General features: G+C 43.3%; 1 protein-coding gene across 5 annotated transcripts; it reads left to right on the top strand.

Moving 5' to 3' along the window:
* The first annotated feature begins 73377 nt into the window (after positions 1–73377).
* On the top strand, positions 73378–143398 carry LOC112245413 (tripartite motif-containing protein 44). Of its 5 annotated transcripts, none has more exons than XM_024413504.2 (6): positions 73378–73824; positions 73946–74454; positions 82948–83606; positions 86397–86474; positions 108785–109069; positions 142741–143398. In XM_024413504.2, the coding sequence occupies exons 3-6, from the start codon at positions 82995–82997 to the stop codon at positions 142921–142923; spliced, it is 1158 nt and encodes a 385-aa protein (XP_024269272.1). In that variant the 5' UTR covers positions 73378–73824; positions 73946–74454; positions 82948–82994; the 3' UTR covers positions 142924–143398. The 5 variants fall into 5 exon arrangements, with proteins under 5 accessions (XP_024269272.1, XP_024269271.1, XP_024269274.1 ...); XM_024413506.2 differs by lacking the exon at positions 73946–74454 and adding an exon at positions 116077–116099 and having other exon boundaries at positions 73387–73824; XM_024413505.2 differs by lacking the exon at positions 73946–74454 and adding an exon at positions 116074–116099 and having other exon boundaries at positions 73401–73824.
* The last annotated feature ends 781 nt before the right edge of the window (positions 143399–144179 follow it).

Below are 144179 nucleotides of genomic sequence, written 5' to 3'. Positions count from 1 at the left end.
ACGAAGGGCTATATAAATACATTTGATTTGATTTGAGTCAGGTGAGGAAGTGGGCCAGGTCATTATTCGGGCATATTTGAGGCCCTTGCTGGCTAGCCAAGCAGTGGAGTACTTGGATGCATGTGATGGAGCATTGTCCTGCATAAAGATCATGGCCTTCTTGAATGCTGAGGACTTCTTCCTGTACCACTGCTTGAAGAAAGATTCTTCCAGAAACTGGCAGTAGGTTTGGGAGTTGAATTTCAGTCCATCTTCAACCTGAAAAGGTCCAACTACCTCATTCTTAAAACATCTTAAGGCTAGGGGGCAGTATTCAGAAGTTCGGATGACTGACGTGCCTAAAGTAGTTTCCTCAGGCACTGAAGGCACAGAAGCTAGGATATGCATATAATTGGTAGTATTGGATAAAAAAAACTGCAGTTTCTAAAACCGTTAAAATAATGTCTGTGAGTATGACAGAACTGATATGGCAGGTAAAAACCCGAGGAGAATCCATCCAGAATTTTTTATTGAGGTCACCATCCATTGAAAATGCCTGTGGAAAATTCTAAGTGAATCCTCCGATTGCAGTTCCAATGGCTTCCACTAGATGTCAACAGTCTTTAGAAAGGGTTTCAGGCTTGTTTTTTGAGAAATTAGCAAGAATTTGTAGTTTTTCAAGGTGACTAATTTTTACTGTAATCTTGTGGTGCGCATGGATGAGGGTGTGCACCTTGTTATTTATCTCCGGTATTGAACATGCTACATTCCGTCTTAAATTTTAACATTTATTTACATATTAGGGTACCTGAGGATTGATTAGAAACGTTGTTTGACTTGTTTGGGCGAAGTTTATTGGTAACTTTTGGGATTCTTTGTATGCATGTTGAGCTAGTGGAATGGGTGGATTACTAAATCAAACGTGCCAACTAAACTGACTTTTTTGGGATATAAAGAAGGACTTTATCTAACAAAATGACAATTTGTTGTGTAGCTGGGATGCTTGGGATTACAAACAGATGAAGATCTTCAAAGGTACAGTGGGGCATAAAAGTATTTAGTCAGCCACCAATTGTGCAAATTCTCCCACTTAAAAAGATGAGAGAGGCCTGTAATTTTCATCATAGGTACACTTCAACTATGACAGACAAAATGAGAAAAGAAATCCAGAAAATCACATTGTAGGATTTTGAATGAATTTATTTGCAAATTATGGTGGAACATCAGTAAAGCCTTTTTGAAATCTGACAAAGCTGTTGGATTAACAAGAAGTTAAGCTTTTAAACGATGTGAGGCACTTTTAATATTACGATTTTTGTATGTTGAATTTTGCGCTCTGAAATTTCACCGGATGTTGTCGAGGTGGGTCACTAGCGGCACGCCTAGCCTTGATAGCAGCCCATCAGCACCCCTCCTCCACCTTGCTGGCGCCTGACTCGAAGTGGTGCCCTTTGTCCATTACTGATCCAGCCACTGGTCCATCCATCTGGTCCATCAAGAGTCAATCATTTCATCTGTCCACAAAATCTGTCTTCAGGTATTTCTTTGCCCAATCTTGACTCTTGACGCTCTTATTCAATGGTGGTCGTGTTTCAGCCTTCTTGACCTTGGCCATGTCTCTGATTACTTGACACCTAGTACTTCTGAACACTCCAGGTAGGTTGCAGTTCTGGAACATGGTGGCACTGGGAGATAATGGGTTCCTGGTAGCTTGACGTTTAATTATTCTCAAGTCTTTTCCAGTTAATTTGCACCTTTTCTTCTCTGTGCGATTTTTGCGCCCCAGTTGACTATTCGCAACAAAACGTTTGACTGTCCGGTTGTCACTGCACAATAGTTTAGCTATTCCAAGAGTGTTGCATTCATCTGAAAGGCATTTTAAAATTTGGGACTTTTCAGAGTCAGTTAAATCTCTTTTTTGGACAATTTTACCTGAGGTAATGAAGCTGCCTAATAATTATGCACAGCTTGATATAAGGTGTTATTCACTTTCACCACACCCTACCTCATTACACAAATAAATATCACCTGAAAATGATTAAATCCAATTTGCATTGAAGTTTATATGGTTTGGAGTTGGAAAATGTACATAGAAATAATGATAAGATCAGAATACTCACTTGCCTAATAATTGTGCACGCAATGTATTTTAAATGCCCGAATGTCATATTCATTTTGGCTTTGACAATGTGCTTCTAGATCTGCATTGCTTGCTCTTTGGGGTTTTAGGCTGAGTTTCTGTATAAGCACTTTGTGACAGCTGCTGGTGTAAAAAGGGCTATATATTGATTGATTGTTTGATTGCTTAGTTATATATGGGAATGCGTTACTGAAATCAACCTATAGCAGGAAACAACATAATCGCTCATGACGCATTCTCAGAATGCGAAAATGTAATGTTTTATAGTATATGAATTTTCAAAAATCATGTATAGTTGAAATACCAGGATGTTATACTCTTTTCAGCTCTTCATGTAGTAGAATTTGATACAAACTTTTCCACAATGCATTGGAAAAGATGGGCTGCTCTCTAGTTCTCTTCAAGTAGCCAAACAACTAAACTAGGCTACTTAATTGGGAAGATGCAGAATAGTGACGCTTCTGCAGTGGTGTTCAAATGTAGGCTAAGTAGATTTGTTATCTTTAAAATGATCACGAGTATTGGATCATCTTTGAAAACGTGATTTTTTCTTTCTTTTTTTACCCAGAGTGGATTTCTGTTTTCTCATTGAAAAGTTTTTCTTGTTCTCTTTGCCTTTGCACCCCCGCAGCAACTTGCCCAAGCCCCCCTCCCGCTTCTCCTTCACCCAAATCCAGATAGCTGATGTTCTGAAAGAGCTGCAAAATCTGGACCCGTACAAATCAGCTGGGCTAGACAATCTGGACCCTCTCTTCTAAAATGATCAGCCACAATTGTTGCAACCCCTATTACTAGCCTGTTCAACCTCTCTTTCGTATCATCTGAGATCTCCAAAGATTGGAAAGCTGCCGCGGTCATCCCCCTCTTCAAAGGGGGAGACACTAGACCCAAACGGTTATAGACCTATGTCCATCTTCGAAAGCCAAGTTAATAAACAGATCACTGACCATTTCGAATCCCACCGTACTTCCGCTATGCAATCTGGTTTGTGAGATGGTCGTGGGTGCACCTCAGCCAGGCTCAAGGTCCTAAACGATATCATAACCACCATCGATAAAAGACAGTACTGTGCAGCCGTCTTCATCGACCTGGCCAAGGATTTCGACTCTGTCAATCACCACATTCTTATCGGCAGACTCAACAGCCTTGGTTTCTCAAATGATTGCCTCGCCTGGTTCACCAACTACTTGTCTGATAGAGTTCAGTGTGTCAAATCAGAGGGCCTGTTGTCCGGACCTCTGGCAGTCTCTATGGGGGTGCCACAGGGTTCAATTCTTGGGCCGACTCTTTTATATATATCAATGATGTCGCTCTTGCTGCTGGTGATTCTCTGATCCACCTCTACGCAGACGAGACCATTCTGTATACCTCTGTCCCTTCTTTGGACACTGTGTTAACAAACTTCCAGCCGAGTTTCAATGCCATACAACACTCCTTCCATGGCCTCCAACTGCTCTTAAATGCTAGTAAAACTAAATGCATGCTTTTCAGCCGATCACTGCCCGCACCCGCCCGCCCGACTACCATCACTACACTGGACGGTTCTGACTTAGAAAATATGGACAACTACAAATACCTAGGTGTCTGGTTAGACTGTAAACTCTCCTTCCAGGCTCACATTAAGCATCTCCAATCCAAAATTAAATCTAGATTTGGCTCCTATTTCGCAACAAAGCCTCCTTCACTCATGCTCCTTCAATCATGCTACCCTCATAAAACTGACTATCCTACCGATCCTTGACTTCGGCGATGTCATTTACAAAATAGCCCCCAAGACTCTACTCAGCAAACTAGATGTAGTCTATCACAGTGCCATCTGTTTTGTCACCAAAGCCTCATATATTACCCATCACTGCGACCTGTATGCTCTCGTTAGCTGGACCTCACTACATATCTGTCGCCAAACCCACTGGCTCCAGGTCATCTATAAGTCTTTGCTAGGTAAAGCACTGCCTTATCTCAGCTCACTGGTCACCATAGCAACACCCACCAGCAGCACACACTCCAGCAGGTATATTGCACTGGTCATCCCAAAAGCCAACACTTCCTTTGGCCGCCTTACCTTCCAGCTCTCTGCTGCCAATGACTGGAACGAATTGCAAAAATCTCTGAAGCTGGGGTCTTATATCTCCCTCTCTAACTTTAAGCATCAGCTGTCAGAGCAGCTTACCAATCGCTGTACCTGTACACAGCCAATCTGTAAATAGCAGACCCAGCCATCTCATCCCCATATTATTACTTACCCTCTTGCTCTTTTGCACCCCAGTATCTCTACTTGCACATCATCGTCTGCACATCTATCACTCCAGTATTAATGCTAAATTGTAATTATTTTCTTCTATGGCCTATTTATTGCCTACCTCCCTATTCTTCTACATTTGCACACACTGTACATCATTTTTCCTATTTTTCTATTATTTTGTGTTATTGACTGTACGTTTGTTTATGTGTAACTCTGTGTTGTTGCTTTTGTCGCACTGCTTTGCTTTATCTTGGCCAGGTCACAGTTGTAAATGAGAACCTGTTCTCAACTGGCCTACCTGGCTAAATAAAGGTGAAATAAAATTAATTATTAAGAAGACAGGGCCAGATTGTCTAGCCCAGCTGATCAGAACATCAGCTGTCTGGATTTGGGTGAAGGAGAAGCGGGGGTGCTAAGATGTTGGCTAAGATGTAGGGGTAGCCAAGTATAAAGCATGGCCAGCTGTAGAATGATGCTTATTGACATTTTCGATTATCGTAGATGTATCGGTGGTGACAGTGTTTCCTGTCCTCAGTGTAGTGGGCAGCTGGGAGGAGGTGCTCTTATTCTCCATGGACTTTACAGTGTCCCAATTTTGGGGGGAATTAGTGATACAGGAAGCACATTTCTGATTGAAAAAGCTTGCCTTAGGTTTCCTAACTGACTGAGTATATTGGTTCCTGACCTCCCTGACTTCGCTGGGGCTATTCGATGCTAATGCAGAACGCCACAATATGTTTTCCTGCTGGTCTAGGGCGGTCAAGTCTGGGGTAAACCAAGGGCTATATCTGTTCTTAGTTCTACATTTTTTGAATGTGCATGCTTATTTAAGATGGAGAGGAAAGCACTTTGAAGTGCTACCAGGCATCCTTTACTGAAGGGATGAGGTCAATATCCTTCCAGGATACCCAGGCCAGGTCGATTAGAAAGGTGTGCTCACAGAAGTGTTACAGGGAGGATTTGACAGTGATGAGGGGTGGTCGGTTGACCACGGACCCATTACGCACGCAAGCAATGAGGCAGTGATCGCTGAGATCCTGTTTGAAGACAGCAGAGGTGTATTTAGAGGGCAAGTTGGTCAGGATGATATCTAAGAGGGTGCCCATGGTTATGGATTTAGGGTTGTACCTGGTAGGATCCTTGATAATTTGTGTGAGATTGAGGGCTTCTAGCTTAGATTGTAGGATGACCGGGGTGTTAAGCATGTCCCAGTTTAGGTCACCTAACAGTACGAACTCTGAAGATAGATGAGGGGCAATCAATTCACATATGGTTTCCAGGGCACAGCCGGGGGCTGAAGGGTGTCTATAACAAGCGGCAACGGTGAGAGACTGGCTTCTGGAAAGGTGGATTTTTAAAAGTAGAAGCTCAAATTGTTTGGGCACAGACCTGGATAGTATGATAGAACTCTGCAGGCTATATCTGTAGTAGATTGCAACTCCGCCCCCTATGGCAGTTTTTTCTTGTTGGAAAATGTTATAGTTAGGGATGGAAATTTCAGGATTTTTGGTGGCCTTCCTAAGCCAGGATTCAGACACCGCTAGGAAATCCAGGTTGGCGGAGTGTGCTAAAGCAGTGAATAAAACACACTTAGGGAGGAGGCTTCTAAAGTTAACATGCATGAAACCAATGCTTTTACGGTTACAGAAGTCAACAAATGAGAGTGCCTGGGGAATGGGAGTGATGCTGGCAGCTGCAGGGCCTGGGTTAACCTCTACATCAACAGAGGAACAGAGGAGGAGTAGGATAAGAGTACGGCTAAAGTCTATCAGAACTGGTTGTCTATAGCGTTCGGAACAGATATTAAAAGGAGCAGGTTTCTGGGCGGAAAAATAGAATCAATGCATAATGTACAGACAAGGGTATGGTAGGATATGAGTACATTGGAGGTATGCCTAGGCATTGAGTGACGATGAGAGAGGTTTTGTCTTCAGAAGCACCATTTAAGCCAGGTGAGTTCACCGCATGTGTGCGGGGTGGAACAAAAGGGTTAGCTAAGGCATATTGAGCAGGGCTGGAGGCTCAACAGGGAAATATGACAAACATTACTAACCAGGACTGTAATGGACAAGGCATATTGACATTAGGGAGAGGCATGTGTAGCCGAGTGATCATAGGGTCCAATGAGTATCTAGGTGAGCTGGAGGAATGGCGATTCAGACAGCTAGTAGGCCGGGGCTAGCAGGCTAGCAGATGGGCCTCTGGGGGACTTTGCAACAGGAGTGCCTGTTGAATCCGGACGGTTACGTGGGTAGACCAGTCATGATGGATCGGCGGGGCTCCGTGTCAGCAGGAAAGGGTCCAGGCCAATTGGCCAAAGAGGTAATTTAAGCCCAGGAATTGCTTGATGGATCTCTTCGGCTAGCCGGAAGATGGGCCTAGCTCGAGGCTAGCTCCAGGCTAACTTTTTTTATTTATCTGTTATTTTACCAGGTAAGTTGACTGAGAACACGTTCTCATTTGCAGCAACGTCCTGGGGAATAGTTACAGGGGAGAGGAGGGGGATGAATGAGCCAATTGTAAACTGGTGCTTGCTTCGGGACAGAGACGTTAGCTTTTCAGCTTTTCATCGGTTCTGAATTTGTAAAGCCGGCCCTGCCCCACCTACTCGACCAGTCAGGATCTGCTTATACGTTGCGGCCGTGGCATCCTGCATACTTTTTACTAAATGGTACGTGCAACATAGTATGCGATGATGAGTACATAGTATGCAATTTAAGTATTGGGTACACTTGTATGGGAATTCGGCCACTGTCTGAAACAATTACAGGGCTCAGCTCGATGTCCTATCTACTGAGAACACTCTCACATTAACCAAACACAAGAGAGTGGGAAGTATCGGCCATTTCCTGTAGAAAGATGCATTTGTAGCTTGAGTGTACATTCCACATAACTCCCACACTTCAACAAAAACTGTTAAAGAAAGGGAAATGTGTAGGCTCTGTCACTCCTGCTCATTTTCTCCATCTCTCTCTCTCTCCCTCCCTCTTTGTCCTCTCATTCACTCTTTCGCTTTCTCTCTCTCCCCCCTTTGTCACTCACTCACTGACTCTACCCCATCCTCCCCCACCTCTCTCTCTCCTTCATCTTCCCCATCTCCTCATTCTAATTTCCCATGCTAGTTTGGCCTGTGTAAATATTGCCAGTGATAGATCCTCTGTGGAGCCATTGATTGGGGGGACTAATCATGCAGGCTAGCATGAAAATGAATCTAAATCTGTCTCACCACTCACTCTCTCTCTACGTGTGCGATGGTACTTGCATTCTCTGCTAGAGGGATCAATTCCCTCCATTTTACCTAATTTGGTTTAATTTTATTTTTTCACTTTTTTCTGCTTCGATTTTCAAATTTTCTCCTCTGTCTATCGGAAAGAAAAAATTGATTTAACGGTGCACTGGCGGTGAGAATATATGACCTGGAGATTGGCTATAGGAGACAATTATTTTAATGACAGTATTTATGTTCTTTCATCAGGTGCCATCCACGTGGCGTGACGCATGTCTGCGTGCCTGGCAGATATCTCAGCGTGGATGTGCGCCCAACACATGAAGATCAACCTTTACAAGATGGTGCTGCTCTTCCTTCCGGGGAAGGCCTGCCCCTCCAAGACCTCTCCATCATAGTTAACAACTCGACTGAGTCCCCCTCCCAGAGTCCAAAAAAAGGGGTGACAGGTAGCCTAGTGGTTAGAGCTTTGGGCCAGTAACTGAAAGGTTGCTGGATCGAATCCCTGAGCTGACAAGGTAAAAAGCTGTTGTTATGCCCCTAAACAAGGCAGATAACCCACTGTTCCCTGGTAGACTGTCATTGGAAATAAGAATTTGTTCTTAACTGACTTGCCTAGTAAAATGAAGAATACATTTAAAAAATAACCTTGGTGTGACCCTGGACAACACCCTGTCCCTGTCTGCAAACATCAAAACAGGGACTTGTTACTGCAGGTTCATGCTCTATAACATCTATAACATTTGTAGAGTGTGACCCTCCCTTACACAGGAAGCGGCGCAGGTCCTAATCCAGTCACTTGTCATCTCCAGTCTTGACTATTGCAACTCTCTGTACCATCAACTTATCCAGAACACTGCAGCACACCTGGTGTTCAACCTTCCCAAGTTCTCCCACCCCAGTCTGAATGCACACTCCACTGGCTTCCAGTCAAAGTTCGCATCCACTACAAGACCATGGTACTTGCTTACGGAGCAGCAAGAGGAACTGCCCTTCCCTACCTTCAGGCTATGCTCAAACCCTACACCCCAACCCGAGTGCCCCATTCTGCCACATTTGGACTCTTGGCCCTCCCACCCTAAAGCTTCTGCTCAGCCCAGTCCAAGCTCTTCCTGTCTTGGCACCCCAATGGTGGAACCAGGTTCCCCCTGAAGCTAGGACAGCAGAGACCTTGCCCATCTTCTGAAAACATCTGAAACCATACGTCTTAAGATGAATGCACTAACTGTAAGTCGCTCTGGATAAGAGTATTTGCTAAATAACAAAAATGTAAATGTAAAATAAAAGGTTATGGTATATGGTTAGGCAGTGGAATACAGGGAGAAGGAAATCAGATAACCCCTGCAAGGACAAATACAGCCGTAAATGTGATTTATCCATTCACCCATTGATTTATGTCCACTCCACTCTCCTGTCTTAGCAGCTCTGCAGAGCAACAGTGCTCAGTGGCCCTGACATCCTCATGGCTTCACTCCAGACTCTACAGTACAAATAGACCCATAATCAAATAAATGTTATTAGTCACGTGCCGAATACAACAGGTGCAGCCTTTACAGTGAAATGCTTAATTACGAGTCCATTCCCAACAAGGCAGAGTTTTAAAAAATACAACAAATATTTGCTGAATAAAAATGTAATAGTAACACAATAAAAGCAATAACTAGCCTATATACAAGGAAAACCAGTACCAGCTAGTTCAGGTAATTAAGGTAATAAAGTATGTGCATGTGGGTAGGGGTAAAAGTGACTCAGGAATCAGGATATGGTGCATTTAGAAAGTATTCAGACCCCTTGACTTTTTCCACATTTTGTTACGTTACAGTCTTATTCTAAAAGGGATTTAATAAAACATTTCCCTCATCAATCTACACACAATACCCCATAATGACAAAGTGAAAACAGTTGTTTTTTTTGTTTTTTTTATCTCACAGAAATTCCTTACCTGCATAAGCATTCAGACCCTTTGCAATGAGACTTCGAAATTGAGCTCAGGTGCCTCCTGTTTCCATTGATTATGCTTGATGTTTCTTAAACTTGATTGGAGTCCACCTGTGGTAAATTCAATTGATTGGACATGATTTGGAAAGGCACACACCTGTCTATATAAGGTCCCACTGTTGAAAGTGCAAAAACCAAGCCAATGAGGTCGAAGGAATTGTCTGTAGAGCTCCGAGACAGCATTGTGTCGAGGCACAGATCTGGGGAAGGGTACCAAAAAATGTCTTCAGCATTTAAGGTCCCCAACATCACAGTGGCCTAAATCATTATTAAATGGAAGAAGTTTGGAACCACCAAGACTCTTCCTAGAGCTGGCCGCCCGGCCAAACTGAGCAATCGGGGGAGAAGAACCTTGGTGTCACGTGCGAGAGAACCTGGCGTGACAGCAGGGGTGACCGGTCCGCTCCTGATCCCCGGGTTTGTCCCCTTTGACGGCGTCCAGTGGCCTGGGCCGCACGTCGGGGAGGGTGTACTGTCACGTATACTCTCTCTCCGGCCTCTAGGTCATCAGGCTGCTGATTATCCCGCACACCTGTCACCATCGTCTCGCGCACCTGCGCCTCATGACACTCACCTGAACTCCATCACCACCTTGATTATCTTCCCTTTATCTGTCACTCACCTTGGTTCTTTCCTCACGTGTTATTGACTCTGTTTTCATGTCAGTGGGTTTATGTTTTGTGTTCACTGTTTATATTATTTATTAAAACACTCTCTCCCTAAACTTGCTTCCAGACTCTCAGCGCACACGTTACACTTGGTCAGGAAGTGACCAGGAACATGATGGTCACTCTGACAGAGCTCCAGAGTTCCTCTGTGTAGATGGGTGAACCTTCCAGAAGGACAACCATCTCTGCAGCACTCCACAAATAAGGCCTATATGGTAGAGTGCCCAGACGGAAGCCCCCGCTCAGTAAAAGGCACATGACACCGCGCTTAAAGTTTGCCAAAAGGCACCTAATGACTCTCAGACTATGAGAAACAAGTTTCTCTGGTCTGATGAAACAAAGATTGAACTCTTTGGCCTGAATGCCGTCTCGTCTGGAGAAAACCTGGCACCATCCCTAAGGCGGTGGCAGCTTCATGCTGTGGGGAAGTTTTTCAGCGGCAGGGAATGGGGGACTAGTCAGGATCGAGAGAAAGATTACATCATCTCTACATGATTGGTGTCCCCCCAAGGGACGGTTAGGCTAACGTAGGCTTATGTGATTAGCATGAGGTTGTAAGTAACAAAAAAAGTCCCAAGACATAGACATATCTGATATGGGCAGAAAGCTTAAATTCTTGGTAATCTAACTGCACTGTCCAATTTACATTAGCTATTACATGAAGTAATACCATGATATTGTTTCAGGAGAGAGCACAATTATGAATTTGAAAATGTATTAATAAACCAGTTAGGCACATTTGGGCAGTCTTGATACAACATTTTGAACAGATTTGCAATTGTTAATTGGATCATTCTGAAACTTTTCACATACACTGCTGCCATCTAGTGGCCAAAATCAAAATTACACCTGGGCTGGAATAATACATTATGGCCTTTCTCTTGCATTTCAAAGATGAAGGTACAAAAAAATACAAAAAATACAAAAAAAGGGCTGTATCAGAGAGTACAGAGAGTACTGTACAGAGAGATCCTTGATGAAATTCTGCTCCAGGGCACTTAGACTTCAGACTGGGGTGATGGTTCCAACAGGAAAATGATCCTAAGCACAAGGCCAAGACAATGCAGTAATTGCTTCGGGACAAGACTCTGAATGTCCTTTAATGGCTCAGCCAGAGCCCGATCTTGAACCTGATCGAACATCTCTGGAGATACCTGGAAAGAGCTGTGCAACGACACTCCCCATCCAACCTGATAGAGCTTCAAAGGATCAGCAGAGAAGAATGGGAGAATCTCCCCAAATACAGGTGTGCCAAGCTTGAGGTACCATACACAAGAACACTCGAGGCTGTAATCGCTGCCAAAGGTGCTTCAACAAAGTACTGAGTAAAGGGTCTGAATACTTATGTAAATGTGATATTTCAGTTTTTTATGATTTATAAATTAGCAAAAATAGTGAAAACCTATTTTTGCTTTGTCATTATGGGGTAATGTGTGTAGATTAATGAGAAAAAACAACAATTTAATCAATTTTACAATAACGCTGTAACGTAACAAAATGTGGAAAAAGTAAAGGGGTCTGAATCCAAATGCACTGTATAATAAACAGAGTAGCCGGAGCACCAGATCTGGGACATAAATTCACCTGAACAGCTTGTGTGTGTGTGTTGGCATGTCAGTGTAGTATGTCTGAGTTTGTGGGTAGAGTCTAGTGAGTGTGCATAGAGCCAGGGCAAGGGAGTCAGTGCAAAACAATTCAAATAAAAAACTATTTAATAAAGCAGTAAATAGTCGAGGTAACTATTTGATTAACTGTTCAGCAGTTGTATGGCTTGGGGGTAGAAGCTGTTCATGTGAATTTAGTTCCCAGACCTGGCGCTCCGGTACCGCTTGGCGTGCAGTAGCAGAGAGAACAGTCTATGCCATCGGTGGCTGGAGTTTTTAACAATTTGTAGGGCCTTCCTTTGACACCGCTTGGTATAGAATTCCTGGATGGCAGGGAGTCGGCCCCAGTCATGTACTGGACCGTACACACTACGCTCTGTAGCACCTTGTGGTCAAATGATGAGCAATTGCCATACCAAGCAGTGATGCAGCCAATCAAGATACTCTCAGTGGTGCAGCTGCAGAACTTTTTGAGAATCTGAGGGCCTTTGACAAATCTCTTCAGCCTCCAGACGGGGAAGTGGTGTTGTCGTAACCTCTTCACGACTGTGAACACCAAGATTTGGACACAGAGTAACCCACTCCACAACAGCCCAGTCGATGTGAATGGGGGCGTGTTCAGCCCTCCATTTCCTGTAGTCCACAATAAGCTCATTTGTCTTGCCCACATTGAGGGAGAGGTTGTGTTCCTGGCACCACACTGCCAGGTTCCTGATCTCCTCCCTATAGGCTGTCTCATTGTCATCGGTGATCAAGCCTACCACCGTTGTGTCGTCGGAAAACTTAATGATGGTTTTGGAGTCATGTGAACAGGGAGTACAGTAGGGGACTGAGCATATATCCCTGAGAGGCCCCTGTGTTGAGGGTCAGCATGGTGAATGTGTTGTTTCCTACCCTCATCAACTGGGGGCGGTGCATCAGGAAAACCAGGATCCAGTTGCAGAGGAAGGTGATCAGTCCCAGGTTTCTTAGCTTAATGATGAGCTTGGAGGGTACTATGGTGTTGAAAGCTGATGTGTACTGAATGATCAGCATTCTCACAATCTGTAGGTATTGCGTTTAACCAGGTTGGAAAGGGAAGTGTAGAGTGCATATAGAGATTGCTTCTTCTGTAGATCTTTTGCGGCAGTATGTGAATTGGAGTGGGTCCAGGGTTTCTGGGATGATGGTGTTGAAGTGAGCCATGACCAGCCTTTCAAAGTATTTCATGGCTACAGATGTGAGTGCTACGGGGCAATAGTTATTTAGGCAGGTTATCTTGGCGTTCTTGGGTACAGGGACTATGTTGGACTGCTTGAAATATCTAAGTATTACAGACTGGTTCAGGGAGAGGTTGAAAATGTCAGTGAAGACCCTTGCTAGCTGGTCAGCACATTCTCTGAGTACGCGTCCTGCTAATCAGTCTGGGCCTGCGGCCTTGTTAATGTTATCTTGTTTAAAGGTCTACGAAGAGTGTGACAATACCGTCATCTGGAACAGCTTTTGCTCTCATGCATGGTTCAGTGTTGCTTGCTTCAAAGTGAGCATAGAAGGCATTTAGCTCGTCTGGTAGGCTTGTGTCACTGGGCAGTTCTTGGATGGGTTTCCCTTTGTAATTCGTCTTAGTGCCAGCATTGGTTGTGGTGGTAAATAGACAGCTAAGAAAAATGCTATACAGCTTTCATGAGGTATTTTAACTCAAAGCAAGCAGAACCTCGAGACTTCCTTAATATTGGAGTGCACCAGCTGTTGTTAATAAAAGAGACACAACACCCCCTTCCCCACAATCTTACCGGACTCTGCTGTTCTGTTCGACCAATGCATAGAAAAACCAGCTAGGTGTACAGTATATTATCCATGTAATTGTTCAGCTATGACTCCGAGAAGCACACTATATCACAGTTCTTAATGTCCATAGATAGGATTTTCTCGAATGGAGTTCGTCCAGTTTATTAATCAATATGTCCTTCGCCTCTGACTCATTGAAGTAGAAATCCTAGTCCAAAACAAGGTTAGTGATACCTGTTCTGATATCCAGAAAGAAGATATTTTTGGTCATATGAAACTATAGCGGAAACATGTACAATGAAAGTTAAGATCGGTGTAAAATATACAAAATAGCACAATTGGTCAGCAGCCCGTAAAACGAGCGCCATTCCCTCCGGCACCATTCAGTGTGATACGGTATAGCACACATACACACTATACAAAAGTCTGTGGACACCTCTTCAAATGAGTGGATTCTGCTATTTCAGATACACCCGTTGCTGACAGGTGCGTAAAATTGAGCCCACATCCATGCAGTCTCAATAGACAAATACTGGCAGTAGAATAGCCTTACTGAAGAGCTCAGTGACTTTCAACATGGAGAAGCACGTAGCATGTAAAAACCGTCAGTCCTCAGTTACAACACTCACTACCGAGTTCCAAACTGCCTCTGGAAGCAACGTCAGCACACAAACTGGTCGTCGGGAGCGTCATGAAATAGGTTTCCATTGCAGAGCAGCCGCACACAAGCCTAAGATCACCATTCGCAAATCCAAGCATCAGCTGGAGTGGTGTAAAGCTCGCAGCCAATGGACTCTGGAGCAGTGGAAACGTGTTCTCTGGAGTAATGACTCACACTTCACCATTTGGCAGTCTGACGGATGATTCTAGGTTTAACTGATGCCAGGAGAACGCTACCTGCCTGAATGCATAGTTCCAACTGTAAAGTTTGGTGGAGGAGGAATAATAGTCTGGGACTGTTTTACATGGTTCTGGCTAGGCCCCTTAGTTCCAGTGAAGGGAAATCTTAATGCTACAGCATACAATGACATTCTTGACGATTCTGTTGTTCTGTAACGGCAGATTTCCTCTTCTTCTGAAGAGGAGGTGTAGCAAGGATTGGACCAAAACGCAGCCTGCGAAGTGTCCATATCGTTTATTATAAAACATAAACTGAACACTAAGAAATACAAAACAATAAATGTGAACATGAATGACAACCAAACCGAAACAGTCCCGTGTGGTGACAAACACAGACACGGAAACAAACACACACCAACCAACAGTGAAACCCAGGCTACCTAAATATGGTTCTCAATCAGTGACAACGATAAACAGCTGCCTCTGATTGAGAACCATATCAGGCCAAACATAGAAATAGAAAAACATAGAAAAACACACATAGACTGCCCACCCCAACTCACGCCCTGACCATACTAAATAAAGACAAAACATAGGAAATAAAGGTCAGAACGTGACAGTACACTCCCCCCCCCAAACTGCGGACTCTGGCCGCAAAACCGGAACCTAGAGGGTAGGGTCTGGATGGGTGTCTGTCCGCGGTGGCGGTTCTGGCGAGGGACGTGGACCCCACTTCACCATAGTCCTAATGCGCCTCTTCGCCCGCCTCCGTGGCCTCTTTAAAGCAGCGACCCTCGCCACCGACCTTGGACTGGGGACCCTAGACATGGGTCCCGAATGGACGGGAAATTCCGGCAGCGCCGGACAGCCGGGAGACTCCAGCAGCACTGGAGTGAAGGATGACTCCGGGAGCGCCGGACAGGCGGGAGACTCCGGCAGCTGCCGGAGTGAAAGGAGATTCTGGCATCGTCTGGCTGACTGATGTCTCTGGCAGATCCTGGCTGGCTGGCGGCTCTGGCAGCTCCTGGCTGGCGGATCTGGCAGCTCCTGGCTGGCTGGCGGCTCCGGCAGCTCCTGGCTGGCGGCTCCTGGCTGGTTGGCGGCTCCTGGCGGTTCCTGGCTGGCTGGCGGCTCCTGGCGGCTCCTGGCTGGCTGGCGGCTCTCGCGGCTCCGGACAGACAGGAGACTGTGGCAGCTCCTGGCGGCTCCTGGCTGGCTGGCGGCTCCGGACAGACGGGAGACTCTGGCGGCTCCGGACAGACGGGAGACTCTGGCGGCTCCGGACAGACGGGAGACTCTGGCAGCGAACCGGGGACACCATGCGTAAGGCTGGTGCCATGTACTCCGGCCCAAGGAGACGCACTGGAGACCAGATGCATAGAGCCGGCTTCATGGCACCTGGCTCGATGCCCACTCTAGCCCGGCCGATACGAGGAGCTGGAATGTACCTCACCGGGCTATGCACACGCACCGGGGACACAGTGCACTCCACAGCATAACACGGTGCCTGCCCGCTCTCTCTCGCTCTCCGGTAAGCACAGGAAGTTGGCGCAGGTCTCCTACTTGGCTTTGCCACACTCCCTGTGTGCCCCTGCCAATATATTTTTGGGGCTGCCTCTCGGGCTTCCTACCGCGCCGCCGTGCTCACTCCATTCGCCGGTATCCCTCCTCACACTGCTCCAGAGAATCTCAGGCGGGCTCCGGCACTCTCCCTGGGTCGACCGCCCACCTGTCTATCTCCTCCCAAGTAGTGACACAGTCCAGATCTCGCTCCCATGTCCAGAAATCCTGACACCGCTGCTGCTGTCCGTTACCACACCGCTTGGTCCTTTTGTGGTGGGTGTTTCTGTAACGGCAGATTTGGTGTAGCAGGGATCGGACCAAAACGCAACGTGGTAAGTGTCCATATCGTTTATTATAAAACATAAACTGAACACTAAGAAATACAAAACAATAAATGTGAACATGAACGAAAACCAAACCGAAACAGTCCCGTGTGGTGACAAACACAGACACGAAACAAACACACACCAACCAACAGTGAAACCCAGGCTACCTAAATATGGTTCTCAATCAGGGACAACGATAAACAGCTGCCTCTGATTGAGAACCATATCAGGCCAAACATAGAAATAGAAAAACATAGAAAAACACACATAGACTGCCCACCCCAACTCACGCCCTGACCATACTAAATAAAGACAAAACAAAGGGAATAAAGGTCCGAACGTGACAGGTTCCAACTTCATTGCAACAGTTTTGGGAAGGCCCTTTACTGTTTCAGCATGACAAATCCCCCATGCACAAAGCAAGGTCCGTACAGAAATGGTTTGTCGAGATCGGTGTGGAAGAACTTAACTGGCATGCACAAAGCCTTGACCCCAACCCCATCGAACACCTTTGGGATGAATTGGAACGCAGACTGCGAGTCAGGCCTAAAAGCCCAACATCAGTGCACAAGCTCACTAATGCTCCTGTGGCTGAATGGAAGCAAGTCCCTGCAACAATGGTCCAACATCTAGTGGAAAGCCTTCCCAGAAGAGTGAAGGCTGTTATGGCAGCGAAGGAGGGATCAACTCCATATTAATGCCCATGATTTTGAAATGAGTTGTTCAACGAGCAGGTGTCCACATACTTTAGGTTGTGTAGTGTACACAGGCACTATCCTACAATGCACAGCTAAGCACAGACGCAAGCATTTGCTATAGCACACACCTATCTCTTTTCCTCTGTCAGTAATTGTCATTCTCTCTCTTTCACTCTCTCTTGCTCTCACACACGAACACAAAAACATCTGCCTGGTGTGTACTGAGCCTGGCAAGCTGCTGTGGGCTGGATGACTTTAGAGCGTGCAGACTTGAGGAATGCAGACTTGCTGTGCAGGAACGACAGAGCCAGGACAGGGCACGACCTCACCCATGTTCTGTTTTTATAACCTCCACTCCCCTAAAATACGCCCTTCCCGTCAATCAACCTCTCCTCCCTCTGTCTCTGATGTTACCGCCGGACAGGGCCCTATTTCCATGCTCATTCTAGAGTTCAAATGCTCATCTCCCAAACTAGATACAGATGACTAGCACAATCAATCCATCAGGCTCCTTCCCTGTCAACAAACTGCCATATTTAGGTGTTAGGATGAGGGGGTAGATCTTAACCCTCCCTCATCCTCCCTCTCTCCCTCTTCTCAATTTCTCTCCCCCCTTCCAGGTGTTCCCATAACTCACAGAGTCTCAGATCCAGGAAAGACATTCCTGAACTTCAGAGGCAGAGGCATCTTGACAAATGAGGAGATGGATTTATGATTCACTGTGGGGTGAGGGGTGTAGAGAGAAGAGGGGGGGGGTGAAGGAGGAAAGGTGATAGGGGTCTCCAAAACTAGACCTTTAAGCCGGATCATTTAAAAATTGTGGGAGGCAATGCAGATGTCTAGAGACTAGGGAGAAGGGGGAGGGGGAGGAGGGGAGGATGGGTAAAGAAGTCAGGGAAGGTGATAGGGGTCAAGTTTTTTTTCTCTCTTTCGCTCTCTCTGTTTCTCTCTGTTCATCTCTTTTTCTCTCTCTTTCTCTCTTTCTGTGCGTCTGACAGCTGGAGTGTTCACAAACATCTTATTCTTCTCTCAACACGTTTCACCATGGTATGGTCAAGCACGGACAAGGTGCTGCACTATGTCGCGGGGAAAACATTTCAGACTGAAATTGGTTTGTACTCAAAAGAATGATGGTGGCAGGGTTTAGCAGTTCTCTCAAATGTGAACTTAGCGATTTAAATTGACAGAAGAGGTGACATTTCACCAATTGCATTTCCAGTTTCTTATATTCCACCTGCATAAGGTATTCAACCTGCTCTTAGACAATCGCCTTCTCCAATGGTATTTTAATTTGTTTTGAATGACTTTTCCTGCCACGCTATAGGACACCCACGCCCATGTGCCCTTGCTGGTGAGTAGGGAGTGTTATATTGCAGTGCCCTGTGGTGCCCTTGCTGGTGAGTAGGGAGTGTTATATTGCAGTGCCCTGTGGTGTGTGAAGTTGATGGATGTGCAGACTGGTGTCATTCCTCTGAGCCTCTGGTGTAATGAACCCTGTTCTGCTCTTGTAACATTTGTGCTGATTGATTACAAACAGAAAGTGTTTAACATGCAGCGGTTGCCCGACTTTTAAGACTGTGACACAGCTTCAGAGATGAATGACAGAAAGAGGAGAGAGGAGAGAGAGCTAGAAAGAGAGAGAGAGAGAGAGAGAGAGATGGAAAAGGGAGAAAATTCCCACAATACTTTTTTTCCACACTGCACAGCTTGTTAAATCAAAGAGCTTTTGTAATAAGGCTTTTGTTCCACCCACATAAGAAGAAGAGTAGTCGAAGTCAAGGCGCCATGCTTTCTTGCTGCTTTCTATTACATACTTATCCCTATAGTATCTGGTAGTATCTGGTGGTGGGAGTCTTAAAATATTATCTCCTACATTGTCTTTCTCCATGTGAGAGGAGAACTGAAGGATTTGTTGCTGTGCCATCACTTTCTCACTTCACTTTCTCACTCTCATTTACCTCTTTCTTTCTCTCTCTGAATTTTTTTCTCTCTCTCTCTCTCTCTCTCTCTCTCTCTCTCTCTCTCTCTCTCTCCCCTATCTGCTTTTCTCTCCCCAACTCATTATCAACACCCATTTAGACTTTCATTTCCTTCTTTTATTCCCAGCTCTTGTAGTTGTTAAAGTGGAAGGAAAAAAGCTAATGGAAGATGGCTATTATTCTTACTATATGGGGCTCCAAAAGGCACAGCTCACCCCTCCCTTTATGTTCCAACTCTGCTTGTTCACTCCCCACTCTCACAGTCAGTCACTCCTCTCTTGTCTCACAGTCAATCTTCTATCTCTCAAAGGGCGCTGTCTGGCCTGCCAGCCCTGAGACAAGGCAGGTATTTGCTGTGTTTGAGATGGACTGAGAACCCTTTCCCAGCTTGGGACCGCTCCAAACTTCACTGGTTTTGTTTGTCACCCCCCCACCACCCTATTTGTGATCTTAGCTTTAGTTAACCTTGTGTTTCTGAACCAAACTGTTATGATTTAGTTTGTGAGCCAACCCCACAATCTCACATCTTCCTGAATTTGAATATCAACACTCTCTGCTTACTGTTGAACCTAACCTGTCCTTCCCCCATCTCCTCCTCTCCTTCCTCTCTCTCTCTCTCTCTCTCTCTCTCTCTCTCTCTCTCTCTCTCTCTCTCTCTCTCTCTCTCTCTCTCTCTCTCTCTCTCTCTCTCTCTCTCTCTCTCTCTCTCTCTCTCTCTCTCTCTCTCTCTCTCTCTCTCTCTCTCTCTCACTCACTCTCACTCTCTCTCTCTCTCCATCTCTCTTGCTCTCGTTCTTTCCAGCTCTCTCTCTCTCCTGTAGCGAACGCCAGCAACTTACCTACTGGCTGTGGTGTGACAGAGATGGAGATATAAATAGAGCAGCCCCACAGATCATTGTGCCAGACAGAATGTTGCATCTGCTGTGCAAAGTGTTGGGTGCCTCTAAACTCCTCATCTTTCATCTCTCTCTCCCTCTGCTTCTTTCTCTCTCCGCACTATGCACTCTCTGCAATCTGCTCACTCTCTCTCCCTCTCTCTCACACGCACACACACGCATGCACATGCACAGTACACACACCCACTCAAACACCCCCATACACCTGCTGCCATATGTTGGGTGTTGAGTGCTCCTAACTATTTCCACGTATAGTATACACAAATACAAATGCACACACACATACATACATGCACACACCAAGTCTGCTGTGCTCGGTTTGCAATGCATGTGTTACTTCCATCCATTTGAAACAGTGTAATGAATCTTCTAATATGATCCTCTGGGTTCACCACCCAGGACAATGGATCGGATCCCAGCAGGCGACCCAAAACAACGGCGCCACAGAATGGGCAGACGGAGCGGTCTTCTGATCAGGCTCCGTAGACGGTCACAACGCCCACCGCTCCCGAGTATACTACTCGCCAATGTCCAGTCTCTTGACAACAAGGTAGACGAAATCCGAGCAAGGGTTGCCTTCCAGAGAAACATCAGAGATTGTAACATTCTCTGTTTCACGGAAACATGGCTCTCTCGGGATACGTTATCAGAGTTGGTACAGCCACCTGGTTTCTTCATACATCGCGCCGACAGAAACGAACTTCTCTCTGGTAAGAAAGAGGGCGGGGATATATGCCTTATGATTAACGAGTCATGGTGTAATCACAACAATATACGGTCACTCAAGTCCTTTTGTTCACCTGACCTAGAATTCCTTACAATCAAATGCCGACCGCATTATCTACCAAGAGAATTATCTTCGATTATTATCACAGTCGTGAATATCCTCAACCAAGCAGACACCTCGACGGCCCTGAAAGAACTTCATTGGACTCTATGTAAACTGGAAACCACATATCCTGAGGCTGCATTTATTGTAGCTGGGGATTTTAACAAGGCTAATCTGAAAACAAGGCTCCCTAAATTATATCAGCATATCAAATGCGCGACCCGGGCTGTTAAAATTCTGGATCATTGTTACTCTAACTTCCGTGACGCATACAAAGCCCTCCCTCGCCCTCGCCCTCCTTTCGGCAAATCTGACCACGACTCCATTTTGTTGATCACAGCCTATAGACAGAAACTAAAACAGGAAACGCCCGTGCTCAGGTCTGTTCAACGCTGGTCCAACCAATCTGATTCCACACTTCAATATTGCTTAGATCACATGGACTGTGATATGTTCCGGATAGCGTCGAACAACAACATTGATGTATACGCTGATTCGGTGAGCGACTTTATTAGCAACTGCATCGGTGATGTTGTACCCACGGCGACTATTAAAACCTTCCCCTACCAGAAACCGTGATTAATGGCAGCATTTGAGCAAAACTGAAAGTGCGAACCATTGCTTTTAATCAGAGCAAGGCGACCGGAAACATGACCGAATACAAACAGTGTAGCTATTCCCTCCGCAAGGCAATCAAACAAGCTAACCATCAGTATAGAGACAAAGTAGAGTCACAATTCAATGGCTCAGACACAAGTGGTATGTGGCAGGGTCTACAATCAATCACGTACTGCAAAAAGAAAACCAGCCCCGTTGCGGACCCCGATATCTTGCTCCCAGACAAACTAAACAACATATTTGCTTGCTTTGAGGACTATACAGTGCCACCAACACGGCCCTCTACCAAAACATGCGGGCTCTCCCTCACCGCAGCCAATGTGAGTGAAACATTTAAACGTGTTAACATTCGCAAGGCTGCCGGCCCAGATAGCATCCCTAGCCGCGTACTCAGAGCATGCGCAGACCAGCTGGCTGGTGTGTTTACGGACATATTCAATGAGTCTGCTGTTCCCACATGCTTCAAGAGGGCCACCAAGAAAGCTAAGGTAACTGAGCTAAACGACTATTGCCCCGTAGCACTCACTTCCTTCATCATGAAGTGCTTTGAGAGACGAGTCAAGGATCATATCACCTCCACCCTATCTGACACCCTAGACCCACTTCAATTTGCTTACCGCCCCAATAGGTCCACAGACGACGCAATCACAATTGCAATCACACTGCACACTGCCCTAACCCATCTGGACAAGAGGAATACCTACGTAAGAATGCTCTTCATCGACTACAGCTCAGTATTCACCATAGTACCCTCCAAACTCATCATTAAGCTCGGGACCTTGGGTCTATTTTGTTGCAATCTCCAGTTGGCTCCTCTTTCTTATTGATATCATGGTTACTTAATTGAGATTGTAAAGCAGTTGAAATTTGGCCATAGAATCAATGGCCAAAAAATATGTGTTTTCAATGTCTGTAAATTACATATTTCCGATAAAATGGATTTTCAACGTACAAGAAAAAATATCTTTTCAATGTCCAGGAATACTTATTTTTCTCTCAGCACCTAAAACGCAACTGATTTCAACGTCCAGAAAATATGTATTTTTGACTTCCGTATATAAGACGTCTTTCAAAACGTCATTATAAGATGGATTTTTGATGTCCGGAAAGGATGTCTTCTAACCTTTCATTCAGCACCAGAAATGCACGTGATGTCAATGTCTGGAAAAGACGTCTAAAATATCTATTTTCAGCGTAATTTTGCTTACTGGGATACTTTTATGATTATGTTGATGTTATAAGCAGTTCAGTGTTGCTCTAACATTGTTTGGAGGTCTTAGTAAAATAATAGCGTGGGAGAGTTTACTGTATTATCCCAGATTGGTTTGGCCACTGCCTGGCCATCTAGTCTTAGGCAGGGCCGTCCTGTCAATGCTCAGCTACAGTAGATTAAAAGAAAAGGGAAAAGTAATCGGAGGCAGAGATGCTCTGCAGGTAATTCCCCACCTAGAGGCCATTGCTAAGCTAACAGGCCGTGCACTGATTAAGAGATTCATTTCCCACCTCTCAGAGATGCCATTACAAAGTCATCATCTCACTCACTCACACAGGCACACACACTGAAGGGATACAAATCCACACACATTTCTTTTAGCAAGCTGAAGAGGAATGATTTCCAACCCATTTTGCTAGTACATTAATTTACATGCAGTATTATTATTTACTTATATTTCCTGGTTGCATCACTTAATCTCATAATCTTCTTTTGCCCTGAATAGTTTTGTTTTCATCCAAAGATGCCTGACATGCAGCTTAATTAAACACAAACACATACACACACTCATATGTGCACTGTTAGCCTAATCAATGAGGCTTAACTTTCATTAAATCTCAATTTTGATGATGATTATTTCGTTCTCCCTCCTCCTATCCTCTTCCCCTCTTTTCTCTCTTCCCTCTCGCTCTCTGTGACACAAAGCTAACAACAAACGTTCCGACAACTTTAGAGAATGTTCCCTTAAGTGTCTCATTAGGTCATAAATTAACGTTGTAGGAACGTTTCCAAGAGACCATTCGCTTAATGTCAAATTGAACTTACCCAGAACGTGGTTATCATGTTCTCAGAACTTAAGGTAATAATGCTCTAGAAATGTTCAATAGGAACGTTGCAAAAGCATTCGTGCTCAGTTTTCTGTGGGTTAGGAGAATAGTTCTTCAAAGTCACACCACATTCACAGAACATGGTTGACATGTTCTCAGAACATAATATATTGATGTTCTAGAAACATTTCAAAAGAACGTTGCAAGACAATGAATGTATACAATTACAGATCAAAATACAATGACTACAGCTGATGTGATTCCTAATCAGAGACAGGAGACAAAGGGCTGTGAGACAGGGGTTTAATTCTAGATACATGGAAAGTGGGATGTATACAGAGGGTGCATGGCAACAGAAGGAGAACAGCAAAGGGGCTAAGGACCTTAGAGATGGGGAAATGGCCGATAAAACAGGGGGAAAGTTTGCGGGACTCCACACGGAGGGTCAGATCCGAAGTGGAAAGCCATCTGCCCAAGACGGTAGCGTGGAGCAGGGGTCTGGTGGCGGTCCGCCTGTTGTGGATACCTTTTCGGTGGTCTTGAGAAGACCAGGGTCTCTTCCAGGTACGGCCGACTTCAGATAATGTGCATGGCAAAACAGACTCCAACCCAGTCGATTAGGGTACACGACGAGACTCCAGGAGCAGAAACTTCATAGCCTCACTGTGGTTGCCTGACACTTGCAGGTTGATAGGAACCGTATAGTGTGTGACCCTGCCAATAGAGAGCCCATCCAGCGCTCTGGCGTCCATCGAGATGGAAAGGGGTTGAGTGGAGATACCCAGCTCTGACACCAGGGTAGTGTCCATAAAGCTCTCGTCAGCCCCATAGTCAATGGACTGGTCTCCCCACAACAGGGTAGCATAGAGGGGGTTACGAGTAGTGAGAAATTGGAAACTCCCCGTACGGCTCACCAGTGTACTCATTCCTACTGATGAGCCTGGTCTTTTAATGGGCAGCTAGATAAGAATTGTCCCGTAGCTCCACAATACAAACAGCTGTTGGTGTTCAGTCTGCGTAAGCACTCAGCAGGAGACAATCTAGCCCTGCCCAGTTGCACGGGCTCCAGAGGAGGCGAGTCGACAGCCCTCTGTGATCTCAAAGGGAACTCGGGTGACACCGAATTCTTCAACGTAGTTGGAGCAGCTTATGAGCAGCCTCTCTCCCTGACAACGGAGAATAAAACACTTTTCATACCTCCGCCACAAACTCCTCCAGAGTGAGGCAAATGGTGGACTGTTGCTCCCACACCGCCATAGCCCAGGGCCCTCCTGGACATCAGCGTTATCAAGTATGCTATCTTTGAGCGGTTCGAGGGGAACGAAGAAAGCTGCAGCTCGAAGATGAGGGAGCACTGGGAGATAAATGCCTGGCAGGTTACAGAATCTCCAGTGTAGCACTCCGGAGGAGAGAAGAGGGGTTCTTGGTACACCAGGGTAGGCTGGGAAGAAGCGACGGTGGTGGCGGGTTTGCTGAGTCTGGGGATTACAGTTGTGGCTTGCTGCCTAGTTGGTAATCCGTGGAATTGCTCCAGCAATGTATTCAACCCATGGTCATGGCATTCTGCCAGGGTATGGAGTCGCTCCATAAGGCTTTGCAGTAACTCCTCATGTCTTCCAATGGTGACTCATTGGGAGTAGACAGCGTTGCGGAGCTGGTCCAAGCTTGCTGGGTCAGTCATGGCTAGTTCGTACTATCACGGCTCAGGCTAAGACCGAGGTAAGTCAAGGCAGGCAAAGAGTAGTAATCCAAATCAGAGTCAGGCAGGTACAGGACGGCAGGCAGGATCAGGGTCAGGACAGGCGGAAAGGTCAGAACTGGGATGACTAGAAAAAGCAAAAACTAGAGCACAGGAAACATGGGAACACTTGACGGGACAAGACGAACTGGCAACAGACAAACAGAAAACGCAGATATAAATACACATAAGGTAATGGGAGACAACTGGTGGGGTTTGGAGACAATCACAAGACAATTTAAACAGATCAGGTTGTGACAGTTGCCAAATAACAACATTAACATATATTACTAAGAATGTGGTAGTAGAGCCCCCCCCCCCACCGTAGCAGGTCTTGAACCCAGGCTACTAGCACCAATAACAAACAACCTAAGCAGTATCCCAATAAGGGATATCTATGGGGCATGTGTTTATTGGGCCAGTAAAGTTAGGCCCTGTCCAGAAAAAACCCTAACCCCTCCTCCCAAGGCACTTGTGTACATCTGAAACAACTTTATCAGTGTAAGCAATGGGGTGAATGCACTTTGAAGTAAATCTCAGCTCTGTTGAAAGTACACTCAACAAAAACTTTTATTGATCATAGTGAATCAGGAATATAATTAAAACAGGTCAATATACCCCACCAACGTTAGACAACAATGCAGAAAGCCCTTCAAATGTTGCAATAAGTCAATGAAATAAATAATGAGAGAATAGTCAAATCAACTGATAGCTGACACAGGCATTTTGGCATAGCAGGAAGATCTGAATGCTATGAACCAAGAGGTTTTGAGATCAAATCAGTGTTGAGGACATTTTGAATAATAATTATTGCATAAATGAACATGCATATTGTAATCATGCATGTCAAATGTGTAAGCTGAAAGGACTATCAAGCAATCAGGCCCTTGGTGGGCTTGGCATCAGTAACAAGGTGTGATGTATTTTTGGGAGAACATTTAGTTGGGGACCATCAGACGATGTCCTAACAACTGATGCTCAGAAATGTTCTTGGAACGTTCCCATGAAATGTGTCTTGAACATGAATATCTTGTATTCTGAGAACATGGCAACCGTGTTCTCTGTTTGTTTGGCCGGATGTTGATGGAACATTCTCCTAACCCCCTGAAAACTGGACACATTAATGTTCTTGCAACGTCCCGTAGAACATTGTAAGCACGTTCTGGATAAGTTCTGTTTGACATTAAGGGAATGTTCTCCTAACTTTAACACCAAAACAAGCTAAAAAAGGTTCTCGTAAGGTTTTTGTTATCATAGATAGAATGTTCCCCTAACTAATGGAACACTGGACACGAATGGGAACATTACGGGTAATATTACAAAACTGTTCTCTGTCCCTAGAATTGTTAGCTGGACAGATACTCTTCCCTGGTCTGTTGGCTGTCGCTGGCTCTACACTCCCTTTGGCACTTCAATAATTGTTTTAGAAGTTGATATTGGACACTGACACAGAGAGATGGAGAGAGAGTGGAAAAGAGAGGGAGAGCACACTCCATCCGTCAGCCAGGCTGAGACAGAGACCAGCGGCAGGTCATAGTTTTATCCTTTTGTTTTGGTGAAGGCATTGTTCCCGTCTCTGTGAAGATGAAATTCAATCTTCTTCCTTTCACTCACACTTTCTTTTTCTACTCTACCTCTTATTATTTTTCTCTCTACCTCCTATTCACTCTCTTGCTCCCTTTCCTTTCTCCTTCACTCAACCTCCCCTTCCCATTACTTCTCTATCTCTCCATCAGCCACATCAGCCTATCCACCCTACACACAAAGCCCTCTCTTCTGTTGTTCGCCTCAGGCTTCATTGGATTGCGTTGTTTGAGGGAACATTATGTAATTCACATTCACCTTCAAATCTGTAATTACCTGAACAATTGTGCCAAATGCTAGCAGCCCCCCCACCTCCCCATGTTACTCTTATAGAGAACAGAACAGGTTTTGATGCTGCTGACTTCTGATTGACAGTTTAGATAAGCTACTCTGAGCTTCATACCAAGCTGAAGAGAGTGCAGAAATGGGGCCCGGTTAGAAGGTTAGATACAGTATGAAAAGAGAAGGACGAGAAAGGAGAGAAAAGAAAAGGAGCCGCACTCCAGAAATAAGAGGCTTGTCACTTGATATAATATGATTTTCAGATATTTGTTTTATATCTCTTTTTCGTGGTTATAGTAAGTGAAAGTAACTCTTTAACACAGTCCACCACAAAACTGGTATGGGTCAGTAGGGTTGCCAGTCATTTTCAGGTCAGAGACTGAAGGCAATGATGACATACAGGTATTTTGGCTGTAATCAGTCTACTTCCCTCCTTAACAACCCATGGAGTTGGGTTGTGTCCAGGCTGGGAGCCAGAAAGTCTGGGGCTCTGAGTGGCAGGCAGGGGGCAGGCCTGGGGGAGATAGCCCAGTGGTGGCTTTGGCAGGGTCTGGCTCTAGGGCCTTTTGGCTGGACAGTCAATTATGGTAGGGGGGCCACAACAGTGCCAGGATGGCAGTCGCTATACCCAAGCTCAAGACCAACAACTTAGAGTAGGCAACAAAAAACAAAAGGGTACTCTAAAATCATTCCAATCCAGATTAAACTGCAATGTCTGTTTAGTGTATACAATGTCTGGCTTTAGGACTATGTGGAGCATCGCTCAGAGAGCAGCTGCCAGTCTGTGCACCTTTTCTGTCACTTTTAGAAAGAAGAGGGCAGAGACAGTGTCATTTGCTTTGCCAGTCCGTCATTTAGGCAGTGCACCGATTGCTTTGAATTTGATGTTGACATTTGAACTCGGCCTTGTAAGCCTTGTAATCTGATAGCCATGCATGAATTGAACCAGGCATTGGGAGCCCTCTTTTTTGGTGACTATTAAAATGTAGGTTGTGATAGCTGCAGGCCTAATTGTTATTTTCATTAATTTGACAGTACGATAGTGCAACTTTGGTTTCATGTAGGCTTATTGGTTTGAAAATAAACGCAACTGGGCCTAGTTTCCCAAAAGCATTGTAAGGCTAAATTCATGTTAGAACCATAGGATCTTATAGTTCTAATGATTAAGTTAGCCTTATTAAGATGCTTTTGGGAAACCGGGCCCTGAACAACTTGCTTTTTAGAGCATTTCCCAAAAATACATGTCTTGTTTTTTCCTTCAAATACAATAACATTTGTGAGCCATAATAACAAATGTGCATTGTCATGCAGTGACAGAATGATAATTGAGATAATGCAAATCATTAATGATTACTTAGTTGGGCTAGACCTTCAGTTCCTTGGAAATTTCTCACATGGCATTGCCTTCCTTTCTCAGAACAAGAATGGACTGATGAGTTTCAGAAGAAAGTTATTTGTTTATGGCAATTTTGAGCCTGTAATCGAACCCACAAATGCTGATGCTCCAGATACTCAACTAGTCTAAAGAAGGCCAGTTTTATTGCTTCTTTAATCAGGACAACAGTTTTCAGCTGTGCTAACATAATTGCAAAACGGTTTTCGAATGATCAATTAGCCTTTTAAAATTATAAACTTGGATTAACTAACACAACGTGCCATTGGAACACAGGAGTGATAAATGCTGATAATGGGCCTCTGTACGCCTACGTAAATATTCCATATAAAATCTGTCACTTCCAGCTACAAAGGTCATTTACAACATTAACAATGTCTACACTGTATTTCTGATCAATTTGATGTTATTTTAATGGACAAAAAAATTGCTTTTCTTTCAAAAACAAGGACATTTATAACAAATTTTGTTGTACTACTGAATGAAACTGAGAAGATGCACTCAGGCCAGCCTTTGAACTTACGTTAACTACATTACATTAGTTGGCTGCTTTGAGCAAATATTGCATGTAATATAACCTATTCTGGGAGTCGTGTGTGTGTGTGTGTGTGTGTGTGTGTGTGTGTGTGTGTGTGTGTGTGTGTGTGTGTGTGTGTGTGTGTGTGTGTGTGTGTGTGTGTGTGTGTGTGCGTGCGTGCGTGCGTGCGTGCGTGCGTGCGTGCGTGCGTGCGTGCGTGCATGTGTGTGTGTGTGTGTGAACCATATGGAATATATTTGGACAATTGGCTTCCAGAAGGAGAAATTTGACAGAAGGAGAAATTTGAGTCTGTCAGAGGTCATCGCGCTGATGGGGATGGTGATGGAGGTGTTTGTTGTGTTGGTGGTCCACACAAGGAAGAAGCAGGTGACCCATCCAGTGATATAGAGCTGACCTTGGACCTGGTGCCGGAAAGGATGGTGATCACAGAGGCTGTAAAACCCTCCGTCCTTGATATAGAAATGCTTTGACGTCACTGCCTCTTCAATGGTAAGGTCCCTTGCAGCATAGGGGCACTTGACCTCCATCACTGCTGTGGTGCCAAACAGACCATCCAGCGACCCAGCGACCCAAAGCCCTGACTCCTGCACATCCATTCCTGTAGCCATTTGCCTTGATGCCTCAACAGATGGTCTGGTGCCCTCCTCTTCGTTATCTGTGCCCCACTTTACAGACAACTCCCCATCCAACGACTGTGATCTGAGGAACCTTTTTAGCAGCAACGGAGTAATGCGCTTGGCGGATCTCAACCTCCCTCTCCTCATGGTGTGCCAGTTGGGGTTGATGCACTGTCCAACTATTGCCTGCCGTACAGCATCCTGCTGCTCCACCGACAGCCAGGATGCTTGCATGCCCCAGGTGTCCTTGTTTTTTAACAATGTCCAGTACAGACAAGGATGACAGGGTGGGTAGCCATTGTTCTGGCTCAGGTTCAAGGAGACATGCCATTCCACTAAACCTGTGCCAGAAACATGTTTTTTAGCCACTGAAGATCCTCCTATTTGGGCTCTCGGACAGAGGGTTGTCATCATCAAACGGGTACAGGTCCTCTACTGACTGCACCTGGTTGGGTATGGCTAGCTTACTTCACTCGCATTCCACATCCAAACTGACGATATTGTGAACCACCAAAAAAGGCTGTGCGGCTACATTTATGAGCTCCACCGAGGCATTTACAGGCGGTGGAGAAAATCCCCTGGTCACCTATAGAGACCTGCCAAGAGGAAGGATGAAGTGCCACATGCCTTTCATTGCATGACTTTGAACACCTTGAAATGCATTTGTTGTAAGAAATGTGCTATATAAACAAAGTTTGATGACTTTACAGCTGTAGAACATTTTCGCATTAGGACAAGTGCAGTTTTTTCATAAACCTTTAATTTATCACTTGGGATTTGATCACTTGATATTAAACATATAGTGAGAAGGATCCCATAAATCAAGAATGTCTGAATGCATGTACGGTACCACTTGATGGTCTTCTCACCTTTTCATTGTACATCACTGGGGCAAATCTTCCTGCCATCCAGGACCTCTATACCAGGCAGTGTCAGAGGAAAGCCCTAAAAATTGTCAAAGACTCCAGCCACCCTAGTCATAAACGGGTCCCTCTGCTACTGCTCGGCAAGCGGTCCCGGAGCTCCAAGTCTAGGTCCAAGAGGCCTCCAAACACCTTCTACCCCCAAGCCATAAGACTCCTGAACAGCTAATCAAGTGGCTACCCAGACTATTTGCATTGCCCCCCCCCCTTCTATGCTGCTGCTCTACTCTGTTGTTATCTATGCATAGTCACATTAATAACTCTACATACATGAACATATTACCTCAATTACTCAACACCGGTGCCCCCGCACATTGACTCTGTACCGGTACCCCCTGTATATAGCCCCGCTATTGTTATTTACTGCTGCTCTTTAATTATTTGTTATTCTTATCGCTGACTTTTTTCTTGAAACTCATTGTTGGTTAACGGCTTGAAAGTAAGCATTTCACTGTAAGGTCTACTACACCTGTTGTATTCGGCGCACATGACAGATAACATTTGATTTGATTTGATATTAATGCTCTTATGCTCATCCTTGAAAAATCCCATAAGATCTGAAATAGACACCAACGTTGACATACTGTACAAACAATTATCTAGGCTAAGTAGAACAAAATAATTGTTTGATATACTGCTCTGCTTACTAGCTAGCTAAAGTGTAGTCAGTGGCTAGCTAAAACAGAGAAAGGGGACACAAGAAGTTAATGGATTGGACACATAAGGTCTCTGCTCAAGCTGGTGAATGGCAGCTGACAGTGTCAGTTGAGATGACATGCTGGAGCTTACTGCAGGAATTTGTAGTCTTGCTGAGGTTTTCTCTGTTGCTAATTAGCATTCAGAAATGTTGAAAATTTAGGTAAATATAATGATAAAACTTACCTTGTCCAAGAGATAATTACACAGTTATCAAAACAAAACGACAGGGTAAGAGACAATTTATGCTTGATCTGTAAATGTGGTCTGAGACGTCGTATGGATAGTGTGACAACTGCGGCACCTCCGGAAGCAGGCAGAGGCCAAATTGAGCTCTGTTCCGCATTGCTTTACAACTCTCAAATTTTGTAACAATGCGGAGGGCTCCGTAAAGCTCCACATTGACATGATTGGTTGACGGTGGGTGAGGGCGGGAGGTCCTGTATAAAATCAAACTCACTTCCTTGACAACTTCCTTCATAACAGCTCTGCGCTGCTCCACGAAGTGCAATAAGTGTGAATGCCCTGACTTCTGCAAAGGCCATATCACCGCAAATGCTACACGGCCAATGCAGAAGTCGGATTAACCATGCAGCGCCTTTAAGTCTACACAAAACACAGACTTTATATGACAAATTTCTAAAATCCCAGACGTAAAATTGGATAGGTTTTCTGGGTATTATGACGCCTCCACTGTAGCAGACTATTCACTCCCATTGTAAAAGAGCCAAATTCGTTGTCGATTTTTTGTTATACAGAAATAACCAAAATAATGCAGAAAAGCTGGTTGTGTTGTTCAATGTACATGTAACCAGGTCAAAAATCCCTCTCCAATGTAGGGAAAGGCCTATCCCTTACAAAAATGTACCATGGTACTTTCATTCATACCATGGTACCACTATGGTACTTACACTTATATAGTTTCAATTTCACATGCAGAAGTACAGTCAAACTCAAAACCCAACAATGCAATAATCAATAACAATAATAAATAACAATGTAATACTAGAAAAAAACACATGAGAAATAAGAAGAAATGTGAAGAACACAATAAGTAAGTAAGCATATTATTTACAGGGCCAGTTCCAATACCATATTTACAATGTGTAGGAATACTGGAATGATGGAGTTAGATATTTATAGGGGTAAGGTGACTAGGCATCAGGATATAAGATGAACAGAGTAACAGCAGCTTGAATGTGAGTGGGTGTTCGTGTTTAAATGTATGTGCATGGTATGTGTGAGTGAGTAGATGATGGAGTAAGTGAGTGTGTAGGGCCCTTTGTGCGTTCATAGAGACAAAAATACAACTTAAAAGGTCTATGAGGATACAAGGTTAACTCAGATAGTCTCTGTAGCTATTTTGTTATCTATTTATCAGTCTTATTGCTTGGTGATAGAAGCTGTTCAAAAGCCTGTTGGTGCCAGACTTAATGCACCGGTACTGCTTTAAGCAGAGAGATCAGTCTATGGCTTGGGTGATTGGAGTCTTGAACGATTTTCCGGACCTTCCTACCACACCGCCTGATATACTGGATGACCTGGATGGCAGGGAGCTCAGCCCCAGTGATGTACTGGGGTGTCCACACCACTCTCTGTAGCGTAATGCGATTGGGGGCGGTGCTTTTGTCATACCAGGCAAAATGCTCTCAATGGTACAGCTAGGGCTGTTGCAGTGATCATATTACTGCCACACCGGAGGTCATGAGTCATGAAGGCAGTCAAATTCCACGTGACCGTTTAGTCACGGTAATTAGGCTTCTCCAAGCTCTGATGCTGCTCATGGTCATTAGTAGTAGTAGTACTTTATTGTCCCTCTAATAACTCTGACATCAATGCAAATATATTCGAAAATCGAATCACTCACTTCATGAGAGGCCATGAGTTCATGTTGCGCAATATTTCAATAGGCTATGCAATTGCGTGAGAAAAGGGAGTGATGGCCTAAAAATAGGAGGATCAGCTTTTTATAGGCTAGACCTACCTATATTTATTTCTCAACTTTTCTAATATTAAATCCTGCTTATATTTACAACAGGAGTATAGCCTACCTGGCTGGCATGAAAATAAACCACGGAGAAAAGCGTCCTCCATTCACTATTTAAGTGCATAGATTACATATTATTTTCCCACTGGCCCTGTTTCAATACAGGTACATGATAATGGTCCATTCTAAATTGAAAACAAATTTCACACATATACTAAATAATATATCTAAAGACAAGATTAAACCAAGAATAGTCTGATGGGTGACAATATTAGCTTATCACTTGTGAACTATATATTATCACTTGTCTTGTGAATTATGCCCAACATAAGAAACAAAGCCCTTTTTTGTGTGACTTTTTCTAATCATAGTCGCACGCCTCAAGTAGCCTGGCCCATAGGCCTATATGTTTTAATAACATTTGATTCACAACTAAAGTGGCCAAATAACTTCTTAAAATGAAGCACATTAATGGGCTTTACAAGGGGTGTAGGGCCTAACTGGCATACATAAGCAGCGTGTGAGTTTCAAGTTTGGGGAAGATAATTTTCACCATAAAATGCACCTTTATAATAAAAGCATTACATTCATGATTGCATTTATGGTCACTTTTGATAATGGTGTTTTCTGCTAATGGAACATTTGTATATATAGCTTATTGTCATATGTGCCATGTGTGCATTGCTGTGCTTATAATGTGAAGAAATAGTCAAATACTTTATTAACATTTTAAGCAAAACGTTCTGATCTGTTGCATCAGCCACATTGCGTTGAAACTTTTTTTGGTGCTAGTGGTTGTCTTAATTTGGGATTTATCGCATACCACAACTGTCCCAGACTATGTTTGGAAAATGTATTTCTCTCACAGAATAGAATAGGTCGACCATTGTACTATGGGGGATAGTAGATTGACATAGGCTAGTGCTTTTACTGTTCTTTAGGCCTACTCATATTGTTGGCTGTCGAAAAGTAAATGTGAAAATTTCTTCCAATATCAATATGCACCTCGGAATTTAATAAGGACGTGCGCAGTTTCATCCCCAATTTGTCTGTCTTCACTTGTAGCCTGTGAGAAAGATCAGATCACGTGATAGAGCGTGCAGCACTCAGAGAGAAGCGAAACAACAGCCACTGGCTGCAAAAGGCATGGATTTTTTTAGGATGCATTATGGCCACACAAAGGGGATGCCGTCCGTGAAATTCTAGGCATGATTAAGTGCTTTTAAAATGGTAAATTAGTGACTGATGTAGTGTGTACAGTCTGCGCAAAAAAAACATAGCAGAGCTCATGCCTTTCAAGCATGTCGCATCATGTATTAAAAATAAAAACATATAGCCCAACGTTTGTTGAACAACTATCTATGCATAGTCACTTTAATAACTCTACATACATGAACATATTACCTCAATTACTCAACAAAAAACATAGCAGAGCTCATGCCTTTCAAGCAAGTCGCATCATGTAGCCATACAATGTATTAAAAATAAAAATATATAGCCCAACGTTTGTAGAACAACTAAAGTTACATTAATAACTCTAAATTAAGCGTATATGAATACCTATTTCTTTGTTAACCGCTCAACACAGAATAGCCACATGTGCAGACTCCCTTAAATTGTTTGGAGAAAATATCCTTTCTATTTTATTCAGTTTGTCCAATTATATTCTTCATAATATAAAATAATGCCACGGAATTCTAAGCAAATCTTGTCTACTAAATGAACTAGTGCAGCCCACAGCAATTTGGCATAGCCAGATCAGGACCTAACTTAAGGACAACTCAGAGTATGCTATTCTCTTCTTCTTAAAGAGACTACATTTTCATGCTTCTTTAGACCTGTCTCAAATTAATAATGGATTTATTGTGAAGGTGTCGGCTATATTACATGGATTTATTAAACTTTTTAAAGGTGTGGAAGGCAGGAGATGCTAAATGTGTTTATGTTAATTAATGGTCAATTACAGTGAGACCGAAGGTTATTTGCTTGACAATCACCACCTGACGAAATGTTGTGACCGCCACAGCCCTAGGTACAGCTGAGGATTTGATGGCCCATGACAAACTTTTTCAGCCTCCTGAGGGGGAAGATGCGCTGTTGTGCCTTCTTCACGACTGTGTGCATGTGTTTGTACCTTTTTAAGTATTTAGTGATTTGGAAGAACTTGAAGCTCTTAACCTGCTCCACTGCGGCCCCGTCTGTGGATGGGACCACGTTTCCTGTAGACCACGTGGATGAGCCCACATTTCCTGTAGTCCACAATCAGCTCCTTGAGCTTACTGATGTTGAGGGAGAGGTCGTTTTTCTGGAACCACACTGGCAGGTCACTGACTTCCTCCCAGTAGGCTAACTCATTGTTGGCAGTGATCAGGCCTACCACCGTCGTGTCGTAAGCAAACTTGGTGATGGTGTTAGATTTGTGCATGGCCACGCGGTCGTGGGTGAACAGGGAGTACAGGAAGGGACTAAGCACACAACCCTGTGTTGAGGATCAGCGTGGCAGATGTATTGTTACCTACCCTTACCACCTGGGGGCGGCCCGTCAGGAAGTCCGTGATCCAATTGCAGATGGAGGTGTTTGGTCCCATGATCCTTAGCTTAGTGATGAGCTTTGAGGGAACTATGGTGTTGAACGCTGAGCTGTAGTCAATGAATAGCATTCTCATGTAGGTGTTCCTTTGTTCAGGTAGGAAAGGGCAGTGTGGAGTGCAATAGAGATTGCATCATCTGTGGTATGCAAATTGGAGTGGATCTAGGGTTTCTGGGATAATGGTGTTGATGTGAGCCATGACCAGCCTTTCAAAGCACTTCATAGCTACAGACGTGAGTACTATGGGTCGGAAGTCATTTAGGCAGGTTACCTTAGTGTTCTTAGGCACAGGGACTAAGGTGGTCTGCTTGAAACATGTAGGTATTACAGACTCAGTCAGGCATAGGTTGAAAATGTCAGTGAAGAAACTTGTCAGTTGGTCAGTGCATGCTCACAGTACACATCCTAGTAATCCGTCTGTCCCAGCGGCCTTGTGAATGTTCACCTGTTTAAAGGTCTTACTCACATCGGCTGCGGAGAGTGTGATCACACAGCCGTCCAGAACAGCTGATGCTCTCATGCATGTTTCAGTGTTACTTGCCCCGAAAGTGAGCATAGAAGTAATTTAGCTCGTCTGGTAGGCTCGTGTCAAAGGGCAGCTCGCGGCTTTGCTTCCCTTTGTAGTCTGTAATAGTTTTCAAGCCCTACCACATCCGATGAGCATTCGGAGCCAGTGTAGTACGATTGAATCTTAATCCTGTATTGATGCTTTGCCCTTTTGATGGTTCGTCGGAGGACATAACTGGATTTCTTGTAAGCGTCCGGGTTAGAGTCCAGCTCCTTCAAAGCTGCAGCTCTACCCTTTAGCTCAGTGCGGATGTTGCCTGTAATCCATGGCGTCTGGTGGGTGTGTGTACATATGATCACTACTCCTCAATGCCATCGGAAGAATCTCGGAACATATTCCTATCTGTGCTAACAAAACAGTCCTGTAGTTTAGCATCTGTGTCATCTGACCATTTCTTTATTGACCGAGTCACTGGTGCTTACTGCTTTAGTTTTTGCTTGTAAGTGGGAATGAGGAGGATATAATTATGGTCAGATTTGCCAAATGGAGGGTGAGAGAGAGCTTTGTGTGTGTAGTAAATGTGGTCTAGAGTTTTTTCCCCTCTGGTTGCACATTTGACATGCTGGTAGAAATGAGGTAACACAGGTTGAAGTTTCCCTGCATTAAAGTCCCTGGCCACGCTGCTTCTGGATTCTAGATGAGTGTTTTCCTGTTTGCTTATGACCTTATACAGCTCATTGAGTGCGGTCTTAGTGCCAGCATCGGTTTCTGGTGGTAAATAGACAGCTACGAAAAACATATCTGATAATTCACTTGGTAAATAGTGTGGTCTACAGTTTATCATAAATACTCTACCTCAGGTGAGAAAAACTTCAAGACTTCCTATTAGATTGTGCACCAGCTGTTGTTTACAAATATACACAAAACACCACCCCATATCTTCCTGGAGGCATCTGTTCTATCTTGCCGATGCAGCGTAAACCATGCCAGCTGTATGTTATCAGAGTCGACGTTCAGCCACAACTCTGTGAAACATTAGATATTACAGTTTTTAATGTCCCGTTGGTAGGATATTTGTGATCGTAGCTCTTCTATTTTGGTTTCCAATGATTGTACGCTGGCTAATAGTACTGATGGTAGAGGCAGATTACCCACTCACCGTTGGATCCTTACAAGGCACCAAGACCTACATCCCCGATATCTCAGTCTCTTTCTCCTGCGAATGATGGGGATTTGGGCCTTGTTGGGTGTCTGAAGTAAATCCTTTGCGTCTGACTTGTTAAAACCTCTTTGGGATAGGGGGCAGCATTTTCACTTTTGGATAAATAGGGTGCCCAATTTCAACTTACTGCTACTCATGCCAAGAATATAAGATATGCATATTATTAGTAGATTTGGACAGGAAACACTCTGAAGTTTCTAAAACTGTTTGAATCATGTCTGTGAGTATAACAGAACTTATGTAGCAGGTAAAACCCCGAGGACTAACCATTCAGAATTATTTATTTTTGAGGTCACTGTCTGTTCAATGAGTTCTCATGGGGAAACGATATTTATTAGGCACTTGTTTGCAGTTCCTTCCACTTCCACTGGATGTCACCAGTCTTAGGAATTTGGTTGAGGTTGAGGTTATTCCTTTGTGCAATGAAGAATTACGGCCATCTAGGAACAGGGTAACACTGTTGAGAGTTGGGCAAGACTAGAAAAGTAGCTTTAGTTTCTTCTCATCCTCTATTGAAAACAGATATATTGAAAACAATTTGAGCGATTATTAACGTTTAAAAATACTTAAGTTGTATTACAAAAGTATTTTGAAATGTTTTGGCAAAGTTTACAGGTAACTTTTGAGATATTTTGTAGTGACTTTGCACAAATTGGAAGCTGTTTTTTTTCTGGATCAATCACGCCAAATAAATGGACATTTTGGATATATATGGACGGAATTAATCGAACAAAAGGACCATTTATGATGTTTATGGGACATATTGGAGTGCCAACAAAAGAAGCTCGTCAAAGTTAAGGCATGATTTATATTTTATTTCTGCGTTTTGTGTAGCGCCTGCAGGGTTGAAATATGCTACTCTCTTTGTTTACTGTTGTGCTATCATCAGATAGTAGCATCTTTAAAATCTGACATGTTGGCTGGATTCACAACGAGTGTAGCTTTAATTTAGTATCTTACATGTGTGATTTAATGAAAGTTAGATTTTTATATAATTTTATTTGAATTTGCCGCTCTGCAGTTTCCTTTCTTTTGGCCAAGTAAGACGTGACTGTCCCCCTTTCCTAGAGAGGTTAAAGAAACAATCGTAATCCAGTACGAGGTGAGTAATCGCTGTCCTAATATCCAGAAGCTCTTTTTGGTCTTAATTAGAGACGGTGGCAGAAACATTATGTACAAAATAAGTTACAAATAATGCAAAAGAACACACACAATAGCACAATTGGATAGAAGTCTGTAAAATGACAGCCATCATCTCCAGCGCCATTCTGTCATATCTAAACTAGCCAGCTGCATTTGCTAGTTAAGTAAGTGAAACAGAAAGTTAAAAAATTACAAAATCTCTCTCTCTCGCTTTCTTCTCCTTCACTGTTGAATAAATTAAATCCATTTTTCAATCATCCATTTGTCTTGTCTTGTTTCCATACACCTTTGCTTTTCATTTCCCCAATCAATCTACTTGTATTTAACCCTCTGTTTCCCATCATGTTTTGTGTGTAATTGTTTCATGTTATGTGAAGTTAGTTTACCTGCTTTACTTTTATGTTCTGTTTTTTGAGCGCGGTTGTTTTATGTAGTGCTCTGGTTTTTGGAACTATAATAAAAGTGCCCCTGTTCATTATACTCTGCTCTCCTGCACCTGACTTCACCTCCAATACACCATTGACACACAGGTAAGACGTTTAACTTGATTTGGTATAATCCGTTTGTAACACTGATTACTTGTAGCTGAATAGTCTGTTTGTGTTCAGGTGGCTGCTAGCACCTTCATGAAAAGGGTCATGAGGGAAGCCCTACAATATTACGTTTTTATGAGTACTGAGAACATTCGGGAGCAGGCAATGTTGAAATGTATTCTTAAGACATGTACTTTTCTTAAATGTAGTATCAAGAATATTGTGTTTGAAAAAGTAAACGTTTTTGCTGTGAGCCAATGGGGTAACCTAGGTAACCACAGGTTGTTTTCCCCACAGCTGGGCGGGGCCATGACGTTGTATCTAATAACGACTGGGACTTATAGCAAAGACTTTTATAACTAACCCAAGATAGACCACAGCCTGTCATTTCAAATGGGAACAAATCAGTCATAGAGGACTTTTTAATATTTATTTTATTTTTTATTTTTTTTACACTTAAAAAAAAAAACTTAGTCCACTCTGTTCATGACAGATTCTAGTTTTAGGAACAGAACTGTATTGAGATCAAATGTTTTATCAATTAGAAGACTTGCAAAATCAATTTTGTTCCATCTTCTCCCAATGCCAGCAACTGGGATTCCTATCACTACCATATTTGGAGAGATAATTGCTTGATGGAAAAGTGTTTTCTCATGTGATCCTTATTTAGTATTTGTCAAGTGCTACAGTTTTTTCCCCTATTGTAAATGTCTTTCAAATGATTTCCTTCTTTCAAATTATTTCCATATTTGGTAGTGAGTGGAAACGGCAAGCGGATGCTTCACATTTATACATCCGGTGAGATATATGTCTCATTGTTCTATCTGTGCTTACTGTCTCCTTGGGAGTGTGTGGTCATAAATGTGATGCCAGTCCCCTTCATTGATTTTAACACATAAAGCAATGTATTAATGGTTTCCTTCCTCTCAAGCAACTGAGTTAGGAAGGACGCCTGCATCTTTGTAGTGACTGGGTGTATTGATACACCATCTAAAGTGTAATTAACAACTTCACCATGCTCAAAGGGATATTTTGTTTTTACTCATCTACCAATAGGTGCCCTTCTTTGCGAGGCATTAGAAAACCTCCCTGGCCTTTGTGGTTGAATCTGTTTGAAATGCACTGCTCAACTAAAGGAACTTACAGATAATTGTATGTGTGGGGTACAGAGATGAGGTAGTCATTCAAAAATCATGTTAAACACTATTATTACAGAGTGTGTCCATGCAACGTGTTATGTGACTTGTTAAGTAAATGTTAACTCCTGAAGTTATTTTAGCTTGCCATAACAAATATTTATTTACTCAAAACTTTTCGGCTTTTAATTTTTAACTAATTAGTAAGCATTTCTAAAAACATAATTCCACATTGAAATTATGGGGTATTGTGTGTAGGCCAGTGCCACAAAATGTCAATATAATCCATTTTAAATTCTGGCAGTAACACAACAAATGTGGAAAAAGTCAAATGGTGTAAATACTTTGAATACTTTATATGCGTCTATTTCATGTTGCACTGTATGCCCCATTCCACAAGTAAATTAGTCAGTGTATGATGAGGTTGAGTGGTGGTTGACATTGTACATGCCGTTCCACAGACATTTAAACCTAATATTGAGGTGATAATTAATGTCTGGGGTCAGATTTGTTCATTTTTGCTGTTCCTCAAATAGCATTTTGGAGTTTTTTTTAATTGTGTACAAATGCATAAAATGAGCTTCAACTTCTACACACCCTACTTTGCCATACCTTAGGTTTAGCTGAACTGACACACAGAGGACCGTTGTGCGCTCACGGTTAGGGCCCTGGTGAAAGGGGAGCACTGGGTTTTATTGTAAGGAGGAGTCCAAGGACATGTTCTGTGTCCTCTGCTATGATGTCACGGCTGTGAGGATTCTAATTGTGGTGGAACAACATGTGAGAATGGAACAGACAGACTGATAATAGTGCCCTAATATGTGCACTGTGAGTGGAGGCATTCAAAGCATAGGCTCTGTGGAGAAGAAAGAGTAAGTATGAGTGATGTGTGTGCATGCATGAGTGTGATGTTGGAATGCCTTTTCTGTATCTTTATAATCCACTCTTCCGTTGAATTGAACCATTATGGTATAGTCCGAGAACACTGTTATCTAACAGTGCCTGTTAGAGAGTTCATATCTCTGTGTCTGTGGTGTCCTGACGTGTCTGGCCCTCTGGAGTGAAGTGAAGTAGAGTAGAGCAGCACCCAGACAAGGAACAGGCAGAGACTTGCCAACCTCCGATGAATCACTGAGACGGTATATCAGCGAGCGGCTTCAGTGTCGTACCCCATGCCAACACGTGACAGTCTCAGACAAATCCCCATTGTGTTTGGTTAGGACTTTTATACCCTGTTTTTCCTGGCAGAGGAGGCAGTCAGTGTTTCTGTCTCTATTCTGCTGATCTGGACAAGATTAAGTGTTGTGTTAGGACATAATTATTCTTGACAACATAGATGACAGTATTTGCTTACTTAGAGCTACTCCTCTTTGCTCCCTGTGGAGCAGAAGGCCTTAACAAGGCCTTAACATACTTAACAAGCCCAGAAGCTACAGTAAAGTAATTGTAACTCCACTGTTCCCTTGTAAGGATTCTGTCTGAAAGACTGTTTTGAGCCCCAGATTTTTGGCAAATAAATAAATACATTTTAGAAAATGTTTTTGGGGTTGCCTGTTTTGCATGTTGTTTTGGCATTAATGTGTTACATATCAGTTTGCAAACAATGTAAACAATAATAATAAAATCTCCATATAAATATTGTCTCTTTTTTGCTTTCTTGAGTAAGGCAGCTCCAAAATGCAGGTGCTTCAGCTCTAGTTGCGCCGTGATTGGCTCAGGGTTCTGTCACTCATGGGGACACTACGTCACTGCCAAATCTAAAGGGGGAGCTCGAAAATTCAAGGCCCTTGGGTGCTGCCATAGAGTTACATTAGAAGTGCACATCCAAAAAGGCTCAAGGTCATTGACCACAGATAAAATGATGTCAAATCACATTATATCTAGAGTAGCTTTGATTGGACTGATCATTTCAACATCATACTTTCAAAATTTTAGCTAGCGGTCATGAATCAAGTCGACAACCCTACTCACAAATACTTTTTAATCCTTGTCATATGAAGAGAAATTATAGCTAAAACATATCGGTGCTAATCGGCCATTGCACATAAACATTAATGTGTTACATATCATGTTGGAAATCGCAAATTCAACAATGAGTGGTTTGGAAGGAATCAGTGGCTAATTGCAAGCATTGCAAAGCAATCACAAGCCTGCTATTCTGTGGAGTAGGTGTGTTGTCCCAATTCTTGGATTATGGTTCTCTTTCCCAGTTTAAAATGATAAACATTCAACATTGGCCATGCTGTCAATCCAGCATGATTTCTGCCACGCTCAAAACAACTGTTAAAACTTCTTGGTAGCTTAGATGAATAAGGTGCCCAGAGTAAACTGCCTGCTACTCTGCCCCAGATGCTAATATATGCATATTATTAGTAGTATTGGATAGAAAACACTCTGAAGTTTCTAAAACTGTTTGAATTATGTCTGTGAGTATCACAGAACTCATATGGCAGGTGAAAACCTGAGACATCCAACCAGGAAGTGGGAAATCTGAGGTTTGTAGTTTCATTTAAGTGGTTGCCTATCCAATATGCTGTGTCTTTGGGGCCAGATTGCACTTCCCAAGGCTTCCAGCAGATGTCAACAGTCTTTAAAAAGTTGTTTGAGGCTTCTATTGTGGAAGAGTGTCGAATAAGAACTGTTTCAACAAGTGGACTAGGCTGAGGCCAATCAGTTGTTTAATGCGTGGTCACACGGGCGCGCCTTTCCTTCTTTTTCCTCTATAATGAATACGCTATTGTCCGGTTGGAATATTATTGAAGATTTATTATAAAAATACCCTAAAGATTGATTGTAAACATCATTTGACATGTTTCTACAAACTGAAATGGAACTCTTTTGACTTTTCGTCTGGATTTTGCGCTCGCACATTGTGCCTTTGGAATAGGGAACTAAGCGCGTGAACAAAACTGAGGTATTTGGATATAAATATGGACGTAATCGAACAAAACAAACATTTCCTGTGGGAGTCCGGGGAGTGCATTCCGACGAAGATCAGCAAAGGTAAGTGAAGGTTTATAATGCTATTTATGACTTTTGTTGACTCCACAATTTGGCGGGTAACTGTATGGCTTGCTTTTGCGGCTGAACCTGTTCTCAGATTATTGAATATATTTTTAAAATATCTGACACAGCGGTTGCATTACGAACAAGTTCATCTTTAATTCTATGTAAAACATGTATCTTTCATCAAAGTTTATGATGAGTTTTCTGTTATTTGATGTGGCTCTCTGCAATTTCTCTGGATGTTTTGGAGGCATTTCTGAACATGGCGCCAATGTAAACTGAGGTTTCTGGATATAAATATGAACTTGATCGAACAAAACATACATGTATTGTATAACATTGAGTCCTGGGCGTGTCATCTGATGAAGATCGTCAAAGGTTAGTGATTAATTTTAGCTATATTTCTGCTTTTTGTGACACGTCTCTTTGGTTGGAAAATGGCTGAATGCTTTCTGTGACTAGTTGCTGACCTAACATAATGATATGTTCTTCTTTCGCCAAAAAGCCTTTTTGAAATTGGACACTATGGTTGGATTAACGACAAGTGTATCTTTAAAATGGTGTAAAAGGAATTATAATTAAGAGATTTCTGTTTTGAATATGGCGCCCTGCAATTTCACTGGCTGTTGGCGAGGTGGGACGCTAGCGTCCCGAACGATCCCAGAGAGGTTAACTCAGAACTGGGAAATCTGACTTCGGTGAGTTCAAGACAACTGGGAACTCAGGAAAAAACGAGCTCTGACTGGGAAAATACATTTTGAACGGTCATCCATCTCAGAATTGTAAGTCGGGAACTCGGGCCTCTTTCTAGAGCTACGACCTGAAGATCACTGATGTCATCATGATTCAATCTTGTTTTTTTTCAGAGTTCCCAGTTGTCGTGAAAGCACCATAAATCCAGAGAATGCCAGACTTTGATGACAAAGTTTGATAACTGTCACGATCTTCCTCCTCTTCATCTGAAGAGGAGAGGCGAGAAGGATCAGAGGACCAAAATGCGGCGTGGTATGTGTTCATGATGAATGTTTAATTAAAGAAAGAACTGAACACTGAATACAAAAGCAATAAACAAATAAAGACTGTGAAGCTATCATAAGGACTGTGCTGACACAAGCAACTAACATAGACAATCACCCACAAACAAACAGTGCAACCCAGGCTACCTAAGTATGATTCTCAATCAGAGACAACTAATGAGACCTGCCTCTGATTGAGAACCATACTAGGCCGAAACATAGAAATCCCCAAATCATAGAAAAACAAACATAGACTGCCCACCCCCACTCACGCCCTGACCATACTAAATAATGACAAAACAAAGGAAATAAAGGTCAGAATGTGACAATAACAAAATTTGTCCACGAAGTAACACTGGTCTATTTTCCCCTCTTAATTTCGCCTATTGTTCTGACTTGGTGGTTGACATGCAGCCTATGACCTGTTTTAGAGAAATGTAATCATCGAATATTGTAAGAGCTTTCATTGTCTGCTTAAATGCCCCCTTTATTTATCCTACGGTTCTGACTTGGTGTACAGGGAGGACACTGTAAGAACGGCCCATGTTCTGAATTCTGTCGCTGTACATTTCAAAAGTGCTGAGCAAATAGTTATATGGACTAAATCCGTCCTAGCTCGCTTATTGTCTTAATCTTAATAATAATTATGCATTGCCTCTTATCTGCTTGTCTTCTTCTTATGCCATAGTTTGTACATCTCATTTGTCAGTAGGAACTACATTTGTTTAAGCAAGTCAGCCATATCAGCTATGTTTTTTTTAAGACAGTATATGAGGCTGAATGAACTATTTTGCTGCCAGACAAGGCTCCGCTGATAGCCAGGTGTAGCAGTGTTAAGGTATTGGGACTGCTGTTGGGAACTTTGCTAACCTATGGTTCTGTTCAAATAAGGGTTGAAAGTTACACGGATTGGCATAACTTGACAGTGTCGATCTCTGGAGATCAAGCACAAACAGAAGTGGAAATCCAAGAGAGATATTAGAAGGCAAACAGAATGTCATAATATTAGCTGAATGGGTTGTTTGACTCTAAATAACTCTCTCTAGTTTCCCCAGCACTGACAACAGTCAAAAAAAGCAGGGGCCGACCTCGCTGGAAACCAATGGAGGCACATCGCTGCCCTCAAATTGGTAGTGGAAGATGGTTACCATGGAGACGGCCTGTGTGAAGAGGGGACTAATAAGAGGTAGTCGTGGATCGAGTGGGGTGGAACGAGGCTGCAGAACAGGACTGCGTTCACTAAGGCTCTGATGGTGAGTCACCGATTTATCTGATTATTTACATGTCTGTCTGACTGACTGACATGGCACAGGATCCAAACCGTAGCCAAATCGATAGAATCTTGTTTGCGGCTCGGTGGAGCTCGCCTGGAGCCCAGAGCATGAGCAACGGAATGGTAGGGAAAGGGATTGTGCTCTGACGTCTTTGGAAAATATAGTACACTTTCAACCTTTAGATGACCAGTTTGTTTTCACCCCTTTTGAGCAGAGAAAACATCAAATATTGGCCTCAGTGGACAAATTAGTGTTCCCTGTCGTGGAGGCTTTTCTGAGCTGGGACCGGGAGATCAGTTGATTAGCTTTGATCAGTATACTGATTGATATAAAGCAACTTTGATAAGGCATATGACAGTGGTGATGTTTACAAGCTTGCATCTCCTTTCAGTTTGTCTCTAGACTGCTGGCTGGGTGTCAGGCTTGACAGCATCGGGGAAACGCTTTTCATCTGAGCCACAGAGTGACAGGGGCTATTGTCCATATATTGTACTGTCAACACTCAGTGAATCACTGTCAAGGAGTACACCGTTTTCCTTCCAACAGTTATTTGATTGTGCCAGTCATCTCATCAATCAAACGAATGCCAGTGTTAACCCAGCCACTGTAGCATATTGACTAACCATACATCCTCTCAAAATCGAATTGTTTTCAACAGATTAACAGAGGATATTGTTCATGATTCGGGATGCATTTTGGTTTATTTTAGGCGCGGAGGACATTGTTAGTGATTTGGGGTGCATTTTGGTTTAGTGGATGAGCCTCTTTAACTTTTGTACATACTGTAGATATTTACCCTGGTCAGCCAGTCGACTGCCAGACCCTCTCCCAGCCTCTAATTGGCTCAATGGAAGTTCCATTCACTTCTATTGAATCTTTGTGTTCATTTCAACAACTTTGTACTTGTAATGTACTAGACACCTTGAACAAGATTGATGTCAAATAAATCCACTGGGGCTGATTTGCTTGATCCTTTCTTGCTGCAGCTTTCTGCTCCTCTGATTACAGAATCTTTAACACATATGTATAACCTTAGTATTATTTCTGGTACCATCCCCAGGGTCTGGAAGGTGGCCATATACTCCCCCTTCACAAAGTTGGGGACCCCAGTGACTTAAATAATTATCGCCCCACTTCAAAACTCTCTTGATTTGTAATAAAATGATAGAATCGGTGGTAAATATTCAACTTACATCCTTTTTAATTTCAACATTTATTCTAAATGTCCACCAGTCAGTCGGGTTTCAGACTAGGTCATAGCATCATCTCTGCTACTTCTTTGGTTTTAAATGATGTTCTTAATTGTTTGTAAAAGAAGAAACACTGTGCGGCACTTTTTATTGACCTGTCTAAAGCAACACTGTGGACTACTCATTACTTATCCATAGGCATCCATACATTTGGCTGGACCAGGCTGCAGGTAGCTGGTTTGGAAATTATTTAAAGGACAGAATAGTGTGTATTTACTGATGGTGTCAAATCATGTTTTCTGGACAAAACGATTTTTGGTCCAGTTCTTTTTACCACTTACATGAACAATATTGGTTTATCTGTAAAAACAAAAATGCTTTCACCTGACTGCAGATGACACTGTGGTGTATGCTATTGCCCCCACAGCTGACCAGGCTCTGTCATAGCTTTAATCTGCCTTTATTGCCCTGCAGAAAGCCTTTGTAGAACTGAAATGGGTACTTAATGCAGGTAAAACCAAGTACAGTGCATTCGGAAAGTATTCAGACCCCTTGACCTTTTCCACATTTTATTATGTTACAGCCTTAAATATTGTTTTCCCCTCATCAATCTACACACACTAGCTCAAAATAACAAAGCAAAATCTGGATTTTAGACAATTTCGCAAATGTATTACAAATTTAAAATGGAATATCTAATTTACATAAGTATTCAGACCCTTTACTCAGTATTTTTTTGAAGCACCTTTGTTAGCAATAACAGCCCTGAGTCTTCTTTGGGTATGATGCTACAAGTTTGGCACACCTTTATTTTGTGGAGTTTCTATTCTTCTCTGCAGATCTTCTCAAGCTCTGTCAGGTTGGATGGGGAGCATCACTGCATAGCTATTTTCAGGTCTCTTCAGAGGGTTCAAGTCCAGGCTCTGGCTGGACCATTCAAAGACATTCATATACTTGTCCCAAAGCCACTCCTGTGTTGTCTTAGCTGTGTGCTCGGGGTCGTTGTCCTGTTGAAAGGTGAACCTTAGCCCCAGTCTGAGTGCTCTGGAGCAGGTTTTCCTCAAGGATCTCTCTGTACTTTTCTCCATTCATCGTTCCCTCAATCCTGACTAGTCTCCCAGTCCCTGCAGCAGAAAAACATCACCACAGCATGATGCTGCCACCACCATGCTTCACCATAGGGATGGTGCCAGGTTTCCTCCAGACGTGAAGCTAAGGCAGGGTAGAGATGGCACCGGAGATCAAGGCAGACATTCTAGGTTTTCCTAACCAATTGTGTTTTTTGTTCATTTCTTTGCGTTGTTTAACTTATTTTTTAAACTTATTTTGTACATAATGTTGCTGCTACCGTCTCTTATGACCGAAAATAACTTCTGGGCATCAGAACTGCGACTACTCAACATGGACTGACAGAATCCTTTATTTCCTTTAATGAGTCTGACGAGCCAGATGTGAATGATATACTGCTTTCCCGGGAAAAGGCCCAGATCCCCGACATATGCATGAAGAGAAGGCGGAGAAGAAGGTGCCAGAGGGCAGGATGCGTTCTGAGAATTCGTAGGCAATTGAATAAACCCTCACTTCCTTCCATTCTGCTAGCAAATGTGCAATCTTTGGAAAATAAAATCGATGACCTACGCAGAAAATAAAACTACCAATGGTACTTTCAAAACTGTAATGTCTTATGTTTCACGGAGTTGTGGCTGAACGATAACATTATCAACATACAGCTGGATGGTTATTTGGAGTATCGGTAGGACAGAACAGCAGTGTCTGGAAAGACAAGGGGCGGCAGACTATGTATTTTTTGTAAATAACAGCTGGTGCACGATATCTAAGGAAGTCTCAAGGTTTTTGCTCACCTGAGATAGAGTATCTCATGATAAGCTGTAGACCACACAATCTATCTAGAGTTTGATCTGTATTTTTCATAGCTGTTTACATATCACCACAGACCGATGCTGGCACAAGGGCCACACTCAATGAGCTTTATTCCGCCATAAGCAAACAGGAAAATGCTCACCCACATGCAGGAAATTTCTAGCAGCATGTTAAATGTGCAACCAGAGGGGGGAAAAACTCTGGACCACCTTTACTCCACACAGAGAGGCACATAAAAAGCTCTCCCTCACCCTCCATTTGGCAAATCTGATCATAACCCTATCCTCCTGATTCCTGCTTACAAGCAAAAAAATTAAGCAGGAAGCACCAGTGAATCGATCAATAAAAAGTGGTTAGATGAAGCAGATGCTAAGCTACAGAACAGTTTTGTTAGCACAGACTGGGATACGATTCCTCCGATGGCATTGAGGAGTACACATCAGTCATTGGCTTCATCAATAAGTGCATCGATGACATCGTCCCCACAGTGACTGTACGTACATACCACAACCAGAAGCCATGGATTACAGGCAACACCCGCACTAATCTGAAGGCTAGAGCTGCCGCTTTCAAGGAGCGCGACTCTAACCCGGAAGCTTATAAGAAATCCCACTATGCCCTCAAACGAACCATCAATAAAGGACTAATATTGAATTGTACCTCCCCGGCTCCAAACACTCTTGGGATATGGCAGGGCTTGCAAACCATTACAGACTACAAAGGGAAGCACAGCCAAGAGCTGCCCAGTGAGGCAAGCCTATCAGACGAGCATAACTAACTCTATGCTCGCTTTCAGGCAAATAACACTGAAACATGCATGAGAGCACCAGCTGTTCCAGAAGACTGTGTGATCACGCTCTCCACAGCTGATTTGACTAAGACCTTTAAACAGGTCAACATTCACAAGGCCACAGGGTCAGGCGGATCACCAGGACGTGTACTGCGAGCATGCGCTGACCAACTGGCAAGTGTCTTCACTGACATTTTTAATCTCTCCCTGTCCGAGTCTGTAATATCTACATGTTTCAAGCAGAACACCTTAGTCCATGTGCCCAAGAACACTAACATAACCTGCCTAAATGACTACCGACCAATAGCACTCACATCTGTAGCCATGAAGTGCTTTGAAAGGCTGGTCATGGCTCACATCAACACCATTATCCCAGAAATCCTATACCCACTCCTATCTGCATACCGCCCCAACAGATCCACAGATGATACAATCTCTATTGCACACTGCCCTTTCCCACCGGGACAAAGGAACACCTATGTGAGAATGCTATTAATTGACTACAGCTCAGCGTTCAACACCATAGTTCCCTCAAAGCTCATCACTAAGCTAAGGACCCTGGGACTAAACACCTCCCTCTGCAACAGGATCCTGGACATCCTGACGGGCCGCCCCCAGGGGGTAAGGGTAGGTAACAACACCTCCGCTATGCTGATACTCAATACAGTGGCCCCTCAGGGTCGCGTGCTCAGTCCCCTCCTGTACTCTCTATTCGCTCATGACTGCATGGCCAGGCATGACTCCGACACCATCATTTAGTTTGCCGATGACACAACAGTGGTAGACCTGATCACCAACAACGACGAGACAGCCTATAGGGAAGAGGTCAGAGACCTGGCCATGTGGTGCCAAGACAACAACCTCTCCCTCATAGTGATCAAGACAAAGGAGATGATTGTGGACAACAGGAGAAAGAGGACCAAGCACGCCCCATTCTCATTGACGGGGCTGTAGTGGAGCAGGTTGAGAGCTTCAAGTTCCTTGGTGTGCACATCACCATCAAACTAACATGGTCCAAGCCCACCAAGACAGTCATGAAGACGGCACGACAAAACCTATTCCCCCTCAGGAGACTGAAATTATTTGGCACGGGTCCTCAGATTCTCAAAAGGTTCTACAGCTGCACCATCGAGCGCATCCTGACTGGTTGCATCACTGCCTGGTATGGCAACTGCACAGCCTCCGACCGCAAGGCACTACAGAGGGTAGTGCGTACGGCCCAGTACATCCCTGGAGCCAAGCTTCCTGCCATCCAGGATCTCTACACTAGACGGTGTCAGAGGAAGGCCCTAACAATTGTCAAAGATTCCAGCTATCCTAGTCATAGACCGTTCTCTCTGCTACTACACAGCAAGTGATACCGCAGCGCCAAATCTAGATCCAAGAGGCTTCTATACAGCTTCTACCACCAAGCCATAACACTCCTGAACATCTAATCAAACTACCCAGACTATTTGCATTGCCCCCCGCGCTTTTATACCGCTGCTACTCTCTGTTATTATCATCTATGCATCGTCACTTTAATAATTCTACCTACATGTTCATATTACCTCAACTAACCGGTGCCCCCCACATTAACTCTGTGACGGTACCCCCTGTGTATATTCTCGCTATTTTATTTACTGCTGCGCTTTAATTACTTGTTACTTTTATTTATCCTTACTCATATTTGTTTTTAACTGCATTGTTGGTTAGGGCCTCGTAAGTAAGCATTTCACTGTAAGGTCTACACCTGTGGTGTTTGGCGCATGTGACTAATACAATTTGATTTGATTTGGCATTCAAGCCAAAGAGTTCAATCTTGGTTTCTTTGGCAAACTCCAAGTGGACCTTCATGTTCCTTTTACTGAGAACTGGCGTCTGTCTAGCCACTACACCATAAAAGCCTAATTGGTGGAGTGCTGCATAGATGGTTGTCCTTCTGGAAGGTTCTGCCAGAACTCTGGAGCTCTGTCAGGGTGCATGCACTGTCAACTGTGGGACCTTATATTGACAGGTGTGTGCCTTTCCAAATCATGTCCAATCAATTGAATTTGCCACAGTTGGACTCCAATCAGTTGTAGAAACATACAGTATCAAGGATGATCAATAGAAACAGGATGCACCGGAGCTCAATTGAGTCTCACAGCATCTGAATAATTGAGTCTCACAGAGTCTGAATAATTATGTAATAAGGTATTTCTTTTTTGTTTTTGATATATAAATTATCAAACATTTCTGATAACCTGTTTTCACTTTGTCATTGTGAAGTATTTTGTGTAGATTTATGATATATATACTTTTTTAAAATCCATTTTAGAATAAGGCTGTAAGGTAACAAAATGTGGATAAAGGGAAGGGTTCTGAATACTTTTCACATTTATTTTCCATATCACATAAAAATGTATTTGGTGATTTATATATACATACTTTGATGGTGCCCTTCATTGATTGTATCCCTGCTTATATACGGTATATTTGGGCATCTGGATTGACCTAAAAGCTGTTCATTAAGAAACTAAGAATGCAAATAGGCTTATTCAATACGAACAGGTCCTGTCGTTCGTTAAATAGCGTAAAATAAATAATTATTGACAATGGCCATATTGTCTATATGAATGCAGCTGCCACTGTATTGGAGGCAGTATTAAGGTTGATGGGTTCAATACACATCATTGCATTTTGTATCAGAAAGTAGGGTGGCCCTCTATGAAGTCTCGTAGATCGATGCATTGCGCTCTTTTTGACTTTAAAGCCCTCATATATAAACTTCCGCCATACATTAGCTCATTGTTAACCTTCAGTATAAGTTACCAGACCCAGACTCAGGGATGTCTAAACTTGGAGATCCCTTCCATCTCCACCGAGCTTTTAGTTTTTTTGCATCTTATGTTGGTGCCTCTAGGGCAATTCAGGCAGATGTTAGAGGTCCTTTTTATTGATGAATGTGTTAGTTTCATATGATTACGTTTTTCTTTTCATGTATGTTGTAAATTAAGATGTTTAAAGATATGTATAGGTGTAATTGTGTATTGTAATGTTCATGCAGAGCTCATCTCCTTGAAATAAACATGGACTTAGCATGACTCCTAAATAAAGGTTGAATAAGAAAATATGTGGAGTAGAAGATTTCACTCCATCCTGTTGTTTCTTAGCCATTCTTCTGTTAGTGGTGAAAAATGGCATGTTAAGACCTGCAACTTCCTGCCAAGTGGCTCTCTCCCACACTCCTAGCGTTACCATCTGCTAGTAGCAATAAAGTCCAGGTCAGGCCTGGTTTTATGATAATAGACACGCTACAGACCTGACTCAGAAAATGATTGAATCATTGACTTATTGGGGGAAAGTGTCCAGTAAAACTGGGTATCGATCCTATGGTAATATAAGAGAAGGAAAAGAAAAATGGGCAGATGAAGGCTTTCGCAGTCTCATAAAATAGCCTGAGAGCTGTTAGTGAAGTGTGAGTGATGTGAAATCACCAACATTACTGAAAATAACATCAGAGCTGAATACTGCATCCAGATTGTGCCTAACACCACACACACACACACACACACACACACACACACACACACACACACACACACACACACACACACACACACACACACACACACACACACACACACACACACACACACACACACACACTGTGTGTCACCTTTCTATCATTGTATGAAGCAAACACTCTCTCTGCCTTCTCTCCACTTCTCCTTCCTTGCCTCATATGCATGTACAGGATTAATCTAATTCTGACTGCATAAGAAATATACAGATTATATTGAATATTATATTAGGGGTTTTCAGGAATGAATGATTCTGCAGAAAATTGTTTGAGAGTTTTGTATTGAATATAGAATATTCTGGGATGATTCTGAAATTATTAGCTTTTCCTCTGGGACTGCAGAGGATCAGGAGCAAATTCAAATGTCCCCCTTTGGCATTATAATCTCTCTCTTTCTGTCTCTTTCTGTCTGACCTATTTCGGTCTCTTTCTCCATATCTCCCACTATGTTTATTAATTGGATGGGTCTCCCATTGATCGGATTCCCATCTACAAATATCTCGGCATCTGGATTGACAAATACTTCATGTTTTAAAAAGTATGGATGAGCTAGTTAAAAAGCTGAAGCTTGCCTCTCCCAAAATATCAGGAAGCAGATTGTACAGTCCACCTTCCTGACAGATCATTATGGTGACACCATTTACCAGATTGCAGCAGCCACCACTCTTAAACCTTTGGATGCCATCCACCATAGCGCCATTCGTTTTATCATTGGTGACAGTTTTAATACTCACCACTGCATCCTGTATCAACAGGTTGGCTGGTCCTCATTAAAGGCCCATAGATAAGTAAATTACTCCCTTTTTGTTTACAAATACCTGTTACACAAGCTTCCAACTTACCTGACTTCGTTGCTAACATCTAAAATAATTTGATACCAAACCAAGCATGGTTTATTAACTCTTCAGATTCATCAGGTCTCCACGGAATTAGGTAAATCTGCTTTAAGTTTTCACGCTCCACATTTTTGTAATCACTTGCAAAATGTATTACATTTGGATTCTGTGGTTCTACTATGGAACTAAGACAATTGTTTTAATTGATTGATTGTTTATGATGGCTGTGATGTTCTAATGTAATGTAGTAGTTATTGTATTTTTTAATTTTTTAAATATTTTACTTTATGTTCTCAGATCACAATTGAAAAAGGGCTTGGGCTCCCCTGATTCCTCTCTATATCTCTCTCTCCTTCTATTTCTCTCTTTCCCCTTTTCTAGATCTCTTCTCCCTCTCCATTTCTCTCTACTCAGCAAACTGGATGCAGTCTATCACAGTGCCATCCCTTTTGTCACCAAAGCCCCATATACCACCCACCACTGCGACCTGTATGCTCTTGTTGGCTGGCCCTCGCTACATATTAGTCGTCAGACCCACTGGCTCCAGGTCATCTATAAGTCTTTGCTAGGTAAAGCTCCGCCTTATCTCAGCTCACTGGTCACCATAACAACACCCACCGTAGCACGCGCTCCAGCAGATATATCTCACTGGTCATCCCCAAAGCCAACACCTCCTTTGGCCGCCTTTCCTTCCAGTTCCCTGCTGCCAATGACTGGAATGATTTGCAAAAATCGCTGAAGTTGGAGACTTACAACTCCCTCTCTAAATTTAAGCATCAGCTATCTGAGCAACTCACCAATCGCTGCAGCTGTACACAGCCCATCTGTAAATAGCCCATCCAACTACCTACCTCATCCCCATATTGATTTTATTATTATTTTTTGCTCTTTTGCACACCATAATTTCTAATTACTTGCACATCATCATCGGCACATCTATCACTCCAGTGTTAATTTTCTAAATTGTAATTACTTCGCTACTATGGCCGATTTATTGCCTTACCTCCTCACTTCATTTGTACACACTGTATGTAGATTGTTTTATTGTTATTGACTGTACTTTTGTTTATCCCATGTGTAACTCTGTGTTGTTTTTTGTCACACTGCTTTGCTTTATCTTGGCCAGGTCACAGTTGTGAATGAGAACTTGTTCTCAGCTGGCCCACCTGGTTAAATAAAGGTGAAATAAATCAAAAATAATCTCCCTCCACACAGACCCATCTGAGCACCACCAGTCCAGACACTGACTTACTCTCTAAAACCTATTGATTCTGCATTATTATTATTTGACACAGTGTTATACCAGGCAGGGTGTACCGGGCTTGAAGAGAGCAGCCCAGGAACTGACCTGCTTTGAGATGAGTGAGAGAGAAACAGGAACGTACTGTATATTCTGCACCTTTCCATTCAACCAAGGTGCATGAACAGAGGGACACACTAGGTTGTAGAGCAGGTATGTCAAACATATTGCCTGCCAGGGGGTCCAATACGGTCCGTGGGTGGTATGAGTAGAAAATATATAATATACAGTACCAGTCAAAAGTTTGGACACACCTACTTATTCAATGGTTTTTCTTTATTTTGAATATTTTCTACATTGTAGAATAATAGTAAAGACATCACAACTATGAAATAACACATATGGAATCATGTAGTAACCAAAAGTGTTAAACAAATCAAAATATATTTTACATTTGAGATTCCTCAAAGTTGCCACCCTTTGCCTTGATGACAACGTTGCACACTGTTGGCAATCTCTCAACCAGCCTGGAATGCAATTCAATTAACAGATGGGCCTTGTTAAAAGTTAATTTGTAGAATTTCTTTCCTTCTTAATAATGCATTTCAGCCAATCAGTTGTGTTGTGACAAGGGTAGGGTGCTATACAGAAGATAGCCCTATTTGGTAAAAGACCAAGTCCATATTATGGCAAGAACAGCTCAAAAAAGCAAAGAGAAATGACACTCCATCATTACGTTAAGACATGACGGTCAGTCAATGAGGAAACATCAAGTGCAGTTGCAAAAAAACATCAAGCGCTATGATGAAACTGGCTCTCATGAGGAACACCAAAGGAAAGGAAGACCCAGAGTTACCTCGGCTACAAAGGATATGTTCATTAGAGTTACCAGCCTCAGAAATTGCAGCCCAAATAAATGCTTTACAGAGTTCAAGTAACAGACACATCTCAACATCAACTGTTCAGAGGAGACTGTGTGAATCAGGCCTTCATGGTCGAATTGCTGAAAAGTAACCTCTACTAAAGATGAAGAGACTTGCTTGGGCAAAGAAACACAAGCAATAGACATTAGACCGTTGGAAATCTGTCCTTTGGTCTTGAGTCCAAATTTGAGATTTTTGGTTCCAACCGCCGTGTCTTTGTGAGATGCAGAGTAGGTGAGCGGATAATCTCCACATGTGTAGTTTTCACCGTGAAGAATGGAGGAGGAGGTGTGATGGTGTAGGGGTGCTTTGCTGGTGACACTGTCAGTGATTTATTTAAAATTCAAGCCACACTTAACCAGCATGGCTACAGCAGCCTTCTGCAGCGATACACAATCCCATCTGGTTAGGCACTTAGTGGGACTATCATTTGTTTTTCAAGAGGACAATGACCCAACATACCTCCAGGCTGTGTAAAGGCTATTTGACCAAGAAGGAGATTGATGGAATGCTGCATCAGATTATCTGGCCTCCACAAGCACCCGACCTCAACCCAATTAAGATGGTTTTGGATGTGTTGGACTGCAGATTGAAGGAAAAGCAGCCAACAAGTGCTCAGCATATGTGGGAACTCCTTCAAGACTGTTGGAAAAGCATTCCAGGTGAAGCTGGTTGAGAGAATGCCAAGACTGTGGAAAGCTGTCATCAAGACAACAGGTGGCTTCTTAAATATATGGGTGGCTACCTAAATATATTTTGACTTGTTTAACAATTCTTTGGTTACTATATGATTTCATAAGTGTTATTTTACAGTTTTGATGTCTTCACTATTATTCTACAATGTAGAAAATAGTAAAATAAAATTAAAACCCTTGAATAAGTAGGTGTGTCATCTTTTGACTTGTACTGTAAATTAAATATAATATGTTTTTTTTTGGGGGGGGCGGGTGAACTCAATTAAAAATAGCAACATGCCACAATTTCAAAGAGTCAACTGAGTTTCAGTCCATGTAAGGAAATTAGTCAATTGAAATAAATCAATTAGTCCCTATTCTATGGATTTCACATGACTGGGCAAGGACGCAGCCATGTGTGGGCCTGGGAGGGCATAGGCCCACGACTTGGGAGCCAGGCCCACCCACTGCGTAGCCAGGTCCGGCCAATCAGAATAAGATTTTTCCCAAAAAAGGTCTTTAATACACCAAGAAATACTCCTCAGCACCGCCTCACACAATTCCGCAGGTGAAGAAGCTGGATGAGGGGGTCCTGGGCTGGCATGGTTACAAATGGTCTGCGGTTGTGAGGCTGGTTGTAGGTACTGCCAAATTCTCTAAAACGACGTTGGATATGGCTTATGGTAGAGAAATGAACATTTCGTTCTCTGGCAACAGCTCTGGTAGACATTCCTGCAGACAGCATGCCAACTGCACGCTACGTCAAAACATCTGTGGCATTTTGATGTGTGACAAAAATGTAAATTTTATAGTGGCCCTTTATTGTCCCCAGCACAAGGTGCACCTGTGTAATCAGCTTATTGACATGCCACACCTGTGAGGTGGGTGGATTGTCTTGGCAAAGGATACGTTCACACTAACAGTGATGTAAACTAATTTGTGCACAACATTTGAGAGAAATAAGCTTTTTTTGCAAATGGAAAATTTCAGGGATCTTTTTTTTCAGCTCATGAAACATGGGACCAGCAATTTACATGGTGAGTTTATATTTTTGTTCTGTACACATTCAAATTATTAATTCCAAATCGAAATGATAACGGACCTACAGCTTATTGATGGTGTCCAGCTCACTATTAATCATGTAAGCTAAACAGTCAGCAAAAGTTTGCAAGAAAAAATAATCTGATTTAGAAGGCTAAGATCACATTTCGATCTTTAAAAAAATTAAAATTTCATCATATATTTTTTTACAACATTTAGATGTAAATCTGATATATACAGTCTGAAAGCGCTTAAAGTTACAATGTTTCTGTTATAACGTCTGTATGATCATTTTAATGACATCACAAAATAGACATTAATTTCCCATATTCCATCTCTCATCATTCCCAACATTCGTATGTTGAAATATATTGTCCCAGTGTTCATCGTTTGTTGTTGAAGTTTTCGGCAGGGGTCTCTCTGTAATACCGAGACATTCCATTCTCCCAAAATAGAGATCAAGAAAGAGGAAGTTCTCTCTAAATTTTATGATCGACTTTTAAGTCATAAAATCACCCCAACTCCCCCATTTCCTCTCCTGTGGGAGAGACGGGGGCTGGTTATCTGTCCGCCAATAGCTTACCTGATCTGGCACCTTTGATCCTCACCAAGGAGAGAGAGTCATGACAATGGTATGGGCGATACTATCTTTGTTCTCGATTCGGGCCCAAAAAGTATCTTCTAAAATGTCCAGTGTCCAGTTTGTTTGAATTTAGAAAATGTTCCATTATTAAATTAAATAATACTTTGAATAATGTTTGGAAAAAAATACTTGTTTGTTTCACATTTGCTTTAGGGACCATTGTGTAATTTTATTGAGTGCTTATTGTAATACTGTCAAGTCAATGGCCCTGCTAATTGTCTAGAAAGTATTTAGCATGGGCTGATGGTAATTATAACAACATTGCAACAACACCTCTCCCTGCCTCTGTATAGGTTTGGGAGGAACCACAGCAATGTAATGGGAAATAGTTCTTATAAAATCTGTTAATTTGTTGCATGACAGGAGAAATGTGAATTTTGTGAATTTATCACTGTAGGTATTGTTCTGTAACATTTTGGTTTTTGCCCTAGCGCTACACATCTGATTCAAATAATCAAATCTTGATTATGAGTTGGTTATTTTAATTAGCTGTGTAATACTAGGGCAAAAACCAAAACATCCACACAGGGGGGGGCAGGACCGAGTTTGGGAAACCCTCCTGTAAACATATAGTATATAGTAAGTCAACAGCCAAACTTTGTGACACTTCCACTCCCGCTCCTCCTCTCCAGCGCTCGATGTCACCGGTCTACTAACCACCGGTCCTGGCAACCCATCCTTACGCACACCTGGCACCCTTAATTCTGCACACCTACGCCTCATTAGGCACACCTGGACTTCATCACCTCCCTAATTACTTCCCCTTTATACAGCCCTCCGTTGAATCACCCACCAGGCAATATTGTTTAAGTTGCCATGTTTAGACACTTTCTTGTTTTGTATCATTCAATGCCCTTTGTCACTAAACCCGAGACATCTCCCAGATGGTCGGCGAACAGGGAGACCTACTTCGCCAAAACACCACGATCAGCTGGCGCAACTGGGGACAGTGATTGATGAGGTCCTCCACCTTCTTCAACATCTAGAGCTTCCCCACAAGGCGTCACCCCAACGAGCGGAGGATCCTCTACCATGGGTTGATGGAGCGAACCAGCACCCTAGCACATTCAGCAGTCTGCCCAGGTCAGCGATTCCCATTTGTACCTTCCAGACAGATTTGACGGGACCCCATCCAAATGCTGTGGCTTCCTTCTCCAGTGCTCCCTCTATTTCCTCATCAAATGGGAGCCCCCGCCACCGAGATGTCCAAGGTTGCCACGGATATTTCACTGTTGACTGGGCTGGTGTTGGAATGGGCTACGGCCGTCTGGGAGAGAGGAGAGGAGGAGCCTGGTTCCTATGTGAGGTTCATGGCTTTGTTCAAAGGAGTCTTTAATCATCCACCGGAGGGAAGAGCGGGGGAGTGAGCACCTACTTCAACTACGGCATAAGGACCAGACCGCTGCGGAGTTGTCCTTGGCCTCCTGTGGCTCCAACACCACGACCCCACCATCTCCTGGCAGAGGATGGAGATTATGGCCTGGGCCCCGGATGCCGGAAGACCTGCTTTCCCTTACCTTGTGTTTCCACTTCGGTTGAGAATTCTGTGGTTGCCCACCAGGCCGACATCCCAGAGGTTTACCAGGATCTCAGGGAGGTTTTCTCCAAGACTCGTACCACCTGTCTCCCTCCTCATTGCTCCTGGGAATGTGCCATTGACCTGCAAACAGACTCTGAGCCTCCGCGCTGCCGCATCTACCCCCTGTTGGAGGCTGAAACCAAGGCTATGGAGGAGTACATCCAGGAGGCTCTTTAACAGGATTTCATCCGTCCATCCAACTCCCCTGCATCAGATGGTTTCTTCTTCGTGGCCAAGAAGGAGGGGGGTCTCCGTCTGTGTATTGACAACAGAGGTCTCAATACCATCACCACCAAGTACTGTTACCCCCTCCCGTTGGTGCCGGCTGCCATTGAACAGCTCTGCGGGGCCCAGTTGTTTCGCCCACTCCGGATAGTCCTGGGACGCCTCCTGGAGAACCATCTGTAAGTGAAAGCGGAGAAGTGCCAGTTCCATAAGGTGGATGTCTCCTTCTTGGGATATCAGATCAGCCCACATGGAGTGGTTATGAAGGAAAGGAGGGTAGATAAGGTCAGATCATTACCAGTCCCAACCACCATAAAGGGACTACAATGGTTTTTGGGGTTTTCCAACTTTTACTAGGCCTTCATCAGGAACTTCAGCTCCATCGCCTCTCCTTTCACCTTTCTCCTCAAAGGTGGTCCCTGTTAGTTGGGGTGGATCTCCTGCAGTTGATGAGGCCTTCCACCTACTGAAGGGGCATTTCACCTCCGCCCCATTGCAGAAACACCGAGACCCTAAGCTGCCCTTTGTAGTGGAAGTGGAAGCCGCAGAAGGGGGGAGCGGGGGCCATTCTGTCACAACGTCAAGGTAATCCACAAAAACTGATCCATGTGCATACTACTCTAAAAAACTGTCCCCTGCAGAGACTAACTATGACGCCGGTGATCGGGAGCTCCTTGCAATGAAGTTGGCATTAGAGAAGTGGAGACACTGGCTGGAGGGAAACACGGACCCATTTCTCATCCTCACCGACCATCGGAACTTGGAGTACATAAGGACAAGCGAGATGGCTGTGCCCGCGCCAAGCAAGGTGGGCCCTTTAGTAGATTCAACTTCACCTTGTCATATGCCAAAGTCGGTGCAATATCGCGACTCCACCATTCGGGATAAGTTCCTGTCCTGAGTGGTCCAATCATACTGCCTTCCTGAATTGTTGCCCCGTGCTTTGGGACATAGACGTGGACATCCTCCAGGCCCTGGAGAGGAAACCTGCACCGGCTACCTGTCCTCCGGAGCATACCTACATTCCCAGGGTGTTAAGGGATCGGCTTTTGACCTAGGGGCACACATTGCTTGCTGCTGGACACACAGGTATCATCCGGACCACTCAATCTATCTACATTAAGTACTGGTGGCCCACCTTGGTGCAGGATGTCTCCCACTATGTCAACTCTTGCTCTGTATGTGCCCAAACCAAGTCTCCCTGGAACACATCAGCAGGGAAACTCCCTCCCCTTCCTGTGCCTCAGTGGCCTTGGACCCATCTGTCACTAGATTTAGTCACTGATCTTCCCTTGTCTGATGGTTTCACCACTTATGGTTGTTGTGGACAGATTCTCCAACGTTTTATCCCTCTCTCTGGTCTCCCCGCCACTCTCCAGGTCAATGAGGCACTGTTTCAGCAGGTCTTCTGGCACTATGGCCTTCTGGAGGATATTGTCTCCGACTGTGGTCCCCAATTCACGTCACGTGAATGAACATCCTTCATGGAGAAGCTGGGGTTATGGTCCGCCTAACATCCGGGTACTGGCCTCAATCCAACGGGCACGAGGAGAGGACCAACCAGGAGCTGGGGAGGTTCCTGAGGAGTCACTGTCAGGATGGAAGAGGGAGTGGGGGCAGTTTCTTCCCTAGGTGGAGTATGCCCAGAACTCACTTACTTCACTCCTCTACAGGGTTGTCTCCCTTCCAGTGCATCCTGGAGTACCAGCTGGCCCTGGCTCCATGGATCCCGAGCTAGATCAACACCCACATGAAATTCCCATGCACCAGAAGGAGAAGGTGAACTGCCAACTCAGTGAGGCACCCGTTTTCAATCCTGTTTGATTGTGTCTGGCTCTCCACCAGGAATCTCCCACTCCGTCTGCTCTGCCAGAAGCTGGGAACCAATTTTGTGGGACCATTCAAGTCCTCAATGAGGTAATTTACCAATTTACAGCTTCCCAATGACTAAGGGATCTCACCCTCTTCATGTTTCCCCCCTAAGGCCGGTGGTTCCGGGTCCCCTGGTTGGTACAGTCCCCCACGACACCCCTCCCCTGGACTTCGAGGGTAGTCCCGCCTATGACGTAAGGTCCCTTCTGATCCCCATATATGAGAGCATCAGTTGTTCCAGATGATGGTGTGATCACACTCTCCGTAGCAGATGTGAGTAAGACCTTTAAACAGGTCAACATTCACAAGGCCGCAGGGTCAGACAGATTACCAGGACGTGTATTCCGAGCATGCGCTGACCAACTGGCAAGTGTCTTCACTAATATTTTCAACCTCTCCCTGCCTGAGTCTGTAATACACACATGTTTCATGCAGACCACCATAGTCCTTGTGCCCAAGAAAGCGTAGGTAACCTACCTGAATGATTACCGCCCCATAGCACTCACGTCGGTCGCTGGTTATGGTTCACATCAACACCATCATCCCAGAAACCCTGGACCCACTCCAATTCACATTCCGCCCCAACAGATCCACAGATGACGCAATCTCAATCGCACTCCACGTTGCCCTTTCCCACCTGGACAAAAGGAACACCTATGTGAGAATGCTGTTCATTGACTACAGTTCAGCATTTTAACACTATAGTTGCTTAAAAGCTCATGACTAAGCTAGGAACCCTGGGAATAAACACCTCCCTCTGCAACTGGATCTTGTACTTACTGCCATGCCGATCCACAACACCGGGGCCCCTTAGGGGTGCACGCTTTGTCCCTTCCTGTACTCCCTGTTCACCCATGACTGCGTGGCCAAACATAACTCCAACACCATCATTCAGTTTTCTGATGACACAGCAGTGGTAGGCCTGATCACCAACAACGATGAGATGGCCTATAGGGAGGAGGTCAGAGACCTGGCAGTGTGGTGCCAGGACATCAACCTCTCCCTCACGTTGAGCAAGACAAATGAGCTGATTGTGGACTACAGGAAATGGTGAGCCGAACAGGTCCCATTAACATCGACTGAGCTGTAGTGTAGCTGTTTGAGAGTTTCAAGTTCCTTGGTTTTCACATCACCATCAAAATATCATGGTCCAACCACATGAAGACAGTCGTGGAGACGGAACAACAACACCTTTTCCCCCTCAGGAGACTGAAAAGATTGGGCATGTGTGCCCAGATCCTCAAACATTCTACAGCTGCACCATTGAGAGCATCCTGACCGGTTGCATCAATGCCTGGTATGGCAACAGCTAGGCATCTGACCTTAAGACGCTACAGAGGGTAGTGCGTACAGCCCAGTACATCACTGGGGCCAAGCTTCCTGTCATCCAGGTATTATATACCAGACTGTGTCAGAGGAAGGCCCCCCAAAAATTCAAACACTCCAGTTACCCAAGTCATAGACTGTTCTCTCTGCTACTGCACGGCATGTGCTACCGGAGCGTCAAGCCTCGGACCAAAAGGTTCCTTAATAACAGCTTCTACCCCCAAGCCATAAGACTGCTGAACAATTAATCAAATGGCCACCCAGATTATTTACATTGACACTGCTGCTACTGGCTGTTTATTATCTATGCATAGTCACTTTACCCCTACCTACAGTTGGGGGTATGTATTGAAATGGACTGGTGATTTCCTATCACAATAAGGTTTATTTAAAGCATGGCAGAGGTTGTCCATTGAGATCTATATTTGGTACAGTTGAAGTCAGAAGTTTACATAAACTTAGGTTGGAGTAATTAAAACTCATTTTTCAACCACTCCACAAATTTCTTGTTAACAAACTATAGTTTTGGAAAGCCGGTTAGGACATCTACTTTGTGCATGACACAAGTAAATTTTCCAACAATTGTTTGCAGACAGATTATTTCACTTATAATTCACTGTATGATAGTCTAATTGACATAATTTGAGTCAATTGCAGGTGTACCTGTGGATGTATTTCAAGGCCTACCTTCAAACTCAGTGCCTCTTTGCTTGACATCATGGGAAAATCAAAAGAAATCAGTCAAGACCTCAGGAAAAAAAATTGTAGTTGGTACGCGGTCCGCGTTCATCTGTACAAACAATAGTACGCAAGTATAAACACCATGGGACCACGCAGCCATCATACCGCTCAGGAAGGAGACGTGTCCTGTCTCCTAGAGATGAACGTACTTTGGTGCGAAAAGTGCAAATACATCCCAGAATAACAGCAAAGGACCTTGTGATGATTCTGGAGGAAACCGGTACAAAGTATCCATATCCACAGTAAAACGAGTCCTATATTGACATAACCTGAAAGGCCGCTCAGCAAGGAAGAAGCCACTGCTCCAAAACCGCCATAAAGAAGCCCAACTACTGGTTGCAACTGCCCATGGGGACAAAGATCTTACTTTTTGGAGAAGTGTCCTCTGGTCTGATGAAACAAAAATAGAGCTGCTGGCCATAATGACCATCATTATGTTTGGAGGAAAAAGGGGAAGCTTGCAAGCCGAAGAACACCATACCAACCGTGAAGCATGGGGGTGGCAGCATCATGTTGTGTGGGTGCTTTGCTGCAGGAGGGACTGGTGCACTTCACAAAATAGATGGTATTATGAGGATGGAAAATTATGTGGATATATTGAAGCAACATCTCAAGACATCAGTCAGGCAGTTAAAGCTTAGTCTCAAATGGGTCTTCCAAATGGACAATGACCCTGAGCATACTTCCAATGTTGTGGCAAAATGGATTAATTAAGGACAACAAAGTCAAGGTATTGGAGTGGCCATGACAAAGCCCTGACCTCAATCCCATAGAAAATGTGTGGGCAGAACTGAAAAAGCGTGTGCAAGCAAGGAGGCCTACAAGCCGAACTCTGTCAGGAGGAACGGGCCAAAATTCACCCAACTTATTGTGGCAGGCTTGTGAAATGCTACCCGAAACGTTTGACCCAAGTTGAACAATTTAAAGGCAATGCTACCAAATACTAATTGAGTGTATGTAAACTTCTGACCCACTGGGAATGTGATGAAAGAAATAAAAGCTGAAAAAAATCATTTTCTCTACTATTATTCTGACATTTCACATTCTTAAAATAAAGTGGTAATCCTAACTGGCCTAAAAAAGGGAATTTTTACTAGTTATTAAATGTCAGGAATTGTGAAAAACTGAGTTTAAATGTATTTGGCTAAGGTGTATGTAAACTTCCACCTTCAACTGTACATGTGCAAATTACTTTGACTAACCTGTACTCCCACACATTGACTCTGTACAGGTACCCCTTGTAGAAAGCCTCGTTGTTGTTATTGTGTTACTTTTTAAAATATATATTTTTTACTTTGTTTATTATGTATTTAATTGAACTGCATTGTTGGCTAAGGGCTTGTAACTAAGCATCTCACGGTTGTATTCCGGGCATGTGACAAATAACATTTGATATGAAAAGTCCTTACAAATTAAATTCTTACGTACTCCTCTTTAAATGTGCGTATTTCTCCAAGGCTCAGTTGTCCTGAGTCTGCACAGAACTGCCAGGACCTAGGATCAATGGAGACACTCAAGTTTCTGAATCCTGTATCTCTTTACACATTCATGAAAATAGTCATGGCCTCCAAACCTTCAAGTTGAATACTGGACCCTATTCCAAGTACTGAAATAACTACTTCCTGTGCTTGAACCTCCTTTGTTGAATATAATAAATGGCTCCCTATCCTCCGAGTGTGTACCAAACTCACTAAACGTGGCAGTAATAAAGCCTCTCTTGAAAAAGCCAAACCTTGACCCGGAAATATAAAAAACCATCGGCCTATATCGAACCTCCCATTCCACTAAATATGTTTAGAAAAATCTGTGAAGGTGGTAAATTACCTTTTAATAGCATCAGACTAAGGCTCTGCATCTGTCCTCATGCTTCTAGACCTTAATGCTGCATTTGACACCATCGATCACCACACTCTTTTGGAGAGAATGGAAATCCTAATTGGTCTACATGGACAAGTTCTTGCCTGGTTTAGTTCTTATCTCTCAGAAATATATCAGTTTGTCTCTGTGGATGGTTTGTCCTCTGACAAATCAATTGTACTTTTCGGTGTTCCTCAAGGTTCCATTTCAGGATCACTATTGTTCACTATATATTATTGTCCACTATATATTATTGTCCAGTATTATTCACTATATATTCTACCTCTTTGTGTCGTCACTCAGAAGCACAATGTCAAATGTCACTGCTATGCGGACGACACACAGCTGTACATTTCGATGAAACATGGTGAAGCCCCAAAATTGCCTACCCTGGAAGCTTGTGTTTCAGACCTAAGGAAGAGGATGGTGGCATATGTTACTTTTAATCTTGGACAAAACAGAGATGCTAGTTCTAGGTCCCAAGAAACAAAGAGATCTGCTGTTGGATTTGACAATTAATCTTGACGGTTGTACAGTCCATCTCAAATAAAACTGTGAAGGACCTCGGTGTTACTCTGGACCCTGCTCTCTTTTTTGACAAACATATCAAGAATATTTAGAGGACAGCTTTTTAAAATTGTTGTAACATTGCAAAAGTGAAAACTGTTTGTCTAAAAATTATGCTGAAAAACTAATCCATGTTTTTATCACTTCCAGATTAGACTACTGCAATTCTCTACTCTCCAGCTACCCGGATAAAGCACTGAATAAACTTCAGTTAAAGCTAAACACGGCTGCTAGAATCTTGACTAGAATCAAAAGATTTGATCATATTACTCCAGTGCTAGCCTCTCTACTTATGTTAGGACTGGTATAAAGATTTTACTGCTAACCTACAAAGCAGCACATGAGCTTGCTCCTACCTATCTCTCCGATTTGGTCCCGCCATACATACCGACACATACGCTAAGGTCACAAGACGCAGGCCTCCTCATTGTCCCTAGAATTTATAAGCAAACAGCTGAAGGCAGGGCTTTAACCTATAGAGCTCCATTTTTATGGAATGGTCTTTCTATCCATGTGAGACTCGGTCTCAACCTTTAAGTATTTTCTGAAGACTCATCTCCTCAGTAGGTCCTATGATTGAGTGTAGTCTGGCCCAGGGGTGCGAAGGTGAACGACAAGGCACTGGAGCAATGAACCACCCTTGCTGTCTATGCCTGGCCAGCCCCTCTCTCCACTGGGATTCTCTGCCTCTGACCCTATTACGGGGGCTGTTCAACTGGCTTACTAGTGCTCTTCCATGCCTTACCTAGGAGGGGTGCATCCCTTGTCATGGAAATTCATACTGAGACAGACTGCAATTTCTTCAAACAAACATCTTTATTTCAAATTGATTAATTAATGCAATAATGAGGCTGGTCGACCCCACACCCTTGAGTGTTGGACCGAGTAACCTAACCTTTACACAAATGCAGAGTACTATATATAGCTGACATTAAAATCGCTTCGTCGTGGTTGGTTCAGCCCCTCTCATGCACACCAAGAGGAATCATAAACCACTCTGGGTTCATCCGGTCGTTATCTGCACAGGGTTGTTGTCTTAACCCCACCCTGGCTTAGTTTCCCAGTTGCAAGGATGATTTTGAGACAATGAGGGATTGTTCTACTCCTATGCTATTTCTAGTAAAACATATTCTTATCTACAGTATGTAATGCAGTCTTGAACTCATTTGTCAGCTCTAGTCATCTCTAGTGACCATGCACCCAGATTAGCTGCAGGGAACTAGAATGGAGACCATAAAGACACAGACACTAGTAGGACAGAAATGTCTTACTACGAGTGGGTTGAGTCACTGACCTGATCTTCCTGTCCGTTTTTGCGCCCCCTTGGGCTTGTTTCGGTGGAGGAGATCCTCGTGGCTTATACTCAGCTTTGTCTCAGGGTAGTAAGTTGGTGGTCTGTTGATATACCTATAGTGGTGTGGGGGCTGCGGGGTTATATTCTGCCTGGTTGGCCCTGTCCGTGGGTTCAACTGTTCTGCCTGCGGCTATGGAATCCTGACCTGTTCACCGGACATGATACCTTGTCCCGGACCTGCTGTTTTCCACTCTCTCTCTCTCTCTAGCACACATGCTGTCTCGACCTCTGAATTCTCGACTATAAAAAGCTAATTGACATTTACACCTGAGGTACTGACCTGTTGCACCCCCTACAACCACTGTGATTATTATTTGACCCTGCTTATCATCTATGAACGTTTGAACATCTTGAAGAACAATCTTAATGACCATGTACTCTTATAATCTCCACCTGGCAAAGCCATAAGAGGACTGGCCACCCCTCAGAGCCTGGTTCCTCACTAGGTTTCTTCCTAGGTTCCTGCCTTTCTAGGGAGTTTTTCCTAGCCACCGTGCTTCCACATATCCAATGCTTGCTGTTTGAGGTTTTAGGCTGGGTTTCTGCATAGCACGTTGTGACATCTGCTGATGTAAAAAGGGCTTTATAAATAAATTTGATTGATTGGTTGATTGATAATGGCACAGCATTTCATAAACTTTATTGTGGGAAAGTTGATATGTTTCAGTTTTCTGCCGTATGACTGGTTTCACATTTGTCTCCAGTGATCAAAAGATAAATAAATCTAAAAAAGTAATTTATATTCACAATCCCCTTATGCAAATGAATTACTCAACAGTTTGTATTAATTTGGAAATTACAGTGCATTGAGAATGGTGTTATTTCTATCAGGAAAAAATAAAGTAGATGCTTTTCCACTTGGGACCATGTTACGAGAATTTTCAATACCAATGATGATAACTAAACAATTATTTAAGCTTTGACCAATCCCCAAGGTTTGTAAGACCCTGGGTTTAATAATAATTAGGCAAAGACTCAGCTTCTGCAAAAGGTTGGTTCTTTATTCACGAGAACATTCTAAAGTCATCCAAAATTTGAACAGTCTTTATAACCCCCTCTACACACACACACACAGTTTTATCACTTTTCTACCAGCCTAGGCAGTTTCTCGCCATTCTCTCCTCTCCTCCCTAGATTAGAGAGACCTTGGAAGGGCCCTCCTGTTGTCAGCTTTTTCAGAGATATCATGTGTAGTCTACCAGCCTCTGTTTTCTCAACCATACATTTCTCCCTCTTAACTTGTCCCACACATGTATTATTGGAAAATAGTCTTACAATTCTAATACTTTTCACATAGTCTTATACGTTTCAGGGTGGAATTTTTAGACATTACTGGAAACATATATATATTCCCTTAACAGACCGGTAGATTTGCAAGAACTTATTAATGGTGGTCGAATTATTAGGGAATTAAAAGGCTGTGCATGGTCAAACTGACTTCTGCATTGGCCATGCAGCATTTGTGGTGATATGGTCTCTGCAGAAGTCAGGGCATTCATACTGCTTGCGCTTCACAGAGCAGTGCAGAGCTGTTGGGCAGAGATTTTGTCAAGGAAGTGAGTTTGTGTTTATATAGGACTTCCTGCCCCCACCTACCGTCAACCAATCATGTCAATGCGTAGCTATATGGAGCCCTACGCATTGTTATTAAAATTGGGAGGCGCACAGTGATGAAGTACCAAGCTCAATTTGGTCTTTGCATGCCTCCGGTGGCTCCGCAATTGTGTCACAACTTCCATAAGAAGCTTTCGGACACATTTTCGGTTTCAAGCATACAGTGCATTCGGAAAGTATTCAGACCAATTGACTTTTTCCACATTTTGTTACATTATGTCCATATTCAAAAATTGATTAAACAGTCAATCTACTCACAATACCCCAGAATGACAAAGCAAAAAAAGTTTTTTAGAAAATGTTGCTAATTTAGAAATAAAAAATAAAATAATAAATTAAATATCACATTTACATAACTATTCCGACCCTTTACTCAGGACTTTGTTGAAGCACCTTTGGCAGTGATTACGGTCTCGAGAATTCTTGGGTATGACGCTACAAGCTTGGCATACCTGTATTTGGGAAGTTTCTCCCATTCTTCTCTGCAGATTTTCTCAAGCTATGTCAGGTTGGATGGGGAGCATCCCTGCACAGCTATTTTCAGGTCTCTCCAGAGAGACCCGGCTCTGGCTGGGCCACTCAATAACATTAAGACTTGTTCCAAATCCACTCCTGCATTGTCTTGGCTTAGGGTCGTTGTCCTTTTGGAAGGTGAACCTTTGTCCTATTCCGAGGTCCTGAGCACTCTGGAGCAGATTTTTATCAAGGATCTCTCTGTACTTTGCTCCGTTCATCTTTCCCTCGATCCTGACTAATCTCTCTGTCCCTGCTGCTGAAAAACATCCCTACAGCATGATGCTCCCACCACCATGCTTCACCCTAGGGCTTGTGCCAGGTTTCCTCCAGACATAATGCTTGGCATTCAGGCCAAAGAGTTCAATCTTGGTTTCATCAGACCAGAGAATCTTGTTCCTCATGGTCTGAGAGTCCCGGTATGTCATGTGCCTTTTATTGAGGAGTGGCTTCCGTCTGGCCACTCTACCATAAAGGCCTGATTGGTGGAGTGCTGCAGAAATGCTTGTCCTTCTGGAAGGTTCTCCCATCTCCACAGAGGAACTCTGGAGCTCTGTCAGAGTGACAATCAGCCCTTCTCCCACCATTGCTCAGTTTGGCCGGGCGGCCAGCTCTAGGAAGAGTCTCGGTGGTTCCAAACTTTTTCCATTTAAGAATGATGGAGGCCACTGTGTTCTTGGGGACCTTCAATTCTGCAGAAATGTTTTGGTACCCTTCCTCAGATCTGTGCCTCGACACAATCCTATCTCTGATCTCTATGGACAATTCCTTCAACCTCATGGCTTGGTTTTTGCTCTGACATGCATTGTCAACTTATATAGACTTGTGTGTGTCTTTCCAAATCATGTCCAATCAATTGAATTTGCCACAGATGCACTCCAATCAAGTTGTAGAAACATCTTAAGGATGATCAGGATGATAAGGAGCTCAATTTTGAGACTCATAGCAAAGGGTCTGAATACTTATCTCAATAATTTTTGTGTTTATTTTAAATTTTTAATACATTTCCAAACATTTCTTAAAACCTGTTTTTGCTTTGTCGTTATGGGTGTGCAGATTGAGGATAGTTTTTAAAAGTTTTTTTTGCCCTTTTTCTCCCCAATTTCATGGTATCCAATTGTTAGTAGCTTGTCATTGCTACAACTCCCGTACGGGCTCGGGAGAGACGAAGGTTGAAGGTCATGCGTCCTCCGATACACAACCCAACCAAGCCGCACTGCTTCTTAACACAGCGCGCATCCAACCCGGAAGCCAGCCGCACCAATGTGGAGGAGGAAACATCATGCACCTGGCAACCTTGGTTGGCATGTACTGCGCTGGTGCCCGCCACAGGAGTCGCTGGTGCGCGATGAGACAAGGATATCCCTACCGGCCAACCCCTCCCTAACCCGGACGACACTAGGCCAATTGTGCGTCGCCCCACGGACCTCCCGGTCGCGGACAGTTATGACAGAGCCTGGACGCGAACCCAGAATCTCTGTTGGCACAGCTGGCGCTGCAGTACAGTGCCCTTAACCACTGCGCCACCCGGGAGGCCCGGATTGTTATTTTTTTAATATCACTTTTAGAATAAGGCTTTAATTAACGTAACAAAATGTGGAAAAAGGGAAGGGGTCTGAATACTTTCCGAATGCACTGTAAATGGGCTTTTAATTGGCTTAAAGTTAAGGTCCGAATACGTTGTATCTTTAGATACACCTCCACCACACCTTCATTTATTTGCGCTCCACCTCAAACGGTTAGTGGGTGAATAGCATGCTATTCTCATACTAAAGTTCAAGGTCAGAATAAGCATAGAGAAAAAGAGCATAAAAAGGCAATGATGTTCTATAGTGAGTAAGTTATGTGGTCTTGCCATATCTTGTCAATTAGAGCTTACTTAACCCTCTGCATAGTTTCATGTTTTATTCCCCACCAAGTTACACAACCCAAAAAGGGACTCTTGTGAAACTACCCAAGTGCGATATATCAAGTGTTGTCTTTGTTGAAATCCGACCTTCTGATTTGTTTTTTTTTAGCCGCCCTTATTTTCCACTGGAAATCACTAAAGATTTGGACAATATAATTTTCTCATCTGTTTGTGCTAAATACTTTTTTTTTTTGCCTCTGTTGTTTATTCAAATCAAAATCAAATCAAATCAAATGTTATTTGTCACATACACATGGTAAGCAGATGTTAATGCGAGTGTAGCGAAATGCTTGTGCTTCTAGTTCCAACAATGCAGTAATAACGAACAAGTAATCTAACTAACAATTCCAAAAAACTACTGTCTTATACACAGTGTAAGGGGATAAAGAATATGTACATAAGGATATATGAATGAGTGATGGTACAGAGCAGCATAGGCAAGATACAGTAGATGATATCGAGTACAGTATATACATATGAGATGAGTATGTAAACCAAGTGGCATAGTTAAAGTGGCTAGTGATACATGTATTACATAAGGATGCAGTCTATCAGCTTTGATGCACCTGTACTGACCTCGCCTTCTGGATGACAGCGGGGTGAACAGGCAGTGGCTCGGGTGGTTGATGTCCTTGATGATCTTTATGGCCTTCCTGTAGCATCGGGTGGTGTAGGTGTCCTGGATTCTCTTGCAGTGTGGCTTGTCTGGCTTTGTTATTTTATATTTTGTAATTGGCAACACATCTTTGTCCACATCCTCTGAGGCCCACTCAGACTGTGATTTCAGTTTACACCTTGACCAAACTGGCTCTGTGCATGCATCCTCCACCATGCTGCGCATGTTGATTTTGTCTTTTCCCACCAGATGCATTCATGACACTCCGGTTAAAATAGCAAAACCAACTGTGAACCAACTATATTCATTTGGGGACAAGTCAAAACACAGATGAAATATTAATGGACATTTCTAGCTTGCTGTTACTAGGTAATTTGTCTTAGATAATCATTGGGTTGTTTTTTTTATACCTGAAATGCATATGGTACTTTTTTTAGCTGGATCTTTGTAGAATTTTCACCCATTTTGTGTCATATTTTTTCTAATCTGACATTTAATCCACAGATAAAGGGGAAACCTAGATCGTTTTTAGTTAGTTCTCTTTTATTAATCTCTCATCTTTCGTATTTTTCTTCTTCTGTGAATTCTATATGGCAGTTGGCAAACAACTTTATGGTGAATTACCGCCACCAAATGGACTGGAGTGTGGACCCTGTTCATTTTTCAATCACCCATGTGGGTTAGTATTCTCCTAAAAAACAATTAGTAGATGGGAGAGGCGGACTTTCAGCGTGTCAATCGTCTAAAATAGCACATGGCCACTCAACGTAACCGGTTTAGTTAATGGAAAATGTATTTATGTTTCACCATAGAGTAGGAGGCACCACTCTAAACACAGACCAAACACTTCTGCTTATGTGGAGCCTAGCTCAATAGCCTCTTAGCTCTATCTGAGGAGGACGGTGGAAGAGTTTGTTTCCTCTCCCTCTGAAGCCTTCTAATCCTGCTCCGTTGTCTGTGTTTGCGAGCGGGCTGCTCCCTCTGCCTTTATGGTTGTCAAGATAGTTTCTCTCTCCCACTTCTGTGTCTCTCTTTCCGGCTGCCGCTAGAGAACCAGGAAGTAAAGAGAGAAAGGGGGGAGAAAAATAAATACCCAGCAGCTGAGGAAAACAAGGAAGTGAATGCAGCCAGAGCTTCAGCTGTGAAGTGAAAGTAGACCAGGGCAGTTTGCATAAGGAAGTGCTAGCTAGCTATCGTCAACACTGGCTGTGCTCTCCCCAGCAGAGAGTTTAACGAAGAGCGACAGAAAGAGAACGAGACTGCAGCGCCTGCCTCACAGAAATACCAGCAGTGAGTACCCATTTGAACTGAGCTGCCCACTGGTAGGCCTCACAGGGGAAAAGTGAGTGTGAATGAGTCAGAGAACTGGATATAGCAGAGGGGAGAATATGGTTGTTTTTTGTTGTTGCAGCGAAGCCCGGGTTGTGCTGGTTGTTCGTGTCAGGAAGGAGAGAGAATACCCGAGCATTGTTCAGGAGGGAATAGGCCCCAACACAGAGAAGGAGAACCGAAGAGAAAAAAAAATAGCGGATTTGAATGAAGTTTAGGCCCTGCTGTGTATAATCGTAAATATTACTACGGAACTACAGTACCCGCCTTTGTCTCATACACTATTACTAAGTTCCAAAATGCATACTCGTGTTCTATCTAGAGCGTATAGCGAGTACGTAAGACAACTGTCATTTTCAAGTGCGAGTCCAAACATAAGAACGCAAAAATGCAAGTATGTGCTAAGTTTACCGGAAGTTCTATAAGCGAAAAGTCTGGAAAACAAAGCTCGCATTGGAACATAGTTTTACGTTAACCGGGGAGGATATCCCATAACACCTTGCGACAGAGCGAAACTTTTAAATTAACGGGGTCTAAGGTTCCTGCTTGGGAGAAAATGTTCCAGAGGAATAAGGAATACCTTTGTAAAATGTAAGTATTAGGTTTATTGATTCACCATATTTTGTTAATATTGAACGAATGACTTTCATATGAATGTTTTATTCAAATGTTGAGTCACTGCGCCAACTGGTTTGGAGGCAAGACATTTTAACATCGGATAAAAAACTGCAGGAAATGCAGCTAACTGTGTTCTGTTAAATCTAGGCTTGCTAGCCAGGCAAGTTATTTGTGCATTCTTAAATTATCAGTAAATACATGCATGTAGTATGTTTACCTAACGTTAGCTAACTTTCTTCGTGTCACCATTGCATATAATGAAATGAACCTTTTAAAACTTAACGTGATCAAGCCGAGGAATATGAAAAACCATTGCACATTAACAAAGCTAGTTGTGGTTCTCAGCAGCTTCAACTAGCGGTTGACGCACATCCCACCCCATCACCCAGACAGATGTGAAGAACTTGAGGACCTCCTGTCCACCAGGAAAATCACCCTATCACAGGAGTTTAGTCAGGAACTTATTCAGCAGTGTGCAACGTCACTATGTTAGTAGTGGATCCACACAGTATTCTCCATCATGCAGAATTGTCAGCTCATTGTAACATATGAAGCTCTTTCTAAAATACAGATGTGGATGATTTCTGCCCCAGAGTACTGTACTGTGTGCACATTTTATTACTGCCCAGCAAACACCATGTTCAACTATTTGTCTACAATTTAGACAACAATTAGTTGAATGAGGTGTTGGTGAAAGGTTGGAACAAAAACCTATAAACTCCTGTCCTGTGTATTAAAAAAAAAACGTGTGGCTGTTGTGAATAAATGTGCCCTCATGTCCTGAACAAGCTTTTGAACGTTAATCTCCTTGATGTGTCACTCTTGGGGTTGATTAAAGGTTTATGCTACTGAGCCATTTACTCTTTGTTCGTATTCATTTTATTTCTTATTATTACTTTGTTGAGAATGAACATGCACGTAAGCACTTTGGACCATATGTATCCTGTTGTATTCATACTGTACACAGATACAGGAAAACAACAGGGTTAATATTTTATAAGAAATAACCAGTGTTGATGTCTCCACACAATTCTGGTTTTGAGGCATGGGCATCTGGGGACTGCAGTTCATCTGTCTAATCCCCTGCAAGGAGAGAGAAGGGCATGAATCATATTTGGTGTATTCATTTAATAGATATTCCTGTTTATGTATGCATATAATTAAATTGGACCTGTTCTCCTTTTATAATATGCCAGTGTTTGTTTTGAATCCAATACATTAAGATGAAGTAGTCTAGACCTAATGTAGTTGTATTGAATCATATTGCCTATCAATTAGTTATCAGTGTATAGGGTTCAAGCTGTCTTGAACATCGGTGTAATTTGCATGGTTGTTGTATGAATTTATCACAATGTAAGCCTGCTCGTTGGAAATAAAACACCAGCAGTCCTAATGCAATGCAATATCAGATTTACAGTTTTCTGGCTATGTATCATTCTTAAACAGTAAGCAAACTTTTTTTTTTTCAGCCGCAGTACAATTCATGAAAGCTTACCTGTCATACGTCCACAATGATGTAGCAGCAGACCAAGCAATTCTGGTTGGTTTCAGCTTAATTTAGTGAACTACTAGGGTACTGAGAAAATTGATTCTGTTCCTTTACTTAGTATTTGTGTTCAATATTTCAATTCTGGCATAGTCCTTCACTGAATTGGTAGCACTAGTGGCTAATACTACTACATTGGGTATATTGTAAATGGATGTAGCTAGCTACACTACATGGCTACACTACATGATTAAAAGTATGTGGACATCTCATTCCAAAATCATTGGCATTAAAATGGAGTTGGTCCCCCTTTGCTGCCATAACAGCCTCCATTCTTCTGGGAAGGCTTTCCACAAGATGTTGGGATGTTGCTGTGTGGGCTTTTATTCAGCCACAACTGCATTAGTGAGGTTGGGCACTGATGTTGGACGATTAGGCCTGGCTCACAGTCGGCGTTCCAATTCATCCCAAAGGTGTTCGATGGGGTTGAGGTCAAGGCTCTGTGCAGGCCAGTCTAGTTCTTCCACACCGATCTCCACAAACCATTTCTGTATGGACCTCACTTTTTGCACAGGGGCATTGTCATGCTGAAACAGGAAAGGGCCTTTCCCAAACTGTTGCCACAAAGTTGGAAGCACAGAATTGTCTAGAATGTCATTGTATGCTGTAGCGTTAATATTTCCCTTCACTGGAACTAAGAGGCCTAGCCTGAACCATTAAAAACAGCCCCAGACCATGGAAACCCATTTTATTAAGATCCCAACAAACAGTTCTTGTGTTGACGTTGTTTCAAGAGACAGTTTGGAACTCAGTGAGTGTTGCATCTTAGGACAGACTATATATTTTTCTTGCTACCCACTTCAGCACTCGGCGGTCCCGTTCTGTGAGCTTGTGTGGCCTACAACTTTGCAGCTGTGCCATTGTTGCTCCTAGATGTTTCCACTTCACAATAAGAGCACATACAGTTGACCGTGGCAGTTCTAGCAGGCAGAAATGTGATGATCTGACTTGTTGGGAAGGTGGCATGCTATGATGGTGCCACGTTTAAAGTCACTGAGCTCTACTACTGCCACTGTTTTTATATGGAGATTGCATGGCTGTGTGCTCGATTTTATACACCTGTCAGCAACGGGTGTGGCTGAAATAGCCAAATCCACTAATTTGAAGGAGGGTCCACATGCTTTTATGCTACACAATTGTTAGTGGAATTCTAAATTCCTCTGTATTATTTCCCAATCAGAATTATTACTCTGTCAATGCATTCTAAAGGGATTGTAAGACCCAATATTTCTATAAGAAATGGACAGAGCCCCGGTCTTAAAAGTCAGGTAACAGCGTTTAATTCAAGAGAGTACTGGGTACATACACATTTTGCCACAGGTTATAAACTGAAAATGACGTCAGCGTTTCCTAAATGTTCTATCTCTTCATAACACCGGTAGAGAGGCCATATAGTTCTTGAGCCTTCCCTCCTCGCCTAAAGCCAAGGTCAGTCACTGTAAATCAACATTCTAGACAGTCTGGAGATAGTCTGGAGATAGTTCATTCATTTGTACAAGGAACAGACCGTCATTGTTACTAAACTCCTCCTACTAAACTATATACAATTGGGAATGGGAGCAAGAGAGAAAATTCATATATGTACAGTACATCATACTAGTCAGTTCTGATTGGAATGTATACATAATTAGTCATTTCAACCATAATTCAACCATAATTTCCTCCAACAACAATATATCATTTTATTTTTTAACTTTATTTAACCAGGCAAGTCAGTTAAGAACAAATTCTTATTTTCAATGACGGCCTGGGGACAGTGGGTTAACTGCCTGTTCAGGGGCAGAATGACAGATTTGTACCTTGTCAGCTCGGGGGTTTGAACTTGCAACCTTCCGGTTACTAGTCCAACGCTCTAACCACTAGGCTACCCTGCCACCCCAAATCTTTGTTGACGCCAGGTGCGTGATGAACTTTACTGTTTAGGTTAGAGGTCACATCGAGCTACCTTTCAATTTTGGGGGATTTTAAGCGCTCTGTGTTCTCCCAATCTACACGATATGCTGTTTCAGGTGTTCTCAGAAGATCACCCTTGAAAGAACAGGAGAACGCAGAATGCAAGTGGGTCTTTTGAACACAGACTATGTGAAGGTGGACACATGGAGTGTGAACTGTCTGACCGTTAAGGGGCAGGGCATTCTACCACATGTTTATATCTTATTTCTTGCTTTATACGTGTGGGTCAGTTGTAATTCAAGCCACCTTTTTCTAGCTTATTTCTTGGTATAAATGCAGGGACTTAAGGAAAGTGTTGGCAGGACTTATGGGAAGTGTACAGTGTATTTATAATTGTGCTTAGTCCTGCAATGGTCACACCTCATTAAGCTAGCCTCTTTGCATAGCTTGTTCACTGTGGAACACATAAGAGCAAGAGTCTAGGCAAGATGGCTGCAGGGTAGGCGGTCCCAGAACCGGAAGGCTAAAACAGCGAGGGTTCTGGTGGACAGAGTCCCACAGACAACTAAGATAAACCGCCAGAGCCGCAATACTGGTCGACCAAACTGAGTATTGCCCATGTTGGTACACTGTCACGAGTGATTTAAAAACAAGAACAAAACCCGAACGGGATGACACAAGCCAAACTAAGTAGGGGGACAGCAGAGCACCCAAATGGAGAGGCTAGCTAGCTGCTCCATGGTATTGAATAGCAGCGGGTATACTTCTGCGCTTATACACTCTCTAATATAGAGCTCTTACCAAGCAAATCCTCTCTGGAATGAGCCAAGAAATGAAAGATTTGGAAGTAGTGCGGCGGCAGTAGCACTACCCGGTACATGGGACTAATCTTACTTGGAATGTATCCTTCCGCGCAGAAGGATACCATATTGGAGTGATTCAATAAAGTGCCACATAATGGTTTGTATGAAGCTTAGGTCCTGCTGTGTGTGTCAGGCAGGCAGTGCGGGTAGCCTGCATTCTTATATGCTCTCCTGTAGAGTGAAATGAAAGAAAGGGACAGGAGCAAAAGATGACGAGTGAAGCGATTAAAAAAAGGTCAAGTTCTGACGGTTGACAGGAGGGAAGAGAGAAAGGGAGTTCATTCTGCGTGGCCGGTGTCCGGGGTGGGCGAAGTTTGTACATTTTATACAATTCCATTGGTCCTTAAGTAAAATCTCCACCCACCATGGCACTGGTCCATGGAAAACGAACTTGCCCAGAGAGAGAGCGTGTGTATTTGCTTGTGCTGTTGCTGGGTATGCATTCTCAGTAGTTGTGTGACTGGTTGGTGTGTGTGTGTGTGTATGTGTGTATGTGTGTATGTGTGTATGTATGTATGTATGTATGTATGTATGTATGTATGTATGTATGTATGTATGTATGTATGTATGTGGGGCAAAGTCTGCAAAAAAAGAGTGTATGTGTGTGCAGACCAAGACAGTAAACCTTGGCAGGTACAGTCTCCGGGTTGGGGAGTAACGTATTGCAAAAAACCTAACTGTAATCCGTTACGTTACCAGCAAAAATATTGTAATCAGATTACAGATTATTACTTCTATGATTAGAAGAAAATATTTATCTTTAACATTTTTCTGTTTTCTCAATTACATTCAAATCAGCATTGAAAAAAGGCATAAGTTAAAGTTTGTTCCACATGAGTCTGACAACAAGTCAGAGACCACTATTACACACCAAATCTGTGATGGATTGTGGGAAAAGAGCAGGAATACGCTTTTATAGGCCATAGTCCAAGCTATGTCTTCCAATGTGTGACTGCTGTCGGCATCCAAAGATTATCCGACTTGAATAAATGCTTGGAAGTAAGGATGACAGCAGTAGCAGGACGACAGCAGTGGCATATTCAATACCCGTTGAATATGCATAAATTGTAGTTTACCAGGAATGCATTAAATTAACAAGTGTGCATTGTTAAGTTAATTTGTGGAATTTCTTTCTTTCTTTAATGCTTTTCAGCCAATCAGTTGTGTAGTGACAAGGTAGGGTTGGCATACAGAAGATTGTCCTATTTGGTAATAGACAAAGTCCATATTATGGCAAGAACAGCTCAAATAAGCAAAGAGAAACGACAGTCCATCATTACTTTAAGACATGAAGGTCAGTCAATGTGGAAAATGTAAAGAATTTGAGCGTTTTTTCAAGCGCAGTTGCAAAACCTATCAAGTGCTATGATGAAACTGGCTCTCATGAGGACAGCCACAGGAAAGGAAAACCCAGAGTTACCTCTGCTGCAAAGGATAAATTCATTAGAGTTACACGCCTCAGAAATTGCAGCCCAAATAAATGCTACTTAGAGTTCAAGTAACAGACACTCAGTAACAGACATCTCAAAATCAACTGTTCAGAGGAGACTGCGTGAATCCGGTCTTCATGTTTGAATTGCTGCACAGAAACCACTACTAAAGGTCACCAAATAGAAGAAGAGACTTGCTTGGGCCAAGAAACACGAGCAATGGACATTAGACCGGTGGAAATTTGTCCTTTGGTCTGGAGTCCAAATTGGAGATTTTTGGTTCCAACCGCCTTGTCTTTTGTGAGACACTGCGTAGGTGAACGGATGATCTCCACATGTGTATTTCCCACCATAAAGCATGGAGGAGGAGGTGTTATGGTGTAGGGGTGCTTTGCTGATGACACTGTCAGTGATTTATTTAAAATTCAAGGCACACTTAAGCAGCATGGCTACCACAGCATTCTGCAGCGATACGCTACCCCATCTGGTTTGGGCTTAGTGGGAATATAATATTATTTTTCAACTGGACAAGGACCCAACACACCTCCAGGCTGTTTAAGGGCTATTTGACCAAGAAGGTTGAGTGATGTAGTGCTGCCTCAGATGACCTGTCCTCCACAATCCCCTGACCTCAACCAAAGTGAGATGGTTTGGGAGGAGTCAACAAGTGCTCAACATATGTGGGAATACCTTCAAGACTGTTGGAAAAGCATTCTAGGTGAAGCTGGTTGAGAGAATGCTAAGAGTGTGCAAAGCTGTCAAGGCTATTTTGAAGAATCTCAAATATAAAATATATTTAGATTTAACACTTTATTTTTTTGGTTACTACATGATTCCATAAGTGTTATTTCATAGTTTTGATTTCTTTGCTATTATTCTACATTGTAAAAATAAAGAAAAACCCTTGAATGAGTAGGTGTTCTAAAACTTTTGAACGGTGTAGTGTATATTTATATAAAAACATTTTTTACTCCACCTGTCAACCACAGGAGCCCGCTCTGCTAATCATCAAATGGGAGGAGGAGAAGAGGTAGGGGGCCCACATGGGTAACTGGGGGGCCCTCCGTGGTTGGGTAAATGATTCAGGGCCGGCCCTAGCCTTTTGGAGGCCCTAAGCGAGCTTTGGATGTGTAACTGCTCTCTTCTATCTCCTCCTCTGACGAAGAGGTAGAACAAGGATCGGACCAAAATGCAGCGTGATGATGATTCATGATATATTTTAATGAAGGAAAACCTATACAGCAGAAACTACAAAACTAACGAAATTAAATAATGAAAACCGAAACAGCCTATCTGGTGAAATACAAAACACTAAGACAGGAACAATCACCCACAAACACACAGTGAAACCCAGGCTACCTAAATATGGTTCCCAATCAGAGACAACGAGAATCACCTGACTCTGATTGAGAACCTCAGGCAGCCATAGACTATGCTAGACACCCCTACTCAGCCACAATCCCAATACCTACTAAAACCCCCAATACCACAACACAACACAAAATAACCCCATGTCACACCCTGGCCTGACCAAATAATATATACACACACACACACACACACACACCTCTCGGGCAAAACACTTTAGTCACCACCCTCTTGACGGCAGAGAAGTTCACTTGCTGCAATTCTACACATTATTCCATGGGGTGTAGAGAAAATGTTGTAGTTTTAAAATGAATTACCTGCAATTCTACACATTTTGCCATAATTTATGCCATGTTAATTATATCTGAGTGAGAGTGACTAACAAAATCAACGAGGGCTCCCTGGAGGTCAGAGCCCCTGGGTATGTGCCTGTAGGTATTCGGCCATTATTAATAGTTTAGATATCTGGCTAGACTAATTTACCAATCAGAAAATTGTTAGCTGACATGGCTAATTTGAGTGACATAACAAGATAAAAACTGCTGATACACAAGATGTCAAATTTGCACCTTGTGTATCCTACTATTCTAATTCTCAACAGTAAATTGAGACCCCGACTGAGTATATAAAAGAAAATATGTGTGTGTGTATATGCTCAGGTAAAACTATTTGGCTAGTCTATATTTCCATATTCCATATTTAATATTCTTGAAGATCAAGGGGTATTAAATTAATTGGATTGACGGGAAATCTGACGGACTTTGATTTTGATATAGCCTAATTTGATATAGCCTAATCGTATTATTATCTGTAGTAGAAAGCAATGGGTTATAAGAGGCCTACATAACCAACCCATAAATGAAAATGCAACATTGATTTATGGCCAGCTATGTAAACTCTAACATTGGTTTATCCTGCAATATATCTTTGTCTTCTTCTAATTGCCTCTTAAGGGGAAAGTAACCCAAAGTAATCAGATTACTTTACTGAGTTTGGTTAATCCAAAAATTACTTTGCAGATTACAATTTTGGACGACAGGTAACGTAACGGATTACATTTAGAAAGTAACCTACCAAGTACAGTACCTGTGGAAGAATTGGGTTGTGTTTTCCCTCTGACAGTAGTCGCTACAACTTGTTGCTGTTGCTTAGGTGATGTACAGTAGGAGGATGTGTTTGTTAAAGGTGTAGATTACTGTTGTTTTCTTAGAGAGAGATTGTCTGTCCCTCCCAAACACGTGATATATCTAGAAGAGCTGACTGTAACATTCTGACTACATAACCTTTCTGCAGAGCTTGGTGTGAGTATGTTCCCTGGTCACCACTATTTATATACTCTGTCCTGTACTACTGATCTCTCCTACAGGGTGTCCTGCTCATAGCCCCCTATTCACCCTACTCATACCCACCACAATGACAGACCAAGGGAAACCCTGGAGAGGAAGTGGAGGACCTGAGGAGGAGGAGTTACCACAGATGGACGGGTCATGTGACGCTTGTGAGCCTGACGAGGCGCAGCAGGCAACCCAGGTGTGTTACACCTGCAGCTTCGCCTTCTGCTCTACCCACGCTGAGAAACATGTCCACAGCACACGACACCTACTGACACCCTACGACCAGGAAGTGGCGCAGCCCCAGGCCCGGTCCCAACAGCCGGCCAAGGACAGAGACCCAGGGGAGGGGGAGGAAAGAGTTCGAGAGATTGGGCGTAGGGCAGAGCAAGAGGTGGTGGAAAATGGGGCATGCGGTGGGACTGGGGTACAAGAGAACGAGGCGTGTGGAGGAGAGAGAGTCCAAGGGGAGGGGAAAGTTGATGATGAAGATGAAGAGGCGGTGGCAGCCCCAGAGGGGGGCAGTAAGAGGGAGACGGTGACAGTGGAGAGGCTGCGCTGTAATGAGCATGGCCAGGAGGGTACTCTTTACTGCAAGACTGATGAGAAGGTCATCTGTGTGGTGTGTGCCGTGCAAGGGGAGCACCGCGAGCATGAGATCATCACCTTGCGCGAGGCCTACAGCTGGCAAAAGGTGAGTCGCACTTAAATAATATCAAACCTGCAGGTGGACTCGCAATGACTTCACATAAGAATGATCACTGTCAACCCATGTTTATAACATAGATATTACACTGTACCACTGTTAATAAACTTGATATAAGCGCAGTACCACATTTATAACATGGATTTAAGCACAGTCCCACAATTTATTAACAAACACTACAGTGCATGACCAAAGGTATGTGGACATCTGCTTGCCGAACATCTCATTCCGAAATCATGGGCATTAATTTGGAGTTGGTCCCCCCCCCCCTCCCCTGGCTGCTATAACAGCCTCCACTCTTCTGGGAAGGCTTTCCACTAGATGTTGGAACATTGCTGTGGGGGGACTTGCTTCCATTCAGCCACAAGATAATCCGCTATTCTGAAGGGGTGTCCTTTTATACTTTTGTATATAGAGTGTATACAAACATGCAGACCCTTAACAACGGCCAACAAGAGTTCTAAACTTGCATTTCATTGTAAAGGGGGAGAGAGATCCTTGCCACCTGTGTCCTTGATTAAATTACCTGCAAAGGTATTCTTCATGGATAGAAATCGTATAGCAGTAGCAGTCAATGCCATTTAAGATGAGGGAGGCATTTTGTTTTTTTTCTTCAGCATGGCCTTATTTCGATTACAGCATATTGGATGACTGTCATTCATGTTCCATTCACCCAGTTCAATGTATCAGCCATAGGTTTAGACTACTACACGATACTCAATGTTTCCCGATACCCATCACGAGGTTGCTACAACCTAGCCTATGAATGAAAGTTTACAATGTAGGTGCACACAGGTCGAGAGACACATTTGAGGTGGCAGACAGTGACACATGGACAGACAGTGAAATTCCATACAGCCTTACACACTCCTGCTTGCATCTAGCTGATATAGGGTGTAATCATTAGTCCAACATTTGCAAACAAGAGTTTCTATTGGAGAAATTCAGGTATGTTTATCCCCATTTTGGTCCGTTTGCTTCTGTTATGAGAATAATTTTTCAACAGAATTGGTGAAATGAATACACCCCTGATCACATTCGCTTTCATATCAGCCACGTTGTATTTCTTCTTGCGTCTATGGGCTCTCCTCCTCTCAACTCTTCTTTTCGCTTGTGGATTTCAATGCACATCAGCTGCATGTGACCAGGTGAAAAAACCTTTCCAAGCCAAACCACTACACACAGCCTACATCGTAGGCACCATATTATCTAAAGTAACGTCATAGTCTGCATAGCCAATAGAACTAACGCGTTCGTAAACCCGCTACAATCATGCAGTAACGTTACAGTGTAAAGTCAGTAAGCACTTACACCTGCGGCAATAAATTAGTCAAACCAAAGTTTACCTAGACTTGGAAGAGTTCCAGTGTTTTGTTGGATAGTCATAGCCCGCTAGCTAACATAGCATCCTTCTGTTTGAGTAGGCTAAACCTGCTAGCTGCATTTGATAGCTAAGTAAGGGAAACAAAGTGAGAAAAAAAGACAATCTCTCTCTATTTCTTTCTTGCTTCTCTTTCATTTTGGAAGAAATGTACAAATACTGTCGTTCTTTCTCTTTGAGTAAACCACTCGCCACATTTTATGCACTGCTGTAGCTTATGCTTTCAGTACTAGATTAATTATCTGACCCTTTGATTGGGTGGACAACATGTCTGTTCATTCTGCAACAGCTCTGATAGGTTGGAGGACTCTCCTCTGGAAGTTGTCATAATTACTGTGTAAGTCTATGGAAGGGTGTGAGAAGCATGAGCCTCCTAGGTTTTGTATTGAAGTCAATGTATCCTGAGGAGGACGGAGAAACTAGCTGTCTTCCGGCAACACCATGGTGCTACCCTACAGATAGCTGTTGAGGCTACTGTAGACCTTCTTTGCAAAATAGTGTGTTTTAATGAATTATTTGATGACGTGATTATATTTAGTATAGTTGTATTTAAAAGGATAACTTTTTCAATGTTTTACTGTTTTAATTTTCATGAAATTCACTGAGGAGGATGGTCCTCCCCTTCTTCCTCTGAGGAGCCTCCACTGGCATACAGTGAAGTGACACAGCCTGTATGTAACTCATTCTAAGCCCTCTACTGCAAATTACATCCCCTATAGGAGAAACAATACTATCAATATTGTTTATGTAGTGTCTGTAATATTATATGATTACAATAGACTAATAGCTTTCATGCACGGATACATTACCTCCAGTCAACACACTAGGGATTTATAAAAGTTGAGCAGAGTATCTCCATATGTTTAACACAATGATTTCATGTCAAAATAATAATAGTATGCCACCATGTAAAGGCTACAATGACCTCATGACAAATCCTCCCAATTATTAAGCCCTATTAATAATTTGTATGGAAACAACTTTTTAATTTTTTTTATATGATTAACATATTCCAATGTCTGTTTGACTAGGGAGCGATTCCTTCCCAGATGGCTTTTTACTGCAGGCGTTTTACAGCCCGTCCCATCCTGTGACTAACTGACTAACTGACTGCTCTCTGTGGGCAGAGGAGATATCATGGATAATGTGCAGGAGAGGGAATGACACATCATCATCACTACGCAGGGAGGAGAGAGATGACATTATCATGGCCCCATTTACACCCCGTATCATTATAGTACCAATTAGCGATGAACCAAGTGGGGTAATCATCATCATAATTTTGCCTCTGAGGAATAGATTAAGCCTAGGAGTGATGGAATTTTACAAAATTCAAAAACAAACCAACTTCAAATTGTGTGACTGTCTGTCTCTGTGTTGTCTTTGTTCTCCTCCAGAGCAGGGAGGGTTATGACCTGCTGGGCTGCACACAGAACATGGCTGACCATATCAAGACCAAGTGGACCAACCCTGAGGTCAGTACAACCACACTATTACAACTAACATTCCAATATGGCCGACAGTGTTTCTACCTCGGGAACACTGCTTTGGACGAGAAAGTCTGATTTATTCTCCTAATTCTCTAAGAACAAAACCCAGCTGTGGCAGTAGGACACACATCAGTCTAGTGTGAGCTAAAGATGGAATACACAGAGATTACATCCTAAATGAGACGGAGGAAGTATACATGGGAGCCAATTATTCCTATTTACTCACTGTGTTCCGTTCACTGAGAAGGCTTCCACTTGGCTTTCTGGAGCGTCATACCTTTCTAAAAATCTAGATATTTATGACATCACCACCTAAATCTGTCTTCATAAACTCTCAGACAGACATCTATGGCTTTGTTGAGCAGTACTGGAGTAACAGGGATACCACCTGGTTTACTTCTGAGACATAGCAGAGGGCTCAGAAGTGGCACAGCAGTCTAAGGCACAGCATCTCAGTGCTAGAGGCGTAACTACAGACACTGTTTCGATTCCAGGCTGTATCTCAACTGGTCGTGATTGGGAATCCCATAGGGCGGCGCACAATTGGACCGGCGTCAAGGTTTGGCCGGGGTAGGCCGTCATTGTAAATAAGAATTTGTTCTTAAGTGACTCGCCTAGTTAAATAAAATAGAAAATAGCACAGAGTCCTTTAGCACAGAGTCCTTTATACTGTGTTAGTGACTGTAGGTTTTCCTCTAAGGAGTTTATTGTTCAGTGTATGGGATGGATTATTTGGCAGCGGTCAGAGTGATATTAATAATTTCCCTCTGTGCTGTTGGTTCCTACAGTAGGCTATAGGATTGGCAGGTAGCTAAGTTGCTCTCCCTCTTGCCAGGTTGGCCCATTTTAACACATAGCAACTCAAATAGACTCTCTTTATCCCCGGTCAACCTTGGAAATAATGTCTTTAATGTCAGCCTAAATAACTTAGTGCGGGGACACAGTCACTGGGAGTAAAACTGTGTGTTCGTGCGTGCGCACGTGGGAGGTCATTGCTAATCAGCCAGGTCTAATTTATTTACCATAGACAGTGTTGAACCTGGCCCTCCAGCGAACCCTGCAGCCTTAACACACTGCTGTGTCGTTACATAACTATGTCTCTCTCTGTGAGCGAAGCGGCGTGACGCCGCCCCCTCTGAGAGCTGACCCGCTGTCAAGCACCATAATGTAGCAGGTTCATTTGAACACCCTGTGAAAAGGTAATACCCTTATTGGCAAGTAGTCACTGAGTACAGTTACATGTACACAATATTATGATTATTGTGGATTAAAACAACGACATGCTTTGCAAGAAGAACGATTTCCCTAATAATTATATTTACATGGACACATCTGAAATCAGGCTACCTGTTGCACTCTTATCAATGCCAATCAAAATAAACGTCCTACCACAGTGTTATGTTTGGGAAGCCTATTTGATTCTGAGTTCAGACATATATAAAGTTTGTATGTTGAAAACTACTTCTAAGACACATGCATTCCGTTGTTACGAACTCACTTCACTTGTGCTAAAGAGGGAGGCTCTCGGCTGGTGGTAGCACATGAGCTGATCAAATACACCGCTGGAACGCCGAATGAGGTCTTTACATGTCCTAATAAGTTGAGAGATTGCTCAGAAAACCAGGTGTTTTAATCGACATATGCACACTTCAATTTGGACCTCATGGCGATTTAATATAAGCAGAATGAAGGTGTGTCCGTGACTATTGCATAATCTGCCTACTGTCATAATCAGTTTAATATCGTACTCACTGGAATACCAGCCCTGGCATATTATCATACTAGAATACCAATGCTACCCCTGGGCCTTCCTTGGACCTTTTGTCTCCTGTCTTCCCACCAGAGAGGTGTGGCCTGTTCAGAAGAATCCACTTCCCTCCTCACTCATAGGCTGAAGCGTCAGGAACCATTAGGTCGATTTGTCAGTGTGTCCTCTCCATGCTCTCAAATGCCACAGCTTCTCATTATGCAAGACTACTACAGTTCAGACTACAGTTCAATGCTGGCAGAGGGAAGGGTGTGTGTGTGAAGGGGAAGTTTGAAGAGATTAAACTTTAGCATGGTCCCAAGGGAGTGTGCGTGCGTGTGCTTTTCAGGGAGGTGAGTGGATAAAAAGGTTTAACCCATAGCTGCTGTTTACTTATTAAATTCCCTCTACTTAATTATGTACTCTGCCTCAGGTATGGGATTTTAATCTTCACGTCTCTTAACTCATATCTCCATGCTCTGCAGGGGGATGGAACACACACACACACACACACACACACACACACACACACACACACACTATACCTGCAGGGAGAATGGAATATTATACAAAAAGCACAGTAATGCTGTGACTCAGCCCATACATATTAATGGGTGACCAGGGGATTAGGATAGCATGGGGGGTGTGCCTGCCTGCATATCTAACTGCCTGCCTGCATACCTAACCGCCTGCCTGCATGTCTCTCTGTCTGTGCATCTCTGTGTGTGTCTACGTGTCTGTCTCAGAGAGCAGGTAACATTGTGTGAAGTGGGGAGGTTTAGATCAAGGCAGCAGGTAGTCAGCATATTTACCTCTGTCCCTTTTTTATTTACTGTCTCCTCTGCATAATTCCGTCAGTGGCGCACTGCCTTCTGTGGTGTTGCTGGCTCAATCACCTCAGACAGGACCCATTGATTTGTGGGATTTCACAAAGTGTAATCCATAATCCATTTTGGAGGAAGAATTGTTGACATATATTTGACATTTGTATCTAAAAGCATAATTGAGAAATAATTGATAAAAGTTGGCATATTTGTGACATTTGGCCTTCCACAGGTCTCATTTAAGACTCCATAGAGTTTCATCTGTAGGTGCTACTAAGCAAACATTGGTGTCATATGAAGCTTTATCGTTTGCTCTGTAATATCAGTAGTGTTTTGATTTCAATAACTTTTTTTTTACATTACTTTACAAATATAAAAAAAATATATAAACATGTTTGACTGGGCAAGATATTGTTGAACATAATATACTTTATAGGCATAGCAAGCATAGGTCTCTGCTACTTTTAGAGTTATGATCCGATTTGTAGGCATTACCAACAGAGTGAATGTGAAAATTGATTCAAAAAGGTTGCTCTCTGCTGGTATTTTGCTGGATGTGCAATGATACAAGTAAAAAGAGGGCTGGGATTGGTTACACTGCCTACTATGCGGAATTCTCTGTATAAAATGGGCAATAACTTTAAAGCAGAACTTGCTCCTCAAGAATTGCTGGTGGTCATGACAGAAGCCAAGCGTGAGTTGGTTTGGGGGTGTGGTTTGATGTGGATGTTTCTTGGATGTGTCCTTGACAAACAACCTTTTATATAATACCATAGAAGCAGTATTCTGCTGATATAACAATGTGTACCTTTCACCATTCCCAGCTGATACAGACACTGTGCCTTTTGTCTGGTGAAATTACTTTGGCAAACATGTCACACACCTTCCTGTGTGGTGTCCCGTATACAGCAGGGGTTCCCTGATCCTGGTGCAGAATACACAGGGTTTCTCCCTCCCCATATTGAATGATACCATTCAAATCAATAACAACAAAAAATACAAGTAAAAGTTGTCTAGTAAAATGTTAGTGCTGAGTGACAGGTCTCTCCACTTAGTTACATCAGTATCAAGCTAGTCTGTCAGTCTGGACTTCATCACATTCTTGCATCGCATTCTTCTCTATGTGCTGGCTCCATACATGTTTCTGTGAACACATACACATATAGTACCTGCCACTGGTAATAGAACAGTGACTATGTTTTACCAAAACAGGCAAAATGTTGAAGTTTGAACAGTGCATTCGGAAGGTATTTACATTTACGTAAGTATTCAGACCCTTTACTCAATACTTTGGTGAAGCACCTTTGGCAACGATTACAGTCTAGTCTTCTTGGGTATGACAGTACAAGCTTGGCACACCTGCATTTGGGTAGTTTCTCCTATTCTTCTCTGCAGATCCTCTCAATCTCTGTCAGGGTGGATGGGGAACTTCACTGCACGGCTATTTCCAGGTCTCTCCAGAGATGTTCGATCGGGTTCAAGTACGGACTCAGGTAGGGCCACTCAAGGATATTCAGAGACTTGTCCTGAAGCCACTCCTGTGTTGTCTTGGCTGTGGGCTTAGGGTTGTTGTCCTTTTGGTTGTTACCACCCAGAGGTCCCACCACCCTAACCCTGAAAAACATCCCCACAGGTGTCCAGGTTACCTCCAAACTTGATGCTTGGCATTCCAGCCAAAGAGTTCAGTCTTGGTTTCATCAGACCAGAGAATCTTGCTTCTCATGGTCTGAGAGTCCTTTAGGTGCCAAGCGGGCTGTCATGTGCTTTTTACTGAGGAGTGGATTCCGTCTGGCCACACTACCATAAAGGCCTGATTGGTGGATGTTCTCCTATCTCCACAGAGGAACTATGGAGCTCTGTCAGAGTGACCTTCCAATGACCAAGGCCCTTCTCTATGATTGCTCAATTTGGCCGGGCAGCCAGAACTAGGAAGAGTCTTGATGGTTCCAAACTTCTTCCATTTAAGAATGATGGATACCACTGTGTTCTTGGGAACCTTCAATGCTGCAGAAATGTTTTGGTCCCCTTTCCAGATCTGTGCCTCAACACAATCCTGTCCCGGAGCTCTATTAACAAGTCCTTCAACCTTATGGCTTGGTTTTTGCTTTGACATGCTCTGTCAACTGTGAGACCTTTTTATATAGACCGGTGTGTGCCTTTCCAAACCACAGGTGGAAACATCTCAGGGATGATCAATGGAAACATGATGAACCTGAGCTCAATTTTTTTTTTTAAAGCTGCGTTTGACACGATTACCTAGACATACTGACCAGCTCCAATAGACAGACGAGTGCTATATGGCACACCAATCCAAACTCATCTCTCAGCATGTCCAGCCCACTCATTATCTCAGCCAATCATAGCTATTGGGAAGGTTGCCTGATTTTTCTGTGGCTAAACCAACTATGCTTGTAATTTAACTCTTATTCATATTTACAGATGGCATACAAGTTTGATATTAAGGCACATGAAAGGTCACATGGTCGAGAAGGCATTTCTGCTGAAAAAATGTTTTACTTTCACACAGCTCTCCTGTGAAGTCATGACTTGCCTAGTTTCCTGAATCGGGTCACAAATGTAAATAATGGTGGTCATTTGATTAATTGTTCAGCAATGGGGGGGGGTAGAAGCTGTTAAGGAGCCTTTTGGTTCTAGACTTGGTGCTCCGGCACCGTTTGCCGTGCTGTAGCAGAGAAAACAGTCTATGACTTGGGTGACTGGAGTCTCTGACAATTGTATGGTCTTTCCTCTGACACCTCCTATTATATAGGTCCTGGAAGGCAGGACGATTGGCCCCAGTGATGTACTGGGCCATCCATACGCACTACCATCTGTAGCTTCTTACGGTCAGATGCCGAGCAGTTGCCATACCAGGTGGTGATGCAACAGGTCAGGATGCTCTCGATGGTGCAGCTGTAGAACTTTTTGAAGATCTGGGGACCCATGCCAAATTTTTTCAGGGGAAAGAGTTTTGTCGTGCCCTTTTCACGACTGTCTTGGTGTGGGTGTGTTGGGGCCATGATAGTTCGTTGGTGATGTGGACACCAAGGAACTTGAAACTCTCGACCCGCTCCACTACAGCCCGTCAATGTTAATGGTGGCCTGTTCGGCCCGCCTTTTCATGTAGTCCTCAATTATACCAGAGAGTGCATTATATTCTAGTATCTCTGGTTATAATTAACCACCACAGGTCGTTGCACACCAAGCTAGCATTACTGGTGCAGACAGAGGCCAACGAACTCCAAGCACCTATTCTGCATACTAGGGTCCTTCGGCAGAGTATGCACACCATAGAGGCATGGTCAATACGTATTAGGGTTTTCAGTCTCTAATGGCAGTAATCCTTTGAGCGTGTTGGGGGAGATGAAACAACGGAGCCCTAATCATAACGGAAGGGCAGAGGGCTAATTTGCATATGGAGCTTGGCATAACGGGGCATGATTTCTTGTCATAATTGTTCACCCAAAGTTCCAAACTACATTTCGACACGAGAATAAATGTTACTGACCCATATCGATGCCACATAGGCCATTTTCAAAGGGATTACTGGCTTTTTAGGGGAATTTGCTCTTTAAAACTAGCTGAGATCCCACTTTGGAACTTTGATTTGCACATGGAGTGTAATTTATTGAAAAATTTGCTTATTTTTTCCATAGTCATTAATTAATGTAAAAATTATTATATTTGAATAAAATACTCATTGCATAGCAGGCGCTAAATCTTCATATGACACCAATTTATGCTTTGTAGCATCTATAGGTTAAACATTATAGACTCTTAAAGAAGGCCTGGGTATGGCCTTCATGCCATCCAGGACCTCTATACCAGGCGGTGTCAGAGGAAGGCCCTAAAAGTTGTCAGAGACTCCAGCCACCCTAGTTATAAACTGTTCTCCCTGCTACCACATGGCAAGCGGTACCAGAGCGCCAAGTCTAGGTCCAAGAGGCTTCTACTCCCAAGCCATAAGACTCCTGAACATCTACTCAAATGGCCAGACTATTCGCATTGCCCTCCCCCTTCCCTCTCCACACCACTGCCACTCTCTGTTGTCATCTATGCATTGTCACTTTAATTAAATCTACCTACATGTACATACTACCTCAACTAACTGGTGACCCCGCACATTGATTCTGTACCGCCACCCCCCTGTATATATTGTTACTGTTACTGTTTTTTTACTGCTGCTCTTTAATTACTTATTACTTTTATCTCTTATTCTTATCTGTATTTTTTTAACTGCATTGTCGGTTAGGGGCTCGTAAGTAAGCATTTCACTGTAAGGTCTACCTACACCTGTTGTATTCGTCGCATCTAATAAAATTTGATTCAAAGGCCTGGGTGTGGCCAAAATGTCATAAAAACGCCACCTTTGATCAATTATTTCTCAATTTTGTTTTTAGATAAAAATGTCAACATTCTTTCCTTCAAAGGACTATTCGATGGTTTACATTTTGTGAAAACCCACCAAATCATTAAAAACATTTTTTTTGTCTGGTTTTGTGAGGAATCACTCCATTTCAGGAGCGCCTAGTAATACATACAGTATATATACCATCTGTCTCCATCTCTTTACCCTGCTTCAGAAAATCTACAAGAGCAGTAGACACATTAAAGCTGTCACGGGGAGGCCAGGAACAGAAAGAAATGCATTAAAAAAAATATGGTGATGGGCTATTTCTCTCTCTCTATTTCCCTCTCTATCTGCCTCTACCTCCAGTTATCCTTCTTTCTCTCTGTTCACAGCATTTTAATTTAATTACCGTATGTATCATTAAACAGGAGCTCACTGTAGCTGACGTTCTTTCACAGCCGATGTCACAGGCCCTCTCCTTCTCTCCCTCTCTCTGACCCTCTCTCTCACTCTCCCTCTCTTGCTTTCCCCATTTGTACATTATTTTAGAAGGAAAAAAGGGAGAAAGTACATTAAAAAAAATGTACTTCTCCTTTGTTGAGTTAGTGGGTAATTTGGAGAATGTGATTGCTTGCAGAGAAATGCCGATAACGGAGAGCGAGAGTTAGAGAGAGAGAAGAATGGGGCTTTGGATCTCTCTGGAAAAGTGTTTAGAGCAGGGCCGTTGTTGCCAGAGGGAGGAATAGACCGTTCATAGCCATTTAGTCCTAATGTTCCATTAGTGCATTTTAGGCCTTGTAAAAACAGTACGCAGAGCCTGGCACTGGGGATAAGCACCAGCCGGACCTACAGTATATAGAGAGAGATGATCTGCACATAAAGTTTTACAACAAGTGTACAGACCTTAATGTTTCATTTATGATTTGCTCAGAGTTGCTTTTAACCCAACCAGGTCTAAAGATCTGACCCATTATTATCTATAGCGGATCTCAGGGACAGCATGGTCTAACCATTTGTTTACACTCTGTTCAGTCATGTTACCTCATTGGCTAGCTAGCTAATAACCCGGTAGATTTACCAGTATAGCCAAACATTTGGAGCACAGAAAGAAAGTTAAAGGGATAGCTTCTTCAGGAGATCAATGATCATAGACATGGCAATGAATGATTGACAGATCTCTTGCATGTCATCATCACTATGTATTTAGGGGACGTGTACAATTTTCAAAATAATCCATCTCAACAGGGAAATAGTGTTTTTACACCATGTAGAAACCTAATATTTCACAAATGACTTTGTATTTTCAATTCCAGATATTTGTATAAGCAATTTAGCTTTTATAATAAACTCATGTCTTTACAGTGTTACATATTAGTTTATAGGGCACAACATGTGCTTCATAATAAACCACCCACTGGGCACACACTGGTTGAATCAACGTTGTTTCCATGTAATTTCAATGAAATTATGTTGAACCAACGCAGAATAGACCTTGAATTGATGTCTGTGCCCAGTGAGTAGAAATCATATTGACCCAATATAGGCTGTTTCTCGGTCAATTTAGAACATCTTATTTTCTGGTGCTCCTACATTTTAATGTGGTGCTCTTCACTTTTAAAGTTAGCACCTGGGTGCATTGCTACTAGTGTTAGCACAATTACATGCTAGCAGCTCCCATAGGCTTCCAGTCATTGAGCCAACAACAATCCCTTTAAAAAATATATACATATGTGAAATTTGAAATAGTATTTTTTACAATGGATAAAATTAATGACTCCGAGCTAGTAAATGGTATATCATACACTGCAGTTGAGGAACAATGGGAAGTAATTCTGCTTTGAAAGTTGATAAACTTGTAACCCCACTTTTGAGAAAATGGCCCTTGAATAATTTGCTACACCTACTGGAGAGTTCTTCTTTGTCTACACCCTTTCAGCATCTTTCATACCCCCTTAAGCCTTAGCCCCACCCATCTCATTAAGGATTCACATGTGAGGCCATGTGGTAAACACACAATATATGCAATAAAATCTATGTTTATTTGTCACATGCAAAGGATACGGAAGGTAGAAATGGTTCACTGAAATGGTGACTTGCATAGTAGCAATATCAAAAACAGTGTCCAGATAAAAATATTTTAGAAATATTTTATAATTATTAGATGACACTTACTCAACACACAAATTTGATGGGCCATATGAAGGAAATTCTATAACCCCCCCCCCCAGCCATGTGGATGGGTCACTATTGTCTAGCCATGTACACATGTTCATGAAGTACAATAGTTGGCCGTAATCACCCCCAGATACACCTGGCTAATTTGATGAGTCATGTAATAATCTGTCCGAAGTGGAGTCTTTTTGTTTAGACATGTAGCTAGCTAGCTAAACAATGAACCGGCATAATCCGAACTCGTACTACTACCAATACAAGCATTGTCATAGCTGTAGTACGAATCCGCAGGATGCTAAAGCTAACAATCTAGTTTCAGTGTTAGCTAGCTAACATTAGACTAACTAGAAATGCGCATGGATTTCTGATTCAAATACTTTTACTTCATAGATCAACAACTTTCTGATAAAATTAGAAGCATATATCTGAATATGTGGCGAGTCTCTTACCTGTATACATGGATGAACGCTTCAAGGCAGACTGGAACCTCAGTTTTGTTTGTAACTACATCTTGTTTTGTCAAGTCACTCCAGTTCTCACTGACCAGAAAGTAGCCCATCACTTTTTCCAACTGATCTGTCGATAGCGCCTGCTAAATTCAGGGCATCAATGTTGTTGAGGAAAAGTAGCAACATTTTTGTAATTCTCGATGGTTAACGTTATATACTTTTCAAAAACGTCGTGTTAGTCCTTTCTATCAGCACATACTGAACAGCTCACTTTACAGACAGAAGCATGCTACATGGCAGACCAATCCAAGCTCATCTCCCGGCATGTCCAGCCCATCCATTATCTCAGCCAATCACGGCTGGTGGTAAGGTTCCTGCCTTTGTCCGTGGTTAAACAAACTAGGCTCGTAATTTAACCATTTCATTTGTATTTATGGATGGAATACAAGTTTATTATTACAGCACATGAAAGTTCACATGTTCCAGAAGACATTTCTGCCAAGAAACTCATTTTGATAGATTTTTTATGTTTACATTGAAATGGCTCTCCTGTGAAGTAATGATGTGCGACATATGCCTAGTTTTCTGAATCGAGTCACATATTTGTTGCAGCAGGGGAGGAATGAATATAGGGGAAACGCTGATGCTAAATATTTCAAGGTAACCAAGACTAAGGAGATGATTGTGGACTACAGGAAAAGGAGGACCGAGCACGCCCCCATTCTCATCGACGGGGCTGTAGTGGAGCAGGTTGAGAGCTTCAAGTTCCTTGGTGTCTACATCAACAACAAACTAGAATGGTCCGAGGGCACGACAAAGCCTATTTCCCCCTCAGGAAACTAAAAAGATTTGGCATGGGTCCTGAGATCCTCAAAAGGTTCTACAGCTGCAACATCGAGAGCATCTGGTTGCATCACTGCCTGGTACGGCAATTGCTCGGCAATTGGGTAGTGCATACGGCCCAGTACATCACTGGGGCTAAGCTGCCTGCCATCCAGGACCTCCACACCAGGCGGCATCAGAGGAAGGCCCTAAAAATTGTCAAAGACCCCAGTCATAGACTGTTCTCTCTACTACCGCATGACAAGCAGTACCGGAGTGCCAAGTCTCGGACAAAAAGGCTTCTCAACAGTTTTTACCCCCAAGCCAAAAAGACTCCTGAACAGGTAATCAAATGGCTACCTGGACTATTTGCATTGTGTGTGCCCCCCAACCCCTCTTTATACGCTGCTGCTACTCTCTGTTTATCATATATGCATAGTCACTTTAACTATACATTCATGTACATACTACCTCAATTGGGCCGAGCAACCAGTGCTCCCGCACATTGGCTAACCGGGCTATCTGCATTGTGTCCAGCCACCCGCCAACCCCTCTTTTACTCTACTGCTACTCTCTGTTCATCATATATGCATAGTCACTTTAACCATATCTACATGTTCATACTACCTCAATCAGCCAGACTAACCAGTGTCTGTATGTAGCCTCGCTACTGTATATAGCCTGTCTTTTTACTGTTGTTTTATTTCTTTACCTACCTATTGTTCACCTAATACCTTTTTTGCACTATTGGTTGGAGCCTGTAAGGAAGCATTTCACTGTAAGGTTTACCTACACCTGTTGTATTCGGTACACGTGACACGTAAACTTTGATTTGATGTATTGATTTCTAATGTATGCATGACTACGAGTTCAAGTGATGGTCAAATACAATTGTAAACACGTACAGGCTTTAGCTGTCAGCTATGAAAATGTGATGTTTTGCTGGTCCAAAGAGTGTTGGCTCAATGTTAGCATTCTCTATCAGTACTAATTGGTAGCACTTTCTGAATCTTTAATCCCAAAGGAGCCACTGTCTGATGTTAATTTCATTGTGTCTAGACTTCTGAAGTCATGTGCACAGCACTATTTCTCTCTCTCATGGCCAATGTCTAAGAAGTTTACTATATTTAGTCAAACCCACAACTCTCCTCTGTAACATTTTGATTCCTAGTAGTCGTTCTCTGTCATTGTGTAGCCTCGGAGGCACAGTGGCCCAATGCCCATGGCCTTGCCAGTGTGTCCTCTCTTTCCTTTCCTCTCTCTCTCTCTGCCTCTCTTGCTCTTTCTCATCATCAAGTCCTGTACCCGCTCTCTCTGGTGTCTCCAGTTGAAGGCCTCGATCTGCTCCAGTGTAAATGAAGATTAGCATGGATGGCTGACTCCCCTCTCACTATCAGGGCAGATGCTTAGCTCCATCCAGGGAGAGGGGTCCAAGGGCAGAGGGCCATGCTCCACAAACAGGGGGGCAGTGCTAGGAGCATGTCCTCCATCTGGTGCAGGGGTCGTGGGGACCCAGCAGGAAAGGGCAGGGGGCTCAATCGAGGGCCTGGAGGATGGGAGAGGTGGTGAGAGAATGTGTCAACTGTGCCAGATTGATGACATGTTTTTGCATTAGGGACATGACCTAAGAACCTTGCTGCAAGCTATGCTGACTGAAATGTCCTTCCCTTTTAATTCTTCAATGGATGATCTTATTTCTCAGATTGATCTGTGTTAAAGCTAATGGGATAGCTGGGACTGAAAAAACTACTTTTAGATTCGGTACAGTGACTCCATGCCTACTAATTTGCTGTGATTCGATTTTCCTGGACTCTGAATGAGTGATGGGCATGTTTCTATCCCCCCATACAAAAAAAGTTAATTAAATGTTTTAAATCTCTCTATTGAGTTGGGGGGTAATTTGGAGAATCTGATTGCTTGTGCAGAAATGGCAGCTACTGACAAGACTTTGGTCTCCAATGGCCTCATCCAATGGCCTCAGCTATGCTAACTTCTGTGAGACTGCTCCACTGGAGCAGTTAGGGGGAGGGATGAGGGAAAGGGGGTAAAGATAGGAGGCAATGTGAGAGATGTTGAGGGCAGGTAAGGTGACATGAGGGCATTCAGGGGCAGAGGGGGTGCCAGGAGACCTTGATAGGGTGCTGGCTGGAACTCCTCAATGCATCACCGTCTATGTTGGCGTGTTGCGTTGGAGGCGTCCCAGCGAGGGGCCTGCTAGTGAAGGTGTCGTATTCTAATGAGTCGTAGCTAAAGAGAGCCCAGAAGCCTGGGGAGCTGGGAAATTGATTAAAATGCAATCTCAGTTTGGAGTTCAATTGCCCTGAAAGCCAAACAGATGGCATGGCGGCGGTGCAGATGGGCTCTGAGGTCTCTATCTACAGACTGGCACCGTGGAGGAGAGCCTGGGGAGGAGATGCACCACTCAGAGAGACAGAGAGAAAGAAAGAAATATAGAGAGACTGTTAAAAAGCAAGCGGAGGTTGAGGCCTGGCAGTTACTCACCCCATCCCTTTTTCACTCTTTCCTTTTTTCACTTTCTTTCATGGTCTTGATTTATTTTGCTATTTGTGTGTCGATCTCTCGCTATACCTCTCCCTCTCTGCTACCGTCTGGTGCTAGTCTTTTACCTCATCATCCTCTTCTTTTATAGTCTCCTCATGTCTTTTTTACTTCTACATTTATGCACTTGCTCTCCCCGTCTCGGTCACTGTTCACAGTTTTATGTCTACAGTGCATTCGGAAAGAATTCAGACACCATGACTTTTTCCACATTTTGTTACATTGCAGCCTTATTCTAAAAAGACAGCTTCATTAAATAGTACCTGCAAAACACCAGTCTCAACGTCAACAGTGAAGAGGCGACTCCGGGAAGTTGGTCTTCTACGCAGAGTTGCAAAGAAAAAGACATATCTCAGACTGGCCAATAAAAAGAAAAGATTAAGATGGGCAAAATAACACAGACACTGGACAGAGGAACTCTGCCTCTTCACTGTTGACTTTGAGAAGGGTGTTTTGCGGGTACTATTTAATTAAGCTTGAGGACTTATGAAGCATCTGTTTCTCAAACTAGACACTTGTCCTCTTGCTCAGTTGTGCACCGGGGCCTCCCAATCCTCTTTCTATTCTGGTTAGAGCCAGTTTGAGCTGTTCTGTAAAGGGACTAGTACACAGCTTTGTACCAGATCTTCAGTTTCTTGGCAATTTTTTCACATGAAACTGCCTTAATTTCTCAGAACAAGAATAGACTGATGGGTTTCAGAAAAAAGTTATTTGTTTCTGGCCATTTTGAGCCCGTAATCAAACCCACAAATGCTGATGCTCCAGATACTCAACAAGAGTAAAGGCCAGTTTTTTTTCTTCTTTAATCAGATCAACAGTTTTCTGGAGTGATGGTTCTTGATAATGGGCCTCTGTACGCCTACGTAGATATTCCATTAAAAATAAGTTGTTTCCAGCTACACTAGTCATTTACAACATTAACAATGTCCACACTGTATTTATGTTAAATTTCATGTTGTTTTAATCGACAGAAAATGTCTATCTAATCTGTTAGTCGGAAGTTTACATACACCTTAGCCAAATACATTTAAACTTTTTCACAATTCCTGACATTTAATCCTAGTAAAAATTCCCTGTCATAGGTCAGTTAGGATCACCACTTTATTTTAAGAATGTGAAATGTCAGAATAATAGTAGAGAGAATGGTTTATTTCAGCTTTTATTTCTTTCATCACATTCCCGGTGGGTCAGAAGTTTACATGCACTCAATTAGTATTTGTTAGCATTGCCTTTAACTTGGGTCAAATGTTTCGGGTAGCCTTCCACAAGCTTCCCACAGTAAGTTGGGTAAATTTTGGCCCATTCCTCCTGGCAGAGCTGGTGTAACTATGTCAGGTTTGTAGGCCTTCTTGCTCACACATGTTTTTTTCAGATCTGCCTACAAATTTTCTATGGGATTGAGGTCAGGGATTTGTGATGGCCACTCCAATACCTTGACTTTATTGCCCTTAAGCCATTTTGCCACAACTTTGGAAGTATGCTTGGGGTCATTGTCCATTTGGAAGACCCATTTGCGACCAGGCTTTAACTTCCTGACTGATGTCTTGAGATGTTGCTTCAATATTTCCACATAATTTCCCTTCCTCATAATACCATCTATTTTGTGAAGTACCCCAGTCCCTCCTGCAGCAAAGCACCCCCACAACATGATGCTGCCACCCCCGAGCTTCACAGTTGGGATGGTGTTCTCCGGCTTTCAAGCCTCCCCCTTTTTCCTCCAAACATAACAATGGCCATCATGGCCAGACAGTTCTATTTTTGTTTCATTCGATCAGGGGACACTCCTCCAAAAAGTATGATCTTTGTCCCCATGTGCAGTTGCAAACCGTAGTCTGGCTTTTTTATGGCGGTTTTGGAGCAGTGGCTTCTTCCTTGCTGAGCGGCCTTTCAGGTTATATCGATAGAGTACTCATTTTACTGTGGATATAGCTTATTTTGTACCTGTTTCCTCCAGCATCTTCACAAGGTCCTTTGCTTCTGTTCTGGGATTGATTTTATTTTTGGGGGGGTGGCAGGGTAGCCTAGTGGTTAAAGCGTTGGATTAGTAGCCCAAAAAAGTTGCTGACAAGGTACAAATCTGTCGTTCTGCCCCTGAACAGGCAGTTAACCCACTGTTCCTAGGCCGTCATTGAAAATAAGAATTTGTTCTTAACTGACTTGCCTATTTAAATAAAGGTAAAATAAAAAAAACTTTTTTTTTTGCACTTTTCGCAGCAAAGTATGTTCATCTCTAGGAGACAGGATGCATCTCCTTCCTGAGCGGTATGACGGCTGCGTGGTCCCATGGTGTTTATACTTACCATTGTTTGTACAGATGAATGTGGTACCTTCAGGCATTTGGAAATTGCTCCCAAGGATGAATGAGACTTGTGGAGGTCTATACCTTTTATCCTGAGGTCTTGACTAATTGCTTTAGATTTTTCCATGATGTCGAACAAAGAGGCACTGAGTTTGAAGGGAGGCCTTGAAATACATCCGTACCTCCAATTCCCTCAAATGATGTCAATTAGCCTATCAGAAGCTTCTAAAGCCATGACATAATTTTCAGGAATTTTCCGAGCTGTTTATTAAAGGCACAGTCAACTTAGCGTATGTTAACTTCTGACCCACTGGAATTGTGATACAGTATAAGTGAAATAATCTGTAAACAATTGTTGGAAAAATTACTTGTGTCATGCACAAAGTAGATGTCCTAACCAACTTACGAAAACTATAGTTTGTTAAACTATAGTTTGAAAAATGAGTTTTAATGACTCCAACCTAAGTGAAAATAAACTTCCAACTTCAACTGTAGATTTAAAAAAATCAGACCCTTTACTCAGTACTTTATTGAAGCACTTTTGGCAGCGATTACAGCCTTGATTCTTTTTAAAATGTTATTTATTTTTATTTCACCTTTATTTAACCAGGTAGGCTAGTTGAGAACAAGTTCTCATTTGCAACTGCGACCTGGCCAAAATAAAGCAAAGCAGTTTGACACAAACAGCAACACAGAGTTACACATGGAATAAACAAACATACAGTAGAAGAAGTCTATATACAGCATGTGCAAATGAGGTAGGATAAGGCAGGTAAGGCAATACATAGGCCATGGTGGCAAAGTAATTACAATATAGCAATTGAACACTGGAATGGTAGATGTTCAGAAGATAAATGTGCAAGTAGAGATACTGGGATGCAACGGAGCAAGATAAATAAATACAGTATGGGGGTGAGGTCGTTGGATGGGCTATGTACAGGTGCAGTGATCTGTGAGTTTCTCTGACAGCTGGTGCTTAAAGCTAGTGAGGGTGATATGAGTCTCCAGCTTCAGTGATTTTTGAAGTTCATTTCAGTCATTGGCAGGAGAGAACTGGAAGGAAAGGCGGCCAAAGGAAGAATTGGCTTTGGGGGTGACCAGTGAGATATACCTGCTGGAACGCGTGCTACGGGTGGGTGCCGCTATAGTGACCAGTGAGCTGAGATAAGGCGGGGCTTTATCTAGCTGGGACTTGTAAATGACCTGGAGCCAGTGGGTTTGGCGATGACTATGAAGCGAGGGACAGCCAACGAGAGCATACAGGTCGCAGTGGTGGATAGTATCTGGGGCTTTGTTGATAAAACGTATGGCACTGTGATAGACTGCATCCAATTTGTTGAGTAGAGTGTTGGAGGCTATTTTGTAAATGACATTGCCGAGGATCGGTAGGATGGTCAGTTGTACGAGGGTATGTTTGGCAGCATGAGTGAAGGATGCTTTGTTGTGAAATAGGAAGCTGATTCTAGATTTAATTTTGGAAAGGAGATGCTTAATGTGAGTCTGGAAGGAGAGTTTAGAGGCTAACCAGACACCTAGGTATTTGTAGTTGTCCACATATTCTAAGTCAACCATCCAGAGTAGTGATGCTGGACTGGCGGGCAGGTGCGGGCAGCGATTGGTTGAAGAGCATGCATTTAGTTTTATCTGCATTTAAGAGCAGTTGGATGCCACGGAAGGATAGTTGTATGGAATTGAAGCTCTTCTGGAGGTTAGTTAACACAGTGTCCAAAGAAGGGCCAGAGGTATACAGAATGGTGTTGTGTGCGTGGAGGTGGATCAGAGAATCACCAGCAGCAAGAGTGACATCATTTTTGTTTTATACAGAGAAGAGAATCGGCCTGAGAATTGAACCCTGTGGCACCCCCATAGAGACTGCCAGAGGTCTGGACAACAGGTTCTCCGATTTGACACACTGAACTCTTATCTGAGAAGTAGTTGGTGAACCAGGCTAGGCAATCATTTGAGAAACCAAGGCTGTTGAGTCTGTCGATAAGAATGTGGTGATTGAGAGAGTCGAAAGCCTTGGCCAGGTTGTTGGATACAGCTGCACAGTAATGTCTCTTATCAATGGCGGTTATGATATTGTTTAGGACCTTGAGCGTGGCTGAGGTGCACCCATGACCAGCTCTGAAACCAGATTCCAAAGCGAAGGTGGTACGGTGGGATTCGAAATGGTCGGTGATCTGTTTGTTAACTTGGCTTTCGAAGACCTTAGAAAGGCAGGGCAGGATAGATATAGGTCTACAACAGTTTGGGTCTAGAGTGTGTCCCAGTTTGAAGAGGGGGATGACCGCGGCAGCTTTCCTATCTATGGGTATCTCAGACGATACTAAAGAGTTTGAACAGGCTAGTAATAGGGGTTGCAACAATTTTGGCAGATAATTTTACAAAGAGATGGTTCAAATTGTCTTGCCCGTCTGTTTGTAGGGTTCCAGATTTTGCAGCTCTTTCAGAACATCAGCTATCTGGATTTGGGTGAAGGAGAAATGGGGAAGGCTTGGGCGAGTTGCTGTGGAGGGCTGTTGATCGGGGAAGGGGTGACAGTGTTTCCTAGCCTCAGTGCATTGGGCAGCTGGGGGGAGGTGCTCTTATTCTCCATGGACTTTACAGTGTCCCAGAACTTTATTGAGTTTGTGCTACAGGATGCAAATTTCTGCTTGAAGAATATAGCCTCCTAACTGCCTGTGTATATTTGTTCCTATCTTCCCTGAAAAGTTGCATATCACGGGGGCTATTCGATGCTAATGCAGAACGCCACAGGATGTTTTTGTGCTGGTCAATGGCAGTCAGGTTGGGAGAGAACCAAGGGTTATATCGGTTCATGGTTAAAAAAAATTGAATGGGGCATACTGGATGGAGAGGAAGGCACTTTTAAAGAATAACCAGGCATCCTCTACTGTCGGCATGAGGTCAATATCCTTCCAGGATACCCGGGCCAGGTTGATTTAGAAAGGCCTTCTCGCCCAAGTGTTTTAGGGAGCGTTTGACAGTGATGAGGGTTGGTCGTTTGACCGCAGACCCATTACGGATGCAGGCAATGAGGCAGTGATGGCTGATATCTTGGTTGAAAACAGCAGAGGTGTATTTGGAGGGCAAGTTGGTTAGGATGATATCAATGAGGGTGCCCGTGTTTATGGATTTGGGGTTGTACCTGGTGGGTTCATTGATAATTTGTGTGAGATTGAGGGCATCAAGTTTAGATTGTTGAATGGCTGGGGTGTTCAGCATGTCTCAGTTTAGGTCACCTAGCATCACAAGCTCTGAAGATAGATGGGGGGGCAATCAATTGACATATGGTGTCCAGGGCATAACTGAGGGCAGAGGGTGGTCTATAGCAAGTGGCAATGGTGAGAGACTTGTTTCTGGAAAGGTTCATTTTTTAAAGTAGAAGCTCGAATTGTTTGGGCACAGACCTGGATAGTAAGACGGAACTCTTCAGACTATCTCTGCAGTAGATTGTAGACTGCACTGCCCCCTTTGGCAGTTCTATCTTGTCGAAACATATTATATTATAGTTAGGTATGGAATTTTCAGGGGTTTTGGTGGTCTTCCTAAGCCAGGGTTCAGACATGGCTAGGACATCCAGGTTGGCAGAGTGTGCTAAAGCAGTGAATAAAACAAACTCAGGGAGGAGGCTTCTAATGTTAACATGCATGAAACCAAGACTTTTACGCTTACAGAAGTCAACAAATGAGAGTACCTGGGGAGTAGGAGTGGAGCTAGGCACTGCAGGGCCTGGATTAACCTCTACATCACCAGAGGAACAGAGGAGGAGTGGGATAAGGGTACAGCTAAAAGCTATCAGAACTGGTCACCTAGTGCGTTCGGAACAGAGAGTAAAAGGAGCAGGTTTCTGGGCGCGATAGAATAGATTCAAGGCATAATGTACAGACAGAGGTATGGTAGGATGTGAGTACATTGAAGGTAAACCGAGGCATTGAGTAATGATGAGAGAGATATTGTCTCTAGAGATGTTTAAACCAGGTGATGTCACCGCATATGTGGGAGGTGAAACTAGTTGGTTAAGGCATATTGAGCAGGGCTAGAGGCTCTACAGTGAAATAAGACAATCACTAACCAGGACTGTAATGGATAAGGCATATTGATATTAGGGAGAGGCATGCGTAGCCTGGTGATCATAGGGGTCCAGTGAGTGGTTGGGCTGGCTGGAGACGCGACGATTCAGACAGCTAGTAGGCCGGGGCTAGCAAGCTAGCAGAAGGGCCTTAGAGGGACGTCTCAATGGAGGAAAAGTCTGTTTTAGCCTCCGTGTGTGGTGACGTCGATAGAACCAGTCGTGATGGGTTAGTAGGGTTCCGAGTAGCAGAGGGGTCCAAGTCCAATTGGCAAAATAGGTATAGAGGACCAAGAAATTGTCCGATGGGTGTATACAGCTAACAGTCCAATATTCTCTAGACAGCTAGCGGGCTGCGGCTAGCAGATGGGCATTCAGGGGACGTCATGGTGTAGGGGCCAGTTGAGTACCCCCTGGAGCAGATCACGTCGTAGTCCGGTTGTGAAGGACCGGCGGGGTTCCGTGCCCCGTACCGGCAGTAGAAGGTGTCCGGCTATTGTATCTCATTCTTATTGGGTATGACGCTACAAGCTTGGCACTCCTGTATTTGGGGAGTTTCCCCCTTTCTTCTCTGCAGATACTTTCAGGTTGGATGGGGAGTGTCGCTGCACAGCTATTTTCAGTTCTCTCCAGAGATGTCCGATCTGGTTCAATTCTGGGCTCTGGCTGGGCCACTCAAGTACATTGAGACTTGTCCCGAAGCCACTCCTGCGTTATCTTGGCTGTGTGCTTAAGGTCCTGAGTGATCTGGAGCAGATTTTCATCAAGGATCTCTCTCTACTTAGCTCTGTTCATCTTTCCCTCGATCCTGACTCGTCTCCCAGTCCCTGCCCCGCAGCATTATGCTGCTCCCACCATCGTGCTTCACTGTAGGGATAGCGCCAGGTTTCCCCCAGACGTGCCGCTTGGCATTCAGGCCAAATATTTAAATCTTGGTTTCATCAGACCAGAGTGTCTTGTTTCTCATGGTCGGAGAGTCCTTTAGGTGCCTTTTGGGAAACTCCAAGTGGGATGTGATGTGCCTTCTACTGAGGAGTGGATTTCGTCTTGCCACTCTACCATAAAGGCCTGATTGGTGGAGTACTGCAGAGATCGTTGTCCTTCTGGAAGGTTCTTCCATCTCCACAGAGGAACTCTGGAGCTCTGTCATTGTGACCATCAGGTTATCTGTCCATTCCTTAACCAAGGCCCTTCTCCCCCGATTGTGCAGTTTGGCTGGCGGCTAGCTCTAGGAAGAGTCTTGGTGGTTCCAAACTTCTTCCATTTAAGAATGATGGAGGCCACTGTGTTCTTTGGGACCTTCAATGCTGCAGACATTTTTTGGTACCCTCGATCTCATGGCTTGGTTTTTGATCTGACATTCACTGTCAACTGTGGGACATTTATAGAGGCAGGTGTGTGCTTTTCTAAATCATGTCCAATCAATTGAATTTACAACAGGTGAACACCAATCAAGTTGTAAAACAACTGAGGTCACTTCTGGTGACTTTTTAAAAGGACATTCTACACCAAAATCAATTTAAATTAAATTCTGGTGACACCATCCAAAATATAATTTTCCCTTTAAAAGCATTATAACCTGAATCTCAACTAATGCAGCATTGCGTCATTCAATAAATAGGCTGCCCATCTGCATTTACCTAATTGAAACACCCCAAAATATTCTACAAATACACGTTTAAACTTGCCACTTCAGGTGTTTTTCTGGATCAAAATGGGGCTTAGGTGGTGGGTGTGGTGGTGGGCTTAGTCAATGATGCAGTCTCCGACCTAAAATTGTAGTGGCTCTCCTCTTGGCCGCAGAGACATTTGACTATTTTAAAGATAATTTCCTATGAAAAATGAATGTTCCTTTAACATTGATAAAGTTTGATCATAAAGTTACTCGTCTCCCCCGTATCAAACACTTGCATTCAGGAGGCAGGATTATTAATGGTATAGGGTGACGTCATAATTTTAATACACCAACGGTAACATGATATTTTCTTCCCTAATTTAAATAAGTACCGTAACCAACATCAAAGAAGGAGTGGTTGCAGAGGGGTGTGATTTAAATAGCTAGAGAGCTACTCTTCTGTTGGGAACATTTGACTGTAGGGTGTCAGTAAATATAATTCAATGTTTACCATATTCATCTATAGCAAAGATACTTATGTTTTCCCTTTTCATCTGTGTCTGTTGTTGGCTAGTTACTTGCTAGCTAGGTCTTCAGCCAGAATGGAACAAAGGGGGGCAAGGGTCATTCAAAGCTCCAACTCAGTTGTCATGTCAACACACCTGTTTAGTGCTGCTGTGTACCACATCACAGAAGATGATCTTAGTTGTTAAGGTTAAAACAGATTTTTTTTTTACAATCCTGATTTACAAAAAAGAAAATATTAACTAGGATATCTGAAAAGCCACAGCATGTTGATTGTTAATTCAACATGCTGTGCCTTTTCAGATATCATAGTATGATGGTGGGTTAGGATAAATCATTTATATAGGTCAGTTATAAGGTCGGTGCTGAGTACAAAGGGATAAAATCAGTTTACACCACTTTTTTAAACTCATGTTTAGTCTATGAGACCAGGCTAACACACTAAATGTAAATCCGGGTCACTCAAATTAGTATTATATGTTATGTTTGGTATGGTTACATAAGACCAGATGGTTACTTAAGGCAAAAATGAAAGTAGGGTGGTTGTTCTTGGTGGATGGGCAGGCATATAACGCCAATGTTTAGCAACCCGAAGGTTTAGATTTCAAATCTCATCACTGATAACTTTAGCATTTTAGCTAATTAGCAACTTTTCAACTACTTAAAAAAAATGTGTTTGTTCTTTTTTTGAGAAATTGATATAGGGGAGACACTGACTCAGGCCGACTGTCTGTAGACCGTCAATGCGACTGTTGCACATTTTCATCCTGCTATTCTTCCTCACATCTCTTCACCTTCTTTCACATTCTTCCATCTCTCTCTCGCTTTCTCTCTTGCTCTCTCGCTCTCCTCTCTAGATGTCTACAGAGCAGTTGGAGGCGTATGTCAACAGTCAGTTTGATGAGCTCCACCGGCTAGTTCGTCTGGAGGAGAAGAGGACCCTCCACCTAGTGGACCTGAAGGAAGCCTTCCTGACCGCCGCCGCCGCCGAGAAGATCGCTGAGATCACCGTCCACACCGAGCGGCTCCAGGAGGAGATGGCCTGTATCACGCAGCAGCTGGGCCAGCTGGACCAGGCCGAGGCACAGCCTGGAGCCGGAGTAGCCGCCCTAGCCCAGGGAGGACCATGGCCCAGACCAGCGGTGAGGCACCTCTCCCTTATACACCACCATTGTCAGGGTAGATGTTACCACTGTAGGTACTGATCTTGGATCAGTGCATCATTGGGTGTGTAACGCAGCACCGACCTTATAACTGACCTTATAACTGACCTATATAAATGTTTCATCCTAGCCCACCATCATACTAGGATATCTGAAAAGCCACGGCATGTTGATTGGTAATTCAACATGCTGTGCCTTTTCAGATATCCTAGTATGATGGTGGGTTAGGATAAAACATTTATATAGGTCAGTTATAAGGTCGGTGCTGAGTACAAAGGGATAAAATCAGTTTACACCACTTTTTTAAACTCATGTTTAGTCTATGAGACCAGGCTAACACACTAAATGTAAATCCGGGTCACTCAAATTAGTATTATATGTTATGTTTGGTATGGTTACATAAGACCAGATGGTTACTTAAGGCAAAAATGAAAGTAGGGTGGTTGTTCTTGGTGGATGGGCAAGCGTATAACGCGAATGTTTAGCAACCTGAAGGTTTAGATTTCAAATCTCATCACTGATAACTTTAGCATTTTAGCTAATTAGCAACTTTTCAACTACTTACTGCTTTTTAGCAACTTTGCAACTACTTAGCATGTTAGCTAACCCTAACCTCGCTAATATTAGCCAGCTAGCTAAAGTTGGCCACCTAGCTAGATTTGCAACATATCATACGTTTTGCAAATTCGTAACATATTATATAATTTGCAAATTCGTAACATGTAATACGAATTGTAATTCATAACATATCATATAAAATGGGTGATGGTTATCCACAAATTAATACAAACTATATGAAACGTAACATATGATACTAAATGGATTGTCCCGGATTTACCCACAGAATAATACAAAATGCCCTGAGACCAGGTTTTTTATTTGGGAAGCTGCTTGTGTAAAACTAGGGTGGGTTCTTAGATGTAAACATGTTTAGCACTGCATAGCTGGGAGCTTAAGTGTAACTATGTATGTCCTCTGGCTGCTTGTCAGGTACACACACACACAGAGAGAGAGAGACACCAGCTGGAAATACTCTTCTACATACCAATCCCTGCCAAGGTTACTTTCTCATACGCCCACACCATTATTCGCACACTCATACAGTGACACACTGACATTTACATACGTACACATTTACAAACACATACACATGCATTCTCACTCACTCACATGCACACACCCCCTCCCCATTCCCCTCCCCACCCACTCCTCCTCCCTCATACTAGTTAAGAGGCGTTCCCAGGCAGCGTAGCCTAGTGGTTAGAGCGTTGGACTGGTAACCAGAAGGTTGCGAGTTCAAACCCCCGAGCTGACAAGGTACAAATCTGTCATTCTGCCCCTGAACAGGCAGTTAACCCACTGTTCCCAGGCCGTCATTGAAAATAAGAATGTGTTCTTAACTGACTTGCCTGGTTAAATAAAGGTTAAAAAATTTAAAAAATTAAAAGAGAAGGCTCTTATTTCTACAGGGGTAAATTAAAAGATCCTCCTGGCCCATTACTCAACTGCTATAGTTTAACTGTTGGAGACTGGACTATTGTCTTCCCTGGTGGAGCCTCTCAGGCATGAGCCAGTCAGGGTGGCTGGCAGTCAGGGAGAGACGGAGGGATGTAGTAATGGCTGTGGCCAGCCTGCAGATTGCTTTCCTGGGTGAAATTTTCGGCTCGCGGTGGTCCGAGTTCATTAAGGGCCTAATTGAATGGTGATGGTTGCCCTGTTTCTTCTCTCCTGTAAGTCATTTCTGCTTTGAGTAATGCCCCGCTGTGACTTAGAGATGTCTATAGGAGAGAGATGTACAGTGTTTGAGATGCCTTAGGGATATATGTGTGTGTATGATGAGGTACAAATAGAAACATTTGTGTGTGTGCAAGAGATACAAGATAGGGAACGAGTTAGAGAGAAGACCCTAATACCAATTTATACACACAATCTAATCACATTTTCGAGCGCGTTTCAGTTCTAGCCATCTGTATTCTCTGATGTAGTGGCCCCACTATCTACTTACAAGATGGAAAAGATGCCAACTGCAGATCTGAGAGAGGAAAGCAACAGAAACGCACTGTATGAATACCAACAGACCAGCAACCACAAACCACATCTGAAAGAATAAGACTATGGAAATCATTTAGGATGGAATAATATCATCCCGATCATTATCCTTCCTCAAACCCCTCTCTAAAGCATACTTCTCATAATTGAGATGAGTCCGCTTGCTTTAGATCAGGCAAACGTAGTGAATATTACTGGAAATGTTCGAAGGATTTTAGGTAATCTATCACAAGACATCTAGTTTCCCTTTTGGGTACTTCGGATCATCACAGGTGTCTGTCATTTTCTCTGGCCCTCTGTTTTGCCTTTTCACATGTAAAATATATAACATGGTTTTTAAACAAAAAATAGAATGACAAAGCTGTAAAACCATTATCCTAAATATATACCATCAACTTAGTGAATGCCACTGGTGTTTAATATGAGGGCTTCAGCATGAATTGTACTATGTCAATATGTCTTTGTTGAAAATGTTTTGTCGCCAAACTGGTGGCAGTTTTGAAAAAAAAGTCAATAGTTGGAAGAGTTGCAGAGTTAATTGAAAATAATGCCATTGTTGATTAGATGCTTTTTTTTCCATAAATTAGGCTATTTTCTATTGAACCATATGGTCTATCCTCCAGAAACTCATGGGAAATATGGACACAATTTAGAAAAATTTATACTATACATGAATAGTTTTTGAAAAGTTATTCAAGTGTAAATTACCAAAGTTACCATAGATTGTCATACATGACTTGTTAATTACCCAAATTATCTGATAGTTTTGCAATTTTAGGCAAAAACATTAACATAATCCCATAATTTATCCTATAAAATACATACTAGTTTGAGAAGTCCAGAGAATGATGCTTGTGCGTGTGTGTTTGTGTTAATGCTCGCTAGGAAATTAGCCTAAATAGAGGTAAAGCTGATAAAGAATGGGCCAGCTGTTATGGCAGTTGCTGTGTACATTTATTACAGAATGAATGGGCTCCTGTTTTGCAGTGTAATCTACAGATCTGTCATTAAATCAATAGAGAGCGGGGCGGGCTGGCGGGTGGTAGGTAGGTATGTAGGCAAGTAGCTCTACAGACGTACGCCCGCTGTGTTTACCCTCCAAACACCACCCACCATGATTACTGAGCACTGATCTGTCACCCCGGAGGAAATCATCCCTCAGCCTGTCTGACAGAACACACACACAAAGTCTCACATAGCACATGCACACAACCACACACATAGTCAGAGAATACACACACACTGCAGAACACACACAGCTAAGCATACAGACAAATACACACTGCAGAGCATAAACACACACAGCAAAGTGCACAGACTGGAATGATACCCATACAGATAGACAATCATGCACACTGACCCTCTCACATGCCACAGTGCACCAATACACAGACTAACACGTTCCATTGAATTGTGTGAGATGTGTTTGCACCCATATGAATCTGTGTTAGTGTGCATACTAGAATGAGTGTGGCTGTTTGTTTGAGCAAGTTACAGTAGTTTCCTCATTTGTACATGCATGCCTGTGTGTGAGCAAGTGAGTGTTTGACAATAGAGAGTAGAAGCAGTGGGTACAATCATGTGTAAAGCCTCCTGGCCTCAAACTGGCCTCGGACAGGGTCCAATCAGCCATTAGCTTGTCATTAGATGCCCAGTGTGCTGACCGTGTTGACCCAGGCCTCAACCTGACCTGCTCCTAAACCAGACCAATCATGTCAGATCTTTTCACATCAGAGCTGACCTGATTGGTCAAAAGTGAAAAAAAATCAGATTTCTATCAAATGTATTTATAAAGCCCTTTTTACATCAGCAGAGGTCACAAAGTGCTTATACAGAAACACAGCCTAAAACGCCAAGGCAATGCAGATGTAAAAGCACAGGAATTGTGCTGCCAGTCTAAATGCAGCCATAGAGAGAGAAATGAATGCCATCACTGTAGATATCACTCATTTGACATTTCACCAGTCTCAATCAGACCTGGGTTACTATAGTAAACTAGACCCCACCCATCTGGCCCACCCAGCCTCACAATATGTTCTTATTTTTACAATTGATTTTAGTTCTGCACCTATTCAAATTAGATTTTAATATCAAATAGTCCACTTTTAACTAAGTGGGAAGAAGGAGGGTAGTTCTGTTCATTGTGTCTTGATTGTGGACTACAGGAAAAGGAGGACCGAGCAAGCCCCCATTCTCATCGACGGGGCTGTAGTGGAGTAGGTTGAGAGCTTCAAGTTCCTTGGCGTCCACATCACCAACAAAAGACAGTACTGTGCAGCCGTCTTCATCGACCTTGCCAAGGCTTTCGACTCTGTCAATCACCATATTCTTATCGGCAGACTCAGTAGCCTCGGTTTTTCGGATGACTGCCTGGCCTGGTTCACCAATTACTTTGCAGACAGAGTTCAGTGTGTCAAATCGGAGGGCATGCTGTCCGGTCCTCTGGCAGTCTCTATGGGGGTGCCACAGGGTTCAATCCTCGGGCCGACTCTTTTCTCTGTATATATCAATGATGTTGCTCTTGCTGCGGGCGATTCCCTGATCCACCTCTACGCAGACGACACCATTCTATATACTTCCGGCCCGTCCTTGGACACTGTGCTATCTAACCTCCAAACGAGCTTCAATGCCATACAACACTCCTTCCGTGGCCTCCAACTGCTCTTAAACGCTAGTAAAACCAAATGCATGCTTTTCAACCGTTCGCTGCCTGCACCCGCACGCCTGACCAGCATCACCACCCTGGATGGTTCCGACCTTGAATATGTGGACATCTATAAGTACCTAGGTGTCTGGCTAGACTGTAAACTCTCCTTCCAGACTCATATCAAACATCTCCAATCGAAAATCAAATCAAGAATCGGCTTTCTATTCCGCAACAAAGCCTCCTTCACTCATGCCGCCAAACTTACCCTAGTAAAACTGACTATCCTACCGATCCTCGACTTCGGCGATGTCATCTACAAAATTGCTTCCAACACTCTACTCAGCAAACTGGATGCAGTTTATCACAGTGCCATCCGTTTTGTCACTAAAGCACCTTATACCACCCACCACTGCGACTTGTATGCTCTAGTCGGCTGGCCCTCGCTACATATTCGTCGCCAGACCCACTGGCTCCAGGTCATCTACAAGTCCATGCTAGGTAAAGCTCCGCCTTATCTCAGTTCACTGGTCACGATGGCAACACCCATCCGTAGCACGCGCTCCAGCAGGTGTATCTCACTGATCATCCCTAAAGCCAACACCTCATTTGGCCGCCTTTCGTTCCAGTTCTCTGCTGCCTGTGACTGGAACGAATTGCAAAAATCGCTGAAGTTGGAGACTTTTATCTCCCTCACCAACTTCAAACATCTGCTGTCTGAGCAGTTAACCGATCGCTGCAGCTGTACATAGTCTATCGGTAAATAGCCCACCCATTTTTACCTACCTCATCCCCATACTGTTTTTATTTATTTACTTTTCTGCTCTTTTGCACACCAATATCTCTACCTGTACATGACCATCTGATCATTTATCACTCCAGTGTTATTAATCTGCAAAATTGTAATTATTCGCCTACCTCCTCATGCCTTTTGCACACAATGTATATAGACTCCCCTTTTTTTTCTTTTTTTTTCTACTGTGTTATTGACTTGTTTATTGTTTACTCCATGTGTAACTCTGTGTTGTCTGTTCACACTGCTATGCTTTATCTTGGCCAGGTCGCAGTTGCAAATGAGAACTTGTTCTCAACTAGCCTACCTGGTTAAATAAAGGTGAAATAAAAATTTTAAAATGTAAAAAAATAACATGGTTCAAGGACACCAAGACAGTCGTGAAGAGGGCACGACAAAACAACCTATTCCCCCTCAAGAGACTGAAAATATTTGGCTTGGGTCCTCAGATCCTCAAAAGGTTCGACAGCTGTATCATCGAGAGCATCCTGACGGTTTGCATCACTGCCTGGTATGGCAACTTCTCGGCCTCTGACCGCAAGGCACTACAGAGGGTAGTGCGTACGGTACATCACTGGGGCCAAGCTTCCTGCCATCCAGGACCTCTTTATCAGGCGGTGTCAGAGAAAGGCCCTAAAAATTGTCAGACTCCAGCCACCCTAGTCATAGACATAGACTGTTCTCTCTGCTACCGCATGGCAAGCGGTACCGGAGCTCCAAATCTAGGTCCAAGAGGCTTCTGAGCAGCTTCTTCCCCGAAGTCATAAGACTCTTGAACATCTAATCAAATGTCTACCCATATTATTTCCATTGCCCCTCCCTCTTCTACGCTGCTGCTACACTCTGTTATTATCTATGCATAGTCACTCTACCTACATTACATATTACCTCAATTACCTCGACTAACCGGTGCCCCCGCACATTGACTCTACCGGTACCCCCTGTATATATCCTCGCTGTTGTTATTTTACTGCTGCTCTTTAATGATTTTTTTTACTTTTATTTCTTTTTTTAGGTATTTTCTGAAAACATTGTTGGTTAAGGTCTTGTAAGTACGCATTTCACTGTAAGGTCTACACCTGTTTTATTCGGCGCATGTGACAAATAACATCATTTGATTTAATTTGTTTTAATGAAAAGGAGCCGAGAGATGGAGTTAGCAGGGCCCTCCAGGGGAAGCTACAGTATCGTACTGTCTTGTTAGTCTCTGCGGTTCTCCTCTATAGCTGGCGGCTGCATGGTGACTGAGGTGGCTGCTTGTGGCTGCTAATTAAAGTGTGAACAGTGTCTACTGTCAGAGAACTGATCCACCACTGGGCTCATTTACTCTCCTCTCATGTAACACACCGATATCTTTGAGAATAGCTTTTGATATGGGATGTCAGCTGTGTGATGTCTTGCCATCTGTGTAGATGTTTGATTGTGTCAGTGTCAACCACAGTGCTATGGTGTTATAGTCTCCTGTATTTAAACTGCTGTTTCTCTTGCCTTTTTCAGCAGCGCGACATTGAGGCCAGGCCAAGGTAAGACTGATTCATAACAACCTCTTTTATAGCATCTGGCAGAACTGGGAGAAAAATACCCTTTTAAATCCCCACACTCAGGTGGTTTTACAGTGGGCTTACAGGGAGAGGGGATCAGTATGCGACACACATCCATGCTCACACTCACACGTACAGTAAACTCACACATGCACTCCTCTCTCACACACACACACACACACACACACACACACACACACACACACACACACACACACACACACACACACACACACACACACACACACACACATTTGTTTTACTATCCTTGTGGGGACCAAACAATTGATTCCCATTCAAAATTCCTATTTTCCCTAACCTTAACTCCTAATACTAACCCAAATTGCAAACCTAAACCTAACAGACGTTGCTTTTACTGTCTTTGTGAGGACCAGAATTCCTCACAAGGATGATAAAACAAAGAACGTGAGGACATTTCGCCGGTCCCCACAAGGAATAAGGCAATAGCCAAATGTCCCCACTTTCCTTGTTTTACAATCATTGTGAGGACTTGTGGTCCCCACAAGGATAGTAAAAGCTAAAAACACACACACACACTTCTCTCTCCAGCCCTTGCACAGTGTCCCCCCCCTCCTTTTCTCCTCCCCTTTAGTACTGTATGTGTGTCACGTCCGTGGCCCAGCCAGGCAATTAGCTGCTCTAATCTCTGTCCCCGCTGGAATTAAATGCTTGAAAAGGTGACGACTTGCCCTCTTTAATCACACGGCAACACAGAATGACCTGCCCCTGTCCGCTTCATTGGACACTGGGCCGAGCCGGGCTGGATGCTGGAGAGACACACTGTCCACTAGTGTGTGGTCAAGCTGTAGTCTGATTATTGGGGTCAACTCAAGCCTTCAGGTGGATCGACCGTGCTTCGGCAGCACGGTCTGTGTTGTAGTAAGCTGGTCTGGTAGGTAGTCGTGTAGGGGGTGTGTGTGTCTTGTCTGTCTGTCTGCCTGCCTACTATCTGTAAGTCTGTCTGTTCATCCTGTTGTCCATCTGTCCACCTGTCTCTCTCTTGTAAAGGTGTAGGTGTAACAGATAGCCTTTACCCAGTCACACACGTATTGATTCCCTGACACTGACATGGATCTCAGAGGAGCTGCTCGCTCGGAGCAGCTGCCGTCCCATCACCCCCTGCTGTGTCCCTTTGGTGTGTGTGTCTCTCCCGGCCTTGATGTCAGGCTGCCTCCCCACCTCTCTCTCACTCATACACACACATGCACACGCACACACTCACTCGCTCGCTCAGTAAAGGTCTGAGACACAGGCAGTGCCTCTGTCTGCCTTTCTGAAATGTCAGCCTCAGTATATCCGGTGGGAAATAAATGCTTTATCTGAAAGGGACTTTGTGGTTGAATAAAGGTTAAAGAAGACTGTGTCTTTTAAGACCGACACCATCAACAAGCTTTGAACTAAAAGCTTTAGAGAAAGAAAACACAGAGCTGTCTGTATCTTTGTAATGTTGTTGGATTTTCAGAACAGATAAGTGATAACACAAATAACCAAATAGCAGCTACGGCAGGGAAACTGAATAAACACATCAATCAGCATTGCCTTGTTTTGTCACACACCTGCAGAATATGGAGCAAGTACATAGAGGAGTTGGAGTATTTGTTTTGGAGAAATGTACAATATTTGCAGATTCTAGTGTTTTGTTTTTAATGGCCCTGACCCAGCCATGGAGAGGCCCAGTATAACTGCCAGCTCAGGGGCTGTAACTGATGGGCCTGCCAATGGTAATGCTGAGACCCAAGCACAATCCACTACTCTCTATCCAGACCAGATGGCTGAGAATTGGGACCCCACGGTTGGATAACGCTTCTACAATGCCCTTGGTCAAGGTTAACCCACATAGATAGATAGATATCTAACACACACACACGCACACACTCTCTACCAGTCAAAGGTTTTAGAACACCTACTCATTCACAGGTTGTTGTTTTTGTTTTTTTAACTATTTTCTACATTGTAGAAGAATAGTGAAGATATCAAAATTATGGAATGACACATATGGAATCATGTAGTAACCAAAAAAGTGTTAAACCACAGGATTCTGCAGCGATACGCCATCCCATCTGGTTTGCGCTTAGTGAGACTGTTTTTCTACAGGACAATGGCACGACACACCTCCAAGATGTGTAAGGGCTATTTACCAAGAAGGAGAGTGATGGAGTGCTGCATCAGATGACCTGGCCTCCACAATCCCCCGATCTCAACAAAATGTAGATAGTTTGGGATGAGTCTGACCGCAGAGTGAAGGAAAGCATCCAACAAGTGCTCAGCATATGTGGGAACTCCTTCAAGACTATTGGAAAAGCATTCCAGGTGAAGCTGGTTGAGTGAATGCCAAGCGAGTGCAAAGCTGTCATCAATGCAAAGGGTGGCTATTTGAAGAACCTCAAATATAAAATATATTTGGATTTGTTTAACACTTTTTTTGGTTACTACATGATTCCATATGTGCTATTTCGAGGTTTTGATGTCTTCACTATTATGCTACAATGTAGAAAATAGTACAAATAAAGAAAACCCCTTGAATGAGTAGGTGTTCTAATACGATAGTGTACACAAATGTATGCACACACTCATACATGTATGCACATACACTACTCTTTTCCATCTTCATAAAATGCTGTGGATGCAGAATTTAGCCCAGCTCCCTGCCTGGATGAAGGCATCAGATACCAACACGTATAAAACATAATGAAGTCCTAATGCAAGAAGAACGGGAACTAAAGGAAGGAGAGAGGGAGGAATGTGACTGGGAAAGTGGAGGGAATACATGTCTTTTTCATTTCTGTAGGGTTATAGCTTACAAGCTTACAATTGTTGTGAAGAAGGCTTCAGGGCGCCCAAGAAAGTCCAACAGACCGTCTCCTAAAGTTGATTCAGCTGCGGGATTGGGGCACCACCAGTACAGAGCTTGCTCAGGAATGGCAGCAGGCAGGTGTGAGTGCATCTGCATGCACTGTGAGGTGAAGACTTTTGGAGGATGGCCTGGTGTCAAGAAGTGCAGCAAAGAAGCCACTTCTCTCCAGAAAAAACATCAGGGACAGACTGATATTCTGCAAAAGGTACAGGGATTGGACTGCTGAGGACTGGGGTAAAGTCATTTTCTCTGATGATTCCCCTTTCCGATTGTTTTGGGGCATCCGGAAAAAAGCTTGTCTAGAGAATACATGGTGAGTGCTGCCATCAGTCCTGTGTCATGCCAACAGTAAAGCATCCCGAGACCATTCATGTGTGGGGTTGCTTCTCAGCCAAGGGAGTGGGCTCCCTCACAATTTTGCCTAAGAACACAGCCATGAATAAAGAATGGTACCAACACATCCTCAGAGAGCGACTTCTCCCAACCATCCAGGAACAGTTTGGTGACGAACAATGCCTTTTCCAGCATGATGGAGCACCTTGCCATAAAGCAAAAGTGATAACGAAGTGGCTATGGGAACCAAACATCGATATTTTGGGTGCATGACCAGGAAACTCCCCAGACCTTATTCCCATTGAGAACTTGTGGTCAATCCTCAAGAGGCGGATGGACAAACACACACCCCACAAATTCTGACAAACTCCAAGCATTGATTATGCAAGAATGGGCTGCCATCAGTCAGGATGTGGCCCAGAAGTTAATTGACAGCATGCCAGGGTGGATTTCAGAGGACTTGAAAAAGAAGGGTCAACACTGCAAATATTTACTCTTTGCATCAACTTCATGTAATTGTCAGTAAAAGCCTTTGACACTTATGAAATGCTTATGATTATACTTCATTGTTCCATAGTAACATCTGACAAAAATATCTAGACACTGAGGCAGCAGAATTTTTGTGAAAATTCTCAAAACCTTTGGCCACGACTGTACTCTTCTCCCTAGCTTCCTCTCCCCTGTGTTATTGAGGTGTTAGTGATGAGCCTCTCTCCCTAGTCCCCTCTCCCCAGTGTTAGTGAGAAGCCTCTCACCCTAGTCCCCTCTCCTCAGTGTTAGTGAGGAGCCTCTCTCCCTAGTCCCCTCTCCCCAGTGTTAGTGATGAGCCTCTCTCCCTAGTCCCCTCTCCTCGGTGTTAGTGATGAGCCACTCTCCCTAGTCCCCTCTCCTCAGTGTTAGTGAGGAGCCTCTCTCCCTAGTCCCTCTCCCCAGTGTTAGTGATGAGCCTCTCTCCCTAGTCCCCTCTCCCCAGCGTTAGTGATGGTCCCCTCTCCCCAGTGTTAGTGAGGAGCCTCTCTCCCTAGTCCCCTCTCCCCAGTGTTAGTGATGAGCCTCTCTCCCTAGCCCCCTCTCCCCAGTGTTAGTTCTACATAGACACAGGTCATGACCATACTTGTCATCTGGCTCTAATTGCACAATTGAAGCCTCTTTATGAACTTGGTCATGGTTTGCCTGTTTGTGTGCTAATGATGTATTATGAGATTCTCTTTAATTGAATCAATTTATATCCTACCAAGAGGTGCCATTGCCCCCCTTGCACAGCTCTCACATAATACACCACACACACATTGATTTGGTTAATGGTTTCTCATCATCCTCCCTGAGCCCCCTTGAAATAACTCTTCCCTGATCAGAGAGTGGTGTTGGTTTGGGAGATGGTAGGCCCACTGATCAATAGTTTGTGTGTGCGCATGGGTGTGTGTTAGTTTGTTCTGATCGATGGAGGAACAGGAGAGGTGCTTAGCGTCTCCACACACACCTCCTCAAAGCATCCTGGGACAGCAGGGGATGGGCCATAAACGGTTCATTTCACAGAGCCAATGTGTCTCCCTGGAGAATATAGGAGGATTGGAGAGAAAAGAGAGAAAGGGGGAGAGGGACAGCAAAATAGGTGAGACGGAGGGGGAGTGCATGAGACGGAGGGAGGGAGAGCGAGACAGAGACATTGTACAACTTTGCAAATGAGAAGGGTGAGTTGTACTAAAGAAAGGAAATGAAACATCCCAATTGATTGAGTCTCTACATCTCTAAAAGTTTATCATTGCTTGCATTTTTAGATTGTTTTTCACCCTGGGTGAGTTGCAAGTTATGCTAGACAGGTGGTCCTTAAGGGACGAAGATTAGGAGAGCAGGGTTTCTGTTAGTTTTCTGATAAAAAGAGAGGCTGGACATTCACTGAGGCCTATGCCACCGGAATCTTCAATAATTTTGGTAATTAACAGAATCTATGGCAGTCTACCAAATGTATGTAGTTCTGTTTTTGAGCTGTTCTTGTCTATTAATGTTCTGTACTATTTCATGTTTTGTGTGGACCCCAGGAAGAGTAGCTGCTGCTTTTGCAACAGCTAATGGGGATCCTAATAAAATACCCCAAAAATACCAAATCATAACTTTGGTAATTTATACTTGAATAACTTAACTTGAATAACTGTTCATATACAGTACCAGTCAAAAGTTTAGACACACCTACTCATTCAAGGGTTCTTCTTTATTTTTGCTATTTTCTACATTGTAGAAATTATGGAATAACACATATGGAATCATGTAGTAACCAAAAAAGTATTAAAGAAATCCAAATATATTTTTGATTCTTGAAAGTAGCCACCCTTTGCCTTTACGACAGCTTTGCACACTCTTGGCATTCTCTCAACCAGCTTCACCTGGAATTATTTTCCAACAGTCTTGAAGGAGTTCTCATACATGTGTAACACTTGTTGGATGCTTTTCCTTCACTCTGTGGTCCAACTCAACCCAAACCATCTCAATTGTGTTGAGGTCGAGTGGTTGTGGAGGCGAGGTCAGCTGATGCAGCACTCCATCACTCTCCGTGGTCAAATAGCCCTTACACAGCTTGGAGGTGTGTTGGGTAATTGTCCTGTTAAAACAAATGATAGTCCCACTAAGCGCAAATGAGATGGGATGGCTTATCGCTGCAGAATGGTGTGGTAGCCATGCTGGTTAAGTGTGCCTTGAATTCTAAATAACTCACCGTGTCACCAGAAAAGCACCATCACACCTTCTCATCCATGCTTCACGGTGGGAACATCACATGCGGAGATCATCCGTTCACCTACTCTGCGTCTCATAAAGACTCATCAGACCAAAGGACAGATTTTCACTGGTCTTAACGTCCATTGTTCATGTTTCTTGGCCCAAGCAAGTCTCTTCTTCTTATTGGTGTCCTCTAGTAGGGGTTTCTTTGCAGCAATTCGACCATGAAGGCCTGATTCATGCAGTCTCTTCTGAACAGTTGATGTTGAGATGTGTCTGTTACTTGATCTCTGTGAAGCATTTATTTGGGCTGCAATTTCTGAGGTTGGTAACTCTAATGAACTTATCCCCTGCAACAGAGGCGACTTTGGTTATAGGGCTATCTTCTGTTTACCACCCCTACCTTGTGACAACACAACTGATTGGCTCAAACACATTTAAGAAGGAAAGAAATTCAACAAATTAACTTTTAACAAGACACACCTGTTAATTTAAATGCATTCCAGGTGACTACCTCATGAAGCTGGTTCGGAGAATGCCAAAAGTGTGCAAAGCTGTCATCAAGGCAAAGGGTGGCTACTTTGAAGAAATATAATACATATTTTGATTTAACACTTTTTTTGGTTACTACATGATTCCATGTGTGTTATTTCATAGCTTTAGATGTCTTCACTATTATTCTACAATGTAGAAAATAGTACAAATAAAAAAAACTTCAATGTGTAGGTGTGTCCAAACTTTTGACTGTTACTGTATTATATTCCTTTTTTATCTGTCCATATTGTCTGTTAGTTTCCAGTATGTAGACCATATGGTTTAAGAGACAATCAATTACCTCTGCAACTCGTCCAACTATAGACTTTCTTCACAAGTACCACCGGTTTGACACCAAAACATTAGCAACAAATACACACTGACAGTCAAATAAGTGATGTAAATTAAAAGGATATTTACTGCCGAAACCCCATATTTAACACAATGGTATTAACTAAGTTGATGGTTTATATTTAGGATAATGTTTTACAACTTTGTTATTCTAGTTTTTGCATTTTAAAATCATCTTATTTAATAATTATCTGTTTTTCACATAGATGGCCAGAGATAATTACAGACACCTGTGATAATCTGAAGTGAACAAGGGCCACATACAGTGGGGCTTTTTAATGAATTTATTTGCAAATTATGGTGGAAAATAAGTATTTGGTCACGTACAATCAAGCAAGATTTCTGGCTCTCACAGACCTGTAACTTCTTCTTTAAGAGGCTCCTCTGTCCTCCACCCGTTACCTGTATTAATGGCACCTGTTTGAACTTGTTATCAGTATAAAAGACACCTGTCCACATCCTCAAACAGCCAAACTCCAAACTCCACTATGGCCAAGATCAAAGAGCTGTCAAAGGACACCAGAAACAAAATTGTAGACCTGCACCAGGCTGGGAAGACTGAATCTGCAATAGGTAAGCAGCTTGGTTTGAAGAAATCAACTGTGGGAGCAATTATTAGGAAATGGAAGACACGACCACTGATAATCTCCCTCGATCTGGGGCTCCACGCAAGATCTCACCCCGTGGGGTCAAAATGATGACAAGAACGGTGAGCAAAAATCCCAGAACCACACGGGGGGACCTAGTGAATGACCTGCAGAGAGCTGGGACCAAAGTAACAAAGCCTACCATCAGTAACACACTACGCCGCCAGGGACTCAAATCCTGCAGTGCCAGATGTGTCCCCCTGCTTAAGCCAGTACATGTCCAGGCCCGTCTGAAGTTTGCTAGAGAGCATTTGGATGATCCAGAAGAAGATTGGGAGAATGTCATATGGTCAGATGAAACCAAAATATAACTTTTTGGTAAAAACACGTTGTGTTTGGAGGACAAAGAATGCTGAGTTGCATCCAAAGAACATCATACCTACTGTGAAGCATGGGGGTGGAAACATCATGCTTTGGGGCTGTTTTTCTGCAAAGGGACCAGGACGACTGATCCGTGTAAAGGAAAGAATGAATGGGGCCATGTATCGTGAGACTTTGAGTGAAAACCTCCTTCCATCAGCAAGGGCATTGAAGATGAAACGTGGCTGGGTCTTTCAGCATGACAATGATCCCAAACACACCGCCCGGGCAAGGAAGGAGTGGCTTCGTAAGAAGCATTTCAAGGTCCTGGAGTGGCCTAGCCAGTCTCCAGATCTCAACCCCATAGAAAATCTTTGGAGGGAGTTGAAAGTCTGTGTTGCCCAGCAACAGCCCCAAAACATCACTGCTCTAGAGGAGATCTGCATGGAGGAATGGGCCAAAATACCAGCAACAGTGTGTGAAAACCTTGTGAAGACTTACAGAAAACGTTTGACCTCTGTCATTGCCAACAAAGGGTATATAACAAAGTATTGAGATAAATTTTTTGTTATTGACCAAATACTTATTTTCCACCATAATTTGCAAATAAATTCATTAAAAATCCTACAATGTGATTTTCTGGATTTTTTTTCTCATTTTGTCTGTCATAGTTGAAGTGTACCTATGATGAAAATTACAGGCCTCATCTTTTTAAGTGGGAGAACTTGCACAATTTGGTGGCTGACTAAATACTTTTTTGCCCCACTGTACATGTCTTGTGATAGATTACATTAAATCCTTGAAAGATACCACAATTCGGGTAGTTTACTGGCAAACTTCAAAAGTTTCCAGTAATGTACCATCACTTTACAACCCCAGTTGTGACGAAGATATGTGTGTCAGAAAGAGTTACGGGACTGTGATGTGCAGAAAGTCTGCTTAGCAGGGGAGGCTTGGCAAGCATATAAATCATGCAGTGTAATCACACTAATATGATAAGGCACGCTGGGGAGTCTGGCACTTATAAGGATGATAGGAGGTCCCTCCACTTATTCCTCCACTCTGTCACATCGCTATGGTCTTTCTCTGGAGCCATGCAATGCACCCTGACTTCCAGACCCGCTTTTTCATGCGTGGGAACTGTGCGCGTGCATACACACCCATTTCCTCTGTTTTATCATGAATAAGACCTGAGCAGAAGTAGCGTTACCTCAGAGAGTAGCAATTGCAGGGCTAAGGGCTAGTGCTCTCACCAGAGCCTTTATGTAATCACACATACTCTTCTCTCTCTTGCTCCTTTTCTCCATCTCTTGCGCTCTCTCTCACTCTCTCCCTCCGGCTATCTCCCTCACCCCCCACCCGCTCTCTTGTTCTCACTCGCTCTCTCGTTCTCACTCGCTCGCTCTCACATACGCTACTAACACCAATACATTTATGTAACACACACAACCTGAACTGTGAAATCGGTTGCTGTTGTGATCTTTCTCTCCTTGAATGGATGGTTAGTTAGTAGTGTTTTGGTTGTGCTGGCAAGGCTGTAGAGGAAGTGGTAGCTCTCTGGCGTTGCCCTCTTGATGTTCAGTCAACACATCCAGGGTTAGGAGAGGGAAGGGTGTGGTGTTGAGATGATTTGGCTCAGCTTTAGAAACTATGTTGAGCCCTTTGCCCTTCAGAGGGTCAACCAGATGGGTGGAAGGGAGGAAAGAGAGGAGTTAAGTGGTAGGGGGCTGGGGAAAGACCCCTGAGATGGAAACACAGAGCTGGGTTTCCGCTAATGAAATATTTACAATCCCCAGAGAGAACAAAGGCACTGCAGCCTCCTCCCCCTCTCCATTATCCCATCACATTTGTGTGTGTGTGTGTGTGTGTGTGTGTGTGTGTGTGTGTGTGTGTGTGTGTGTGTGTGTGTGTGTGTGTGTGTGTGTGTGTGTGTGTCTTACTGTGTGTAACTGTATGCCGCGGTATAATCAACATGCCCTCACTTAATAATTGAAGTGGCTGTAGTTGGAAACACCAGCCAACATGGTTTAAGTGACTGCTGGTGTGTGTGTGTGTGGCGTCCGTGCGTCCTTGCTTGCATGCATGCGTGCGTGAGTAACAAGGCCCAGCTGGCTGCTGTGGATGATGATGGAGGATCACACTCCTTTCCTTTCACATTCCAATGGGACTGTGGATCTCACATCCCACACTTCACCCTCTACACTATCATGCTAAACATGCACTGGCATGTGTGCACGAACATACACACTGACATAACACTGTTCTCTGTGCAAGCACATATATACACACTCACACACACCACTCACTGAATGTCACACCACAAATAAATATGCATTATTAATCGAAAGAGTTATATGTACTACACACAACCCACAGACTTCTTTAGGTTCATGTCACTGGTACTCACTTTGAGGTCCACTATCGAATGACAGACAGCCACAGCAGCTCTAATCTTAAACCTGTGTGCGTGCGTGCGTGCTCGGGTGTCTTGCGTGATCTTTTTTATTTTTCATCTCCGGGTTAACTGGAATGCAAAAAAGGTCAATTTACCACAACAAAGCTTCCGATAACAACCACAATTTAACCTTGGGAGTTGCCATAGCAACTCGTACATTATGGTTTTGTATTTTGTTCCCCTGTTCAGCCATTCTGAAGAGATGTGGACCTAAATGGAAAGGGTAGTGCTGCTTAAAGTGGATTGGAAAATGTAAAGCTTTTTAGATTAATAGAGTTTCTGAAATGTCAGAATCTGAATCATAAGATTGTATTCTCGCACATCAAGAAAATGACAATAATATATTTTCATAAAAGATGTGACTGAAAGTGTCTGGCTTTATAATGGATGTGGAGGAGCTCAGATTTTGTTGAGTTGTAGAGAGGTAGACTTTAAACAACCTTAGCTAGATATAGCCTGTGGAGTTAAGTTTTGAATCCTAGGGGTTGGAGTAAATACTAGACTCTGGTCATGTGTGTTGTTCTGTGTTGACTATCATCCCCAGTAAGAAGAAGGGAGGTGTAAAGTGCCAATCTCAGACTAGTTATCTGCCTGGACTTTGATCCCAGAACTCCTAAGAAAACAGTGGCAAGTGTTACTGAGTGGATTATCCTTGCTCAATAAAATTCAATGAAATATGGTTAGTTTTAATGGATACTTTGGGCAATGTATTATTAAGGGAATCTGGCAGTAAAATTGTTAAAGTGCATTCTCTTCTGGCTCCTTTTAAATAGCAGCAGAAAACTCTGAAAACTGAGGATAACTGCTTTCAACTGAATGAGTAGGCAAACACACTGTTTAGATATACTTAACTGACGAACCGACACACACACACAAATACTGCAGACAATTCATTATTTATAGGCACTATAGGCTTGAAACATTAAAGGGATACTTTGGGATGTATCTACTTCCCCAGAGTCAGATGAACTCGTGGATATCATTTTTATCTCTGCGTCAAGTGTGAAGGAAGTTAGAGGTAGTTTTGCAAACAAATGCTAACTAGCATTAGCACTATGACTGGAAGTCTACAGGAACAGCTAGAATGCTAGAAGTTCCCATAGACTTAACGCTAGTCAGCAATTGTGCTAAAGCTAGTTAGCAAATTCCTTTAAAACTGCACACAGAGACATAAAAATGGTATTCACGAGTTCATCTGACTCGGGGCTAAAGGGCATCATTGCCAAAATCCCGAAGTATCCCTTTAATGTTTCAAGCCTATAGTGGTTATAAATGATGGATTGTCTACAGTAGTTCTGTGTGTGTTAGTGCGTGTTTGTCGGTTCGTCAGTTAAGTATATCTATTTATATCTAATTCATTTGAAAGCCGTTAAAGTTTTCTGCTGACATTGAAAAGGAGCCAAAAGAGGATGCACTTTAACTATTTAACAAGGGAATCAAGAGGATAGCTTAAAATGTTAATATATATACCCCCAGTTACCGCTTTAAGTATTCAAGAAAGGAGAGATCATGTTTAACTCAGAATAGAGAAGGGAAAGAGGGGAGATGGTAAAATGGGGGGGTAAGCTTTCTGGGCACGGGGTAATATAGAAGGACAGGGCATGAAAAATGGGAGCAAGCCTGGTGAATCATATCTCATAGGGCTCCAGTGCACAAGACAACAACAATAACTTAGTCTGACAGCCAACTTCACCATGTACGGTGGTATAAACAGTTTGCTATCTTCTCCTGTGTTGCACATTGAGTTATATCTGCTTCCAGTGATACCCTTGCTGATAAGCTTGTGGTATCCAATATGTTACCAAGTATTACACTTCCTACCAAGTCCATGTACTGTTTATGAATACCTCATGGGCTCAGTACAACTGTTTGACCCTATCAAACTCAAAATGTATTCACGGATTGTTTCTGTTTTGACTGCATGGACTGTCAGTCCTTGCATCCGCAGCTCTGTCAATTAAATTGAGTGGTTGTATGTTTAGCTTGTTCTGTTCCAAACCAAGTAGTGGGGCTGCTTTTGGGCTGAAACAGACTCCAAATTGTGGCTGTAATACATTATATCTCAATATTTATTTTGTTTGGTTGCTGGTTAATCACAACGTTGATGGTTTGTTTTTGTGAAACACTCATCCTTTCTCATTTGTTTGTTCTTTGTCTCTTTCTCTCTGCACCTGCTCATTAAAAGGGTCTGCTCTCCTCTTTTACTCTGCTCTCCTTTCCTGGAAAGTAATCATGCCACTCGTTGTCAGCACTAGCTTGAAAGACTGGGCTGTTGAGGAGGGAGAGCGAGGGAGTAAGAAATGAAGTGAGCTTAAGACAGACTGAAAATGGAGAGTGCGTGTCAGAGAGAGAGAGCCTACATGAGAGAGGTAGACTGCTGGAGAAGATAGCAGCAGTGTATAGTAGAACACAGATGTGTTGTGATTCTGTGTGTACAGTGTGACTCCATCAAACACTAGTCATCGTCTGTAGGGAATCGTTCTGGTGCAGCTTGACGAGAACCGGCAGCATCGCCATCGGTAAGGAGCTGATGCAGGAACGATGGAGAACATTTAATGGTTTGTAATGGGCTATGATGGCTAACTGAACACTGGCCACGTATGGCAACCACTCCAACTAGGAGATGCCAGTCAATCTAGCAGTCTCAGTCTCCAGGCTGTTAGAATCTTGGGTAAAAGACCATGAATGCCTGCTTCAGTGTTTACTGGGACAGAGGGTTGAGTTGGAATAACTGGGTGATGTGACTTAGTAAAATAAGTATAACACTCCCTCCTCCTCTGTCACATACAGAAACCGATACAGACAACAAAGTTGCAATCTCTCTCTCTTTGAGTGCCAGTGGTTTACCCAAAGCAGACTGTCACCCTGTATCTCTGTTAAGGGTAATCCCACACACACACACCACTCTAGAAGTTACAGAACACACAAACATTATTTATTGCATTCCCAAGTACTAAACACAACACGCACACATACTTCTTGAGCCTGATGTAAAATATTCCTTCCTTCAGCCACATGAAGACGATGCTCACTGTGCCCCTCTCCCCTCTCTCTCACACACAAACATACACACAGTCTGACACCCCGGGGTAGGGTTCCAGGTCTGGTGTCAGCTCAGTGGAGATGTTGGCGGGGTGATAGTGGTGAGCTGAACAAAGGCTGATGAATCCTGCCCCTCGCTATGACCTGTCAACACGGCAGCAGCAGAACCATATCACACCGCCTCATCTCCTAGCCCTGCTCCCTCCCGGCCCACTACACCACCAATATACTGTTAACACTGTTACATGCAGACAGGGGTCCGCTGAATCGTGTGACATCACAACATACGGCTCACGGACCCCAGGCTCAGCAGAGTGGAAGGGCCGAAGATGCCTGTCTCTTCTCTCATCCTTTCCTCTTTTACTGCCTCCATTCCTCTGCTGGAGAGAGCGCAAAGAGAGAGAGGGAGACTACGAAGGTTGTCATGGTCATGTTTAATTCAGCAGCATCCCGACAGGCGCTGTCACTGTTGCAATTTATGTGTTGCTGTGGCGTTATGTTGCCTAGCACATCAGTATCAGTATTCGGCAGCGGCGGGAGAAGGCAACCTTGAGTGGAATGTAGAGAACGGGAGGAGTGTGAAGGGAGACGGTTCTTAATTACCCTACTATAGAGGAGTGTTAGTATGCACACCACATAGCACACCACCTCTCACTGGTCACACATCAAGAAAAGCCTCTTTCTCTTTTGCATCGGATGGTGCGAGGGGTGTTGAGGGAGATTACAGATCTGTTTTTCTTTGTTTGAATGACATTTTAGAGTTAGTTTTTTTCTCTCCATCTTTCTGGTGGTAGGTGAGAAATATCTTCCTATAGGAAAAATATATATGTAAAGGTTTGGTGGTTGCTGTGGGCTTGGTCCTGATTTAAATGACAGTGTAGTGTTGTTTCCCTCCTAGCCTCCACTGAAGGTGTTTGTCTGGGGAGGGGGGGTTGTGTTTTAACTTATAGGCATGGATGGACAGGCCACTGGATTTCCCAAAACACTGAAATTGCCTTCTGTCTTGTGCTATGATAAAATATAATGGGGGGAATATTAGTTCCAGGGGCTGGCAGGCTTTTATGACAGATGTTTTACAAGATGCATTAGCACCCATAAAAATGTATTAGTCATCCAACTAGCACTGTGGAGCTGTCGGGGCCCAGTAAAAGTGTCTGCCTGTTTCTCTTTCCGCTCCTGTCCCAGCTCAGTGTCAAATCAAACTTTATTTGTCACACGCGCCGATAAGTGTAGACCTTACCTTGAAATGCTTACTTACAAGCCCTTAACCAACAGTGCAGTTCAAGAGTTAACCAAATAAACAAAAGGTAAAAGTAGCACAGTAAAATAACAATAACGAGCCTATATACAGGGGGTACCGGTAACGAGTCAATGTACAGGGGTACAGGTTAGTCGAGGTCATTTGTACATGTAGGTAGAGGTGAAGTGACTATGCATAGATAATAAACAGTGAGTAGCAGCAGTGTACAAAACAAATGGATGGGGGGGTGCCAATGTAAATAGTCCGGTGGCCATTTGATTAATGGTTCAGCAGTCTTATGGCTTGGGGGTAGAAGCTGTTAAGAAGCCTTTTGGTCCTAGACTTGGCGATCCAGTACCGCTGTGCGGCAGCAGAGGAAACAGTCTATGACTTAGGTGACTGGAGTCTTTGACAATTTTGGGGGCTTTCCTCTGACACCTCCTATTATAGAGGTCCTGGATGGCAGTAAGCTTGGCCCCAGTGATGTACTGGGCCGTACGCACTACACTCTGTAGCGCCTTACGGTCAGATTCAGCGCAGTTGCCATACCAGGCGGTGATGCAACCGGTCAGGATGCGCTCGATGGTGCAGCTGTAGAACCTTTGAGGATCTGGGAACCCATGCCAAATCTTTTCAGTCTCCTGAGGGGAAATAGGTTTTGTCGTGCCCTCTTCACGACTGTCTTGGTGTGTTTGGACCATGATAGTTTGTTGGTGATGTGGACACCAAGGAATTTGAAACTCTTGCCCAGCTCCACATACGGCCCTGTCGATGTTAATGGAGGCCTGTTCGGCCTTCCTTTTCCTGTAGTCCACGATCAGCTCCTTTGTCTTGCTGACATTGAGTGAGAGGTTGTTGTCCTGGCACCACATTGCCAGGTCTCTGACCTCCTGTCCAGTCTACTGCTGCTACTGCAGGAACACACAACCACAGGGACCCGTCAACACAGCTCTATTCTATTGTATTCACTTCTTTCTATTGTATTCATCATTAGCACAGGATTGTATGCTCAAACATTAAACATGTGATATCCCCAGTGGTAAGTATTCTGGGCAAAGGTTCTAATTCTGTGTTTGTTTTTTTGAGAGGACATGTGGAACTGAGGGACAGGGAACGTTTATCAGGAGAAAAGGGTTGTGACAGCAGTATACAGGCAGGCATCAGGCAGAGAGGATGCTATAGTCTTCCTTTGTGTCCTTCAGACTTAGGCTATGTACGTGGGGATGACAGAACTTGGATGGGGAGCATTCACATAACAGAAGACTTAGCCGGGCTGTCTCTTCTCCGTCACACTCTCTCTCTTTCTCTCTCTTTTAATCTCTCCTTCTTTTCTTCCTCTGCTGCCATATGGTCTTCTACCATCTCTCCATCTCTGATGAAGGGAGAGAATGGGGAAAAGTCCTTTCCATGACATCGCTCAGAGACACAGCACACACAGACACAGCATTCCAAAGCATTCCCCGGACAGCTTGCTTCGGCACCTGGGCAATTTTCCTTTCTTTCCCCCATGGTGGCGGCGACAGTAGTCCACCGTTAGGGAGGGAGATGAGGGCGGGACGCAGCTGTGCCAGTCTGCCAAGTGTGTTCGTGGGAGCGTGGGCACCGTGACCAGTCACTCTTCATAATGGCCCAGCCTGGAACGACTCCCATACATCACATGGGACAGATATGCAAATAAAACCAGGGGGAGTCCACCTCTAGCAGAGCCCACTTCTAGTAGAGCAGGATTGATGGCTCCGGGAGGAGGGGGGGAAGAGTGTAGGGATAGGGAAGGGTTTCACTGTTATTTATACCCTGTTAGCTATTGATATGGTTTCTCAGCACACTTGAGGTGTTGTTCAATAGAGGGATAGATAAAAGTTTATCTGGCTCTAAATAGTTTTTCTCTTTGCTGTCCTTGACGCTCCAGCTTTTTGAAGGGAAGTTTAAGGTATATTTAGAGCAGTGGTGAAGAAAGAGGCTTTTTAAACTGAGAGGAAAATAAACCTTGTTTCAAGAAGCTGGAGAGAAATGACAAAGGTTCCTCCAAACTCTGCTCTCCTCTGAGGAAATGTCAGAGTATACCACAGAAAGATACAAATACCTATTCCAGGGGTGGAGCCCACACAAAACTCAAATTCAGGCGTGGCCAACCCTCCTCCTGGAGCACTGACTGGGTACGAAGGATTTTGTTCCAGCCCTTCTCCGAATCACCTGATTCAGTAAATCAAAGTCCATCCCTGCTCTAATTCAATAATTCTACCACCCCCTCGTCACTCCGAAGGACTTTTTCTCCATTCAACCACATTCTAGAGCTTATAATTTTAGCAATGTTCCGGAATGCAGTGTGATCGTAGTGTGACAGCTCAGCAGTTCCATAAGAATGGCTTGTCCAAGCTGATTAGAGCCTCTACTCTGTTACCCTCTGACACATGGTGGAACTCTATACTCTACAGTCACTACTGCACCCCAAATGTCACCATGTTCCTTACATAGTGCGCTACTTTTGACCAGAGCCCTGGTCAAAAGTAGTGGACTATATAGGGAATAGGCTGCCATTTGGGACACAGCCTATACTGTCATCGTCTGAGAGCTAGTTAGTAGTGCAGTACCATACCGCTTCAGGCCCTGTTCTCATATGCAGTCCCAATGAAACCGATGACCAAATGGCATTGCAGCACTATGGGGACAGTCTTTATAGTGCATTGTAAACAGAGAGGGCTTCAGCACCAAGACCTTGGTTGTTATGGGTCCCTCCTTCACTTCCTCATTTCCAGGCTGTCTAGTGTGTTCTGCAGGCTGCAGAACACACTGCCGGGGATCCCGGCACATTGTCCTGCATTATACTACAGCATTACTGGAGGCACTGATATGCTCCATTTCTCCATTTGGCCCCAAATAGAACTATGGTGGAGAATGAAACGAATATCGTCTGCCTTTCAGGCCTGATCCATCACTTCCATTAGAGATGATTGTTCTCTCCCCTATCTCTCTCTCTGTCTCTCGGCAAGGCCAGATGGCTATTGGCAAGTTCGGCATGGTGGCAGCACTTTTTACTTTACTCTACATTAATGAACGATACATTCTCAGTAACTTCTGTCATGCCAACACTTCTGATGGCATCCAGCACTTCGGATTTGGAAGGAATGTTATATACCAAAACGATCATCCAAGGCCAGTCTGAAATCTCAAATTAATGGAGATCTTATAATAACTCTATGCCTTCTCTTATCAGGTTATATACATCAATGCCTCAGTTTAACATGAACACAAACGGCCTATGCAGTCATGCACCTCCTGCAAACATTGGGTTATAGTAACAGCAAAGCTCTGGTATGTTTGGAATACGCGCAGTGGATTCATCTAAAATACAGCGATCCTAGCTTTGGGCATGGGCTCAATGAAACTTACCTTTGCTGTCAGTGTACTGTACCCACCAGGGTTTGTGAAACAGTGCAAAGTACGATTTACTTAATATTGGTGTCTGATAAATCCAAAATATTGCAGAGTAATAGTAATAGTCTATGGAATCAGTGATCATTTTATTACATTTTGCACAAGGAGGGTTTTTCAAGATATTGTTGGGTGTCACAAAACTATTTGAATCAAATGAACTAAAAATATACCATGTTGAAATATTTAGGGCGCAAGAGCGTAAAATTGTCTGGGCATCTGTGCTGGATAGTGTAGGGGTAGACAGTGCCTGGGAAGCCTTTAAATGTAGATTCCTTAAGGTGGTGAATATGATGGTTCCCATTAGATGGGTCAGAGTAAAGCTGAGATCTATTCCTTGGTTTAATCATGAGATTCTAGAATCTATTAAAGCAAGGAAAAAGGAACTCTCAAGAGCAGCCTGATTTTGTCCTATATAAACGTAACAGAAATCTAGCACAGAGCAGGATGGATGAAGCTAAGAGGGGTTAATTTGCTGATAAAATCATTGAGAACAAAAATGACCCTAAAAAGTTTTAGAAATAATTTAAGGAACTAGGCTGTAGTACTACCAAAAACAAACTAAACAGTATTGGACTGAACATCAGGGGGGAGATGGTATATGAAAAAGCAGAGGATGCCAATGAATTCAACTCTTTATTTACATCTGTTGCCAGCAAGCTGATCACCAATTCTGGTTTGTATGGAAACACCCAAGTCAAGAAGTATTATGCAGAGTTAGGGGTTCAGCTAAAATGTTTTTATTTTGCAAAGGTAGCAACAACCAAAGTAGCCTGTATGCTAGCAGAGCTTAAATGCTCCAAAGCCACAGGCCTGGATAATATTCCTGCAAGGTTTCTTAGAGATTCTGCTGAGCAAATTTCCCCTTGTATTACGCATATCATTAATCTCTCTTGAACAAGGCATCTTTCCTAGGGACATGTAACACACTAAAGTTATACCTCTGTATAGGAAGGGGATCAAGTCTCACCCTGGGAACTATAGGCCTGTATCTATCCTCAGTATACCATCAAAGATCCTGGAGAGAGTTGAACATGAGATATTTATAAATGTTTAAAAAAAGCTAAGTCTAATGTATGATTTTCAGTCATGGTTTAAAAAAAACCTATTACACTGATTCAATTTGACTTTACTTGACTGACTACATCAGGAAAGATTTTGATGAGGGAAAACTCTGGATTGGTACTGCTTGACCTACAGAAGGCCTTTGATACAGTTAACTACTGTCTAATTTCCAAACTGAAGGCACTGGGGTTAATCAGTATCCCTCTAGGCTGGGTAAAGTCCTAGTTGTCTTATAGGGAGCAAGTGGATAGAGGTTAATGGTTCACCGTCTCAGGCAAAAACCTCTACTGTTTTTACTGTATATAAACGATATGAAATATGCTTGTTCTTTCCATCTTTTCCTTTTATGCGGATGGCTCTACACTTCTGGTGTCTCAAAAAAGTAAAACTTTGTTGGAGAGGATAGTTTGCACAGAGCTTACTAACATTAGCTTATTATCTCCAAGCCAATTGCTATCTCTGCACTTAGGTAAAACTGAGGCCATTACTTTTGGATCCAGACCTAAATTGTGTAGGTCCTCTGAAGTCAGAGTGGAGTTAGGGGGTGAGGTGCTGACTACAAAAACCTCTGTTAGTTACTTGGAATGCATCCTTGATTGAAGTTTGGGAGGTGGGAGCATGGCCACTAAAGTGCTCGGAAAGGTTCATGCCTGGACTACGTTTGTGGCTAGAATGTCCAAGCTGCTTGATAAGGACTCCATGAGAGTGCTAGCCACTACCCTCATTCAATGCCGTTTTGACTACGCTAGTACTTCCTGGTTTGGGAGCTTATCTAAGCTTCTGAAGGGGAAGCTCCAGATAGTTCAGAATAAGCTGATCAGGGTAGTATTGAAGATGAGTCCACATACTTACATAGGCAGGAGCTGCTTTCAGGAACTCAACTGGCTGCCTGTTGAAGCTAGGGTGTCCCAGATTTAGACTGGGTTTGGTTTACAGGAGAATGTATGGTTCTGCGCCCAGATATCTAACTGATTACTTTCCCCATGTTAGGGATGCACACAATCACAGCACCAGATCAGGTGTTGCTGATGTGTGCTTATACAGGTTCAAGAGTAATGCTGGGAAAGGTACTTTCTTGTATACTGGAACCTCAGAGTAGAATGTGTTGCTCTGCCCATAAAAACGATGTCCTCTCTGGGCAGCTTTAAAAATACAGTTAACAGTTTGATGTGCTCTGTTTGAATGTACCTTACGATCCAACTGCAATGATGAAATGTTTTCTTCTTTGTTTTTATGTTTTATTATCTCGCTGTCAAACTGTGCGCAGCCGTGTTGGATCTTGCCTAGTCATCTTGTCTCAAGAGGACCACAATGAAAATAAGTCCCAGACTTTGTGTGTTATCCTCCGTGATTTTACTCATGTGCATGTATGGCTTTTCAAGTTTCAGGTGTGCCGTTTTTTTTAAATGGTCGAATGAATAAACTAAACCTCTCTCTCCCTCCGGCTCCTCTTTCTATACCTTGCCCTCCACTTTTGTTTTTTTTCTTCTCTCTCCTCTCTTCTCTAGGATGCTATTTAAGAAATGAATGAAGGTGGACTAATAGGACTTTAACGACTCTGAAGGAGATATAGGAGGCAGGCGCCGGCTGATCCAGGATGTGCTGAATGCTCTCTAATTGTTTATCAATCTATTTACATCTCTGTGAAAATTGGCTTTATGGGGGAATTATCAGCCACGTGATGCCGCGCTACACTAACAGCCCTCCCCGGAGCACAGAGCCGCCAAATTAAATTTCACACTACTAATTAATGAGAGATTTTATTTCTGCGGCCTACGCAGGCGGCGGAGACAGTGTTGCTCAATGCAACTCCCCTCAATTAGGCTAATTCCTCAATTTTCCCTGTGGCAACAAGTGATTGTAAAAGCACTAAATGAGCCTGTGTCAGATTGACTCTTTACAATAGTTAATGCTCTTATCAGAATGGCTCTTTGTTAATTCCTGTAAACGAGTAAGGCAGGTGCGTACGTTGTCGGACACGCACAGGAAATTGGCTCTGGGTGGATAAGTGTTCATACCGGCTGCAAAACTGCTGCTAACTCGCATCTCCTCAATGATTATTCTATTGGATAAACATCAACGCTTGTTTTAATTCCACATCACTGACCTTGTGTGTTCCAGAGTTGTGGTTCAGAGCCGGTAGCACACAGAGGTATTTTCAGGCTAATGTATGCTACACTTCACATGGTGGGGGGATTGCATGGATTTCTTCTGGTGAGTGGGTGGTAGTATCCAGTGAATTTCATAATGTACATTTTTACATAATGGCATGTATGAAGATGAGCTGGAATCAGGGTGGCTGGAGGCTGTGGATCAGTAAGCTAATGAGATGGATTCATCTCCAACTGCACTGAGCAGCATTTTGCTCACATCAATCACATGCAATGTAAACTAAAGGTCATATCCTATGCTCCTCTGCCTGTAGCATCACACTTCTCCCATTGGTGTACACTATTGCTGTACCCTTGACAGTACTGTATAAATATATGTATGGATACGGATGAGAGGGAATAGAGTGTCTATCTGGCTGTGGGCTGAGATTACAGAATGGTTAGTACATAGAATGGTAGGTGTGTGCGTCACATGACAGGCTTCTCCATAGACTCAGGACATGATTGGTGGCTAGATAGCTTTTGCGTTCACTTTCTCTACTGCAACTTAGGGTTGAGGTAGCTCTATCAAAGGAATTGTTTTCAAGAATGTTCTGGGAATTATGTCAGGCATCACTGAATGGTTTGCGATGATATCTCTTTTCTCATGGAAAAATATCCCTCTACTCTTGTTATTTTTCCCTCTGCGGCTTTGTTTCACAGCTTTATTAGCCCGTCTGTTCACTCTTTGTCTCTATTTTAGTGTGAATGCTTGTGTGTGGGCTGGTGTGAAGTGAAGAGGAGTGAGATGATGTGTGGGTGGATGGGCGTGAAGGCGTTCACTCCCTCTCAGGGGTAGCTTGCATCACCAAGCCGCTCCAGTTTATAATACACTCCAATATCAATAACAGCTTTTTATAGAAATAATATCTACCCTTATCCAGCATACTGAATCGCTATTGACAGCTCTTATCTAGAGGCGCTGTGGTGAAAGCATACATTTACAAAATCCTCTCTCACCCTTTCAACCTATGAAACGCTATGCGCTGACAAACACACAATCTCCCATTTACATAATAGTAGTTCCTCCTGCTTCCTCTGAATCACTCTGACAGAGAATCCATTTCCTCCTCGAGCTTCATGTGAAGCACTGATACAGTATATCTTTGTCTTCCTCTCTGCCTTTCCATCTCTCTCTTTCCCTTATTCCCTACCCTCCCTCCAACGCCTCCTTCCACTCTGCATTTCCCCTCATCACACTCCATCCCCAGCTCAGATTCTCTGTGGCAGGATGATTGCAGTACAAAGTGCTGGGGGATGGCACAGGGTCTCCCAGGGACAGGTGGATGAGCAGGGGCCATTTCTAAATTACACATTTCACACATAGCAGATGTCAGATGGAAGAGGACAGATCTATTGACATTAACCATGAGACGGAGAGAGTGGGATGGAGAGAGGGAGATGGGGATAGAGAGACCGAGCGAGCGAGGCAGACATGGAGATGGAGAGAGGATGGAGAGGGAAAGAGGAAGAGCGCTAAATAAAGAGAATGAGAGACAGAGAGAGGAGGAAAGGGATGTAGTGCCTCGCAGGACAATGGCCAATTAGGCCCAGTGGAGTGTTCACTCTGCTATGTCAAATTACCCATCATAGTCCTGGTTCCATCTTCCACAACGGACTGCCATCTGGACTGACTCTCTCTCTTTTGTTCTCTTGCTCACTCTCTCTTTCTTCTCTCATTCTTTTGCTAATAACCCTCAACTCAATCTTCATCACTCATACTCCCTCTCATCCTCTCTTCATCCCTTTCTCCCTCCTATATCACTCCCCCATCTACTTCTCGATTGGTCCATGTCTCAGAGCTGTGTGCGATGTTAAATCATCCTGGAGAAGATTCAAGTTTTACTTCATTAAGTAGTGGCAGAGTGCAGTGCTTACTGGAGAGCCAGGGTAAGAGACTGTCCTGGAGGCCCTATCGATAACCATTAAGGATCCTCTCTCATTACAGCCCCCTTCCCTCACAGGCCCCCAGGGGTCTGAGAAATGGGCCTCTCTCCCTAGCTAATGTGATTGAGTAGTAGGTCCAGGCGGCATCACCGCTGTTTGGAAATGCAAATGGGGGATATTTATTTACCACTTGGATGACTGGCATGAGTGTCTCTGCTCTGGTGAAGTGCTCACTCCGACAACCTCTATGCTTAACCAGGAAATACCTACGTTACTTCCCTGTCCCCTCCTCATCAGCCTCTCCTCTGTCTCTCCACTACTCCCGCTTTCCCCCAGTCACCTTCAAGCACTAAAGTACTTCTAAATCAGTAGGGACCTCGCCCCCTACCCCTGCCCCCCCCCCCCCCACACACATTGAGCCTATCCAGAGTACCGCAGTCTGATTATGCACAGAGCAGTAATGCTAGATTGACGCGGCAAGGCTGGAGCCTGATGGGCGCATTTCCGGATGATGACTTAGAAGCCCTGCAATTTCTCTGCCAAGAGCAGGGAATCAAACTTAATCAGGCCACAGCTCCCCTCCTTCCCTCTCTCCTTTCCTCTCTGTCTGTCTCTATAGGCCTCAGCAACCCAGCCCCCCCAAAAAAAATTAAGAACAAAGTCAGCAACACCGTGCTTGATCCTACCCCCTGTTCCTCGCGGGGAGAACAAAGTTTTCCAAAATGAGCAATTGGTTCATTTTAAGAGGGAGGGTGAGACATTTCCAATTTACACAGTCAGTGGATGTTAGTAAGATTCAGAGACTTTTTGAAAACTTTTCCCCCAGAGCACGCTCTTTTTCTCACATACACATTTGTCTCTCGCACACATACACATGTGATCCCATCCATTGAGACCCCATCTATGCATCCATCACCCAGGGGTCTCAGAACTCTCCCGACCCCAGACAGTGAGCCCCGCGTTGGGCTTTTCAGCTCAACGTGCCCCCTATCCGCGGGCCACGATCACAGGCAAAGGGACGAAAAACGTATCAATGCTAATCAATAATGCATGGACTGCATTAGTCCTCAGTAAGACGGTACTTAAGATGGAGGGAGTGGGTGGTGGTGGTGGTGAAGGGAAAGGGAGAAAGAGAGCGACCAAGAGGTGTTGGAGGAGAGGTGTTGGAGGAGAGGTGTTGGAGGAGAGGTGTGTACAAGCTTGTGCACGTTTACAGAAAGAGAGAGAGGTAAAAGCAGAGAGCAGGAATCTAACCTTGTAGGGAATATTTCTCCCCTCATCCTGACATTTTGTTCCTTATTAACGCTATCCCTGTTCTCTCTCTTGACGTACTGCCCTGTCTCCTGCGGGTGAAATAAATAAGTTATTACGTCCAAGGGCTGAGCCAGGACTATTGCAATAGAAATAGTTAATTTCCCACCGTAGGGGAGCCATGTGAATATATGTATAATTACATTTTCATATCAAACAGCAGGGAGACTTTTTGGTTGACTGGAGATGAAAGATGAAATTGCCTTACACAAATAAGACTTTCTGAGTTACTCCCAAAACACGGCTTCTCCTCCTCATGTCAGGCATGGGGGAACAGTGTCACTGTGTGTGTGTGTTCGCCAACCTCTCTCTTCTCTCTATGACTTGCTCTCACTCTGAGAAAAGGCGTTTAGAGTATAACAGCCATCAGAGGTGCGAAGGTGTATACTTTCACACTGACTTTGTTGAGGAAAAATATAAAGACAACAACTTGGCCTAAAAGACATAACATAGTAAACAGTTACATAAGACAGAAGGTTACATCAAAAAAAACGAAAGGAAGGTGGGCGTATAACGTGAAGATCTAGCAACCCAAAGGTTGAATGACATTATGGACAACTTTAGCATTTTTACTAATTAGCTACTAAGCAACTACTTAGCATGTTAGCTAACCCTAGCCTAGCTAATGTTAGCCATCTAGCTAATGTTAGCCACAACAAATTGCAAATGTATTATTTATCACATATTGTACGATTTGAAATTCGTTAGATATAGTACGAAATGAGTGATGAACATCCACAAATTAGGATGAAGAGAAGTGGTGGGTGGGATTGTGTACTTGCAGGTGTGTGTGTTCTGCTCTTTGAGGTGCCATGATAGCTGCCTGCCTGCTTCCTATTCATGGATGTGCTGCTCTGTTGCCTGAGGCCGCACCACAGTCTGAGGGGAGCAAGAGAGGGAGGAGGATAGGGGGAAAGGCCAAATATCTGGGTTGTTAAAGGAGGAGAGAACAAAGTAGTAGCCTCTGAGGAGGTCCTAGAGGTAGGAGAGGGCTGTTGGCTTGTTAAAGGAGGAGAGAACAAAGTTGTAGCCTCTGAGGAGGTCCTAGAGGCAGGATAGGGCTGTTGGGTTGTTAAAGGAGGAGAGAACAGAGTTGTAGCCTCTGAGGAGGTCCTAGAGGCAGGAGAGGGATGTTGGGTTGTTAAAGGAGGAGAGAACAGAGTTGTAGCCTCTGAGGAGGTCCTAGAGGCAGGAGAGGGATGTTTGAATTCAGACAAAGTGAGATCCAGCAGAGATGTGGTCTTTGGGAGGAGATCAGGGGGTGAGTAGAGTGAGATGGGAGAATGGTTAGAAGTACAGAGAAAGTTTAGTTAGCAGAGTGGGGAGTTGGAGTAGGAAGTGGGCAGAAGGAAGAGAGGGAAGGATATAGAAGGAAAGAGAGGAGAATGAGTGTGCAGACATGAGGAGGAAGAAATTAGGAGGAGACTGTCTGTTTCTTGGCTTCTCTCTCTCTCTCTCTCTCGGAGGAGGAAAGAGGAGGAATGAGAGGAGTAGGATGAGAGGAGGAGAGAGAAGTATTTTTTTCCTGTCCCTTCCCGTCCCTTCTCTTCTCTCTCTGAGAGGAGGGCTGTTCTGTCAGCCTGTCACCCTCAGAAGGTTGTCCAATTAGGGGATATGATTAGTGTAGCCTGTCCCCGGTGGAATGGAATCTATCACACTGTCTCTGATTGCAATAGGCTCCACCAATTTGGCAATCACTTTACCTGCGTCACTCGACAGCTACTAAGTAGAATAAAGCATTTCTACTTAACATCTCAAAATAATACAAGCTAAGACTTTTGATTGGTGACATGTACTGTAGTGTTTGTGCATGTACCCGCAAATGTGTCTGTTTTTTGGGTCCTCACAAGGATAGTAAAACAAGGAAAATTTGGACAAGTGGGGACATTTCACTGGTCCCCACAAAGAAAAGGGCATTTTAGGCTTAGTGGTTAGGGTTACAATTAGTTAGGTTTAGGGTTTGAGTTAGGTTTAGGGTTCGGGTTCGGGGTTAAGGTTAGGTTAGGGATAGGGGTCAGGGAAAATTGGATTTTGAATGGGAGTCAATTGTTTGGTGCCCACAAGGATAGTAAAACAAATGTTTGATTGTGTGTGTGTGGCAGAGAGAGTGACAGAAAGAAAGAAAGAAAGAAAGAAAGAAAGAAAGAAAGAAAGAAAGAAAGAAAGAAAGAAAGAAAGAAAGAAAGAAAGAAAGAAAGAAAGAAAGAAAGAAAGAAAGAAAGAAAGAAAGAAAGAGGAAAAAAAAGATGTTCCTCTCACCAGATCTTCTTGTGTGTCTCGTTCCTTCAGACTCCCAGAGCCGAGACGAGACCCTCAGGACCCCAGGGACTATGGAGAGGGTGGGTCCAGATCCTCAATGGGACACGCCCCTTGACACCAGCTGCCCAATCACAGATCACTTCCCACTCCTCTCTTTCCTCCTACTTCTGTCCAGGAGACCAACAAAACAGAGATTCTCCTCTCCATGTCTGACGAAAATGGAGTGAGAATGAAGAAGGCTGTAACAAAATGGATGGCTCTTTCTTTCTGCTTTCAGAACTTTTAAAACTCTACTAAGTCTTTTTTAAATTGAGGTTCATGAGTCGATTGCAATCTATTACCATCAGGCAAAATTTTCACACTCAATCAGATCCTTGTCTGGTGAGCTGTGCTCAGTGAGGAGTGTAGGTAGAAAAGCTGAGGACCTGCTAAAACCCAGCAGATGTCAGGATTGGATCATGAAATTCTGAATGTGACACGCTGTGCTTTACATTAATTTCTTCTATGTAATGACAAGCAGCATTGACCAAAAAAAAGCCAAGCAAAATAAGTTGACAGAACACCTTAGATCAGAGGAGGAAAATAGAATGTACAGGACAAGGTGGGTGTTCCTGTTTTATACTCTGAAGGGAAATATATCACAAGTGTCTTAAATCTGCCTTGACATATAAACACAACCTAGTACTTACTAACTGCTCTCCTCTTCTCTTGTTTGTCCTCACCTTCAAATTCTCTCCCCTCCTTCCTCTTGTGTTTGTCAGATTCATCATCAGATGATGCGTTGGCACATATTGATTTCTGAGAGCTGCTGCGTACATGTTACGGGGAATCGAAGTGTATTTTGCCTGTATGTAATAGCTCTCTGTGCAGTGTCAGCGTTCTCTGTAATACCATGCCTCATTACCCGAGACAATCTGCAGTGTACAACAGACAGTGCAGTCCTGACTCCTGACGACTAACTGCACACAGTACTTTGTACTTTCCATCATGTCATTCAATAATCACACACAGAAGTTTTTTTTTTTTGATGCGGTCTATTTTGTCTTAAAGGAGAAAGTAACCTTTAACCTAATCAATATGATTTGGGTTGTGACCAGGACCAAGCCCTTCCCAACGGATCATGTTATTTTGTAGCAGTCATGAAATGATTAATAGAAATATATATAATCATTTCATGACTGCAAAATAAGTTTTATATATATATATATATATATATAATATATATATATATATATATATATATATATATACTACATGACCAAAAGTATGTGGATACCTGCTCGTCGAACATCTCATTCCAAAATCATGGGCATTAATATGGAGTTGATCCCCCTTTGCTGCTATAACACCCTCCACTCTTCTGGTGTTGTAACATTGCTGCGGGATTTGCTTCCATTCAGCCACAATAGAATTAGTGAGGTCGGGCACTGATGTTGGGCGATTAGGCCTGGCTCGCAGTTGGCGTTCCA

This window comes from Oncorhynchus tshawytscha, linkage group LG06 (assembly GCF_018296145.1).
Source record: "Oncorhynchus tshawytscha isolate Ot180627B linkage group LG06, Otsh_v2.0, whole genome shotgun sequence".
NCBI classification, from domain to species: domain Eukaryota; kingdom Metazoa; phylum Chordata; class Actinopteri; order Salmoniformes; family Salmonidae; genus Oncorhynchus; species Oncorhynchus tshawytscha.
Note: the sequence above shows the minus strand (reverse complement) of the source record. Positions and strands in the feature narration are given on the sequence as shown.

Coding starts and splice junctions, on each gene's coding strand:
- LOC112245413 (XM_024413504.2), top strand. CDS start 82,995: ATGACAGACCAAGGGAAACCCTGGAGAGGAAGTGGAGGACCTGAGGAG. Junction 83,607..86,396: donor AGGCCTACAGCTGGCAAAAG/GTGAGTCGCACT, acceptor GTTCTCCTCCAG/AGCAGGGAGGGTTATGACCT. Junction 86,475..108,784: donor CCAAGTGGACCAACCCTGAG/GTCAGTACAACC, acceptor TCTCCTCTCTAG/ATGTCTACAGAGCAGTTGGA.